This window comes from Ascaphus truei, chromosome 2 (genome assembly GCF_040206685.1).
Source record: "Ascaphus truei isolate aAscTru1 chromosome 2, aAscTru1.hap1, whole genome shotgun sequence".
Lineage (NCBI taxonomy): Eukaryota > Metazoa > Chordata > Amphibia > Anura > Ascaphidae > Ascaphus > Ascaphus truei.
The window spans coordinates 490040223-490184401 of record NC_134484.1 but is presented as its reverse complement, the minus strand read 5'-3'; the positions used below and the strand labels follow the sequence as shown (position 1 = coordinate 490184401).

Here is a 144179-nt window from a genome sequence, read left to right as displayed (position 1 = left end):
ATATCCCGGCAGCTTTCTGCTGAAGCCGCTTTTCTCTCTTGCTGCAGACTGAAACTGGACACCTAGCATCTGAGACTCTTGGATGACTTACTGAGAACTCACTTAAAACTTGGACCAGAACTTGGGACACTTTCTGGGCTGGCTACTAACTTTTTTATATCCTTCCCAAAGTCGGCCCCGCAGCATGGCAACTTTACTGCTAGCCACTCGGCTGTTTGCCAGTCTTGTGAAGCCGGGCACCTGGAGCTTCAACAGGGCACAGGGGCATGTGCGAGAAACGCCATCTTGCCTAGTTCCATGCAGTACCCCCCGCCGGGCTTGGTGCCTCCACGTCTAGGCAGGTGTGAGGAATCCGCTCCTGGCTTTGGCTGGAGCCCTTCCATCCGGAGCTTTGCAGGTTCCAGACAATCTATTCCCTGCCTCTGCAATTACCTGCCTCCTGTGCCTCCTGCTGCCTCCCGTGCAGCTCTGGCCTGATTGGCCTCCTGTGCTATTTAGTGCCTGCCCCGCCCTCAGGAAGTTGCTGGACATAGACTTTGCAATCCAAGTTGCAAGTAACTGTGCTTGTCACAGACTCCCTGTTTGGCCTGCTAGGCCTCCTTGTGCCTGGTATCCTGCTTCCAGTCCCCTGCATCCCAAGGCCTTCTCGCATAGTATCCCCGGCGTGGCTTCCCTTGTTCCTGGCAGACTTCGCCGCGCTGTTGCGCCTATGCTGGTTTCCCCAGTGTATCCTGTGGCGTGTCTGCACCCCTGGTTCCTGTGGCCTTCGCCCTTCTCTGTTCCCTCCTTCCAAAAACCCTGCCACGCTGAGGCGGCTTCACTGAACTTTTCCTGCCTTCCCGTGCTGAAGCGTTGGATTCCCAGCACTGTGGCTTCTGGTTCCTGCTTCCTCCAAGTGGAGATTGTTTCTGTGCTGAAGTCCCTGTACTGAAGCTTCATGTTCCTGTGACTCCTGTCCTTTCCTTGTCGCGCTGAAGCGTCGCCGCAGAAGTGGCTTCACTCCAAGTTCTTGCCTTCTACGCTGAAGTAGCTTCACCCCAGATTGCCTGATGACGACGTTGGCTCGTATCCTCGACCACCGCTCCTGTGCTGCCTGCCTTGACCCCTGACGTTAACCCTGCTTTCCCCTATCCTGATCTGGCTATGTTTGATTACGGACTGCGCAACCCTGAACCGGCTTCGAGGTCTAAGGTCGGTGTTTTCACATCCCCACCTCAGCCCCGCGGCCCGGTCCCGGTTTGTGGCGGGCACGATCGTGACAGGAGGTGACCACTGGCCGGACCGGCCTGTATTCATCCCAGGACATTGGTACTTCACTCAGCCGCCCTGTCCAGATGGGGTTCACACTTCTGGCCACAAGTGCGACTTTCATGTACGGTCCTAGCGCAGACTTCATGGCACCACGCTCTGGTAGCCCATAAGCCCCCCTCAGAGTCCAAACAGTGAAAAACCCAGCTTAGGTGTCAATGTACCAGTGTACTAGATCAGTTTAATAAAATATACTTTATACATTTCCCTATTAAAATGTCCTAAGTCCTTTGGTGTGAGGGATAAAGTGACAGTGTGAGCTGTTTCCTCCCCACTCGTCATATCCCTTATACTCTGCAAACTTAGAGTTCCTTCTATTTTAATAAAAGCCTCACAGTCTTATGCATGACTGGAGCAACCCCTGAACCCCCATACCAGGGGTAGGGTGGTCTGGGCATTAACTGGGCACCCCCCTCCTTATACTAGGGACCCCTGGTATGTTGCAGGGATACATTAACCCCTTATTTACCTTGCGGGACTGTGCTGCAGCAGGAATCCTAGTGGTGAGTCGCAGGAACGTTTTCAGGGTAGGGGTTTGCCCGGAGCACTGTGCTTCAATGTATCCGAGAATCTCACCTGATTCCCGGGTACATCTTTGGGGTATCCCGTAACTCGGGGACCCCGCTACATAGCCACAATCTGCAAAGACTTTCTCCTTCAAACCCACCCTGAAACTCCCAGCCCCGCAATCTCCTGGTCCCAGCACCCCGGGAAAGGTAAAAACACAAATTATTTATTGTCGCATCATTTGACACGCAGTCACAGTAATGCATATATACGACAGCCGGGTCCAAGAGCTGACACTCTAGGACCCCAAAACACGGATCAGGGGCAACCAAGTGGGTTTAACCTTTATTAGTGAGCCTGGTTACCCCCTCACCGTCACAAACATATATGCCTTTGTACACCAGGTTAATAAAAATCTTTTAAAATATTCCTAAGTCCCTCGTGGTTTTGGATTCGCTGAACACGTATGCGCGTGTAATATTAGCGCTCCTGGACCTTCCTACGAGAAGTTAGTAAAAACCTAGACTCAAATAATGCAAATAATGCAAAAACGCAATCTTCCGGCTCCTTGTATTTTCAAGGACTCCGAACCCTTGTACCTGGTTCTGGGGGTTGGGGCATATACTGGGGGGACCCTCACCATACTAGGGACCCCCTTGTCGCTACCCGGGAGGTTACTTATCCCAATGCCCCTTTTACCTTTCTGGTCTGTGCTGAAGCAGGGAGACCTGGTGGTGAGTCACGTAACTGCTTCCTAGGGAGGATTTTGTCCGGAGGTCTGTGTCGTCGTGTCCCTGCGAATCTGACCTGATTCCCGGATACATTTTTAGGGGTGGAGTGAGTGTGTGTATATAGTGAGTCTCTATTCTGGTGTCAGGGGTGGAGTGAGTGTGTGTATATAGTGAGTCTATTCTGGTGTCAGGGGTGGAGTGAGTGTGTGTATATAGTGAGTCTCTATTCTGGTGTCAGGGGTGGAGTGAGTGTGTGTATATAGTGAGTCTCTATTCTGGTGTCAGGGGTGGAGTGAGTGTGTGTATATAGTGAGTCTCTATTCTGGTGTCAGGGGTGGAGTGAGTGTGTGTATATAGTGAGTCTCTATCCTGGTGTCAGGGGTGGAGTGAGTGTGTGTATATAGTGAGTCTCTATTCTGGTGTCGGGTGGAGTGAGTGTGTGTATATAGTGAGTCTCTATTCTGGTGTCAGGGGTGGAGTGAGTGTGTGTATATAGTGAGTCTCTATTCTGGTGTCGGGTGGAGTGAGTGTGTGTATATAGTGAGTCTCTATTCTGGTGTCAGGGGTGGAGTGAGTGTGTGTATATAGTGAGTCTCTATTCTGGTGTCAGGGGTGGAGTGAGTGTGTGTATATAGTGAGTCTCTATTCTGGTGTCAGGGGTGGAGTGAGTGTGTGTATATAGTGAGTCTCTATTCTGGTGTCGGGTGGAGTGAGTGTGTGTATATAGTGAGTCTCTATTCTGGTGTCAGGGGTGGAGTGAGTGTGTGTATATAGTGAGTCTCTATTCTGGTGTCAGGGGTGGAGTGAGTGTGTGTATATAGTGAGTCTCTATTCTGGTGTCAGGGGTGGAGTGAGTGTGTGTATATAGTGAGTCTCTATTCTGGTGTCAGGGGTGGAGTGAGTGTGTGTATATAGTGAGTCTCTATTCTGGTGTCAGGGGTGGAGTGAGTGTGTGTATATAGTGAGTCTCTATTCTGGTGTCAGGGGTGGAGTGAGTGTGTGTATATAGTGAGTCTCTATTCTGGTGTCGGGTGGAGTGAGTGTGTGTATATAGTGAGTCTCTATTCTGGTGTCAGGGGTGGAGTGAGTGTGTGTATATAGTGAGTCTCTATTCTGGTGTCAGGGGTGGAGTGAGTGTGTGTATATAGTGAGTCTCTATTCTGGTGTCAGGGGTGGAGTGAGTGTGTGTATATAGTGAGTCTCTATTCTGGTGTCAGGGGTGGAGTGAGTGTGTGTATATAGTGAGTCTCTATTCTGGTGTCAGGGGTGGAGTGAGTGTGTGTATATAGTGAGTCTCTATTCTGGTGTCAGGGGTGGAGTGAGTGTGTGTATATAGTGAGTCTCTATTCTGGTGTCAGGGGTGGAGTGAGTGTGTGTATATAGTGAGTCTCTATTCTGGTGTCAGGGGTGGAGTGAGTGTGTGTATATAGTGAGTCTCTATTCTGGTGTCGGGTGGAGTGAGTGTGTGTATATAGTGAGTCTCTATTCTGGTGTCAGGGGTGGAGTGAGTGTGTGTATATAGTGAGTCTCTATTCTGGTGTCAGGGGTGGAGTGAGTGTGTGTATATAGTGAGTCTCTATTCTGGTGTCAGGGGTGGAGTGAGTGTGTGTATATAGTGAGTCTCTATTCTGGTGCAGTGTATATATTCCCTGCAATCACTAGCCTCATTCCTGGCACAGTGAGAAAATTACTTTTAGACACTTTAAAACCTGCTGGACCAGAATCCAGAGCTTGCTGGATGAGACCCTGGGCCTGGAGGTCCCGCTGGACCCTCTGACATACGTGCTGGGCAGCCCAATGGAGGACATCCCGGCCCCCGAGGCCAGACTGATGTCGGCCATACTCACGGCCGCGAGATGTACAGTTGCAGCAGCCTGGAAACAACTGAAAGCACCCTCACGAAGGACAGTAGTAAACAGAATAAACCTAGTCATGAGCATGGAAAGGCTAACAGCAATGCTCAGGCAAAAAATGCCACAATTCCACAACACCTGGGAACCATGGATAAGTCTAGGAATCTCGCCACCGGACTAGACCCAAATATAAAACATAACCCACCTCCCCTCACCTACCCCCGACACTGGTAATAAAAGAGGAACACCCCAACACCTCCCCCCCCCAATCCATCTTATGTCGTTCCCATCTATCCCCCCCCAACCTGAGTCTCCCCCTACCCATCTCTTTCTTGACACAAAACTGAGAAAAGGCTTTATTGAGATTCTCTCCATAGAATACAATCAAGTCAAGTTATTCCCATACGATTGTTAAATACTGTACTGATTGTAACCCCTGAATGTACCAACTTTTATCTGTCTCCAATAAAGGAAAAAAGATTGTTAAAAAAAAAAAAAAACCTGCTCAGCATATAACCTGGCTGGAGCAGCCCTTGAACCCCTAAACTAGGTTCAGGATACCTGGGCATGGATGTGGGTACCTCTGCTATACTGGGGAGCCCCTGCTATACTAAGGACTCCGTGTATAGCTGCAGATATTTTTTAACCCCTTCCTATCCATTTACCTTGTTTGGAAGATGCTGGGAAGATGGGATCCAGGGGGTGAGGCGTACGAGCGTTTTCAGCGTACGAGGTTGGCGGAGTAATGCGCTTAGCTGTATTAGAGGATATCACTCAATCCCCCGATACAACTTTTGGGGTATCCCATAACCCGGAACCCCGCTACATAGACGCATTCTGCAAAGACTTTCTCCGCCAAACCCACCCTGAAACTTACAGCCAGAAATCTCCCGATCCCAGCACCCCAGTAAAAGCAAAAATCACATCATTCTTTAATGTCACAAACTCAGTATACAGTTGCAGTAATACATTTTCGACATCTGGGTCCCAGAGCTGACACTCTAAGACCCTAACACACGGATCAGGGTTAACCAAGTGGGCTTGACCTTTATTACAAAGCCTGGTTAACCCCTTCACCGTCCGCGGTGGGGGCCTTCGATCGGTCAGCGAGGGGGCTTCAACCAGCCCGGAGGGGGGGGGGGGGGCCTTCAATCGGCCCGTGCTTCAACCGGCCTGGGGAGCCTTCAACTGGCCTGCGCTTCAAGCGGCCGGGGAGTGGGGGGGGGGGGGGGGAGGTGGAGCCTTCAAATGGCTGGGGGGGGGGGCTGGTTTCGGAGGGGAGATGCAAGGCACGTGGGTGGGTGACTGACTGCGTTGGTGGGTGACTGCCTGCCTGGGTGGGTGACTGCCTGCCTGCCTGCCTGCCTGGGTGGGTGACTGCCTGCCTGGGTGGGTGACTGCCTGCCTGCCTGGGTGGGTGACTGCCTGCCTGGGTGGGTGACTGCCTGCCTGGGTGAGTTACTGCCTGGGTGGGTGGGTGACTGCCTGCCTGGGTGGGTGACTGCCTGCCTGGGTGGGTGACTGTCTGCCTGGGTGGGTGACTGCCTGGCTGCCTGGGTGGGTGATTGACTGCCTGGGTGGGTGACTGACTGCCTGGGTGGGTGACTGCCTGCCTGGGTGGGTGACTGACTGCCTGAGTGGGTGACTGCCTGCCTGGGTGGGTGACTGTCTGCCTGGGTGGGTGACTGCCTGCCTGGGTGACTGCCTGGCTGCCTGGGTGGGTGACTGACTGCCTGGGTGGGTGACTGCCTGCCTGAGTGGGTGACTGCCTGCCTGGGTGGGTGACTGCCTGCCTGGGTGGGTGACTGTCTGCCTGGGTAGGCTCAGGGGAGGGGGTGGCACAAGAGGAAGGCTGGGGGGGGGGGGGGTGGAGAGACTGGCGGGCTAATTCCCGTGGGAGCATTTAGTTCCCCGGCCCCGGTCACCGCGGCTGCTGCAGGGGACTGGCGCGGGGGGGAGCTGGATTGGCGGGCCCGGGCTCGCCACGGCGCTTCCACTCTGTCACATGTGGGGAGCGGCGCTGAACGCCACTCATCCCACCTCCGCATGCGCACCGAGACCTCTGCGCAGGCGCACCGAGACCTCTGCGCAGGCGCACCGAGACCTCTGCGCAGGCGCACCCAGACCTCTGCGCAGGCGCACCCAGACCTCTGCGCAGGCGCACCCAGACCTCTGCGCAGGCGCACCCAGACCTCTGCGCAGGCGCACCGACACCTCTGCGCAGGCGCACCCAGACCTCTGCGCAGGCGCACCGACACCTCTGCGCAGGCGCACCCAGACCTCTGCGCAGGCGCACCCAGACCTCTGCGCAGGCGCACCCAGACCTCTGCGCAGGCGCACCCAGACCTCTGCGCAGGCGCACCCAGACCTCTGCGCATGCGCACCCAGACCTCTGCGCAGGCGCACCCAGACCTCTGCGCATGCGCACCGAGACCTCTGCGCAGGCGCACCCAGACCTCTGCGCAGGCGCACCCAGACCTCTGCGCAGGCGCACCGAGACCTCTGCATGTGCACCGAGACCTCTGCGCATGCGCACCGAGACCTCTGCGCAGGCGCACCCAGACCTCTGCGCAGGCGCACCCAGACCTCTGCGCAGGCGCACCCAGACCTCTGCGCAGGCGCACCCAGACCTCTGCGCATGCGCACCCAGACCTCTGCGCAGGCGCACCCAGACCTCTGCGCAGGCGCACTTAGACCTCTGCGCAGGCGCACCGAGACCTCTGCATGCGCACCGAGACCTCTGCGCAGGCGCACCGAGACCTCTGCATGCGCACCGAGACCTCTGCGCAGGCGCACAGGGATGTTTTTCTTTTTGGCACGCCATGTTTGTTTGTTTTTTTTAAACGGGCTGGGCCGCCGAGGGGGCCCCCCTGACTCACCGGGCCCTGGACACCAACCCCGGCAGACCCACCCTGTTGGTGGCCCTGGGTGGCCTGGCTACACTGGTACATACAGTAATTACAGAATAGGTGCTGGTCTCGGGGATGTCAGGAATCCTACAGATGCAATGTGCCTGATGTATCAGCTCTGCCTGTCTCCCTGCACAGTGTGGGGAGGGGAGAGAGGGGGTGGAGAGAGGAGGTGGGACAAAGTTACCGGGGGAGGTGCGAGCACAGCTAGCAGGAGGAGAGGAGACGGCTAGCAGGGAATCCCTGATCTTCTCTCTGCTTTAGCAGTGAGATCCCAGTACAATGAGGCGCCCCTTCCCAGGTACAGACAGGGCGGTGTTATCATGCAGGAGAAGTGAGGGGCTGATAAAGGGGGGGCAGGGGGTAACCGGGGCAGTGACCCCCATAAGGGTCGTGGGACTGTCCTCTTCTCCTGCACAATAGGAAGCTTCAGGCGTTCATTAGCTGCTCACACCCCGGCCTCCTCAGACCTGCAGCCTGGGCAGATAGCCACTAATGTACTGGGCAGCAGGGGACTGGGACCAGTGAGGGGGGAACACAGGGAGTAATCGCAGGCCGCAGGACTCACTCACAAGCAGCAACAAGGTAATAATCCTGGGAGTATATTCATATATCTGCATCACCCCTTCCATAATTACAGGGGAAGCCTGTCCTGCCGTCCTTTCTTAGGGTTAATGGGCATCAGTACGGTGCCAACAGACTTTATTATATTCTAACCTGTATTGTGTGTGGCCTGAAAGCGGGGGTCCTGCTCTGTATTATGTTTGTATGCTTACACACACACCTAAAGCGGGGGTCCTGCTATGTATTATGTTTGCATGCTTACACACACACCTAAAGCGGGGGTCCTGCTATGTATTATGTTTGCATGCTTACACACACACCTAAAGCGGGGGTCCTGCTATGTATTATGTTTGCATGCTTACACACACCTAAAGCGGGGGTCCTGCTATGTATTATGTTTGCATGCTTACACACACACCTAAAGCGGGGGTCCTGCTATGTATTATGTTTGCATGCTTACACACACCTAAAGCGGGGGTCCTGCTATGTATTATGTTTGCATGCTTACACACACCTAAAGCGGGGGTCCTGCTATGTATTATGTTTGCATGCTTACACACACACCTAAAGCGGGGGTCCTGCTATGTATTATGTTTGCATGCTTACACACACACCTAAAGCGGGGGTCCTGCTATGTATTATATTTCCAGGTATTGGAGGAAGTGAGAGAGCAGGTGTATAAATCAGGCCTGGGAGGGTATAATGAGATGCAAGGAGAGAGGTTGGAGGGGAGAGGTCCCAGGTATTGGAGGAGATGAGGAGTAGGTGAGAGAGAGGTGTATAAATCAGGCCTGGGAGGGTATAATGAGATGCAGGGAGAGAGGTAGGAGGGAAGAGGTCCCAGGTACTGGAGGAGATGAGAGCAGGTGTATAAATCAGGCCTGGGGGGGTATAATGAGATGCAGGGAGAGAGGTAAGAGGGGAGAGGTCCCAGGTATTGGAGGAGATGAGAGCAGGTGTATAAATCAGGCCTGGGAGGGTATAATGAGATGCAAGGATTGAGGTTGGAGGGGAGAGGTCCCAGGTATTGGAAGAGATGAGGAGTAGGTGAGAGAGAGGTGTATAAATCAGGCCTGGGGGGGTATAATGAGATGCAGGGAGAGAGGTAGGAGGGGAGAGGTCCCAGGTATTGGAGGAGATAAGAGCAGGTGTATAAATCAGGCCTGGGGGGGTATAATGAGATGCAGGGAGAGAGGTAGGAGGGGAGAGGTCCCAGGTATTGGAGGAGATAAGAGCAGGTGTATAAATCAGGCCTGGGGGGGTATAATGAGATGCAGGGAGAGAGGTAGGAGGGGAGAGGTCCCAGGTATTGGAGGAGATAAGAGCAGGTGTATAAATCAGGCCTGGGGGGGTATAATGAGATGCAGGGAGAGAGGTAGGAGGGGAGAGGTCCCAGGTATTGGAGGAGATGAGAGCAGGTGTATAAATCAGGCCTGGGAGGGTATAATGAGATGCAGGGAGAGAGGTTGGAGGGGAGAGGTCCCAGGTATTGGAGGAGATGAGGAGTAGGTGAGAGAGAGGTGTATATATCAGGCCTGGGGGGGTATAATGAGATGCGAGGGGAGAGGTCCCAGGTATTGGAGGAGATAAGAGCAGGTGTATAAATCAGGCCTGGGGGGGTATAATGAGATGCAGGGAGAGAGGTAGGAGGGGAGAGGTCCCAGGTATTGGAGGAGATGAGAGCAGATGTATAAATCAGGCCTGGGGGGGGGGGGTATAATGAGAAGCAGGGAGAGAGGTAGGAGGAGAGGTCCCAGGTATTGGAGGAGATGAGGAGTAGGAGGAGATGAGAGCAGGTGTATATATCGGGCCGGGGGGGGGGGGTATAATGACAAGCAGGGAGAGAGGTAAGAGGGGAGAGGTCCCAGGTATTGGAGGAGATGAGAGCAGATGTATAAATCAGGCCGGGGGGGGGGGGGGTATAATGACAAGCAGGGAGAGAGGTAGGAGGGGAGAGGTCCCAGGTATTGGAGGAGATGAGAGCAGGTGTATATATTGGGCCTCGCAGGGCAGTGTAGCACTGGAGGTTAAGCAGCAGATTAGAAACAGTCTATAGATGTATAACGAGTGTCAGAGCATTGAGAAGTCAGCGTCTCCCAGTTGCTGAAGTAGAGCCCAGTTCGTGTATTCTCCAACTCCAATTCGAACTCCACAGACACTTCATATGTGACACTTAAGTTGTTACACAGCCATGATAGACTGACGTAAATACTGTAACAAAATCGCAGGAGAATAATAGTTAAGGTACAGGTTTGCCTAATCAACTCAGACATACTAAAGAGATGTTACTTAGATGAGATCCTTTTTATGTTTATATATATATATATATACACACAAATGTAAATACAACTGTATGCTCATCTGCATGTCTTAGCCAGGTCTGCAACCCCGCCTTTCACCATTATCACCCAGCACACAGCACTTCCACTGCAGCAAGGGATTCTGGGAAATGACATGCAAATGAGCACACAGTGCCACTTTTTGCTTCAAAAACCATTGCTTATAGTAAGCGCGACGCGATTTTTTTAAGCCGCCAATATTTGATTTTTCAGGGGCTGTCGCCTCATGTGAATCAATCAATCAATGGCCTGGCCGCCGCCGCCGCAAAGCGAAATCTAACTTTGGGTAGCGTCGCCGTCGCGGGCACTATACGCGCAGCCTTAGACATATTTCTATTTACATTGTATACCGTTTAATAAAGGTTTATTAAAATGTGATTTTGACTACACCAGGCGGGGGGGGGGGGGGCAAATTTCATGGATAAAAAGGGGGGCTTGGCATAAAAAGTTTGCTCACCCCTGCGTGTAGCGTACAAAGGTGTCAAAATGTATTAAACATATAAAACATATACAAAGGACCCACAGTGTCCCCAGGACACTGACAACAAACTAAGCTACACACTGGGACCAGCAATACTGGTCAGTACTGGTCAGTACTGGTAAATAGCACATTAAAGCCATTGCATGACTAAGCTGAATAAACCATGAGAAAGCTGAGTGTGAACAAACAGAAATACCCCAAAAATTAGTACATATGCAGAACCTGTAGTGTGGAGGCAAAGAATTTATTTATTTATTTATATTTATTTATTTATAAAATATTTTACCAGGAAGTAATACATTGAGAGTTTCCTCTCGTTTTCAAGTATGTCCTGGGCACAGAGTTAAGACAAATAATACATGGTTACAAATACAGTTACATAAATGAACAGGGTATACATTATATACAAGACATTGCGTGCACAGTTAAAGAAAATATATGTTATGGGCGTATGTAACAGTTACAGACCAGATTAAAATGTGAGACAGCCTTAGATTTGAAAGAACTTAGACTGGTGGTGGATGTGAGAGTCTCCGGCAGACTGTTCCAGTTTTGGGGTGCACGGTAAGGGAAGGAGGAACGGCCGGATACTTTGTTGAGCCTTGGGACCATGACCAGTCTTTTGGAGTCTGATCTCAGGTGATAAGTGCTGCATGTGGTAGGGGTGAGGAGCTTGTTCAGATAGCTGGGTAGCTTGCCCATAAAGAATTTAAAGGCCAGACAGGAAAGGTGAACTTTGCGCCTAGACTCTAGTGATGACCAATCTTAGGGAGGATTTGTTCGAGTTTCAAAAAGTCAGTCTGAAGTATGTGTTGAAGGTCAGAGAGGCTATGACTGTGTGCATATAGGATTGTGTCATCCGCATACATGTGTATTGAGGCTTCCTTACAAGCTGTGGGAAGATCATTAATGAACACTGAGAAGAGTAGGGGCCCCAGAACAGAGCCTTGCGGGGGACACCACAGGTGATATCCAGGGGGTTGGAGTTAGAGCCTGAGATGGACACATGTTGGGATCTTCCTGATAGGTAGGACTGAAACCAGTTTAAAGCATGCTTCCCTATTCCAGAGCTCTGGAGTTTAAGCAGGATAGCATGATCGACTGTGTCAAAAGCCTTTGCAAAATCTAGGAATACTGCACCAGTGAGTTGTCCCCGTTCCATTCCACACTGGATTTCATTGCAAACTTTTAGCAGGGTAGTTACGGTGGAGTGTTTGGGACGAAACCCAGACTGGAATTGGCTAGGGAAATTTGTCTTGGTATAGTAATCGCTTAATTGAGAGTGGACATATTTTTCCATGACTTTGGATAGAATTGGGAGAAGTGAGATTAGCCTGTAGTTTGAGACAGTGTTTTTGTCCCCACTTTTGAAGATTGGGACAACTCTGGCAGTTTTCCAGGTCTTAGGGATATGGCCTGCAGACAGGATAGAGTTGACTATGGACGCAATTGGTTTGGCAATGGCTGGGGCACCAAGTCGTAGGAACCTAGATTGTAGTAAGTCGGGTCCACATTGGCTGCTTAGTTTTAGTTTGAGGAGCGCTTGTGTAATCTCCTCTTCAGATACTGGGCTAAATTGAAAATTGTGGGCAGTGTTGGGAGGGGGTGGGACTGTAGGGATACTCCCAGGATGAGATTCATGTTTGGGGTTTGTGCTGCGTTTCGCTACTAAGTTAGTGGCACACCCCACAAAGTAATCATTGAATGCATTTGCAATGTCAGTGGGGTTTGTCAGAGTAATATCCCCCTTAGTGATATTACTTGGTTGTTGATGGTTAGGAGGCTGGAATATATTGTTGATAACCTTCCAGAAGTTAGCTGGGTTTGATGTATTCTGGTGGAGATTGTCAGCGTAATATTGTGCTTTTGCATGCCTTGTTTGCCTTGTGCACATGTTCCGCATGCATCTGTAGTGATTGAGATCCTTGGTAGTGCCAGTTACTTTGTAGCTTTTCCACAAGGCATCCCTGAACTGGTAGAGTGCTATAAGGTCAGGTGTAACCCATGGAAGGTGGGCCCCCCGTACCCTTATTTTGCGTAGTGGAGCATGGGTATCACAGAGTTTTAAGAACTCGGATTGGAAATAGTCGAGTGCAGAATCGGGGTCGGGAATTAAATCGATTCTGTGCCATGGGCAGTTGGTAAGGTCATCCAGAAACTGTTGTGGGTTAAAGTTTTTAAATGTTCTAGTGAGGAGAACTTTAGGGCTTGAATGGGGCGGTTTAATTTTCCTTACATAGTACACTATTGCATGGTCACTGAAATATCCTGAAAATATCAGGAAGGATGCCAGAGGATTGGATTCTGCTGGGGTTTGAGGAGAGAATCCGGTCTAGCAAGGAATGGTTATGTGATTTCAGGTTTGTCCGTGACTTGAGTTGTATCTGGATTTTATGGTTTTTAGGGTCAAGCCAGTTGAAGTTGAAATCCCCAAGAACTAGCAGCTCACTCTTCTCGTTCAGAGAGGAAATGGAGCCAAGAAACTGGGTGATATCAGTCAGGGATTGTAGAGGGGCTTTAGGGGGGCGGTAGATGCCAGCGAGCAAGATGGGCTTAGAAAAGGGGAGGCAGATTTTGCCAACTAGAATTTCAAAAGAGGGTGGGCTTGGGGGGCAATTTAACAGTGTAAATTGTAATGTGTCTGCAATATAAAATAACACCCCTCCTCCTCTCTTTGACCTATCTCTCCTAAAAATGGAGTATCCCTGAATGGCGATATTTGCATCAGGGGTTTTATGGGTTAGCCATGTTTCTGTAAGAACGATGGCTTTGGGTTTATGCATAAGGCACCATGCACTTAGTTCGTCCAGTTTGGGCAGCAGGCTCTGGATATTTATAGGGGCGACAGATAGCCCTTTTTGGAATTTAAAGGTGGAATTCTCAGGGGCATGGGACAGATTTGAAATGGGAGGACCTGGGTTAGGTTCAATATCACCTGCTAAAGAGAGTAATAGTATGAGCAGAAATTTGGGTAGTTGTTTGCAAGTTGCAAATTTGTGGTGTTTGCCATTAGAGTGAGCAGTGGTTGGTGTGCTGGTTTTTAGAGTTCTCCACCAACATTCAGTAGATAGTGAAAGGCTTTTGAGTAGTCCAGGGTGTATGGTGATGTTGGGTGTGGGCCAGGATGGAGGAGTTTGTAGTGGATAGAGGGAGTAATATCTCCATGAGGCCAGGAGAAAGAAAAAAGTTAAGATACATAGCTGGTTCATGATGCCAGAGGTAGGCAGTGCTGCATGGAGCTGTTGTGAGCAAAGTGAGTGTGTGCAGACTAAACAGCAGGGGTGTGCCTGTTCCTTGTCAAATGTTTTGCTGCATTGCAATGCTAGAGTCAGTTCTGGGTTTCAGTGGGCTGAGTTGGTGTGGGAGGTATTTTTGTGCAGTCAGTTTTGGGAGAGGCTGCAGTGAAACAAGTTGTAAAGGGGTGGGGGGTTAAAATATGCAGGTTAGCAAGCATGGGATCAAAGTGTGGTCATATAAGCTCACCGTTTGTTGCCTTGAGTAAGAGAGTTTGCAGAAAGGATGCAGTCCCCAGTCACCTCTAGTCAAACTATAGTCTAACTATTATTGTTACTTTAAATGCATCACTCTTAAGATGCCAATGCTACCCTGCCAATGCAAGGGGGATATGTGTTTTATACATCTAAAGCAGTCACATGACCCTCCCCCTCCCTCTCCCCAATAAATCAGCTTGTTCCAGTTGGTCAATTAACAGCACAGAGTTAAGAGGGGGGGGAAAACAAACAAAAAAAAACCCCTTTTGATATTCAAACATACATACTTATATCAATGCTTAAGGCCGCTGAGTAAATCTTTTAAACAGGACTTGCACATCAAGAGACATACTTATATCAATGCTTAAGGCCGCTGAGTAAATCTTTTAAACAGGACTTGCACATCAAGGGACATACTTATATCAATGCTTAAGGCCACTGAGTAAATCTTTTAAACAGGACTTTCACATCAAGGGACATACTTATATCAATGCTTAAGGCCACTGAGTAAATCTTTTAAACAGGACTTGCACATCAAGGGACATACCTGTGAAGAGAATGCAATTAGATCCATGTCATATCTGCTGAGGTTATTCTAAACACTAGGACCGACCGGTCAAAAAGTACTGAGTGTAACAACTCATAAATAAATGGCATGTTGGCATCATAGCAAAAGCATACATTAGTGGAATCATACACAGGTGGAAATACACACACAGTGTAGCAGCAAAGCTATAGACAAAGGTCAATACACAGCCAAATTGTACTTAGCCCTGGTCCAGGGAAAAACAAACAGGAAGCTGTATGTCTGCATGTGAAGGGATCTGATTACTCTGAACAGACTCCCTTCACATATATATATATATATATTCATAACTGAGCACTAGTGTCAGTACTTTGTGTTTAGGATTCAGACCCCGGTGAGGGGTACGGCAGGGTTTCACCATGTCTGGCAGTCCCAGGGGCACAGTACTTAGTGTTTAGGATTCAGACCCCGGTGAGAGGTACAGCAGGGTTTCACCATGTCTGGCAGTCCCAGGGGCACAGTACTTGGTGTTTAGGATTCAGACCCCGGTGAGAGGTACGGCAGGGTTTCACCATGTCTGGCAGTCCCAGGGGCACAGTACTTGGTGTGTAGGATTCAGACCCCGGTGGGAGGTACAGCAGGGTTTCACCATGTCTGGCAGTCCCATGGGCACAGTACTTGGTGTTTAGGATTCAGACCCCGGTGAGAGGTACGGCAGGGTTTCACCATGTCTGGCAGTCCCAGGGGCACAGTACTTGGTGTGTAGGATTCAGACCCCGGTGGGAGGTACAGCAGGGTTTCACCATGTCTGGCAGTCCCAGGGGCACAGTACTTGGTGTTTAGGATTCAGACCCCGGTGAGAGGTACAGCAGGGTTTCACCATGTCTGGCAGTCCCAGGGGCACAGTACTTGGTGTTTAGGATTCAGACCCCGGTGAGAGGTACGGCAGGGTTTCACCATGTCTGGCAGTCCCAGGGGCACAGTACTTGGTGTTTAGGATTCAGACCCCGGTGAGAGGTACGGCAGGGTTTCACCATGTCTGGCAGTCCCAGGGGCACAGTACTTGGTGTTTAGGATTCAGACCCCGGTGAGAGGTATGGCAGGGTTTCACCATGTCTGGCAGTCCCAGGGGCACAGTACTTGGTGTTTAGGATTCAGACCCCGGTGAGAGGTACAGCAGGGTTTCACAATGTCTGGCAGTCCCAGGGGCACAGTACTTGGTGTTTAGGATTCAGACCCCGGTGAGAGGTACGGCAGGGTTTCACCATGTCTGGCAGTCCCAGGGGCACAGTACTTGGTGTTTAGGATTCAGACCCCGTGGGAGGTACGGCAGGGTTTCACCATGTCTGGCAGTCCCAGGGGCACAGTACTTGGTGTTTAGGATTCAGACCCCGGTGAGAGGTACAGCAGGGTTTCACCATGTCTGGCAGTCCCAGGGGCACAGTACTTGGTGTTTAGGATTCAGACCCCGGTGAGGTACAGCAGGGTTTCACCATGTCTGGCAGTCCCAGGGGCACAGTACTTGGTGTTTAGGATTCAGACCCCGGTGAGAGGTACAGCAGGGTTTCACCATGTCTGGCAGTCCCAGGGGCACAGTACTTGGTGTTTAGGATTCAGACCCCGGTGAGAGGTACAGCAGGGTTTCACCATGTCTGGCAGTCCCAGGGGCACAGTACTTGGTGTTTAGGATTCAGACCCCGGTGAGAGGTACAGCAGGGTTTCACCATGTCTGGCAGTCCCAGGGGCACAGTACTTGGTGTTTAGGATTCAGACCCCGGTGAGAGGTACGGCAGGGTTTCACCATGTCTGGCAGTCCCAGGGGCACAGTACTTGGTGTTTAGGATTCAGACCCCGGGAGAGGTACGGCAGGGTTTCACCATGTGTGGCAGTCCCAGGGGCACAGTACTTGGTGTTTAGGATTCAGACCCCGGTGAGCGGTACGGCAGGGTTTCACCGTGTCTGGCAGTCCCAGGGGCACAGTACTTGGTGTTTAGGATTCAGACCCCGGTGTGAAGTACAGCAGGGTTTCACCATGTCTGGCAGTCCCAGGGGCACAGTACTTGGTGTTTAGGATTCAGACCCCGGTGAGAGGTACGGCAGGGTTTCACCATGTCTGGCAGTCCCAGGAGCACAGTACTTGGTGTTTAGGATTCAGACCCCGGTGAGAGGTACGGCAGGGTTTCACCATGTCTGGCAGTCCCAGGGGCACAGTACTTGGTGTTTAGGATTCAGACCCCGGTGAGAGGTACGGCAGGGTTTCACCATGTCTGGCAGTCCCAGGGGCACAGTACTTGGTGTTTAGGATTCAGACCCCGGTGAGAGGTATGGCAGGGTTTCACCATGTCTGGCAGTCCCAGGGGCACAGTACTTGGTGTTTAGGATTCAGACCCCGGTGAGAGGTACAGCAGGGTTTCACAATGTCTGGCAGTCCCAGGGGCACAGTACTTGGTGTTTAGGATTCAGACCCCGGTGAGAGGTACGGCAGGGTTTCACCATGTCTGGCAGTCCCAGGGGCACAGTACTTGGTGTTTAGGATTCAGACCCCGTGGGAGGTACGGCAGGGTTTCACCATGTCTGGCAGTCCCAGGGGCACAGTACTTGGTGTTTAGGATTCAGACCCCGGTGAGAGGTACAGCAGGGTTTCACCATGTCTGGCAGTCCCAGGGGCACAGTACTTGGTGTTTAGGATTCAGACCCCGGTGAGGTACAGCAGGGTTTCACCATGTCTGGCAGTCCCAGGGGCACAGTACTTGGTGTTTAGGATTCAGACCCCGGTGAGAGGTACAGCAGGGTTTCACCATGTCTGGCAGTCCCAGGGGCACAGTACTTGGTGTTTAGGATTCAGACCCCGGTGAGAGGTACAGCAGGGTTTCACCATGTCTGGCAGTCCCAGGGGCACAGTACTTGGTGTTTAGGATTCAGACCCCGGTGAGAGGTACAGCAGGGTTTCACCATGTCTGGCAGTCCCAGGGGCACAGTACTTGGTGTTTAGGATTCAGACCCCGGTGAGAGGTACGGCAGGGTTTCACCATGTCTGGCAGTCCCAGGGGCACAGTACTTGGTGTTTAGGATTCAGACCCCGGGAGAGGTACGGCAGGGTTTCACCATGTGTGGCAGTCCCAGGGGCACAGTACTTGGTGTTTAGGATTCAGACCCCGGTGAGAGGTACGGCAGGGTTTCACCGTGTCTGGCAGTCCCAGGGGCACAGTACTTGGTGTTTAGGATTCAGACCCCGGTGTGAAGTACAGCAGGGTTTCACCATGTCTGGCAGTCCCAGGGGCACAGTACTTGGTGTTTAGGATTCAGACCCCGGTGAGAGGTACAGCAGGGTTTCACCGTGTCTGGCAGTCCCAGGGGCACAGTACTTGGTGTTTAGGATTCAGACCCCGGTGAGAGGTACAGCAGGGTTTCACCATGTCTGGCAGTCCCAGGGGCACAGTACTTGGTGTTTAGGATTCAGACCCCGGTGAGAGGTACAGCAGGGTTTCACCATGTCTGGCAGTCCCAGGGGCACAGTACTTGGTGTTTAGGATTCAGACCCCGGGAGAGGTACGGCAGGGTTTCACCATGTGTGGCAGTCCCAGGGGCACAGTACTTGGTGTTTAGGATTCAGACCCCGGTGAGAGGTACGGCAGGGTTTCACCGTGTCTGGCAGTCCCAGGGGCACAGTACTTGGTGTTTAGGATTCAGACCCCGGTGAGAGGTACAGCAGGGTTTCACCATGTCTGGCAGTCCCAGGGGCACAGTACTTGGTGTTTAGGATTCAGACCCCGGTGAGAGGTACAGCAGGGTTTCACCATGTCTGGCAGTCCCAGGGGCACAGTACTTGGTGTTTAGGATTCAGACCCCGGTGAGAGGTACGGCAGGGTTTCACCATGTCTGGCAGTCCCAGGGGCACAGTACTTGGTGTTTAGGATTCAGACCCCGGGAGAGGTACGGCAGGGTTTCACCATGTGTGGCAGTCCCAGGGGCACAGTACTTGGTGTTTAGGATTCAGACCCCGGTGAGAGGTACGGCAGGGTTTCACCGTGTCTGGCAGTCCCAGGGGCACAGTACTTGGTGTTTAGGATTCAGACCCCGGTGTGAAGTACAGCAGGGTTTCACCATGTCTGGCAGTCCCAGGGGCACAGTACTTGGTGTTTAGGATTCAGACCCCGGTGAGAGGTACAGCAGGGTTTCACCGTGTCTGGCAGTCCCAGGGGCACAGTACTTGGTGTTTAGGATTCAGACCCCGGTGAGAGGTACAGCAGGGTTTCACCATGTCTGGCAGTCCCAGGGGCACAGTACTTGGTGTTTAGGATTCAGACCCCGGTGAGAGGTACAGCAGGGTTTCACCATGTCTGGCAGTCCCAGGGGCACAGTACTTGGTGTTTAGGATTCAGACCCCGGGAGAGGTACGGCAGGGTTTCACCATGTGTGGCAGTCCCAGGGGCACAGTACTTGGTGTTTAGGATTCAGACCCCGGTGAGAGGTACGGCAGGGTTTCACCGTGTCTGGCAGTCCCAGGGGCACAGTACTTGGTGTTTAGGATTCAGACCCCGGTGTGAAGTACAGCAGGGTTTCACCATGTCTGGCAGTCCCAGGGGCACAGTACTTGGTGTTTAGGATTCAGACCCCGGTGAGAGGTACAGCAGGGTTTCACCGTGTCTGGCAGTCCCAGGGGCACAGTACTTGGTGTTTAGGATTCAGACCCCGGTGAGAGGTACAGCAGGGTTTCACCATGTCTGGCAGTCCCAGGGGCACAGTACTTGGTGTTTAGGATTCAGACCCCGGTGAGAGGTACAGCAGGGTTTCACCATGTCTGGCAGTCCCAGGGGCACAGTACTTGGTGTTTAGGATTCAGACCCCGGGAGAGGTACGGCAGGGTTTCACCATGTGTGGCAGTCCCAGGGGCACAGTACTTGGTGTTTAGGATTCAGACCCCGGTGAGAGGTACGGCAGGGTTTCACCGTGTCTGGCAGTCCCAGGGGCACAGTACTTGGTGTTTAGGATTCAGACCCCGGTGTGAAGTACAGCAGGGTTTCACCATGTCTGGCAGTCCCAGGGGCACAGTACTTGGTGTTTAGGATTCAGACCCCGGTGAGAGGTACGGCAGGGTTTCACCATGTCTGGCAGTCCCAGGGGCACAGTACTTGGTGTTTAGGATTCAGACCCCGGTGAGAGGTACAGCAGGGTCCCCAGCCTTGTATTAGGTTTGTTGCCATTAGCATTGGTCTGTGTGATAGTCCCCTGTCTTGTATTTGGATTTGCCTCGTTCCCACCAGGACCAGTGGTAGGGATACGCCTATCCTCAGACCAGTATCCCGCCATTCGGTGTATTTCCCTCCTGGTCTCTCTGCGTATCTAAGGCAGGCTTTGCATCGGGACTGGTCAAAATGGACCAATTCGGTGATTCTCCAGAGCTCTTATTTAAAAGGACTCCCTTTTAAAAAAAAAAAAAAAAAAGGCGGCTACCCTCCCCGTGTTTGCTGAGGGGGTGACGGGGCACAGATCCGCTCACTGTCTCTCCCCGGCTATGGTTTGTGGGGAGCTTCAGAGACAGAGGGGGGGGCTGTGACATCGCAGGACCGCACAGCCTGGAGAGGGACATTACCCCCGTCATGGCCGCGTCCCCCGACCCGTCTTGGCCACGCCCCCCGCTGAAAAAAGTCAGCTGCAGATCGCGGTGCAGTGACTTGCTCGCGCCGCCGGCAAGCAAGGTCGGCCGTGCGGGCGCGTGCAGCGGGGCCTCGGCCTAAGGCCCGTAGTAGTCCATAGCAGGGGGGCTACACTGGAATATGAAGGTAGTTGAAGAGGCGGGCACAACGGACTTCTATTTTATCATATTGTATTAAGCCAAAGAAAACCAACGTTTCTGCTGGACACAGGTGGGGCCCTTACCTGGGGGAAGGGACTGGCCACAGCCGCCTTTATACAGGTGGGGCCCTTACCTGGAGGAAGGTTGCTGGCCACAGCCGCCTTTATACAGGTGGGGCCCTTACCTGGAGGAAGGTTGCTGGCCACAGCCGCCTTTATACAGGTGGGGCCCTTACCTGGAGGAAGGGACTGGCCACAGCCGCCTTTATACAGGTGGGGCCCTTACCTGGAGGAAGGTTGCTGGCCACAGCCGCCTTTATACAGGTGGGGCCCTTACCTGGAGGAAGGGACTGGCCACAGCCGCCTTTATACAGGTGGGGCCCTTACCTGGAGGAAGGTTGCTGGACACAGCCGCCTTTATACAGGTGGGGCCCTTACCTGGGGGAAGGTTGCTGGACACAGCCGCCTTTATACAGGTGGGGCCCTTACCTGGGGGAAGGTTGCTGGCCACAGCCGCCTTTATACAGGTGGGGCCCTTACCTGGGGGAAGGTTGCTGGCCACAGCCACCTTTATACAGGTGGGGCCCTTACCTGGAGGAAGGTTGCTGGACACAGCCGACTTTATACAGGTGGGGCCCTTACCTGGAGGAAGGTTGCTGGCCACAGCCACCTTTATACAGGTGGGGCCCTTACCTGGAGGAAGGTTGCTGGCCACAGCCACCTTTATACAGGTGGGGCCCTTACCTGGGGGAAGGTTGCTGGCCACAGCCACCTTTATACAGGTGGGGCCCTTACCTGGGGGAAGGTTGCTGGCCACAGCCGCCTTTATACAGGTGGGGCCCTTACCTGGGGGAAGGTTGCTGGCCACAGCCGCCTTTATACAGGTGGGGCCCTTACCTGGGGGAAGGTTGCTGGCCACAGCCACCTTTATACAGGTGGGGCCCTTACCTGGGGGAAGGTTGCTGGACACAGCCGCCTTTATACAGGTGGGGCCCTTACCTGGGGGAAGGTTGCTGGCCACAGCTGCCTTTATAAAGGTGGGGCCCTTACCTGGGGGAAGGGACTGGCCACAGCCGCCTTTATACAGGTGGGGCCCTTACTTGCGGGAAGGTTGCTGGCCACAGCCGCCTTTATACAGGTGGGGCCCTTACCTGGGGGAAGGTTGCTGGCCACAGCCGCCTTTATACAGGTGGGGCCCTTACCTGGGGGAAGGTTGCTGGCCACAGCCTCTTTTATACAGGTGGGGCCCTTACCTGGAGGAAGGTATCTGGCCACAGCCGCCTTTATACAGGTGGGGCCCTTACCTGGGGGAAGGTTTCTGGCCACAGCCGCCTTTATACAGGTGGGGCCCTTACCTGGAGGAAGGTTGCTGGCCACAGCCGCCTTTATACAGGTGGGGCACTTACCTGGGGGAAGGGACTGGCCACAGCCGCCTTTATACAGGTGAGGCCCTTACCTGGAGGAAGGTTGCTGGCCACAGCCGCCTTTATACAGGTGGGCACCCTACCCGGGGGAAAGTTGCTGGCCACAGCCGCCTTTATACAGGTGGGGCCCTTACCTGGGGGAAGGGACTGGCCACAGCCGCCTTTATACAGGTGAGGCCCTTACCTGGAGGAAGGTTGCTGGCCACAGCCGCCTTTATACAGGTGGGGCCCTTACCTGGAGGAAGGTTGCTGGCCACAGCCGCCTTTATACAGGTGGGGCCCTTACCTGGGGGAAGGGACTGGCCACAGCCGCCTTTATACAGGTGAGGCCCTTACCTGGAGGAAGGTTGCTGGCCACAGCCGCCTTTATACAGGTGGGGCCCTTACCTGGGGGAAGGTTGCTTGCCACAGCCGCCTTTATACAGGTGGGGCCCTTACCTGGGGAAGGGACTGGCCACAGCCGCCTTTATACAGGTGGGGCCCTTACCTGGAGGAAGGTTGCTGGCCACAGCCGCCTTTATACAGGTGGGGCCCTTACCTGGAGGAAGGGACTGGCCACAGCCGCCTTTATACAGGTGGGGCCCTTACCTGGAGGAAGGTTGCTGGCCACAGCCGCCTTTATACAGGTGGGGCCCTTACCTGGAGGAAGGTTGCTGGCCACATCCGCCTTTATACAGGTGGGGCCCTTACCTGGAGGAAGGGACTGGCCACAGCCGCCTTTATACAGGTGAGGCCCTTACCTGGAGGAAGGTTGCTGGCCACAGCCGCCTTTATACAGGTGGGGCCCTTACCTGGAGGAAGGTTGCTGGCCACAGCCGCCTTTATACAGGTGGGGCCCTTACCTGGGTGAAGGTTGCTGGCCACAGCCGCCTTTATACAGGTGGGGCCCTTACCTGGGGGAAGGTTGCTGGCCACAGCCGCCTTTATACAGGTGGGGCCCTTACCTGGGTGAAGGTTGCTGGCCACAGCCGCCTTTATACAGGTGGGGCCCTTACCTGGGGGAAGGTTGCTGGCCACAGCCGCCTTTATACAGGTGGGGCCCTTACCTGGAGGAAGGTTGCTGGCCACAGCCGCCTTTATAAAGGTGGAGCCCTTACCTGGAGGAAGGTTGCTGGCCACAGCCGCCTTTATACAGGTGGGGCCCTTACCTGGGTGAAGGTTGCTGGCCACAGCCGCCTTTATACAGGTGGGGCCCTTACCTGGAGGAAGGGACTGGCCACAGCCGCCTTTATACAGGTGGGGCCCTTACCTGGAGGAAGGTTGCTGGCCACAGCCGCCTTTATACAGGTGGGGCCCTTACCTGGGTGAAGGTTGCTGGACACAGCCGCCTTTATACAAGTGAGGCCCTTACCTGGGGGAAGGTTGCTGGCCACAGCCGCTTTTATACAGGTGGGGCCCTTACCTGGGGGAAGGTTGCTGGACACAGCCGCCTTTATACAGGTGGGGCCCTTACCTGGGGGAAGGTTGCTGGCCACAGCCGCCTTTGTACAGGTGGGGCCCTTACCTGGGGGAAGGGACTGGCCACAGCCGCCTTTATACAGGTGGGGCCCTTACCTGGAGGAAGGTTGCTGGCCACAGCCGCCTTTATACAGGTGGGGCCCTTACCTGGGGTAAGGGACTGGCCACAGCCGCCTTTATACAGGTGAGGCCCTTACCTGGAGGAAGGTTGCTGGCCACAGCCGCCTTTATACAGATGGGGCCCTTACCTGGGGGAAGGTTGCTTGCCACAGCCGCCTTTATACAGGTGGGGCCCTTACCTGGAGGAAGGTTGCTGGCCACACCTGCCTTTATACAGGTGGGGCCCTTACCTGGAGGAAGGGACTGGCCACAGCCGCCTTTATACAGGTGGGGCCCTTACCTGGAGGAAGGTTGCTGGCCACAGCCGCCTTTATACAGGTGGGGCCCTTACCTGGGGGAAGGTTGCTGGACACAGCCGCCTTTATACAGGTGGGGCCCTTACCTGGGGGAAGGTTGCTGGCCACAGCCGCCTTTATACAGGTGGGGCCCTTACCTGGAGGAAGGTTGCTGGCCACAGCCGCCTTTATACAGGTGGGGCCCTTACCTGGAGGAAGGTTGCTGGCCACAGCCGCCTTTATACAGGTGGGGCCCTTACCTGGGGGAAGGTTGCTGGCCACAGCCGCCTTTATACAGGTGGGGCCCTTACCTGGAGGAAGGTTGCTGGCCACAGCCGCCTTTATACAGGTGGGGCCCTTACCTGGGGGAAGGGACAGGCCACAGCCGCCTTTATACAGGTGGGGCCCTTACCTGGAGGAAGGGACTGGCCACAGCCGCCTTTATACAGGTGAGGCCCTTACCTGGAGGAAGGTTGCTGGCCACAGCCGCCTTTATACAGGTGGGGCCCTTACCTGGAGGAAGGGACTGGCCACAGCCGCCTTTATACAGGTGGGGCCCTTACCTGGAGGAAGGGACTGGCCACAGCAGCCTTTATACAGGTGGGGCCCTTACCTGGGGGAAGGTTGCTGGACACAGCCGCCTTTATACAAGTGAGGCCCTTACCTGGGGGAAGGTTGCTGGCCACAGCCGCCTTTATACAGGTGGGGCCCTTACCTGGAGGAAGGTTGCTGGACACAGCCGCCTTTATACAGGTGGGGCCCTTACCTGGGGGAAGGTTGCTGGACACAGCCGCCTTTATACAGGTGGGGCCCTTACCTGGGGGAAGGTTGCTGGCCACAGCCGCCTTTGTACAGGTGGGGCCCTTACCTGGGGGAAGGGACTGGCCACAGCCGCCTTTATACAGGTGAGGCCCTTACCTGGAGGAAGGTTGCTGGCCACAGCCGCCTTTATACAGGTGGGGCCCTTACCTGGAGGAAGGTTGCTGGCCACAGCCGCCTTTATACAGGTGGGGCCCTTACCTGGGGTAAGGGACTGGCCACAGCCGCCTTTATACAGGTGAGGCCCTTACCTGGAGGAAGGTTGCTGGCCACAGCCGCCTTTATACAGGTGGGGCCCTTACCTGGGGGAAGGTTGCTTGCCACAGCCGCCTTTATACAGGTGGGGCCCTTACCTGGAGGAAGGTTGCTGGCCACACCTGCCTTTATACAGGTGGGGCCCTTACCTGGAGGAAGGGACTGGCCACAGCCGCCTTTATACAGGTGGGGCCCTTACCTGGAGGAAGGTTGCTGGCCACAGCCGCCTTTATACAGGTGGGGCCCTTACCTGGGGGAAGGTTGCTGGACACAGCCGCCTTTATACAGGTGGGGCCCTTACCTGGAGGAAGGTTGCTGGCCACAGCCGCCTTTATACAGGTGGGGCCCTTACCTGGAGGAAGGTTGCTGGCCACAGCCGCCTTTATACAGGTGGGGCCCTTACCTGGAGGAAGGTTGCTGGCCACAGCCGCCTTTATACAGGTGGGGCCCTTACCTGGGGGAAGGTTGCTGGCCACAGCCGCCTTTATACAGGTGGGGCACTTACCTGGGGGAAGGTTGCTGGCCACAGCCGCCTTTATACAGGTGGGGCACTTACCTGGGGGAAGGTTGCTGGCCACAGCCGCCTTTATACAGGTGAGGCCCTTACCTGGAGGAAGGTTGCTGGCCACAGCCGCCTTTATACAGGTGGGGCCCTTACCTGGGGGAAGGTTGCTGGCCACAGCCGCCTTTATACAGGTGGGGCCCTTACCTGGGGGAAGGGACTGGCCACAGCCGCCTTTATACAGGTGGGGCCCTTACCTGGAGGAAGGTTGCTGGCCACAGCCGCCTTTATACAGGTGGGGCCCTTACCTGGAGGAAGGTTGCTGGCCACAGCCGCCTTTATACAGGTGGGGCCCTTACCTGGGGGAAGGTTGCTGGCCACAGCCGCCTTTATACAGGTGGGGCCCTTACCTGGGGGAAGGTTGCTGGCCACAGCCGCCTTTATACAGGTGGGGCCCTTACCTGGAGGAAGGTTGCTGGCCACAGCCGCCTTTATACAGGTGGGGCCCTTACCTGGAGGAAGGGACTGGCCACAGCCGCCTTTATACAGGTGGGGCCCTTACCTGGAGGAAGGTTGCTGGCCACAGCCGTCTTTATACAGGTGGGGCCTTTACCTGGAGGAAGGTTGCTGGCCACAGCCGACTTTATACAGGTGGTGCCCTTACCTGGAGGAAGGTTGCTGGCCACAGCCGCCTTTATACAGGTGGGGCCCTTACCTGGGGGAAGGTTGCTGGCCACAGCCGCCTTTATACAGGTGGGGCCCTTACCTGGAGGAAGGTTGCTGGCCACAGCTGCCTTTATACAGGTGGGGCCCTTACCTGGAGGAAGGGACTGGCCACAGCCGCCTTTATACAGGTGGGGCCCTTACCTGGAGGAAGGTTGCTGGACACAGCCGCCTTTATACAGGTGGGGCCCTTACCTGGAGGAAGGTTTCTGGCCACAGCCGACTTTATACAGGTGGGGCCCTTACCTGGAGGAAGGTTGCTGGCCACAGCCGCCTTTATACAGGTGGGGCCCTTACCTGGAGGAAGGTTGCTGGCCACAGCCGACTTTATACAGGTGGGGCCCTTACCTGGAGGAAGGTTGCTGGCCACAGCCGCCTTTATACAGGTGGGGCCCTTACCTGGAGGAAGGTTGCTGGCCACAGCCACCTTTATACAGGTGGGGCCCTTACCTGGGGGAAGGTTGCTGGCCACAGCCGCCTTTATACAGGTGGGGCCCTTACCTGGAGGAAGGGACTGGCCACAGCCGCCTTTATACAGGTGGGGCCCTTACCTGGGGGAAGGTTGCTGGACACAGCCTCCTTTATACAGGTGGGGCCCTTACCTGTAGGAAGGTTGCTGGCCACAGCCGCCTTTATACAGGTGGGGCCCTTACCTGGAGGAAGGTTGCTGGCCACAGCCGCCTTTATACAGGTGGGGCCCTTACCTGGAGGAAGGTTGCTGGCCACAGCCGCCTTTATACAGGTGGGGCCCTTACCTGGAGGAAGGGACTGGCCAAAGCCGCCTTTATACAGGTGGGGCCCTTACCTGGAGGAAGGTTGCTGGCCACAGCCGCCTTTATACAGGTGGGGCCCTTACCTGGGGGAAGGTTGCTGGACACAGCCGCCTTTATACAGGTGGGGCCCTTACCTGGAGGAAGGTTGCTGGCCACAGCCGCCTTTATACAGGTGGGGCCCTTACCTGGGGGAAGGTTGCTGGCCACAGCCGCCTTTATACAGGTGGGGCCCTTACCTGGAGGAAGGTTGCTGGCCACAGCCGCCTTTATACAGGTGGGGCCCTTACCTGGGGGAAGGTTGCTGGCCACAGCCGCCTTTATACAGGTGGGGCACTTACCTGGGGAAGGTTGCTGGCCTCAGCCGCATTTATACAGGTGGGGCACTTACCTGGGGGAAGGTTGCTGGCCACAGCCGCCTTTATACAGGTGAGGCCCTTACCTGGAGGAAGGTTGCTGGCCACAGCCGCCTTTATACAGGTGGGGCCCTTACCTGGGGGAAGGTTGCTGGCCACAGCCGCCTTTATACAGGTGGGGCCCTTACCTGGGGGAAGGGACTGGCCACAGCCGCCTTTATACAGGTGGGGCCCTTACCTGGAGGAAGGTTGCTGGCCACAGCCGCCTTTATACAGGTGGGGCCCTTACCTGGAGGAAGGTTGCTGGCCACAGCCGCCTTTATACAGGTGGGGCCCTTACCTGGAGGAAGGTTGCTGGCCACAGCCGCCTTTATACAGGTGGGGCCCTTACCTGGGGGAAGGTTGCTGGCCACAGCCGCCTTTATACAGGTGGGGCCCTTACCTGGGGGAAGGTTGCTGGCCACAGCCGCCTTTATACAGGTGGGGCCCTTACCTGGAGGAAGGTTGCTGGCCACAGCCGCCTTTATACAGGTGGGGCCCTTACCTGGAGGAAGGGACTGGCCACAGCCGCCTTTATACAGGTGGGGCCCTTACCTGGAGGAAGGTTGCTGGACACAGCCGCCTTTATACAGGTGGGGCCTTTACCTGGAGGAAGGTTGCTGGCCACAGCCGACTTTATACAGGTGGGGCCCTTACCTGGAGGAAGGTTGCTGGCCACAGCCGCCTTTATACAGGTGGGGCCCTTACCTGGGGGAAGGTTGCTGGCCACAGCCGCCTTTATACAGGTGGGGCCCTTACCTGGAGGAAGGTTGCTGGCCACAGCCGCCTTTATACAGGTGGGGCCCTTACCTGGAGGAAGGGACTGGCCACAGCCGCCTTTATACAGGTGGGGCCCTTACCTGGAGGAAGGTTGCTGGACACAGCCGCCTTTATACAGGTGGGGCCCTTACCTGGAGGAAGGTTGCTGGCCACAGCCGACTTTATACAGGTGGGGCCCTTACCTGGAGGAAGGTTGCTGGCCACAGCCGCCTTTATACAGGTGGGGCCCTTACCTGGAGGAAGGTTGCTGGCCACAGCCGACTTTATACAGGTGGGGCCCTTACCTGGAGGAAGGTTGCTGGCCACAGCCGCCTTTATACAGGTGGGGCCCTTACCTGGAGGAAGGTTGCTGGCCACAGCCACCTTTATACAGGTGGGGCCCTTACCTGGGGGAAGGTTGCTGGCCACAGCCGCCTTTATACAGGTGGGGCCCTTACCTGGGGGAAGGTTGCTGGACACAGCCTCCTTTATACAGGTGGGGCCCTTACCTGTAGGAAGGTTGCTGGCCACAGCCGCCTTTATACAGGTGGGGCCCTTACCTGGAGGAAGGTTGCTGGCCACAGCCGCCTTTATACAGGTGGGGCCCTTACCTGGAGGAAGGTTGCTGGCCACAGCCGCCTTTATACAGGTGGGGCCCTTACCTGGAGGAAGGGACTGGCCACAGCCACCTTTATACAGGTGGGGCCCTTACCTGGAGGAAGGTTGCTGGCCACAGCCGCCTTTATACAGGTGGGGCCCTTACCTGGAGGAAGGGACTGGCCACAGCCGCCTTTATACAGGTGGGGCCCTTACCTGGAGGAAGGTTGTTATTTCTGACAAAACAGCGTTTTTCTTTGGCTAAAAGAAATGTAGGGAATTGTAATTACTTGTTTTTTAGCCAAAGCGTCATAAGCCTGCATACCAAACGTCAAGGTAAACCAAAAATGCAGGTCCTAACGCTAAAACTGTGAACCCTTCCTGTTACCTCTGTATGAGGGCAAGCAACTGCAGTGAGTCCTGTTCATTCAGCAAATAGCCAGAACCTAAAACTGTGAACCCTACCCCCAGAGATCACCCCTCCCCACCTTTTTAACTTGGGAGGTTCTGCAACCCGTATCTAGCGGATGATAGGCTCAGCATCGGGGAAGTTCATCCAATAGGTGTTAAATACTAATAGATCATGTTGATAAAAATAAATACTAACATTGAACATAAATAAACTAATAAATGAAATGAATAACTATATTGAAAGGATCAATTACTAAATAAATTAACTTGTCAAATTATAAATTAGAAACAGAATAGACCTAAAAGCATACCTAGAAACAATTACCAAATAAAGATAGATATAAATATGTATATATATATATATATGTATATATATATATAATAGATTTTACCAGATTGGAGTCCGGAAAAAACGAGACAGCACACAGTCCAGTAGTTCCAATAAAGCTGTATTCAGAGTAACATGGCACCACCTCCAACGTTTCGATCACCCAAGCGTGACCTTCCTCAGGGACGTGCAATAAGTGAATGCTACAGATCCCCCTTATGTACCCATGCTGATTAAACAATAAATTGAAATCACCCGTGTAAAAACAAACTTACCCGCGAAACCGCGCTGCTGTGACCCGCAGGGATGTATTGGAACGCATCGCCATCTTGGATATGCTAAACACCCTATCCGAAACCAACTACGGTGGCTGGTATAGTACATATGCGACTCGCATCAAACCTAGACACTCCGCGCATGCGCGAGTTCGCCGTGTCTCGCCCAAGCTGTATTTGCCTGTAACCTAGAGATCACTGTGTCCCTATACTGGCGATTCGCGCATGCGCGAATCCCACAGTGTCCCATGATATAATACTGCATGATGCCTGTGTCTCACTGTGTGTCTGACTGCGTTCCTATTACAAGCAATAAGTGTACATGCTGCGCACAACTGTTGCCTAAACTTCCTATGGTCAGCGAGACACTGGCACAAAAAGTAGGACTGGTGTAATTTGGTGCATCCACAGAGTGGGCAACATACCATAACTGCAAATAAGTTATAAGACCCTATTGTGTGGTGTATTAATGACATTACACTATATCCAAAAGGACATGCTCCAACACATGACTGCATGGCCCACAAGCAAAAATAAAGAAAATATAAAAAAATATACAAAACTGACATTTATAAAAATATGTGCATCATATTATGGTGTTGTGTTTTAACTGTACCACTATAATAAATACTATAATTACATTGACCAATACAGTCTAAAATCGACAAAACTGATACCATGTGTGGTCAAACCAATCCATTCCTTGATAGAGGGACCATTAAGCATATGACGTGCAGGTCCAACATGACATCAACAAAAAGACAAGAGTACATCCAACTGGAGCAACGACGGACGTCGCACTCCTTTATCTATCTCTGTCCTAAAACAGCATATCGCTAACATGCTGAATCAACATATTGGACATTTTACAATATCAACTGCATCTTGATGTATCAAAATTCTCGAAGTGGGACACAATAAACACGCTTGATGCACACACCATAACCCGGGAGTGACTTTGTGAGGATAACATAACAAGGCACATAAAGCTATAACGCATAAAGGAGAAAAAGAAAAAAACTCAAAACAAATATACAGAGAACAGTTTTTCATCAAACTTAAAATGTACAATTCAAGATTCCATTATAAGAAACACCCCAACGAAAAATCTTCGTTTAGGCCAAACGGTGCCACTGTCTTTAGCTCAAAGATATGCCTCGCTTCACTTTGCAGTAAAAGTCTGTTTCTATCGCCCCCTCTCGCGGGCGCTTGAATCTGCATAATGGGCATGCACCTAAATGTTGCCAAAGAATGTTTGAAGTCCCTGAAATGTTTGGCAACAGGGAGACATTTAAACTCCAAATCCTTGGCGTCTGTAGACAATGCTTTTCGAATTGTAGATCGATGAATGGCTATACGCTCTTTGAGCATCCGCACTGTTTTCCCAATATAGAGTAAACCACATGGGCATTTGATCAAATATATGACAAATTTTGATTCACAATTCAGATGTTGGTGAATTTTGATTTTAGTCCCACTATGTGGATGGCAATAGAAAGGCCCCACCTGCATGTACTGGCAGTTTGTGCACCCCTTACACCTGTAAGACCCAGGTTTTTGAATAAGCCATGTTTTGTCCTTGCTATATTTGTCAGTTGGATCTGCTTGCGTGATCATATCTCCAATGGACGGACCACGGCGAAAACAAAACAAGGGGGGTTCACGAAAGTGTTTGCCTATCTTGTCATCGTTTGTTAAAACATGCCAATTATCTCTAATACTACGTTGTATGCATGGGGATGCAGTGCTGAATGTGCTAATAACATTGAATCTTGTTTTGTTAGTTTGCTCTCCAAAATTGATGTTTGCACGATCTAAATTGTCTGTTAGGATCACACGGTCAAGGGCATCTTTGACATCAACAGGGCTGTATCCTCGCTCAAGGAACCTGTTTGCCATCATGATGAGAGCTGGTTCCATCTCGTCACGATCGCTAGTGATTCGCTTCACTCTTAATAATTGTGAATACGGAAGACCCTTTTTCAACGGGACCGGGTGGTGGCTTGTGGCATAAAGCAGTGTGTTTTTATCAGTAATTTTATGATATAACCTTGTGGCCAATTTATCACCTGCTTTGTACACCATCGTGTCCAAGAATGGTATCTCAAGCTCACTATAACACAACGTGAAACGTATTTTTGATGGAATATTGTTCAGATGGTTCACAAAATTCTGTAGTTCCACAATAGACCCACTCCAAACAATAAAAATATCGTCAATGTAGCGTAAAAACTTTCTGATGTAGTGTGCATTGGGCGCATCGCATAAAATGTGGGTTTGCTCATACATGTCCATGTATAAGTTGGCGTACGATGGAGCCATGTTTGAGCCCATGGCTGTCCCACTGAGTGGTAGATAGTATGATTTTTCAAACCTGAAGAAGTTTTTGTTTAAAATAACTTCTATCAAGAGTAGTAAGAATTCCGACGGGGGGCCGGTCCGTGAAGTACTTGTTATCAACTTACTCCTGATAGCCTCTAGGCCCTCTTTATGCGGGATGTTCGTATAAAGGCTTGCTACATCGAGGGTAGCCAATATGCACCCAGATGGATCAAATTCTAGATTGTTGATATGCTCCATGAAATTAGTAGTGTCCTTGACATATGTAGCCATGCCAGCCACCAACGGTTGTAGGTAGAAGTCAACGTATTGCGAAATCGGATGGCACAGTGACGTCCGAGCCGAGATGATTGGTCGACCTGGCGGGTGCGTTGTAGATTTATGAATCTTAGGGATCGTATACATGACAGGCATTTTCGGATGCTGCTGGGTAAGGAATCCGCCAGTGTCTTCCGAGATCCATCCATTAGATATGCCCATTCGTATTATTGTATCGATTTCCACTTTGTAAGCCACAGTGGGGTCTTTGGCCAGCTGTTTGTACGTCTCAGTGTCTCCCAGTTGGCGCAACACCTCCTCTTTGTAGTAGAGGTAATCCAAAATGACGATTCCACCGCCTTTATCGGCGGCCCGGATGATGATACTTTTGTTGTTTCTCAAGGACTTGACAGCCAGTCTTTCCTCATTCGTCAAATTAAAGAAGCTGGTTTTCTGCGTCTTTATCTTGCTTCTTGTGGCTTTACCTAGAAGGTTCATAAAGGTTGCAATACTGGGATTAGACACTTGTGGATCGAACGTACTTTTAGGCCTGAAACAGGATCTTACTTGTTCGGGTGCTGGGGTTGCTTCTGGTTTTGAGAAAAAATCTTTAAGCTTCAGGTGTCTGTTCAACTTAAAGAGGTCCACTTCCCACTTGAATGGGTCCTGTTTATAAGTTGGCACAAAGCCAAGACCTATATATATACATATTTATATCTATCTATATATTTCTCAAACCGTTGTATGTATGTCTGTCTGTCTGTCCTGTCCCTAGGGGAATCACATTGGACCTTTTGGCCCGTCACTCCGCCTCACGCCTATGGGATAGCTCCCTTGGCCTGCCCGCCCCCGCACACCTCTCATTGGCCTGAGGCGGAGAGACGGGCCAAAGGTCACACACACACACACACTGCCCCCCCCCCCCCCCTGTGTCTCTGCCCTCCCTTCCCGCATTGCCTCCAAGCTCACACCCCGGCCGCTACAGTCAGCGGGGGAGCGGCCGCACGGGAGCGAGCGCCCGGGACAAAGCGGGGGAGCGGCCGCACGGGAGTGAGCGCCCGGGATACAGCGGGGCAGCGTCCGCACGGGAGCGAGCGCCCGGGACACAGCGGGGGAGCGGACAGCCGGCCGGGGGAGCGGCCACAACACGCTGCTTCCCGCCTCAGATCCACGTGGGAACGGCCGGACGGGTGAGGGAGCGGCTGACGCATGCACGCGTCTGCAGACGTCCACAACAGACGGAAGGTTTTGGGGGGGGGGCAGACACTGGGGGAAGGGGGAGCAAGCGGCCACATGATACATTAATTGTCTCTTACCTCCCCCCCTCACCTCTCGCACCCCCCCTCCCTCCACCTCCCCCTCCTTCCCTCCTTCCCCCCTTTCCACCTCCCCCCTTCCCCCCACCTCCCCCTCCCCCCACCTCCCCCCCCCTCTCCCCCTCCCCCCCACCCCCTCTTCCCCTCACCCCACATACCTCCCCCTTCCCTTCCCCCTCCTCCCCTTCCCCCTCCTCCCCTTCCCCCTCCTCCCCTCCCCCCTCCTTCCCCTCCCCCCCTTCCCCCCTCCTCCTCCTCCCCCCCTCCCACCTCCACCTCCTCCCCTTCCCCTCCTTCCACCTCCCCCCCTTCCCCACCTCCCCCCTTCCCTTCCTCCACCTCTTCCCTTCCTCCCACCTCCTCCTCCCACCTCCCCCTTCCCCTCCTCCCACCTCCCCCTTCCCCTCCTCCCACCTCCCCCCTTCCCCTCCTCCCACCTCCCCCCTTCCCCTCCTCCGCCTCCCTCTTCCCCTCCTCCACCTCCCTCTTCCGCTCCTCCACCTCCCCCCTTCCTCACCTCCCCCCTTCCCCACCTCCGCCTCCCCCCTTCCCCACCTTCCCACCTCCCCCCTTTCTACCTCCCCCCTTCCCCCCACCTCCCCCTCCCTCCCCCCTTCCCCTCCCTCCCACCTCCCCCTCCCCCCACCTCCCCCTTCCCCTCCCCACTTCACATCCCCTCCCCCCTCCTCCCCCTTCCCCTCCCCCTCTCCACCCTTCCCCACCAAAATATACATTGTACTGTGGTGTGTTTACAATAAACCATTTTTATACAACATCGTATTACATTTTCTTCCATCTTTCTTTTAATACATTATTATCCAACCTTTCCAACAAATACTCACCTATTGTTCCACGATTTATAAATAATACTACCTATTACGGATTTACATCCCGGGCAACGCCGGGTATATCAACTAGTATTATATATTGCTGAATGGACAGGACTCACTGCAGTTGCTTCCCCTCATACAGAGATAAAAGGGGAGGGTTCACAGTTTTAGTGTTAGGACCTGCATATTTGGTTATACCTTGACGTTTGCTATGCAGGCTTATGACGCTTTGGGTTTAACTAAAAAACCAAGTAATTACTATTATTATTGAAGTATTTAAACTTTATACTTATTACCATATATGTTTTGTCAATTTGATGTAGCATTGGGCACCCCTGTCTTTTGTTGTATACATTTGCCACGCTCAGTAGCACTCCTTTTGGCATAAATATATATTCATGATGTGGTGGGTGTAGCAGTTTGAGCGTGCTGGGAATGTGTGTGTGTAAACAGGGCCTTCTCTCTTGAGGCCAGACTGGGGCCCCAGATGTACTTTATCTGCTTTTTTACATTAACTATATATAGATATATATATATATATATATATATATATATATATATATATATACAGATATATATATAGAACTGTATAGTGTGTTACTACTGTATGTTCCATTAGGAGGACACTGCTATTCTTATGGCTGCTGATCTCTCTCTACACTGGCGACACAGTTTATTACACTGCGGCCAGATCCGCAAGCCGGGAGATTTCCCGGCTTGCTAGTGGCCGCCCCTCGGCGTGCCGCGCGTCATAGACGCGCGGTCACGCGTCTTCGGGAGCGTGCGCCCCCTGCACGCGCGTCCAGGGGCTCCCCGAGGGAGCCCTGGTGTCCCGCGATCGCGGGACAGCGGCAGGGGGTTCCGGGGGACCCGGCGGACCCGGCAGCGGTAGGGAGAGCGCCCCGATCGGAGGGCGCTCTTCCGCTGCTTCGGCGCGCGCCCGTCACTCTCGGGCGCGCGCCAGGCTACTGCTGCGGCACAGAACGGGCAAATGCTCGAATAAACTGTGCCGCAGCAGTATATTCTGCGGTTTTCATGCTAAATGGTAATGTTATGAATAACGCAGGTTGGATAGCTTATACTAAATGCTGTATATTTGTCCAATAAAACAGATCATACTAATTACGTTTATTCTTCTCTTTTATACAGGCACAGCTGGCATCCAACAAAGATAAATCAAGGAACCTCCAGAGCAGCACCGCCCACTGCCAGCACCTCCAGAGCAGCACCGCCCACTGCCAGCACCTCCAGAGCAGCACTGCCCACTGCCAGCACCTCCAGAGCAACACTGCCCACTGCCAGCACCTCCCAGAGCAGCACTGCCCACTCCCAGCACCTCCAGAGCAGCGCTGCCCACTGCCAGCACCTCCCAGAGCAGCACTGCCCACTCCCAGCACCTCCAGAGCAGCACCGCCCACTGCCAGCACCTCCCAGAGCAGCGCTGCCCACTGCCAGCACCTCCCAGAGCAGCACTGCCCACTCCCAGCACCTCCAGAGCAGCACCGCCCACTGCCAGCACCTCCCAGAGCAGCGCTGCCCACTGCCAGCACCTCCAGAGCAGCACTGCCCACTGCCAGCACCTCCCAGAGCAGCACTGCCCACTGCCAGCACCTCCCAGAGCAGCACTGCCCACTGCCAGCACCTCCAGAGCAGCACTGCCCACTGCCTGCACCTCCAGAGGACCACTGCCAGCACCTCCAGAGCAGCACTGGCCACTGCCAGCACCTCCAGAGCAGCACTGCCCACTGCCTGCACCTCCAGAGGACCACTGCCAGCACCTCCAGAGCAGCACTGGCCACTGCCAGCACCTCCAGAGCAGCACTGGCCACTGCCAGCACCTCCAGAGCAGCACTGCCCACTGCCAGCATCTCCAGAGCAGCGCTGCCCACTGCCAGCATCTCCAGAGCAGCACTGCCCACTGCCAGCATGGATCCACGCTTGTTAAGTGAGTAGATATTTTTGTGGTAAGATACGTGGATTGTCTTTATGTAATTGATGAAGCTATCGCAAGTATAAATAAAGTTAAATAAACCATGACACTGTGTAATAAGTCATGTGGTGTTGTTCATCTGAGGTTGTATTTACCTAATTTTAATACCTGCTAAGGAACAGATGATTCATTTAACAAAAATAAAGCCAAAATGGAGAAGCCATGTGTGAAAAACTAGAGGAGCTGGGGAGCCCGAGCAGGAGTGTGTGTGTGTGTGTGTGTGTGTGTGTGTGTGTGTGTGTGTGTGTGTGTGTGTGCGTCTCGGGTGCTTGGTGCTCGCGCTGGACGCATGCGTGCAGTGGTTGATAAGGCAGCTCCCTCCCCCTGGAGGATCCAGTTACCATCATGGCACCAGTCCAGGAGAACATTCCCTAAATTATAGGATCAAACTAGGTATTTTTTGTTCTCCTAGTATATTGTGGTGCAAACAGAAAAACATAGTAACTTATAAAGTACTTCTCTTAGTTTTTGCTTGTGTTGAAATGTTCATATTGATGCTTCTATGATGGAATGATTTGGGAGCTATTAGGGGAATTTATTTTAGACTACGAGGGGGGGAGGGGGTTCCTAAAATGTTTCCTGGGTTCCTGCAGGGTGTTGTGGGGGAGGGACAGGGTGCAAGTGAAAGTAAGGGCAGGGTACACAACAGATCAGCAAACAAGATGGAAACGGGCTCCTGCAGGCAGGACTGATCGTATGAAATGCAAGCAGCAGAGATATACAAAGGGGCTCAAGTTATTTTTTGTTCACCTTATTTTCCTGGTGTCAGAAGTGAAAGTGGGGTTAGTGTTGGAGTCTGCAAGGGAATGCAGGGAGTGGGAGAGTTCATCTTTAGTGGTGTGTGTCCGTGTCCGTTAGCAATATAGCATTGCATTGAGAGGAGGGAAAAAAGCCGCTTGCCGCTTGCATGCTGGTGCCAGCCAGGGGAAAGAAAGGTAGGAGATGCTCAGGAGTCACACACGGACCGCGTTATAAGCCGAACCGCGTTGTAGCGAATTAAGCTGTATATAATTTTTTTATTATTATTAAAGTTTGTTTTTAATTCAATATCAATTATTACATATCTTTTATTGGTTTTGAGTAAAGTCCCCTTTTTCTGCTCTGACCTAGCAGATATTTTGGTGGCGTTGAAATCTGCAAGGAGGGAATATCTGGTTATTTTGCAGTTGTGTGTCAGATACCCAAACTAATGAATCTGGTTTTCTTTTAGAACCACCAGCAGGTGATATATAATATGCTTTCAACTCCTTCAGTCATTTTCTCCCAGAAGGGTTAGTAACACATTTCTTTATGACTGGTGTTATATTATACCAATATCAGAGGAGACGGTATCACAAGATATCCCAGCTTTACCTGATGGGTTTTCCTTTTCTTATTGCCAGGTTTCCCAGTGGTTGTACCGGAGAGTTTAGAGATGAAGTCGGAGAAAGAAGAGACAGACACAGAGGAACATCTGACCCCAATAAAGAGAGAAATGGAGTCATTTCCTATCGGTGGCAAGTACCCTTCTTCCCTCACTTGTCTTTATTCAATTTGTTTAAAAAATGGACTGAACTTTCAACAAAATTGGGGGAAATAACATTAACGCATGCATATAATTACATGCTACATTTAATTTAAAAAAAAAACATGATCTGTCTAAGGTTATATTGTGAATATTATTGTTATCGTTGTTTGAACATTGGTAGCACCAAAATCTCCAACATGTTTTCAGCTCTCAGGGGTAAAAACTCCCTAAGCACTCGGGGTTAATAATCAAGTAGAATCAATCACTTCTCCCCTGCCCTTAGGAATCAGCATAGTGTATTTCTGTATGCTGATATGACAGGAAGCGCCCCCACTCCCAGCTTTACATGATGGATTTCCCTTTCCGCGTTGGCATTTTTTCAGTGGTTGTACCGGAGAGTTTAGAGATTAAGTCGGAGAAGGAAGAACCGAACACTGAGGAACATCTGACCCCAATAAAGAGTGACATAGTTACATTTACCGTCACAGGTGAGTACTTTAACATCCTTTTGTATAGACAAAGGTTATTTAGCTGAAAGGTTAATTGCCTCTCATAGGAAGTCCCCAGGCCTGCTGGGTGTTCTGGGACATGCAGCAGAGTTAGTAGTGCAATATGGTTCTCTCTTAAAACAAGTATAAAGGTTGGGAGTGTAGAGTTAGGGGTCTCTGACAATCTGTGGATGCGATGAGGCGCATTTGGAAAAAGCAAAACAATTTCTCAAGGGCACCTTCCACTGTTTAACCAGTGTATTCTGCCTGTCCTCTTATACCATAAATGTGAGGATAATCCAGAAGCTTCTCTCTCTAATTTCTCTATTTTTCTCCTCCTAACATCACCTCACCTCCTTTACGCTCTCTCAATTCTCCTTTTCTTCTCCATTTACCCTGCAGTTTTGCAGAGACTGGCCTTTCATTAAGCTAACGTCTCTCAACTCCACGTTGCTCTCCTCCGCTTCTCTCTTCTATAGACCCCTGGCATAGTTCTCCCCAATGAACTACAATTCTGCCATATCTTCCACTCATGCTGTACAGGCCCCACTTATTCTCTGCCACTCTCACCCAAAACAAAATTACCTTTCTTCACTAATAAACACTTGCAAATATAACCCCCACTGCCTCTTGGTATTTAACGATCTACTCAGACCAACATCTGTTAGCTGCTTTTTGATCCTCCATTTTACCTCAGGAATTTGCCGACCTTTTCAAGGTGGTGGATTCTATTTGTGAAGACCTCTCCTCTTTATCGTCCTCATATTCAACACCTCTTCTTCCTAAATCTCAAACCTGCCTTCCTTGACTCTTTTTCCTCTGCCATAGAGGGTGAAGTGTTGCTGTTGCCAAAATAACAATATAATCTGCAAATGCAAGGTAACTGAAATATTCATATTTGATTTTAATTCCTTTTTTCCCCCAATTGAATGTCCTAAACAATTCTTCGTGCTGCTCCGGAATGTTTGGGTAGCCCGATGTCTCCCTGTCACACTCCCTCGCTGATCCTTATTTTGCTTGTATCTTCATGTAATCTAATAGCTAATGTGGCATTCTCGTAAATGTTCTTTATAATGTCAATGTACGCTTCTTCAACGCGGTTTTCTTATTGTATTTTAAACCGCCGAGGTGCAGACTGAATCAGTTTTTCTTTTTTGTACATTAAGTCGTATATTCCCGACAATCAGGATTCCAAAAGTGTGGAAAGAACATTCACTGAATTCTACCATTATTAATTTGTATCGCTCTCCTCTACACTCCACTAAGACAGCACAAGCAAGTGGCCAGCGACCCGTTTCCAGGGACAACGCAACGACACGTGTGTTTGTCTGAATATAGGCTTTGTATTTAGCCTCAAAGAAGGAGGAGCAAAACAGAGCGTATCTTCAGCATATAAACGGTTAACAAAAACATAAGTCGTTGAGGCGGGATTTTCCCTTTTCCCCAGCAAGGGCTAGTCAAGTCCATGATACACAGGAGCAAGAGTTCCCATATAAACAGACCTTTGGTGCAGTCTTCTCCCCCCAGAGTTGCAGACAGGACCCCAGAGCACTGAGAGCTATAGACTTTTAAGACACTTTAATGAGCCAGGTGAGCAGGTTAATCAAGTCAGCTAGTTCTCAGACTGAGATTTACCTGATCGGTGCTGTGCTCAACCTTTAAACATACATCTCCCATGCATAACTATCAGATGGGGAATCCACCCTGTCACAGACCTACTCACAGCAAAGTCTTAGGGTCAGTGCTCCCTTCTAATTCGCCTGGATCTCTGCTAGTTTCGACACTGTTGATCACTCCCTTCTCTTGAACATTATGCACTCCATTGGCCCACGTCTGTAATGGATGCTTGCCACAAACCAGACAGGAGCGCAAGGCCGAGGTGGGGATTAGAAAGCACCAACCTAGAGACGCGAGATTGCATCCGGTGTGCAGGTTCGTAGTCGTGGATAGCCAGGTCAGGGTAGGAGAATGTAGGATAGTTGAAGGCAAGCCAAGGTCGAGGATTGGATAGTAGATGGAAACAAGGCAATGCAGGACAAGGTGAGGCAACAGTGAATGTGACTAGCACACGTCACAAGGGTTATGCTTGGCCAACTTCCTGGTGGAAGAGGCTGAGCCTAAATAGCAGTGACACGGGAGTGACCTGGTAATCATGAGGGAATAGATGACGATACGAAAGATCAACGACGGACACCTGGTGATGGGTTTATTTAACAGGACTTTATGGACTTTAAAGTTTATGCCATTAACTCTTGAGAAAGGCCCTGTGAGGCCGAAACGTCACGTCGGTCTATTGGCAATAAATGTGCAATTTATACTCTCTCCTGTCCCGTGTCTCCAACTGTCTCTCTGCAATCTCCTCCTGAATGTCTTGCAATCTCCTCCTGAATGTCTCACCGCTACCTGAAGCTTAAAATGTCCAAAACAGATTTAATAATCTTTCCCCCTTCCGTTGCCTGCACTACACCGACACTCTCCCCCACTTTCAATAATGCCACAATCTCCTCAATACCTCAAGCCTGCTGTGTAGGGGTCATCTTTGACTCTGATCTCTCCTTCATTCCTCATTCAGTCCCTCATTCAATCCTGCCATCTCCACCTTCGAAATATTGTCAAGATACGCCCTTTTCTCGTTCATGATGAAACTAAAATCCTAATCCACTCATTCATCATGTCCTGCCTCGATTACTGCAATCTTTTTTTAGTTGACATTCCCCTTATCCACCTATCCCAACTCGAATACATCCAAAATGTTGCTGCTCGACTCATCTACCTCGCTCACCACCCCACTTCTTACACTCCACTACGCATATTCCTACACTGTTTTCTAGAATTAATTTATAACCCTTTTAATGACTTACAAAGGCCTCAAACACTGCCCCCTCCTGACATTTCAGCCCTCATCCACCAATATATACCTAAACTCCCCCTACTTTCTTCCTATGACATCCACCTTAGTACCTCCTCTAACTCCCGCCTGCTAGACTTCTCCCATGCTGCCCCCTCTCTCTGGAATTCCCCACCACATACCATCAGACTCTCCCCCAATTTTCAGATGTTTAAAAACGCCCTAAAAACTCACCAAACCCATAGGGATTAGCTGTGTGGCTGGTCCAATTTTCACCCTATGTAACATCCCACCCAAAAAATCTTAATGGCTTCAGCTGTCAGACTGTGCCCTATTCTAACCTGAGCCACACCTTGTCCTACAATGAGCAGCCACCTTCTTGTTTCAACATTGTCCCTCGATCCCTCTACATTGTAAGCTCTCACGAGCGGGGCCTTATTACTTCTCTGAATCTGTGCATGTTTGTCCTCCCTTTTTTTTTTTTCAACTCAAAAAAATTTTTATTGACATTTTTTCAAACAGAGAAATACAGAAATAAAACATCAGTGAATGGGTATTGGGAGGGGATGAGGGGGGCAGGGTAGACACACACAAATAAAAAAAATAGGGAGAGGAGGCGGAGGGGAACGATAGCATATCAGGGGAGCAACGGATTCGGGACTTTACACATATATAACTTAGTTTGCGGTTTCAGTCTAGGAAGACCCCTGCTCTTGCCTCGGGACCCCTTTCTAAGGAGCCTTGTTCTCCGTATACCCTCAGTTTAGTTGACAGTTTGAATTAATGCCAGGTGGGCCTATGGCATGTCCCAACCTGTTTCAGATGACTGGGAGCCATAGATTATAGACATAAAGAGCCTAAATCCACATATGGACTAACTGCATGTGAGATCCAGGGTTGCCAGACTTTTGGGAAGTTATGGCATGTGTCGTTCAGGAAACTACTTAGTTTTCCCATCATACATATGAACCGTAGCTTATTCCTGATGACCTGAATTGGCAGTAACTTGTTTTGTTTCCACAAGCTCGCTATGGAACACCTAGCTGCTGTAACAATGGGGGTTATTAATTTATTTCCGGCGCTTGTGTGATCATGGAGTGAACAAAGGTTGCATTCTATTCTGCTCTCCTATTAAGTTTTATTAGTAAATGGTAATCATGGTGCAATAGAGGTAGATAGCATATATTAACAAATTGATCCCAAAGGATCAAGAAAGACCCTCCAAAGATGCACTCTATGATAAGTGTACTGATATATGGTTTGGTCAGCCAACTATTGTATTCTCCTAGGAGTAGGGTCTGTATAAAATCCAAAAATACAATTTTAATACATCAAAAATAATGTGACATAGTGAAAAATATATAAAATAATAAAATCCCCGTAGCGGAGTAGTGGAAATTCTCTTTGATATAGGGGCAAATGTGGAATATTTTTAACCTTATAGGTTTTCAGGCCAATTTCTACTGCGACAACCAGATAAATAAATATGTTTACTATGAAGCATATAGTTGATTAACTGTTAGTGACACTGGGTATCCTTCTCTGATTGATTGTAACTCCAGAAACCATAAATATTCTATTATGACACACAAAACTGCTAACATAGATAGGACATATTAGTCCAATACATTAACCCATCATGCTTGTACATATGTGTCTGAATAAATGGTTAAATTAAGGACATATGGAATCCCTGGTGTCTGGGCTAATGGTACCTGGATTCTACCACAATGGGTAAAAATGAACTTGGTACAGATTAGCCTATTTTTAACAAGCAGCGTCTCTATTTTGGGGACTACTGAGAACTGTATAACAATGTTTACTTTTGCAAATAGATACTTGTGACATTGAGATCTGTTAGGATATATCATGACTTACAATCAGAGAAGGATACCTAGTGTCACAAACAGTTAATCAACTATATGCTTCATAGTAAACATATTTATTTATCTGGTTGTCGCAGTAGAAATTGGGCTGAAAACCTATAAGGTTAAAAATATTCCACATTTGCCCCTATATCAAAGAGAATTTCCACTACTCCACTACGGGGATTTTATTATTTTATATATTTTTCACCATGTCACATTATTTTTGATGTAATAAAATGTTACTATTTTTGGATTTTATACAGGCCCTACTCCTAGGAGAATACAATAGTTGGCTGATCAAACCATATATTAGTACACTTATCATAGAGTGCATCTTTGGAGGGTCTTTCTTGATCCTTTGGGATCAATTTGTTAATATGTGATCATGGAGTGACCTGTTCAACAGGAATAGCCACGGGTCTAGGGAGAAGTCAGATCCCAAGATCTGCTGGAGCCAGGTTCTCACCTTCCTCCATAGCTCCTGCACCCGGGGGCAGGACCACCACATATGTAGGAGAGACGCTACTTCACCGTAACCCTTAGGGCACAGAGGGGAATAGCCTGGTACATATTTAGTGATATTTTCAGGGGTGTTATATCAACGAGTCATAACTTAACGTAGGCGTTTTCTCAGATTGTCGAACAAACTAAGCTTTTAGTTACTGACTCAAAGATATTCTCCCAGTCGTCACCCTACAGTTCCTCCCCCAGATCATTCTCCCACTTCCTCGTGAATCCCAGCTTTTCCTGGGATTCTCCGACTGGTAGAGAAAATTGCCTACACAACTCTGAAATAAGCCTCTGGTGAGAATCTGCTCTCAAGATTGCTTCAAAAATCCAGGGGGAGCATGGGAGAAATACAAACGACAAGAAAAAGCACAACTAAGTGCAGATGTTTTTCTAATAAGTGACTAGATATTCGTATCTTGGCTCCTGTGTAATTCCTACTCACAATGTAGTAATATAATTAGGGCATATCACAAACGTGGCAGTCTACAGAGTATCAGGAAGTTGGTACCTCAGTAAAAAGAGAGAATAGGGACCATTGCGCAGATCGAATGAGAGTATTTTTATAGATTAAAAACAGATAAGAAATGCACTTACATGGTGTACATAATATAAAAGCGTGTCCCACAATTTGTGTATAAAATACTTGGCATCACGATAATCTCACCGCCACCGCTCTGTCGTGGGTTGCTGATACCGGCACTGGGTCCCCAGCTGCGCCGGTCATTCTGCTCCGGGTCCCTGGTGTCTCCTTCGTGCCTCTCCAACTTGCCTCGCTAGTATCTCGCTGCACCGGCGTCTACCTGAGTCCCGACACGTCACTTCTGGTAAGGGCAACGTCCCATCCGGTCACGGACTTCTGCTAGGTAACGCGTTTTACTGTTGCTACGAGTGTCTGAGAGGCTCACCCTCTATACATATTGCTTTTCCAAGCTTCGTCAGGCATCTGCTCTCAGACAGAGTCTTTTAAATAATTAGACAGAGTTTGTGGGCTGAATTTTAGCAAAAGGCCCTAATCTGAAGGTAACGGAAGATTTCCCCTGACAGAATTCCTCTATCCTTTACCATTTTTCAAAGGGAATCACCTTAAGATCTTGACTGATATCACAGAGTCTGCTAATATTTGCTTTCCTAATTGGATTGTAGTTGTAGCTTTGGGGAGCGCAGGTTTCACCATTATAAAAAAACATAGAAATACTACAATAGTGCAATAAGTTCCAAAATTATGTGACTTCTAGGTATCAGCCAAAAATGGGGACTCACACTTTCCCAGCAAATAGATGGCAGTTTCTGCACTGGTGTAGTCTTAGATGTCTTCAATGTCAGGTGAATTACAGGGATCTCTGCATTGTGTTCTTCAATAAAACAAAGATGACAATTTAGTGCAACCTTGTTTGTTCAATAGGAATATGTATTAGACAGAGGCGGAGAGCCTCCCTGTGATAGTCATCCCTATGCTGCACTACAACTGACCCCCCCGTCCGCATTTTGATAATGAAAGATTTATTGGCCTCAAGGTCTCGAAGGGCCTTAATTTCTCCCATAGTCAAATTATTCCCATGATGAATATTTTTAGGTGGATCAAACATGAAACCCTTGTGTCAAAGAATGAGATCCCTCTCAACTAAACTTTCATAAGTGGAAAGAGATGTTCCGTTAATGAATGAAGGAAAGGAGTGGGACTTTCTTTTTGGACCAGAATCCTTTCTACCTCGGAATCTGTCTAGATCATTATCCTCAAAGCCAATCCCACCGAACTCCTCCATATCTTGAATCGCACAATAATCTCTGAAAGAGAAAAGATTAAGATTATTATCCAGGGGTTCTTCATCTTCACAATCTGTAAATGATATAGTATTAGAAATAGGTGCAATCTTACTACTGAAACTTCTTAATGGTACATTTTCTAACAAATTTGTGAAGATCAACCACTGTGTTGAATACGTGAAAATTTGTATATGGGGCATATTTTAACCCCTTGTTTAACAGTGATAATTAATCTTCTTAACTCAATATCAGAGATATTAATGACCCCACTATAAATCAAAAGTTCATCTTTTGCTTCTTTGGAAATCCCTTGCTTCGATCTTTTGTTGCCAGGGTGATAGACCTCGGGAAGGGCGCTATTTGGATTCAGCGAGCAATTATCCATCAAAAAGCAACCAGAAGGGGGATGTTGATCCAGGGAGTAATCTGATATCCAATATTTGGAGTCAGGAAGGAATTTATTTCCCCCCTTTATGAGATAGCATTACTTACATGATATGTCACTGGGGTTTTTTGTTTGCCTTCTTCTGGATCAATATACTGTAAATATGAATATATGAAAAGTATCTGTAGTCTAAATTTAGCATAGGTTGAACTTGATGGACATATGTCTTTTCAACCTCACCTACTATGTAATACAGTAATAAATACATATAATTTGTATCAAAATTAATGCACTGAGCGTTGCCAGAAACAAATTTCAGGGCTTTGGGGACCACCACCAAAAGACCTGGATATAGAGTGAAGAGAATATTGGGATAATTAAATAGTGATAAAGTAAATTCTGCAGATTATTTTGGTAGTCATTTTGTTTACAGATTTGAAAATATTTGTGTTCAATGTCTTTTGTTTTTCTTCTGTTAGAGGACTGCCTGAATGAGGAGCAAAACAGGAAGTCTGATATCTCCGAAAGCTGGCTGACTCCCCACTGGCCAGAAGTGCCAACAACCAATGATTTCTGCCACATGTTGAACACGTACAAGGAACCAATGCCACATGATGGCGAATTTACAGATCTTGGACAGCACACAGCAGAGACTGACTTAAAGTATGGGTCAAGCAAAATATATGGGAGAGATTCAAGAAGAAACTGTAGTGCTCAGCTTTCTTTCTGTTGTGAATGTGGGAAAAGTTTCTCACTGGATAGGAACCTACTCACACACCTTTGTGTCCACACTAGAGAGCAACCCTTTAGCTGTACAAACTGTGGCAGAAGTATTTTATTGAAGGGGAAACTCCTTTCACACCAGAGGATTGACACAGCGGATAAATCTTTTAGTTGTACAGAGTGTGAGAAACAGTTCAGTACTAAGGGGAACCTCTTAAGACACCAGAATGTTCATACAGGGGAGAAACGTTTTACATGTGCAGCATGTGGGAAACAATTCAGTAGTAAGGAATACCTCCTCCAACACCAGAATATTCATACAGGGGAGAAACCTTTCACATGTATGGAGTGTGGGAAAAGCTTTTCACAGAAGAGCCGCCTTCTCTCACACTACAGGATTCATACAGGAGAGAAACCTTTCACATGTACAGAGTGTGGGAAACAATTCAGTGAAAAGTGCATCCTTCTCAAACACCAGAGGATTCATACAGGGGAGAAACCTTTCACATGTACAGAGTGTGGGAAAGGCTTTTCACAGAAGAGCGATCTCTTAATACACCACAGGATTCATACAGGGGAGAAACCTTCCACGTGTACAGAGTGTGGGAAAAGCTTTTCACAGAAGAGCCACCTCCTCACACACTACAGGGTTCATACAGGGGAAAAACCTTTCACATGTACAGAGTGCGGGAAACAATTCCGTGAAAAGAGCATCCTCCTCCAACACCAGAGGAGTCATACAGGGGAGAAACCTTTCACATGTACGGAGTGTGGGAAAAGCTTTTCACAGAAAAGCGACCTCCTCATACATGAGCGAGTTCACACAGGGGAGAAACCTTTCACATGTACAGAGTGTGGGAAACCATTCCGTATTAAGAAAAATCTCCTTGATCACGAGAAGATTCACACAGGGGAGAAACCTTTCACATGTACAGAGTGTGGGAAAAGCTTTTCATGGACGAGATGCCTCCTCCGACACAAAAGGATTCACACAGGGGTGAAAGAATTCACCTGTGCAGAGTGTGGGAAACAATTTAGTAGTAAGGAATACCTTCTCAAACACCAGAATATTCATACAGTGGATAAACCATTGTCTTATTCAGAGTAGGATTGGGTAATATACCAATAGCATACTGTAATAATACAGTGGTAATAAAAATGGCTGGTAACTCGAAACTTACCATTATTTTTTACCATGATATTCATATCTACTGACTGCAGAGAACTGAGTGGGGGCGGGTCTGGCAGAGAGAGAGATGAGGCATCAGGTCTGTCAGAGAGAGGGCGCGGGAGGCAGGTCTCGGAGAGAGAGGAAGCGGGTCTGGGAGAAAGAGGAGGGGGCTGCTGCGGGAAAGAAATGTAGAGAATGGGGATGGGTGCAGGAGAGAAAGGGGGAGAGTGAGGGCGGGTAGGAGAGAGAGAGAGAGTGAGTGGGGGCGGGTCTGGGAGAGAGAAATGGGAGCCGATCTGGGAGGTAAGGAGGGGGTAGGTCTTGATGCACCATGACTCAAATTCTGCAGCTTCAAGGAATTCTCCTGCCTTTAAACTCACACTCTCCCTCTTAACCGCTTCGTTCCCTTCCTCTCTTCTATGACTCAAACACATGACTTTCAGCCCCCTCCTCCCCCTTCCCCTTTAATCCCCATAAATGTGTCGAGGAAAGCTTGGTCTCTCTTGCATCTTTTGGGTAATTGTCATGATAAGTTACTTAATATCGTTATTGTGGGGAGATTTTTTTTATCATCGCCAAACCCTCGTTCAGAGTGTGGGAAATAATGAATTACAAAGTGTGACCTCCTGACACACCAGAGGATTCACACTGGAGTGAAACCATGTGCTTGTTTATAGGGTAGAAAACAATTCAGTAATAATGGAGAACACCTATCACACCCAACAATATTTACACAGGAGAAACCATTTCCTTATTCAAAGTGGGAAATAATTCAGTGTTAAGGTTCACATCTTTAGACACCAATGGATTCATGCAGGGGAGAAACATTTCACATGGAGAGTACAGAGTATAGGACAAGCTTTTCTTGGATGAACAACCTCCGCACACACCACGGGATTCACATAGGGTAAAAAAAAAAAAAAATAGCCTTTACAGAGGGTGATAAACCTTTCTATGCTAAGTGGGCCCCCTTGTTACACCAGCAGATTTACACAAGAAATAAACTTTTTAATTGTACAGTGTGTAGGAAATCATTCAGTACACAGGGGCCCCTGAACACACACCTGACGATTTACACAAGGGAGAAATATTTTGCTTCTAGAAATCAATTCAGTCAAAGTAGGAAGCTCCTCAGACCGGCAGGGTTTGGCTGGGGGTTGGTTATTAGGTGCATGCTGCTGTGTGACTGACTGAACTAACCCTTGTCTCTGTGTCCACTGTCCAGTCCACTCCCTGGGTACTGCGTAGGTCTATAGATCAAACATTTATACATTTACTTAATAGAGCTTGTAGTTTAACCGTCAAGTATCCATATCTGATAGACTGAACTGACCCCTGTCTGTGCACTAACCAGTCCACTCCCTGGGTTTATGGCCTTCCTTGCCTCAGCGGCCACTGTGCTGTTTATTATATAAATGATTGAATAATAATATTAATAACAACAATATTGATAATTAGTTTCAAGGAGGGTTAAACTTCTGCACATTTCATGTCTCTCATTCTCGGCACCTAGTGTGCAGCCCAGGTCACTGAGTGAGGACAGCAGCAGCCACTGCCATCCCATTACTAGAGTTGCCACATTGGTATTCTCCCACTGCCAGTATCAAAGCAACAGCAGCACAGACCATAACTAGCCAGGCCAGCAAATCAAGAACACAAAGTGCAAACGCTGCAGAAAGTCGGGGAGTGTATTATAGTCTCATGCAGTATCTCACACACTGTGTGTGCGTGTGTATATGTGTATGTATGGCTGCTATCTACAGTATACATATATGCACTTCACTTAGAGAAGAGACGGAGTCTGAAGGAGATAGGACAACAGGAAAATTTACAGATTTATTATACAGCAATACATAACATATGCTTATTATACTACAGTTTATGATTAAATTACTAGTTATGTAGTTTATTATTGTTATTTGTTACATGGTATAACCCCGTCCAGTGTGTCCAAGTCAATATATACACCAGTTCTCTGACCCCGCCACGTCCGTGTCACCAGCAATTAATAATAAAAAATATATATAATTAGTATTTAATTGGGTTGCTTGCTTTTAGGCTGCCTGCTGGTTGTGTTGTTGTAGCCAATACCATTAACCAGGTCAAACATTTCTAATATTTACTAAATAAAAGTGGTAGCACTAATTACTTGTGACTGACTGGACTGCCCTCTGTCTGTGTGTCCGCTTGTGCCTTTTCCACTCGCCTGGCTCACTCAGTGGCCTTATTTTTTGTATGTGTGTATAGTATATTTTTAGGTTTATACTACTGTAACTAGTTGATTAGTATAGTTATAAAGTATATTTATTTCATACGAGCTAGTGGAGTGCCTGGTGGTGGGGGAGGGGGGCTGGGGTTTATGGTTGGTGAACTGTGTGCTGACTGCCAGTGCCAGGCAGGCAAGCTGGGCTACTATACAGTATAGCAGCATATCATCTGCGTTTGTCTGTCTGTCTAGGCTAGCTAGTAGCTTGCCTAGTATAGCACTAGTGTATATGTGTGTGTGTATAATCAAAAGAAATATATAGTGGCGCCAAACAAAGTGTAACAGTATTACACAATCAGTTTGTGAAAATATAGTAATACTAAGTGTAGTATTCAATGTATGGGCACATAAGTGAAAAATATATAAGTGAAGATATACACAAACAATATACATAATAGTGCATAAAGAGATATAAAATAAACAGTCCCGTAAAGTCACATGTAGGTTGTTGTTCTTCCTGGATGAAATCCCCGCAGGTGGAAGGGAGTCATGGCTCTTTCCAATGGGATGAACTACATCCGATAAGAAAGTGCACGCCCCATAGCGTAAAAAGTATAACCCTTTAATAAAATGAAGAGGGAGGGAAACAAGTGCACTCACAAGGGAAGGGATTTTAAAAGCAGTGTGTGAAATATCATCAGCCAGCGATCCCATCAGTGTAGAACCTCAGTCCTGGCAATCCTCTCGTAAGAGATGTTCAGAGCAGGTCTGCTGGGGACTCAATCCGGTAGGAAGGCGAGTCCTTGATGTTAGGGAGATTCAAAATCTCGCAGCCAAAAGTACACGGAGGGACCAGGCCTCGTCAAACTCCTTGCGTGATGACACTATTTGACGAGGCTGGGTCCTGCTCTGTGTACTTTTGGCTGTGAGATTTTGAATAGTTACTCAGGCTTCCTGGCCTACAACAGGTGAGCTACCCAGCACCAGTGTACATGTAACATGGCAGATCCCCGTAGGGAAGGAGGGGGAGGTTGTTACATATATATACACAAAATAAAAATATATATATTACAGCGCCACACTAGAGAAAAATGAAATGTAGATAATTAATAGTAAGGGGCTAAGCTAAATAGATAGAAAGACTACTTAAAAAGTAAATATAAAAGGTCCAGGCAAACAGAAAATACAATATATGGATATGAATAAACTAATAAACCAGTGGAATGATTGCTAAAACAAACAACAAGTAACAACACTGGACAAACAATACAGACCGGCGCCTAAAGAGTCCAATGGGAATAGTTACAGTCCAATGGTAATGAAGTCTCAAGAAGTAGAAATCCAATATTGCACTTCCAAGCTCCACAGCAAGATGTTATACAGTGCATGTGATGCAAAGAGAGAAAAGAGAAAAGGAAAAAACCATCATAGGGCAACACTGCTGGAATGAATTGACATGCAAGACAAACAGGACAAGACAAACACAAGCAAGGCTGACAAATAATATAAGAGTTAATTTAATACTCACAATATAAAATGACCACTGCAGAAGATGGATCCGGTAGGTAAAACCGGAATCCTACTTACAGAACGTCCACAGGACACACGCAGGGATATGTGGTGAGTGATGAACGGCTACAGCCTCAGGTAATCACGTGGCATCCAGGGGTTGCTCCAAACAATGTCCCTTGTTCCGCGACCGGATGTGCGTCACCGGGGGTAGGTCTGGAGTTCTCCAAGCACTTTCTGCCACTCCGTGGCCGGAAACACATCACCGGGGACGGGTCAAAGTGCCGAAACCCCCTTCTCTTAATGTGGTACTGCGATAGCGCTCCTGCAAGAGAGGACATGCAAGGTAGGGAGCCGGGATTTCTGTTCAGGACGTACTGACAGGCGCATTGCTTGAGCTGCCCTTTGCCTATTGGGTGACGGGAATCGGCACGTCACTACTACGGCGGTCTGTAGGGCATAACAAGTGTCCATACACGCGAAGCGAGCGTACGGACACGGGTATGGTGCTATTAAAAATATGTCCTTACGAATGTACTTAAAGTCAGTGTCTTTAAACCGGGGTATGCCTGTATCTAGTTCATCTGACATATATGGGACATTTACAGTCCCCAGGGGGTCTAATACGTACATTGTCAGCCCGTCTCTCCTTACCTATTCTTACTGTGATCTGAGTGCTCTCAACATTGGGGATACCTTTTCCTTTTGGTCGTTGTTCCACCTTTTGAATGTGAGAAGAGAATGTGAGAGAGTGGAGTCGAGTGTGACCCCTAGGCAGCGTGCTTGGGCTACTGGGTGAAAGATGGAATGTCCAACAGTAATGTGGAAGGAGGTAGTAGGGCCAGGTTTGGGAGGAAGTATGAGGAGCTCTGTTTTTGCCATGTTAAGTTTAAGTCGGCGGATGGCTATCCAGGATGATATAGCCAACCGACATTCAGAAACTTTGGTCTGTACAGCAGGTGTAAGGTCAGGGGTTGAAAAGTACATTTGTGTGTCGTCAGCATATAGGTGAGATTTGAACCCAAGAGATGTGATTAGTTCACCTAGAGAGCCTGTGTAAAGAGAAAAGGTCCCATGACAGAGCCCTGGGGTACCCCCACAGAGAGATCGATAGAGGAGGAGGACGTATAATGTAAATAACTAACTAATACACCAAAACTACAGCGCTTAACCTATAATGAGCTAATGCTAAAAAATGTGCCTTAAATTAAATGGTGTGCATACTTAATTGCGCCTACAATATAATAAAGTGCACATAGAATATCAAGTGAACGTGATGACTAAAAAACAAACAAATAGAGCAGCCTAAGTTGTCCCACAGTGCAGGTTATCTCCTCAACCTACACACAAAACTCATACAAAAACCATATGTTATACCTGGCGCTTAATATAGTAGAAAGTGTCCATACAGTGCAGTCCTCTAAATGTCCAAATGATGTTCCAAACCAAAATGACAATTGCAGTTGGATTCGTTAGTCCCCTAATAAAGGGTTAAAGAAAAAACACAAATTGCGCAGTATATCTGGGCAGGTGCATACAGGACAGTGCGACCACAGTGAACTACTTACAAGATAAATCTTGCAACTTTCAGTTGAGAGGATCTGTGCTTTAACCTCTTCCTTGCTGTGATCACGAATCCCACGCGAATCTTCTCAATCCTCCTCTTCTTTAGCCTCTCCCAAGTAGATATTCGGAAGGCATGATAAGGAGAAAATACAGCAAGATGGTGTGGAAAGTACAACGCAATTTATTAAAATATATAAAAACAGCCAAATGTAAACTCACATATGGATGCAGTAACACGTGCAATACTAGGATGCCATCCGCAGCTTGCTAAGGTGTCCCTTTTGCTTGTTACAAATGAAGTACAGCTGTATGGCTCCTCTCAGCAGCAACTCAGTGCCCAGGACTCTCTTCGCCCTCCCTGGTGTGTTCCGACGCTGGTCCCGCTGACGTCACTGCCTGAGCGCCGTTCAAACAACGGAACCTCCTCTGCAGACGGTGCCTCTAGAACTCCTCCCCCCTAACGCGTTTCGTGACGTGGGGACGTCACTTTTTCAAAGGATAAGGAGCTACTGCCAATAAGCCCTATTTATACCTCCAAGAAGTAATTAACCCCTTGGTGTCAAATTACATTGCATATACATATGACAGAAACGCATTAAAACACAATAAAATTCATTAATACAGACGCTATACATTATTACAAGTCAAAAGAGATTAACTCTGGGATTCAATGGCTTGTATAATGGAAACAGATAGTTAATAAAGATATTGCATGCATAGTGGATAAAGAGTGATTTTTAATCCCTTAGGAAGGAGGCTAGATCAAACTCTATATTTAAGCCTTTAGGTGTCAGTGTCCTTAGTGTATATATCCAGAAGCTTTCCCTTCTGGACAAATTCCTAAGTCTGTCACCTCCCCTCCAGTTAATTTTAGGGCACTCTATCCCTTTACATGTTAATCCTTCAGGGTTTTGGCCGTGAACTATTTTAAAATGGTTAGAGACACTGTGATTTTCAAACCCTCTTTTAATATTGTACACGTGCTCGGCTAGCCTACGTTTGAGGGGTCTCCCTGTTCTCCCCACGTATTGGAGACCGCAGGGACATTGTAATAAGTAGACACAATACGTACTTCTACAGCTAATGAAGGTGTTAATTACATAAGTTTTGTTGGTGACTGTAGAATGGAACATGTCACCTTTTTTGCTGTAATTACACCCAATACACTTGCCACATGTAAAGTATCCTTTCAAACCACCCAACCATGTAATGTTACCCTGTTTGGGTCCACCTAAGGGACAACTAGGTGCTAGAGATTCTTTTAGGTTCCTAGCCTTCTTATACACAATTTGCGGGTGAGATGGTAGTACAGATTTCCAAATGGGATCTTGCTGGATAATTCCCCAATGCTTTTTAAAAGTTTTCATTATCTCAGGAGCCATACTATTATACCTAGTGGTAAAGGGTATAAATTCTCCCTCTTTATCTTTTTTATTTTTCTTATCCATACTGACTAGTGCAGTTCTATCTACATTATTAACCCTTGCAATTGCTTTATTGACCTTAAACGGATTATAATCACGCTCCCTAAATTTGTCTTTTAATTCACATATTTGTTGGTCATAAATATGCTTCTGGGAACAGTTCCTTTTTATTAGTAATGCCTGACCTTGTGGGATATTGTCAATCCACTTGGGGTGGTGATGGCTAGATGCCAATAGGTACGTATTGGCGTCAACCTCTTTGTAATATGTTTTAGTATGCACCACCCCATCTTCTACGTACAAGGTGAGGTCAAGGAAATTAATAACTGTTGGATCACTACTTGAAGTGAACCTAATATTGTATGGGTTTTGGTTGAGATAGATTAAAAGAGGGCTAAAGTGTCCGTGGTGCCCCTCCAGACGCACAGCACATCATCGATATATCTTTTCCAGAGCACCAGGTTTGCACCAAATGGGTTGTCTCCCCAAATGTGGTCCTGTTCCCACATGTCCATGAAAATATTCGCGTAACTTGGTGCAAACCTGGTGCCCATCGCGGTGCCGCGCGTCTGGAGAAAGAACTCGCCCTCATGGCTAAAGTAATTGTGCTGAAGGATGTACCTAATCCCCTCCAAGACAAATGATCTCAGCTTCTCATCTACATCTCTATCTTTCTCCAAAGTTAGTCTAATGGCCCTGAGTCCTGCTTCATGTTCGATGATGGTATAAAGGGATACCACATCACATGTTACCCAGATGAGATTGGTATCCCATATGGGTTTTGTAAGAGGAGGAGGATGTGTTGGCAAAAGCGACACAAAATACAATGGGAGAGGTATGAGGAGATCCAGGATAGAGCTTTGTTACGAATGCCAAGAGTATGGAGAATGTGAAGGGGAAGAGGGTGTTCCACAGTATCAAATGCTGCAGAGAGGTCGAGTAATATGAGCAGAGTGTAATGACCTCTGTCTTTGGCAGCATGGAGGTCATTAGTTATTTTAGTGAGGGCTGTTTCAGTGGAGTGAGCAGTGTGGAAGCCAGATTGTAGAGGGTCTAGGAGAGACTAGAAGGGGATGCTTCCAGACGGGATAGTGTGACCATGCTCTGCGTTCCAAACAGAGGAAAGTAAAGCGTGCCAAAAACAAAAACAGCTGACAAATACTGGATCACTGGAAGGGTACTTTATTTGTAGACTGCAGCTAACAGGTAAGACAGGAACCTCGAGAAGAACCTCTGACGCATTTCGTATAACTGTTGCATGTTTAAAGGAAGAGGAAAAGTTACCAGAGTAGAGAGAGGAGTTAGAAATCTGTATGAGCGTAGGGGTTATAGTAGGAGTGTCACGGGAGACTAGGTACTCACATTTAAAACCGGGATCATATCATTGAGCAAAGCCAATAAGTAAAATAAATTGTAATTTATTCCATAGAAACAGGCAAACACACATTGATTTACAATAGACAGAAGAAGATACACTTGCTGGGGGTCTGGGGTTGACAAACTGACTTTCCTAGTTGAAATAAAGTCTTTAAAACAGTCCAGTGCTGAAGTGGGGACTTAGAAAATATTCCGGTTTAAAAAGTCACACACTTTGCCAGGTTTGTGAAAGCTGGCTACTATGGCTTCAGAACAGTGAGAGAGCATGTGCACAAAAAACCATCTTTGCTCATTCACTATTCAAAGCCCCCTGCAGGCTGAGTGCCTCTAAGGCTGCGTCCATGGAAGGACAGGCAGCGCTGAGCTGTGTGGACGCTCCGCGCTGAGTCCGGCATCCTCAATGAGGATGTCTTGAGAGGGGGCGCACGCGAGCGTCTGCAGGCGTGCTGAAGTGTTGGAATTTTTAGCTGACAGGCAAAGCTGTTTTTAAGCGCGCTGTCGGCTGAAAACATCCAATCACAGCACAGCACCGTCAACGTCACGGCACCGTGACGTTGACGTCGGTGTGTCGCGAGCTATTGGCCCAGCAACATCACTGCCCTGCCTCCCGATCGCGCCCGCTGGCTAAGCGTCAGCGCGGCTCAGCACTGCTCCCCACTCTATGGACGCATCCTATGTCTAGAAAAAGGATGGCCTGTATTTACACAACCATCTTATTGAAACGGTTTTCACGCCCCTAGCATCTAGTGTCCTTTTCATCTAGGGGCCTAGAGTTAGACTCACTGGCACCGAAGCCCAGGTAGCTAGGAGATGAAAGACCCTGCTTTATGTTTCATGCATAAAGTATATAACATTTTAAAACATACAAGCTTTATAAAATATACTTTTATACTCTTCTTTATTAAAATGTGCTACGTCTATTTGGTGTGGGAGATAGGGGTAGATCCTTAGTTATGATGTTGTTAACCCTTTGCATCCTGGAACCGCTACCGCTGTACTTGAACAGAATCCTGTGCATAGCTTGGATATGTTATGAATCACACAGGACAGGGGTCTCCAAACCAGTCCTCAAGGGCCGCACACAGGCCAGCTTCTATGGATATCCCTGTTTCAGCACAGGTGGCTCAAGCAGTGCCTCAGTGGTTGACTGGGCCACTGATTGAGCCACCTGTGCTGAAACAGAGATATCCATTAAAGCTGGCCTGTGTGCGGCTCTCGAGGACAGGTTTAGAGACTTCTGACACATGGGGATAGCTCGGCAGGCAGTTTTATAGGGTTCACAGACCTATCTTTAACATGCACGCCCAATCCCCTCCGTGGGAACATTTAACTCACCAATCCCTGATTTGCCCGAAGTTTGCAGAACGGGCAAAAAGAGCTTTCCGGTTTTGCAAAGCGCATGTGTCAGCCTGACACCTATGCGGTTTAACATACTGGGGGTCCACCCTCAACTTGGCGACCCTCTGTCTAGGGTTTGGTCCCAAGGTGTCAATGGCTCATGCTGAGTATCGGGATCTGGCACTCAGCAACTTCCCGGCCATTTTCACACTTGGAATCTCTGAGGCTTTTCATCCCTGTACTTCACTGGACTCAGAGTCTCCCACTTAGCAGGGGCTCTTTGAAGTGTAGGGAGGAAAACACCCTCAGCTCATTCACCCTTAGCATATTTACATACTAAAGGATTTTTCCCGGGCTTGCAGAAAAAACTTTTCCTGCCTGTACATTTAAAACTAACAGTAAAATATATTTTATTAATACAGTATGTTCTGCTTATGCTACGGGAATAAACGTTATATGTGGGTGTATGGTTTATTTATTCTGGGCTGCACTCCAAAAATCAGAGTGCTAGCCCCCTTGGTTCTCGAGTTAGCGTACTTAATTGAAAGGTGTCTATTGTGGTTTCCGTGGTTAACTTAGTTCTCATGGCAATAGACTTCTCCCTTTCAAGTTAAGAACGCTAACAAGATGAGAGATACATTTTGACAGCATCCACTTCAGATTTAACCGCAAGCCACTTATTCAATTGACCTCGCGGGTTACGAGGTCTAGGGCTTAGAAATGGATACCCATTCTTCAAAGCGGACCTCCAATACAGAGCCACGCTTCTTGAATCAGCACTTGGCTAAGCTCTCACAATGCCATCTTGTGCCTAAAAAACAATACTACAATTTGTATGCAATCCTATTACTGCAGGCAGGGAACAGGCTGCAATATGGGGACAAGAAGGCTGGGACAGGGGCAAATACATCAGGGTAATGCACATATTTTTAGCCCCATTCACTCCCAATGCGAGTTGGGGTTAATCATCCGGGTATAATGCCTTTATTAATGGCCCGATTAACCCCTCCATCGCCACCGGGTCTCCAGTAACTTTGGCACCCCGCTAAATAGACGATATCTGAAAGAAGTTTCTCTGTCAAACCTACCCTGAAACTCACAGCCTAGACATCTCCTGGTCCCAGCACCCCAGGAAAGGCGAAACAAAGAAAAAATATTTATTGTCGCATAATTTGCACACAGTCACAGTAATGCATGCACAGAGAGGAACTTGTTAGAGATGGAGTGAGCATTTAAAGGGCACAGAAGAAAGGGAGAGAGGAGGGAGGGAGGCAGGGGATGGGTATGAGGTTGGAGGGGTTGACACCAGAAGGAGTAGAGGTTGCAATTGGCAGGCGAGGACGAGCGCATGTAGGAATAAGGCAGGGACCAGGATTGGGAGAGATATCCCCAGAAGCAAGGAGAAGAAGCATGGATAGAAAGAGTATGTGTGTGAGGAGGATGTGTAGGGGTGTGCTTTATTGCTGGGGGTATAGCTGTGTGGTGTCAGAGGGCGCAGGTAAGTAAGGAGTTCATGTGAACTGAGACGCGGTGAAGGAAGGAGGGAGAGATGGAGACATATGAATAGCGTTAGAGACATGATGGGACTGGTAGAAAGAAGCACGTTTTTTGAAACGAAGTGAGGTCAAAGCAAATATAAATAGTAGTGGCGGCAGGGCAGCAATAGAGAGTAAGTAGCCTTTCATGCCTCCACTGTTAATTTTCACACTAACAAACTCAGTCAAGCACTGAGCCACTGATTGAGCCACCTGTGCTGAAACAGGGATACCCATAGAAGCCGGCCTGTGTGCGGCTCTGGAGGACTGAGCTTGGAGACCCCTGCACTAGGCTACCAGTTTCCACCTATTCCTATTATCCCACTTCCTCTCAGCATCCATTGCAACCCGATATCCCTCTTACATACTGCGTATTATATTCGCTATTTCTGCCACACCTGAAGAAGGACCCTGCGAGGTTCGAAAGCTTGTAACATATCAACTACTGCAGTGTGTGGTCCAATAACATGTAACAGACCCCCTCCTCCCGTTACTCCCGTTACTCCCGTTACTTTACTGCTTGATAAGAAGAGAGGTGGGGAGGGGGAGCGGGTTTCTGTGAAATGTTCTTGCCTGGTGTCAGAATCCTGAGTGTTTGACGGAAACACAGAACAGAGATCCTCATCCCGCGTACACGAGGCCGAGGAAGGGAGAAGAGAAACGTTACAGACTATTGCAGCGATTATACAATGAAAATATAGCATTTACCTGTACATTGAAATTCCAATCTGGTGGGCGCATGCAGCCCCTGGCCTAGTACTGTCCCTGCCCTAGTACTGTCAGCTCTAGTAGGTGCTGGCAGTGCTAGGGTTAAGTCTCTTGCACATGGGCCTGCATGTGAGATGGCTACTTAGTGTCTCTCTGGTTAGCCAAGTACAAGCGCCTGGCAGTTTGAGTCACATGTAAAGGGGGCGCAGGCTGACTAGGCCTGTGATGTCAGCACAGATATTGGGGCAGAGGGAGTAACCCCTCCCAGGTATAAAGGGTGAGGCTCCCCCCCCCCCACCCCCTCAGTGGGACAGCTCCAGGTACTGACAGGCATCGCGCCATCTGCATGTGACCCAATCAGTACCCTCCCCAGTTATGACACTCCAATCTGCCGGTAGGCCTGCTCCTGGATATGGCAACATTGTAACCATCCTGGCCGCAACGGCAGGCCAGGCCCTGCGCAGGAGTTTAACCCCTACACTGCCTGTGCCTATCAGAACTCTGGCTTCGTTCAAACAGCATGCGATGCGACATGCGCTTATGTGCGTGCGCACGTTCGCCACTCTCGCGCTTTGGTGTGTGAATTTTCAAACAGAAAACGACACCCGGCGGCGAAGTACAGCGCTGGCGCTGAAGTACGCGCATGAAGGAGTCAACGGAAGTTGTCATTTCAAGCGGCAGCCGCGTCATGCGTACTTCGCCAGCCAATCACGTAAACGCACGTCGCAGCCTGTCTGAACGAGGCCTAAGGAGTGTCTGCGGGAGAACCCTCGTCTCTGGCAGGGGCCCCTGCAGGCGCTGCACTAAGGAAGCTGAACCTGAAAGCCTGTCCTGTTGCTGCTCCCTTCACCATCTGCGGAGCCTCCTGCCTCCTGGACCTATCACAGGTGAGCTAAGCAGCGCCACAGTACACCCTGTAACAACCAAATCTCCCTGGGGGGGAGAGGGGGGCATTAGGCTAAGGTCCCAATGCACGCGTCCACACGGCTGTCTTGCATGCCGGCGGCGCGTGCAACTCACTGCACCGCGATCTGCAGGAAACTTTGGGGGGGGGGGGGGGAGAGGGGGAGAGGCGTAGCGAAACCGGGTCAGGTGGGCGTAACCATGACGAGGGGGTGGGGCCACGACGCCGGCTCAGCCCTCTTCAAAGGGCATCGGCAGCAAACCCCCTCAACATATGTGTATGTCACTAATAGCTACAGTGCATGTCCTGGCAGTGAGTGTGCCTGTGTGTGTATGTCACTAATAGCTACAGTGCATGTCCTGGCAGTGAGTGCGCCTGTGTGTGTATGTCACTAATAGCTACAGTACATGTCCTGGCAGTGAGTGTGCTTGTATGTGTATGTCACTAATAGCTACAGTACATTTCCTGGCAGTGAGTGTGCCTGTATATGTGTATGTCACTAATAGCTACAGTACATGTCCTGGCAGTGAGTGTGCCTGTATGTGTATGTCACTAATAGCTACAGTACATGTCCTGGCAGTGAGTGTGCCTGTGTGTGTATGTCACTAATAGCTACAGTACATGTCCTGGCAGTGAGTGTGCCTGTGTGTGTATGTCACTAATAGCTACAGTGCATGTCCTGGCAGTGAGTGTGCCTGTGTGTGTGTGTGTCACTAATAGCTACAGTACATGTCCTGGCAGTGAGTGTGCCTGTGTGTGTATGTCACTAATAGCTACAGTACATGTCCTGGCAGTGAGTGTGCCTGTATGTGTATGTCACTAATAGCTACAGTACATGTCCTGGCAGTGAGTGTGCCTGTATATGTGTATGTCACTAATAGCTACAGTACATGTCCTGGCAGTGAGTGTGCCTGTGTGTGTATGTCACTAATAGCTACAGTACATGTCCTGGCAGTGAGTGTGCCTGTATGTGTATGTCACTAATAGCTACAGTACATGTCCTGGCAGTGAGTGTGCCTGTATATGTGTATGTCACTAATAGCTACAGTGCATGTCCTGGCAGTGAGTGTGCCTGTGTGTGTATGTCACTAATAGCTACAGTGCATGTCCTGGCAGTGAGTGTGCCTGTGTGTGTATGTCACTAATAGCTACAGTACATGTCCTGGCAGTGAGTGTGCCTGTATGTGTATGTCACTAATAGCTACAGTACATGTCCTGGCAGTGAGTGTGCCTGTGTGTGTGTCACTAATAGCTACAGTACATGTCCTGGCAGTGAGTGCGCCTGTGTGTGTGTGTGTCACTAATAGCTACAGTACGTGTCCTGGCAGTGAGTGCGCCTGTGTGTGTATGTCACTAATAGCTACAGTACATGTCCTGGCAGTGAGTGCGCCTGTGTGTGTGTCACTAATAGCTACAGTACATGTCCTGGCAGTGAGTGCGCCTGTGTGTGTGTGTGTCACTAATAGCTACAGTACATGTCCTGGCAGTGAGTGCGCCTGTGTGTGTCACTAATAGCTACAGTACATGTCCTGGCAGTGAGTGTGCCTGTGTGTGTGTATGTCACTAATAGCTACAGTACGTGTCCTGGCAGCGAGTGTGCCTGTGTGTGTGTGTCACTAATAGCTACAGTACATGTCCTGGCAGTGAGTGTGCCTGTATGTGTGTCACTAATAGCTACAGTACATGTCCTGGCAGTGAGTGCGCCTGTGTGTGTGTGTCACTAATAGCTACAGTACATGTCCTGGCAGTGAGTGTGCCTGTATGTGTGTCACTAATAGCTACAGTACATGTCCTGGCAGTGAGTGTGCCTGTGTGTGTGTGTCACTAATAGCTACAGTACATGTCCTGGCAGTGAGTGTGCCTGTATGTGTGTCACTAATAGCTATAGTACATGTCCTGGCAGTGAGTGTGCCTGTGTGTGTGTGTCACTAATAGCTACAGTACATGTCCTGGCAGTGAGTGTGCCTGTGTGTGTGTGTCACTAATAGCTACAGTACATGTCCTGGCAGTGAGTGTGCCTGTATGTGTGTGTCACTAATAGCTACAGAGCATGTCCTGGCAGTGAGTGTGCCTGTGTGTGTATGTCACTAATAGCTACAGTACATGTCCTGGCAGTGAGTGTGCCTGTGTGTGTGTGTGTCACTAATAGCTACAGTACATGTCCTGGCAGTGAGTGTGCCTGTGTGTGTATGTCACTAATAGCTACAGTGCATGTCCTGGCAGTGAGTGTGCCTGTGTGTGTATGTCACTAATAGCTACAGTACATGTCCTGGCAGTGAGTGTGCCTGTGTGTGTATGTCACTAATAGCTACAGTGCATGTCCTGGCAGTGAGTGTGCCTATGTGTGTGTCACTAATAGCTACAGTGCATGTCCTGGCAGTGAGTGTGCCTATGTGTGTGTCACTAATAGCTACAGTACATGTCCTGGCAGTGAGTGTGCCTGTATGTGTGTGTCACTAATAGCTACAGTACATGTCCTGGCAGTGAGTGTGCCTGTATGTGTGTGTCACTAATAGCTACAGTACATGTCCTGGCAGTGAGTGTGCCTGTGTGTGTATGTCACTAATAGCTACAGTGCATGTCCTGGCAGTGAGTGTGCCTGTGTGTGTGTGTGTCACTAATAGCTACAGTGCATGTCCTGGCAGTGAGTGCCTGTGTGTGTATGTCACTAATAGCTACAGTACATGTCCTGGCAGTGAGTGTGCCTGTATGTGTGTGTCACTAATAGCTACAGTACATGTCCTGGCAGTGAGTGTGCCTGTGTGTGTATGTCACTAATAGCTACAGTACATGTCCTGGCAGTGAGTGTGCCTGTGTGTGTATGTCACTAATAGCTACAGTGCATGTCCTGGCAGTGAGTGTGCCTGTGTGTGTATGTCACTAATAGCTACAGTGCATGTCCTGGCAGTGAGTGTGCCTGTATATGTGTGTGTCACTAATAGCTACAGTACATGTCCTGGCAGTGAGTGTGCCTGTGTGTGTGTGTCACTAATAGCTACAGTGCATGTCCTGGCAGTGAGTGTGCCTGTGTGTGTATGTCACTAATAGCTACAGTACATGTCCTGGCAGTGAGTGTGCCTGTGTGTGTGTGTCACTAATAGCTACAGTGCATGTCCTGGCAGTGAGTGTGCCTGTGTGTGTATGTCACTAATAGCTACAGTACATGTCCTGGCAGTGAGTGTGCCTGTATGTGTATGTCACTAATAGCTACAGTGCATGTCCTGGCAGTGAGTGCGCCTGTATGTGTATGTCACTAATAGCTACAGTGCATGTCCTGGCAGTGAGTGTGCCTGTATGTGTATGTCACTAATAGCTACAGTGCATGTCCTGGCAGTGAGTGCGCCTGTGTGTGTATGCCACTAATAGCTACAGTGCATGTCCTGGCAGTGAGTGTGCCTGTGTGTGTATGTCACTAATAGCTACAGTACATGTCCTGGCAGTGAGTGTGCCTGTGTGTGTATGTCACTAATAGCTACAGTGCATGTCCTGGCAGTGAGTGTGCCTGTATGTGTATGTCACTAATAGCTACAGTACATGTCCTGGCAGTGAGTGTGCCTGTATATGTGTATGTCACTAATAGCTACAGTGCATGTCCTGGCAGTGAGTGTGCCTGTGTGTGTATGCCACTAATAGCTACAGTGCATGTCCTGGCAGTGAGTGTGCCTGTGTGTGTATGTCACTAATAGCTACAGTACATGTCCTGGCAGTGAGTGTGCCTGTGTGTGTATGTCACTAATAGCTACAGTGCATGTCCTGGCAGTGAGTGTGCCTGTATGTGTATGTCACTAATAGCTACAGTACATGTCCTGGCAGTGAATGTGCCTGTATATGTGTATGTCACTAATAGCTACAGTACATGTCCTGGCAGTGAGTGTGCCTGTATATGTGTATGTCACTAATAGCTACAGTGCATGTCCTGGCAGTGAGTGCGCCTGTATGTGTATGTCACTAATAGCTACAGTGCATGTCCTGGCAGTGAGTGTGCCTGTGTGTGTGTGTCACTAATAGCTACAGTGCATGTCCTGGCAGTGAGTGCGCCTGTATGTGTATGTCACTAATAGCTACAGTGCATGTCCTGGCAGTGAGTGCGCCTGTGTGTGTATGTCACTAATAGCTACAGTGCATGTCCTGGCAGTGAGTGCGCCTGTGTGTGTATGTCACTAATAGCTACAGTGCATGTCCTGGCAGTGAGTGTGCCTGTATGTGTATGTCACTAATAGCTACAGTGCATGTCCTGGCAGTGAGTGCCTGTGTGTGTATGTCACTAATAGCTACAGTGCATGTCCTGGCAGTGAGTGCGCCTGTATGTGTATGTCACTAATAGCTACAGTGCATGTCCTGGCAGTGAGTGTGCCTGTGTGTGTATGTCACTAATAGCTACAGTGCATGTCCTGGCAGTGAGTGCCTGTGTGTGTGTGTGTGTCACTAATAGCTACAGTGCATGTCCTGGCAGTGAGTGTGCCTGTGTGTGTATGCCACTAATAGCTACAGTGCATGTCCTGGCAGTGAGTGTGCCTGTGTGTGTATGTCACTAATAGCTACAGTACATGTCCTGGCAGTGAGTGTGCCTGTGTGTGTATGTCACTAATAGCTACAGTGCATGTCCTGGCAGTGAGTGTGCCTGTATGTGTATGTCACGAATAGCTACAGTACATGTCCTGGCAGTGAGTGTGCCTGTATATGTGTATGTCACTAATAGCTACAGTACATGTCCTGGCAGTGAGTGTGCCTGTGTGTGTATGTCACTAATAGCTACAGTGCATGTCCTGGCAGTGAGTGTGCCTGTATGTGTATGTCACTAATAGCTACAGTACATGTCCTGGCAGTGAATGTGCCTGTATATGTGTATGTCACTAATAGCTACAGTACATGTCCTGGCAGTGAGTGTGCCTGTATGTGTATGTCACTAATAGCTACAGTACATGTCCTGGCAGTGAGTGTGCCTGTATATGTGTATGTCACTACTAGCTACAGTACATGTCCTGGCAGTGAGTGCGCCTGTGTGTGTATGTCACTAATAGCTACAGTACATGTCCTGGCAGTGAGTGTGCCTGTGTGTGTGTCACTAATAGCTACAGTACATGTCCTGGCAGTGAGTGCGCCTGTGTGTGTGTGTGTGTGTGTCACTAATAGCTACAGTACGTGTCCTGGCAGTGAGTGCGCCTGTGTGTGTATGTCACTAATAGCTACAGTACATGTCCTGGCAGTGAGTGCGCCTGTGTGTGTGTCACTAATAGCTACAGTACATGTCCTGGCAGTGAGTGCGCCTGTGTGTGTGTGTGTGTCACTAATAGCTACAGTACATGTCCTGGCAGTGAGTGCGCCTGTGTGTGTCACTAATAGCTACAGTAAATGTCCTGGCAGTGAGTGTGCCTGTGTGTGTGTATGTCACTAATAGCTACAGTACGTGTCCTGGCAGCGAGTGTGCCTGTGTGTGTGTGTCACTAATAGCTACAGTACATGTCCTGGCAGTGAGTGTGCCTGTGTGTGTGTGTCACTAATAGCTACAGTACATGACCTGGCAGTGAGTGTGCCTGTATGTGTGTGTCACTAATAGCTACAGAGCATGTCCTGGCAGTGAGTGTGCCTGTGTGTGTGTCACTAATAGCTACAGTACATGTCCTGGCAGTGAGTGTGCCTGTGTGTGTGTGTCACTAATAGCTACAGTACATGTCCTGGCAGTGAGTGTGCCTGTATGTGTGTCACTAATAGCTACAGTACATGTCCTGGCAGTGAGTGTGCCTGTGTGTGTGTGTCACTAATAGCTACAGTACATGTCCTGGCAGTGAGTTTGCCTGTGTGTGTGTGTCACTAATAGCTACAGTACATGTCCTGGCAGTGAGTGTGCCTGTATGTGTGTGTCACTAATAGCTACAGAGCATGTCCTGGCAGTGAGTGTGCCTGTGTGTGTATGTCACTAATAGCTACAGTACATGTCCTGGCAGTGAGTGTGCCTGTGTGTGTGTGTCACTAATAGCTACAGTACATGTCCTGGCAGTGAGTGTGCCTGTGTGTGTATGTCACTAATAGCTACAGTGCATGTCCTGGCAGTGAGTGTGCCTGTGTGTGTATGTCACTAATAGCTACAGTACATGTCCTGGCAGTGAGTGTGCCTGTGTGTGTATGTCACTAATAGCTACAGTGCATGTCCTGGCAGTGAGTGTGCCTATGTGTGTGTCACTAATAGCTACAGTGCATGTCCTGGCAGTGAGTGTGCCTATGTGTGTGTCACTAATAGCTACAGTACATGTCCTGGCAGTGAGTGTGCCTGTATGTGTGTGTCACTAATAGCTACAGTGCATGTCCTGGCAGTGAGTGTGCCTATGTGTGTGTCACTAATAGCTACAGTACATGTCCTGGCAGTGAGTGTGCCTGTATGTGTGTGTCACTAATAGCTACAGTACATGTCCTGGCAGTGAGTGTGCCTGTATGTGTGTGTCACTAATAGCTACAGTACATGTCCTGGCAGTGAGTGTGCCTGTGTGTGTATGTCACTAATAGCTACAGTGCATGTCCTGGCAGTGAGTGTGCCTGTGTGTGTGTGTGTCACTAATAGCTACAGTGCATGTCCTGGCAGTGAGTGCCTGTGTGTGTATGTCACTAATAGCTACAGTACATGTCCTGGCAGTGAGTGTGCCTGTATGTGTGTGTCACTAATAGCTACAGTACATGTCCTGGCAGTGAGTGTGCCTGTGTGTGTATGTCACTAATAGCTCCAGTACATGTCCTGGCAGTGAGTGTGCCTGTGTGTGTATGTCACTAATAGCTACAGTGCATGTCCTGGCAGTGAGTGTGCCTGTGTGTGTATGTCACTAATAGCTACAGTGCATGTCCTGGCAGTGAGTGTGCCTGTATATGTGTGTGTCACTAATAGCTACAGTACATGTCCTGGCAGTGAGTGTGCCTGTGTGTGTGTGTCACTAATAGCTACAGTGCATGTCCTGGCAGTGAGTGTGCCTGTGTGTGTATGTCACTAATAGCTACAGTACATGTCCTGGCAGTGAGTGTGCCTGTGTGTGTGTGTCACTAATAGCTACAGTGCATGTCCTGGCAGTGAGTGTGCCTGTGTGTGTATGTCACTAATAGCTACAGTACATGTCCTGGCAGTGAGTGTGCCTGTATGTGTATGTCACTAATAGCTACAGTGCATGTCCTGGCAGTGAGTGCGCCTGTATGTGTATGTCACTAATAGCTACAGTGCATGTCCTGGCAGTGAGTGTGCCTGTATGTGTATGTCACTAATAGCTACAGTACATGTCCTGGCAGTGAGTGCGCCTGTGTGTGTATGCCACTAATAGCTACAGTGCATGTCCTGGCAGTGAGTGTGCCTGTGTGTGTATGTCACTAATAGCTACAGTACATGTCCTGGCAGTGAGTGTGCCTGTGTGTGTATGTCACTAATAGCTACAGTGCATGTCCTGGCAGTGAGTGTGCCTGTATGTGTATGTCACTAATAGCTACAGTACATGTCCTGGCAGTGAGTGTGCCTGTATATGTGTATGTCACTAATAGCTACAGTGCATGTCCTGGCAGTGAGTGTGCCTGTGTGTGTATGCCACTAATAGCTACAGTGCATGTCCTGGCAGTGAGTGTGCCTGTGTGTGTATGTCACTAATAGCTACAGTACATGTCCTGGCAGTGAGTGTGCCTGTGTGTGTATGTCACTAATAGCTACAGTGCATGTCCTGGCAGTGAGTGTGCCTGTATGTGTATGTCACTAATAGCTACAGTACATGTCCTGGCAGTGAATGTGCCTGTATATGTGTATGTCACTAATAGCTACAGTACATGTCCTGGCAGTGAGTGTGCCTGTATATGTGTATGTCACTAATAGCTACAGTGCATGTCCTGGCAGTGAGTGCGCCTGTATGTGTATGTCACTAATAGCTACAGTGCATGTCCTGGCAGTGAGTGTGCCTGTATGTGTATGTCACTAATAGCTACAGTACATGTCCTGGCAGTGAGTGCGCCTGTGTGTGTATGTCATTAATAGCTACAGTACATGTCCTGGCAGTGAGTGTGCCTGTGTGTGTATGTCACTAATAGCTACAGTGCATGTCCTGGCAGTGAGTGCGCCTGTGTGTGTATGTCACTAATAGCTACAGTGCATGTCCTGGCAGTGAGTGTGCCTGTATGTGTATGTCACTAATAGCTACAGTACATGTCCTGGCAGTGAGTGCGCCTGTGTGTGTATGTCACTAATAGCTACAGTGCATGTCCTGGCAGTGAGTGCGCCTGTGTGTGTATGTCACTAATAGCTACAGTGCATGTCCTGGCAGTGAGTGCGCCTGTATGTGTATGTCACTAATAGCTACAGTGCATGTCCTGGCAGTGAGTGTGCCTGTGTGTGTATGTCACTAATAGCTACAGTGCATGTCCTGGCAGTGAGTGCGCCTGTATGTGTATGTCACTAATAGCTACAGTGCATGTCCTGGCAGTGAGTGCCTGTGTGTGTATGTCACTAATAGCTACAGTGCATGTCCTGGCAGTGAGTGCGCCTGTATGTGTATGTCACTAATAGCTACAGTGCATGTCCTGGCAGTGAGTGTGCCTGTGTGTGTATGTCACTAATAGCTACAGTGCATGTCCTGGCAGTGAGTGTGCCTGTATGTGTATGTCACTAATAGCTACAGTGCATGTCCTGGCAGTGAGTGCGCATGTGTGTGTATGCCACTAATAGCTACAGTTCATGTCCTGGCAGTGAGTGTGCCTGTGTGTGTATGTCACTAATAGCTACAGTACATGTCCTGGCAGTGAGTGTGCCTGTGTGTGTATGTCACTAATAGCTACAGTGCATGTCCTGGCAGTGAGTGTGCCTGTATGTGTATGTCACTAATAGCTACAGTACATGTCCTGGCAGTGAGTGTGCCTGTATATGTGTATGTCACTAATAGCTACAGTACATGTCCTGGCAGTGAGTGTGCCTGTATATGTGTATGTCACTAATAGCTACAGTGCATGTCCTGGCAGTGAGTGCCTGTATGTGTATGTCACTAATAGCTACAGTACATGTCCTGGCAGTGAGTGTGCCTGTATATGTGTATGTCACTAATAGCTACAGTACATGTCCTGGCAGTGAGTGTGCCTGTGTGTGTGTGTCACTAATAGCTACAGTACATGTCCTGGCAGTGAGTGTGCCTGTGTGTGTATGTCACTAATAGCTACAGTGCATGTCCTGGCAGTGAGTGCGCCTGTATGTGTATGTCACTAATAGCTACAGTGCATGTCCTGGCAGTGAGTGTGCCTGTATGTGTATGTCACTAATAGCTACAGTACATGTCCTGGCAGTGAGTGCGCCTGTGTGTGTATGTCACTAATAGCTACAGTACATGTCCTGGCAGTGAGTGTGCCTGTGTGTGTATGTCACTAATAGCTACAGTGCATGTCCTGGCAGTGAGTGCGCCTGTATGTGTATGTCACTAATAGCTACAGTGCATGTCCTGTCAGTGAGTGCGCCTGCGTGTGTATGTCACTAATAGCTACAGTGCATGTCCTGGCAGTGAGTGCGCCTGTGTGTGTATGTCACTAATAGCTACAGTGCATGTCCTGGCAGTGAGTGTGCCTGTGTGTGTATGTCACTAATAGCTACAGTGCATGTCCTGGCAGTGAGTGCCTGTGTGTGTATGTCACTAATAGCTACAGTGCATGTCCTGGCAGTGAGTGTGCCTGTGTGTGTATGTCACTAATAGCTACAGTACATGTCCTGGCAGTGAGTGTGCCTGTGTGTGTATGTCACTAATAGCTACAGTACATGTCCTGGCAGTGAGTGTGCCTGTGTGTGTATGTCACTAATAGCTACAGTGCATGTCCTGGCAGTGAGTGTGCCTGTGTGTGTGTGTGTCACTAATAGCTACAGAGCATGTCCTGGCAGTGAGTGTGCCTGTGTGTGTATGTCACTAATAGCTACAGAGCATGTCCTGGCAGTGAGTGTGCCTGTGTGTGTATGTCACTAATAGCTACAGTGCATGTCCTGGCAGTGAGTGTGCCTGTGTGTGTATGTCACTAATAGCTACAGAGCATGTCCTGGCAGTGAGTGTGCCTGTGTGTGTATGTCACTAATAGCTACAGAGCATGTCCTGGCAGTGAGTGTGCCTGTGTGTGTGTGTCACTAATAGCTACAGTACATGTCCTGGCAGTGAGTGTGCCTGTGTGTGTGTCACTAATAGCTACAGTGCATGTCCTGGCAGTGAGTGTGCCTGTGTGTGTATGTCACTAATAGCTACAGTGCATGTCCTGGCAGTGAGTGTGCCTGTGTGTGTATGTCACTAATAGCTACAGTACATGTCCTGGCAGTGAGTGTGCCTGTGTGTGTATGTCACTAATAGCTACAGTGCATGTCCTGGCAGTGAGTGTGCCTGTGTGTGTATGTCACTAATAGCTACAGTACATGTCCTGGCAGTGAGTGTGCCTGTGTGTGTATGTCACTAATAGCTACAGTGCACGTCCTGGCAGTGAGTGTGCCTGTATGTGTATGTCACTAATAGCTACAGTGCATGTCCTGGCAGTGAGTGTGTCTGTATGTGTATGTCACTAATAGCTACAGTACATGTCCTGGCAGTGAGTGTGCCTGTATGTGTATGTCACTAATAGCTACAGTGCATGTCCTGGCAATGAGTGTGCCTGTGTGTGTATGTCACTAATAGCTACAGTGCATGTCCTGGCAGTGAGTGTGCCTGTGTGTATGTCACTAATAGCTACAGTACATGTCCTGGCAGTGAGTGTGCCTGTGTGTGTGTGTCACTAATAGCTACAGTGCATGTCCTGGCAGTGAGTGTGCCTGTGTGTGTATGTCACTAATAGCTACAGTGCATGTCCTGGCAGTGAGTGTGCCTGTGTGTGTATGTCACTAATAGCTACAGTGCATATCCTGGCAATGAGTGTGCCTGTGTGTGTATGTCACTAATAGCTACAGTGCATGTCCTGGCAGTGAGTGCCTGTGTGTGTATGTCACTAATAGCTACAGTGCATGTCCTGGCAGTGAGTGCGCCTGTATGTGTATGTCACTAATAGCTACAGTGCATGTCCTGGCAGTGAGTGTGCCTGTGTGTGTATGTCACTAATAGCTACAGTGCATGTCCTGGCAGTGAGTGTGCCTGTATGTGTATGTCACTAATAGCTACAGTGCATGTCCTGGCAGTGAGTGCGCCTGTGTGTGTATGTCACTAATAGCTACAGTGCATGTCCTGGCAGTGAGTGTGCCTGTGTGTGTATGTCACTAATAGCTACAGAGCATGTCCTGGCAGTGAGTGTGCCTGTGTGTGTATGTCACTAATAGCTACAGCGCATGTCCTGGCAGTGAGTGTGCCTGTGTGTGTGTGTCACTAATAGCTACAGTACATGTCCTGGCAGTGAGTGTGCCTGTGTGTGTATGTCACTAATAGCTACAGTGCATGTCCTGGCAGTGAGTGTGCCTGTGTGTGTATGTCACTAATAGCTACAGAGCATGTCCTGGCAGTGAGTGTGCCTGTGTGTGTGTGTCACTAATAGCTACAGTGCATGTCCTGGCAGTGAGTGTGCCTGTGTGTGTATGTCACTAATAGCTACAGTGCATGTCCTGGCAGTGAGTGTGCCTGTGTGTGTATGTCACTAATAGCTACAGTGCATGTCCTGGCAGTGAGTGTGCCTGTGTGTGTATGTCACTAATAGCTACAGTACATGTCCTGGCAGTGAGTGTGCCTGTGTGTGTATGTCACTAATAGCTACAGTGCATGTCCTGGCAGTGAGTGTGCCTGTGTGTGTATGTCACTAATAGCTACAGTACATGTCCTGGCAGTGAGTGTGCCTGTGTGTGTATGTCACTAATAGCTACAGTGCATGTCCTGGCAGTGAGTGTGCCTGTATGTGTATGTCACTAATAGCTACAGTGCATGTCCTGGCAGTGAGTGTGTCTGTATGTGTATGTCACTAATAGCTACAGTACATGTCCTGGCAGTGAGTGTGCCTGTGTGTGTATGTCACTAATAGCTACAGTGCATGTCCTGGCAATGAGTGTGCCTGTGTGTGTATGTCACTAATAGCTACAGTGCATGTCCTGGCAGTGAGTGTGCCTGTGTGTGTATGTCACTAATAGCTACAGTACATGTCCTGGCAGTGAGTGTGCCTGTGTGTGTGTGTCACTAATAGCTACAGTACATGTCCTGGCAGTGAGTGTGCCTGTGTGTGTGTGTCACTAATAGCTACAGTGCATGTCCTGGCAGTGAGTGTGCCTGTGTGTGTATGTCACTAATAGCTACAGTGCATGTCCTGGCAGTGAGTGTGCCTGTGTGTGTATGTCACTAATAGCTACAGTGCATGTCCTGGCAATGAGTGTGCCTGTGTGTGTATGTCACTAATAGCTACAGTACATGTCCTGGCAGTGAGCGTGCCTGTGTGTGTGTGTCACTAATAGCTACAGTACATGTCCTGGCAGTGAGTGTGCCTGTGTGTGTGTGTCACTAATAGCTACAGTGCATGTCCTGGCAGTGAGTGTGCCTGTGTGTGTATGTCACTAATAGCTACAGTGCATGTCCTGGCAGTGAGTGTGCCTGTATGTGTATGTCACTAATAGCTACAGTGCATGTCCTGGCAATGAGTGTGCCTGTGTGTGTATGTCACTAATAGCTACAGTGCATGTCCTGGCAGTGAGTGTGCCTGTGTGTGTATGTCACTAATAGCTACAGTACATGTCCTGGCAGTGAGTGTGCCTGTGTGTGTGTGTCACTAATAGCTACAGTGCATGTCCTGGCAGTGAGTGTGCCTGTGTGTGTGTGTCACTAATAGCTACAGTGCATGTCCTGGCAGTGAGTGTGCCTGTGTGTGTATGTCACTAATAGCTACAGTGCATGTCCTGGCAGTGAGTGTGCCTGTGTGTGTATGTCACTAATAGCTACAGAGCATGTCCTGGCAGTGAGTGTGCCTGTGTGTGTATGTCACTAATAGCTACAGTGCATGTCCTGGCAGTGAGTGTGCCTGTGTGTGTATGTCACTAATAGCTACAGTGCATGTCCTGGCAGTGAGTGTGCCTGTGTGTGTATGTCACTAATAGCTACAGTACATGTCCTGGCAGTGAGTGTGCCTGTGTGTGCATGTCACTAATAGCTACAGTGCATGTCCTGGCAGTGAGTGTGCCTGTTTGTGTATGTCACTAATAGCTACAGTACATGTCCTGGCAGTGAGTGTGCCTGTGTGTGTATGTCACTAATAGCTACAGTGCATGTCCTGGCAGTGAGTGTGCCTGTATGTGTATGTCACTAATAGCTACAGTGCATGTCCTGGCAGTGAGTGTGTCTGTATGTGTATGTCACTAATAGCTACAGTACATGTCCTGGCAGTGAGTGTGCCTGTATGTGTATGTCACTAATAGCTACAGTGCATGTCCTGGCAATGAGTGTGCCTGTGTGTGTATGTCACTAATAGCTACAGTGCATGTCCTGGCAGTGAGTGTGCCTGTGTGTGTATGTCACTAATAGCTACAGTACATGTCCTGGCAGTGAGTGTGCCTGTGTGTGTGTGTCACTAATAGCTACAGTACATGTCCTGGCAGTGAGTGTGCCTGTGTGTGTGTGTCACTAATAGCTACAGTGCATGTCCTGGCAGTGAGTGTGCCTGTGTGTGTATGTCACTAATAGCTACAGTGCATGTCCTGGCAGTGAGTGTGCCTGTGTGTGTATGTCACTAATAGCTACAGTGCATGTCCTGGCAATGAGTGTGCCTGTGTGTGTATGTCACTAATAGCTACAGTACATGTCCTGGCAGTGAGTGTGCCTGTGTGTGTGTGTCACTAATAGCTACAGTACATGTCCTGGCAGTAAGTGTGCCTGTGTGTGTGTGTCACTAATAGCTACAGTGCATGTCCTGGCAGTGAGTGTGCCTGTGTGTGTATGTCACTAATAGCTACAGTGCATGTCCTGGCAGTGAGTGTGCCTGTATGTGTATGTCACTAATAGCTACAGTGCATGTCCTGGCAGTGAGTGTGCCTGTATGTGTATGTCACTAATAGCTACAGTGCATGTCCTGGCAATGAGTGTGCCTGTGTGTGTCACTAATAGCTACAGTGCATGTCCTGGCAGTGAGTGTGCCTGTGTGTGTGTGTCACTAATAGCTACAGTGAATGTCCTGGCAGTGAGTGTGCCTGTGTGTGTATGTCACTAATAGCTACAGTGCATGTCCTGGCAGTGAGTGTGCCTGTGTGTGTATGTCACTAATAGCTACAGAGCATGTCCTGGCAGTGAGTGTGCCTGTGTGTGTATGTCACTAATAGCTACAGTGCATGTCCTGGCAGTGAGTGTGCCTGTGTGTGTATGTCACTAATAGCTACAGTACATGTCCTGGCAGTGAGTGTGCCTGTGTGTGTATGTCACTAATAGCTACAGTGCATGTCCTGGCAGTGAGTGTGCCTGTGTGTGTATGTCACTAATAGCTACAGTGCATGTCCTGGCAGTGAGTGTGCCTGTGTGTGTATGTCACTAATAGCTACAGTGCATGTCCTGGCAGTGAGTGTGCCTGTGTGTGTATGTCACTAATAGCTACAGTGCATGTCCTGGCAGTGAGTGTGCCTGTGTGTGTATGTCACTAATAGCTACAGTACATGTCCTGGCAGTGAGTGTGCCTGTGTGTGTATGTCACTAATAGCTACAGTGCATGTCCTGGCAGTGAGTGTGCCTGTGTGTGTATGTCACTAATAGCTACAGTACATGTCCTGGCAGTGAGTGTGCCTGTGTGTGTATGTCACTAATAGCTACAGTGCATGTCCTGGCAGTGAGTGTGCCTGTATGTGTATGTCACTAATAGCTACAGTGCATGTCCTGGCAGTGAGTGTGTCTGTATGTGTATGTCACTAATAGCTACAGTACATGTCCTGGCAGTGAGTGTGCCTGTATGTGTATGTCACTAATAGCTACAGTGCATGTCCTGGCAGTGAGTGTGCCTGTGTGTGTATGTCACTAATAGCTACAGTGCATGTCCTGGCAGTGAGTGTGCCTGTGTGTGTATGTCACTAATAGTTACAGTACATGTCCTGGCAGTGAGTGTGCCTGTGTGTGTATGTCACTAATAGCTACAGTGCATGTCCTGGCAGTGAGTGTGCCTGTATGTGTATGTCACTAATAGCTACAGTGCATGTCCTGGCAGTGAGTGCGCCTGTATGTGTATGTCACTAATAGCTACAGTGCATGTCCTGGCAGTGAGTGTGCCTGTGTGTGTATGTCACTAATAGCTACAGTGCATGTCCTGGCAGTGAGTGTGCCTGTATGTGTATGTCACTAATAGCTACAGTGCATGTCCTGGCAGTGAGTGCGCCTGTGTGTGTATGTCACTAATAGCTACAGTGCATGTCCTGGCAGTGAGTGTGCCTGTGTGTGTATGTCACTAATAGCTACAGTGCATGTCATGGCAGTGAGTGCCTGTGTGTGTATGTCACTAATAGCTACAGTGCATGTCCTGGCAATGAGTGTGCCTGTGTGTGTATGTCACTAATAGCTACAGTACATGTCCTGGCAGTGAGTGTGCCTGTGTGTGTGTGTGTCACTAATAGCTACAGTACATGTCCTGGCAGTGAGTGTGCCTGTGTGTGTGTGCCACTAATAGCTACAGTGCATGTCCTGGCAGTGAGTGTGCCTGTGTGTGTATGTCACTAATAGCTACAGTGCATGTCCTGGCAGTGAGTGTGCCTGTATGTGTATGTCACTAATAGCTACAGTGCATGTCCTGGCAGTGAGTGTGCCTGTATGTGTATGTCACTAATAGCTACAGTGCATGTCCTGGCAATGAGTGTGCCTGTGTGTGTGTGTCACTAATAGCTACAGTGCATGTCCTGGCAGTGAGTGTGCCTGTGTGTGTGTGTCACTAATAGCTACAGTGCATGTCCTGGCAGTGAGTGTGCCTGTGTGTGTATGTCACTAATAGCTACAGTGCATGTCCTGGCAGTGAGTGTGCCTGTGTGTGTATGTCACTAATAGCTACAGAGCATGTCCTGGCAGTGAGTGTGCCTGTGTGTGTATGTCACTAATAGCTACAGTGCATGTCCTGGCAGTGAGTGTGCCTGTGTGTGTATGTCACTAATAGCTACAGTACATGTCCTGGCAGTGAGTGTGCCTGTGTGTGTATGTCACTAATAGCTACAGTGCATGTCCTGGCAGTGAGTGTGCCTGTGTGTGTATGTCACTAATAGCTACAGTGCATGTCCTGGCAGTGAGTGTGCCTGTGTGTGTATGTCACTAATAGCTACAGTGCATGTCCTGGCAGTGAGTGTGCCTGTGTGTGTATGTCACTAATAGCTACAGTGCATGTCCTGGCAGTGAGTGTGCCTGTGTGTGTATGTCACTAATAGCTACAGTACATGTCCTGGCAGTGAGTGTGCCTGTGTGTGTATGTCACTAATAGCTACAGTGCATGTCCTGGCAGTGAGTGTGCCTGTGTGTGTATGTCACTAATAGCTACAGTACATGTCCTGGCAGTGAGTGTGCCTGTGTGTGTATGTCACTAATAGCTACAGTGCATGTCCTGGCAGTGAGTGTGCCTGTATGTGTATGTCACTAATAGCTACAGTGCATGTCCTGGCAGTGAGTGTGTCTGTATGTGTATGTCACTAATAGCTACAGTACATGTCCTGGCAGTGAGTGTGCCTGTATGTGTATGTCACTAATAGCTACAGTGCATGTCCTGGCAGTGAGTGTGCCTGTGTGTGTATGTCACTAATAGCTACAGTGCATGTCCTGGCAGTGAGTGTGCCTGTATGTGTATGTCACTAATAGCTACAGTGCATGTCCTGGCAGTGAGTGCGCCTGTGTGTGTATGTCTCTAATAGCTACAGTGCATGTCCTGGCAGTGAGTGTGCCTGTGTGTGTATGTCACTAATAGCTACAGTGCATGTCCTGGCAGTGAGTGCCTGTGTGTGTATGTCACTAATAGCTACAGTGCATGTCCTGGCAGTGAGTGTGCCTGTGTGTGTGTGTCACTAATAGCTACAGTACATGTCCTGGCAGTGAGTGTGCCTGTATGTGTATGTCACTAATAGCTACAGTACATGTCCTGGCAGTGACTGTGCCTGTGTGTGTATGTCACTAATAGCTACAGTGCATGTCCTGGCAGTGAGTGTGCCTGTGTGTGTGTGTCACTAATAGCTACAGAGCATGTCCTGGCAGTGAGTGTGCCTGTGTGTGTATGTCACTAATAGCTACAGAGCATGTCCTGGCAGTGAGTGTGCCTGTGTGTGTATGTCACTAATAGCTACAGTGCATGTCCTGGCAGTGAGTGTGCCTGTGTGTGTATGTCACTAATAGCTACAGAGCATGTCCTGGCAGTGAGTGTGCCTGTGTGTGTATGTCACTAATAGCTACAGAGCATGTCCTGGCAGTGAGTGTGCCTGTGTGTGTGTCACTAATAGCTACAGTACATGTCCTGGCAGTGAGTGTGCCTGTGTGTGTGTGTGTCACTAATAGCTACAGTGCATGTCCTGGCAGTGAGTGTGCCTGTGTGTGTATGTCACTAATAGCTACAGTACATGTCCTGGCAGTGAGTGTGCCTGTGTGTGTATGTCACTAATAGCTACAGTGCATGTCCTGGCAGTGAGTGTGCCTGTTTGTGTATGTCACTAATAGCTACAGTACATGTCCTGGCAGTGAGTGTGCCTGTATGTGTATGTCACTAATAGCTACAGTGCATGTCCTGGCAGTGAGTGTGCCTGTATGTGTATGTCACTAATAGCTACAGTGCATGTCCTGGCAGTGAGTGTGTCTGTATGTGTATGTCACTAATAGCTACAGTACATGTCCTGGCAGTCAGTGTGCCTGTGTGTGTATGTCACTAATAGCTACAGTGCATGTCCTGGCAGTGAGTGTGCCTGTGTGTCACTAATAGCTACAGTACATGTCCTGGCAGTGAGTGTGCCTGTATGTGTATGTCACTAATAGCTACAGTACATGTCCTGGCAGTGACTGTGCCTGTGTGTGTATGTCACTAATAGCTACAGTGCATGTCCTGGCAGTGAGTGTGCCTGTGTGTGTGTGTCACTAATAGCTACAGAGCATGTCCTGGCAGTGAGTGTGCCTGTGTGTGTATGTCACTAATAGCTACAGAGCATGTCCTGGCAGTGAGTGTGCCTGTGTGTGTATGTCACTAATAGCTACAGTGCATGTCCTGGCAGTGAGTGTGCCTGTGTGTGTATGTCACTAATAGCTACAGAGCATGTCCTGGCAGTGAGTGTGCCTGTGTGTGTATGTCACTAATAGCTACAGAGCATGTCCTGGCAGTGAGTGTGCCTGTGTGTGTATGTCACTAATAGCTACAGAGCATGTCCTGGCAGTGAGTGTGCCTGTGTCACTAATAGCTACAGTGCATGTCCTGGCAGTGAGTGTGCCTGTGTGTGTATGTCACTAATAGCTACAGTACATGTCCTGGCAGTGAGTGTGCCTGTGTGTGTATGTCACTAATAGCTACAGTGCATGTCCTGGCAGTGAGTGTGCCTGTTTGTGTATGTCACTAATAGCTACAGTACATGTCCTGGCAGTGAGTGTGCCTGTGTGTGTATGTCACTAATAGCTACAGTGCATGTCCTGGCAGTGAGTGTGCCTGTATGTGTATGTCACTAATAGCTACAGTGCATGTCCTGGCAGTGAGTGTGTCTGTATGTGTATGTCACTAATAGCTACAGTACATGTCCTGGCAGTGAGTGTGCCTGTATGTGTATGTCACTAATAGCTACAGTGCATGTCCTGGCAGTGAGTGTGCCTGTGTGTGTATGTCACTAATAGCTACAGTGCATGTCCTGGCAGTGAGTGTGCCTGTATGTGTATGTCACTAATAGCTACAGTGCATGTCCTGGCAGTGAGTGCGCCTGTGTGTGTATGTCTCTAATAGCTACAGTGCATGTCCTGGCAGTGAGTGTGCCTGTGTGTGTATGTCACTAATAGCTACAGTGCATGTCCTGGCAGTGAGTGCCTGTGTGTGTATGTCACTAATAGCTACAGTGCATGTCCTGGCAGTGAGTGTGCCTGTGTGTGTGTGTCACTAATAGCTACAGTACATGTCCTGGCAGTGAGTGTGCCTGTATGTGTATGTCACTAATAGCTACAGTACATGTCCTGGCAGTGACTGTGCCTGTGTGTGTATGTCACTAATAGCTACAGTGCATGTCCTGGCAGTGAGTGTGCCTGTGTGTGTGTGTCACTAATAGCTACAGAGCATGTCCTGGCAGTGAGTGTGCCTGTGTGTGTATGTCACTAATAGCTACAGAGCATGTCCTGGCAGTGAGTGTGCCTGTGTGTGTATGTCACTAATAGCTACAGTGCATGTCCTGGCAGTGAGTGTGCCTGTGTGTGTATGTCACTAATAGCTACAGAGCATGTCCTGGCAGTGAGTGTGCCTGTGTGTGTATGTCACTAATAGCTACAGAGCATGTCCTGGCAGTGAGTGTGCCTGTGTGTGTGTCACTAATAGCTACAGTACATGTCCTGGCAGTGAGTGTGCCTGTGTGTGTGTGTGTCACTAATAGCTACAGTGCATGTCCTGGCAGTGAGTGTGCCTGTGTGTGTATGTCACTAATAGCTACAGTACATGTCCTGGCAGTGAGTGTGCCTGTGTGTGTATGTCACTAATAGCTACAGTGCATGTCCTGGCAGTGAGTGTGCCTGTTTGTGTATGTCACTAATAGCTACAGTACATGTCCTGGCAGTGAGTGTGCCTGTATGTGTATGTCACTAATAGCTACAGTGCATGTCCTGGCAGTGAGTGTGCCTGTATGTGTATGTCACTAATAGCTACAGTGCATGTCCTGGCAGTGAGTGTGTCTGTATGTGTATGTCACTAATAGCTACAGTACATGTCCTGGCAGTCAGTGTGCCTGTGTGTGTATGTCACTAATAGCTACAGTGCATGTCCTGGCAGTGAGTGTGCCTGTGTGTCACTAATAGCTACAGTACATGTCCTGGCAGTGAGTGTGCCTGTATGTGTATGTCACTAATAGCTACAGTACATGTCCTGGCAGTGACTGTGCCTGTGTGTGTATGTCACTAATAGCTACAGTGCATGTCCTGGCAGTGAGTGTGCCTGTGTGTGTGTGTCACTAATAGCTACAGAGCATGTCCTGGCAGTGAGTGTGCCTGTGTGTGTATGTCACTAATAGCTACAGAGCATGTCCTGGCAGTGAGTGTGCCTGTGTGTGTATGTCACTAATAGCTACAGTGCATGTCCTGGCAGTGAGTGTGCCTGTGTGTGTATGTCACTAATAGCTACAGAGCATGTCCTGGCAGTGAGTGTGCCTGTGTGTGTATGTCACTAATAGCTACAGAGCATGTCCTGGCAGTGAGTGTGCCTGTGTGTGTATGTCACTAATAGCTACAGAGCATGTCCTGGCAGTGAGTGTGCCTGTGTCACTAATAGCTACAGTGCATGTCCTGGCAGTGAGTGTGCCTGTGTGTGTATGTCACTAATAGCTACAGTACATGTCCTGGCAGTGAGTGTGCCTGTGTGTGTATGTCACTAATAGCTACAGTGCATGTCCTGGCAGTGAGTGTGCCTGTTTGTGTATGTCACTAATAGCTACAGTACATGTCCTGGCAGTGAGTGTGCCTGTGTGTGTATGTCACTAATAGCTACAGTGCATGTCCTGGCAGTGAGTGTGCCTGTATGTGTATGTCACTAATAGCTACAGTGCATGTCCTGGCAGTGAGTGTGTCTGTATGTGTATGTCACTAATAGCTACAGTACATGTCCTGGCAGTGAGTGTGCCTGTATGTGTATGTCACTAATAGCTACAGTGCATGTCCTGGCAATGAGTGTGCCTGTGTGTGTATGTCACTAATAGCTACAGTGCATGTCCTGGCAGTCAGTGTGCCTGTGTGTGTATGTCACTAATAGCTACAGTACATGTCCTGGCAGTGAGTGTGCCTGTGTGTGTGTGTCACTAATAGCTACAGTACATGTCCTGGCAGTGAGTGTGCCTGTGTGTGTGTGTGTGTCACTAATAGCTACAGTGCATGTCCTGGCAGTGAGTGTGCCTGTGTGTGTATGTCACTAATAGCTACAGTGCATGTCCTGGCAGTGAGTGTGCCTGTGTGTGTATGTCACTAATAGCTACAGTGCATGTCCTGGCAATGAGTGTGCCTGTGTGTGTTTGTCACTAATAGCTACAGTACATGTCCTGGCAGTGAGTGTGCCTGTGTGTGTGTGTCACTAATAGCTACAGTACATGTCCTGGCAGTGAGTGTGCCTGTGTGTGTGTGTCACTAATAGCTACAGTGCATGTCCTGGCAGTGAGTGTGCCTGTGTGTGTATGTCACTAATAGCTACAGTGCATGTCCTGGCAGTGAGTGTGCCTGTATGTGTATGTCACTAATAGCTACAGTGCATGTCCTGGCAGTGAGTGTGCCTGTATGTGTATGTCACTAATAGCTACAGTGCATGTCCTGGCAATGAGTGTGCCTGTGTGTGTGTGTCACTAATAGCTACAGTGCATGTCCTGGCAGTGAGTGTGCCTGTGTGTGTGTGTCACTAATAGCTACAGTGCATGTCCTGGCAGTGAGTGTGCCTGTGTGTGTATGTCACTAATAGCTACAGTGCATGTCCTGGCAGTGAGTGTGCCTGTGTGTGTATGTCACTAATAGCTACAGAGCATGTCCTGGCAGTGAGTGTGCCTGTGTGTGTATGTCACTAATAGCTACAGTGCATGTCCTGGCAGTGAGTGTGCCTGTGTGTGTATGTCACTAATAGCTACAGTACATGTCCTGGCAGTGAGTGTGCCTGTGTGTGTATGTCACTAATAGCTACAGTGCATGTCCTGGCAGTGAGTGTGCCTGTGTGTGTATGTCACTAATAGCTACAGTGCATGTCCTGGCAGTGAGTGTGCCTGTGTGTGTATGTCACTAATAGCTACAGTGCATGTCCTGGCAGTGAGTGTGCCTGTGTGTGTATGTCACTAATAGCTACAGTGCATGTCCTGGCAGTGAGTGTGCCTGTGTGTGTATGTCACTAATATCTACAGTACATGTCCTGGCAGTGAGTGTGCCTGTGTGTGTATGTCACTAATAGCTACAGTGCATGTCCTGGCAGTGAGTGTGCCTGTGTGTGTATGTCACTAATAGCTACAGTACATGTCCTGGCAGTGAGTGTGCCTGTGTGTGTATGTCACTAATAGCTACAGTGCATGTCCTGGCAGTGAGTGTGCCTGTATGTGTATGTCACTAATAGCTACAGTGCATGTCCTGGCAGTGAGTGTGTCTGTATGTGTATGTCACTAATAGCTACAGTACATGTCCTGGCAGTGAGTGTGCCTGTATGTGTATGTCACTAATAGCTACAGTGCATGTCCTGGCAGTGAGTGTGCCTGTGTGTGTATGTCACTAATAGCTACAGTGCATGTCCTGGCAGTGAGTGTGCCTGTGTGTGTATGTCACTAATAGTTACAGTACATGTCCTGGCAGTGAGTGTGCCTGTGTGTGTATGTCACTAATAGCTACAGTGCATGTCCTGGCAGTGAGTGTGCCTGTATGTGTATGTCACTAATAGCTACAGTGCATGTCCTGGCAGTGAGTGCGCCTGTATGTGTATGTCACTAATAGCTACAGTGCATGTCCTGGCAGTGAGTGTGCCTGTGTGTGTATGTCACTAATAGCTACAGTGCATGTCCTGGCAGTGAGTGTGCCTGTATGTGTATGTCACTAATAGCTACAGTGCATGTCCTGGCAGTGAGTGCGCCTGTGTGTGTATGTCACTAATAGCTACAGTGCATGTCCTGGCAGTGAGTGTGCCTGTGTGTGTATGTCACTAATAGCTACAGTGCATGTCCTGGCAGTGAGTGCCTGTGTGTGTATGTCACTAATAGCTACAGTGCATGTCCTGGCAGTGAGTGTGCCTGTGTGTGTGTGTCACTAATAGCTACAGTACATGTCCTGGCAGTGAGTGTGCCTGTATGTGTATGTCACTAATAGCTACAGTACATGTCCTGGCAGTGACTGTGCCTGTGTGTGTATGTCACTAATAGCTACAGTGCATGTCCTGGCAGTGAGTGTGCCTGTGTGTGTGTGTCACTAATAGCTTCAGAGCATGTCCTGGCAGTGAGTGTGCCTGTGTGTGTATGTCACTAATAGCTACAGTGCATGTCCTGGCAGTGAGTGTGCCTGTGTGTGTATGTCACTAATAGCTACAGAGCATGTCCTGGCAGTGAGTGTGCCTGTGTGTGTATGTCACTAATAGCTACAGAGCATGTCCTGGCAGTGAGTGTGCCTGTGTGTGTGTGTCACTAATAGCTACAGTGCATGTCCTGGCAGTGAGTGTGCCTGTGTGTGTATGTCACTAATAGCTACAGTACATGTCCTGGCAGTGAGTGTGCCTGTGTGTGTATGTCACTAATAGCTACAGTGCATGTCCTGGCAGTGAGTGTGCCTGTTTGTGTATGTCACTAATAGCTACAGTACATGTCCTGGCAGTGAGTGTGCCTGTGTGTGTATGTCACTAATAGCTACAGTGCATGTCCTGGCAGTGAGTGTGCCTGTATGTGTATGTCACTAATAGCTACAGTGCATGTCCTGGCAGTGAGTGTGTCTGTATGTGTATGTCACTAATAGCTACAGTACATGTCCTGGCAGTGAGTGTGCCTGTATGTGTATGTCACTAATAGCTACAGTGCATGTCCTGGCAATGAGTGTGCCTGTGTGTGTATGTCACTAATAGCTACAGTGCATGTCCTGGCAGTCAGTGTGCCTGTGTGTGTATGTCACTAATAGCTACAGTGCATGTCCTGGCAGTGAGTGTGCCTGTGTGTCACTAATAGCTACAGTACATGTCCTGGCAGTGAGTGTGCCTGTATGTGTATGTCACTAATAGCTACAGTACATGTCCTGGCAGTGACTGTGCCTGTGTGTGTATGTCACTAATAGCTACAGTGCATGTCCTGGCAGTGAGTGTGCCTGTGTGTGTGTGTCACTAATAGCTACAGAGCATGTCCTGGCAGTGAGTGTGCCTGTGTGTGTATGTCACTAATAGCTACAGAGCATGTCCTGGCAGTGAGTGTGCCTGTGTGTGTATGTCACTAATAGCTACAGTGCATGTCCTGGCAGTGAGTGTGCCTGTGTGTGTATGTCACTAATAGCTACAGAGCATGTCCTGGCAGTGAGTGTGCCTGTGTGTGTATGTCACTAATAGCTACAGAGCATGTCCTGGCAGTGAGTGTGCCTGTGTGTGTGTGTCACTAATAGCTACAGTGCATGTCCTGGCAGTGAGTGTGCCTGTGTGTGTGTGTCACTAATAGCTACAGTACATGTCCTGGCAGTGAGTGTGCCTGTATGTGTATGTCACTAATAGCTACAGTACATGTCCTGGCAGTGACTGTGCCTGTGTGTGTATGTCACTAATAGCTACAGTGCATGTCCTGGCAGTGAGTGTGCCTGTGTGTGTGTGTCACTAATAGCTACAGAGCATGTCCTGGCAGTGAGTGTGCCTGTGTGTGTATGTCACTAATAGCTACAGAGCATGTCCTGGCAGTGAGTGTGCCTGTGTGTGTATGTCACTAATAGCTACAGTGCATGTCCTGGCAGTGAGTGTGCCTGTGTGTGTATGTCACTAATAGCTACAGAGCATGTCCTGGCAGTGAGTGTGCCTGTGTGTGTATGTCACTAATAGCTACAGAGCATGTCCTGGCAGTGAGTGTGCCTGTGTCACTAATAGCTACAGTGCATGTCCTGGCAGTGAGTGTGCCTGTGTGTGTATGTCACTAATAGCTACAGTACATGTCCTGGCAGTGAGTGTGCCTGTGTGTGTATGTCACTAATAGCTACAGTGCATGTCCTGGCAGTGAGTGTGCCTGTTTGTGTATGTCACTAATAGCTACAGTACATGTCCTGGCAGTGAGTGTGCCTGTGTGTGTATGTCACTAATAGCTACAGTGCATGTCCTGGCAGTGAGTGTGCCTGTATGTGTATGTCACTAATAGCTACAGTGCATGTCCTGGCAGTGAGTGTGTCTGTATGTGTATGTCACTAATAGCTACAGTACATGTCCTGGCAGTGAGTGTGCCTGTATGTGTATGTCACTAATAGCTACAGTGCATGTCCTGGCAATGAGTGTGCCTGTGTGTGTATGTCACTAATAGCTACAGTGCATGTCCTGGCAGTCAGTGTGCCTGTGTGTGTATGTCACTAATAGCTACAGTACATGTCCTGGCAGTGAGTGTGCCTGTGTGTGTGTGTCACTAATAGCTACAGTACATGTCCTGGCAGTGAGTGTGCCTGTGTGTGTGTGTGTGTCACTAATAGCTACAGTGCATGTCCTGGCAGTGAGTGTGCCTGTGTGTGTATGTCACTAATAGCTACAGTGCATGTCCTGGCAGTGAGTGTGCCTGTGTGTGTATGTCACTAATAGCTACAGTGCATGTCCTGGCAATGAGTGTGCCTGTGTGTGTTTGTCACTAATAGCTACAGTACATGTCCTGGCAGTGAGTGTGCCTGTGTGTGTGTGTCACTAATAGCTACAGTACATGTCCTGGCAGTGAGTGTGCCTGTGTGTGTGTCACTAATAGCTACAGTGCATGTCCTGGCAGTGAGTGTGCCTGTGTGTGTATGTCACTAATAGCTACAGTGCATGTCCTGGCAGTGAGTGTGCCTGTATGTGTATGTCACTAATAGCTACAGTGCATGTCCTGGCAGTGAGTGTGCCTGTATGTGTATGTCACTAATAGCTACAGTGCATGTCCTGGCAATGAGTGTGCCTGTGTGTGTGTGTCACTAATAGCTACAGTGCATGTCCTGGCAGTGAGTGTGCCTGTGTGTGTGTGTGTCACTAATAGCTACAGTGCATGTCCTGGCAGTGAGTGTGCCTGTGTGTGTATGTCACTAATAGCTACAGTGCATGTCCTGGCAGTGAGTGTGCCTGTGTGTGTATGTCACTAATAGCTACAGAGCATGTCCTGGCAGTGAGTGTGCCTGTGTGTGTATGTCACTAATAGCTACAGTGCATGTCCTGGCAGTGAGTGTGCCTGTGTGTGTATGTCACTAATAGCTACAGTACATGTCCTGGCAGTGAGTGTGCCTGTGTGTGTATGTCACTAATAGCTACAGTGCATGTCCTGGCAGTGAGTGTGCCTGTGTGTGTATGTCACTAATAGCTACAGTGCATGTCCTGGCAGTGAGTGTGCCTGTGTGTGTATGTCACTAATAGCTACAGTGCATGTCCTGGCAGTGAGTGTGCCTGTGTGTGTATGTCACTAATAGCTACAGTGCATGTCCTGGCAGTGAGTGTGCCTGTGTGTGTATGTCACTAATAGCTACAGTACATGTCCTGGCAGTGAGTGTGCCTGTGTGTGTATGTCACTAATAGCTACAGTGCATGTCCTGGCAGTGAGTGTGCCTGTGTGTGTATGTCACTAATAGCTACAGTACATGTCCTGGCAGTGAGTGTGCCTGTGTGTGTATGTCACTAATAGCTACAGTGCATGTCCTGGCAGTGAGTGTGCCTGTATGTGTATGTCACTAATAGCTACAGTGCATGTCCTGGCAGTGAGTGTGTCTGTATGTGTATGTCACTAATAGCTACAGTACATGTCCTGGCAGTGAGTGTGCCTGTATGTGTATGTCACTAATAGCTACAGTGCATGTCCTGGCAGTGAGTGTGCCTGTGTGTGTATGTCACTAATAGCTACAGTGCATGTCCTGGCAGTGAGTGTGCCTGTGTGTGTATGTCACTAATAGTTACAGTACATGTCCTGGCAGTGAGTGTGCCTGTGTGTGTATGTCACTAATAGCTACAGTGCATGTCCTGGCAGTGAGTGTGCCTGTATGTGTATGTCACTAATAGCTACAGTGCATGTCCTGGCAGTGAGTGCGCCTGTATGTGTATGTCACTAATAGCTACAGTGCATGTCCTGGCAGTGAGTGTGCCTGTGTGTGTATGTCACTAATAGCTACAGTGCATGTCCTGGCAGTGAGTGTGCCTGTATGTGTATGTCACTAATAGCTACAGTGCATGTCCTGGCAGTGAGTGCGCCTGTGTGTGTATGTCACTAATAGCTACAGTGCATGTCCTGGCAGTGAGTGTGCCTGTGTGTGTATGTCACTAATAGCTACAGTGCATGTCCTGGCAGTGAGTGCCTGTGTGTGTATGTCACTAATAGCTACAGTGCATGTCCTGGCAGTGAGTGTGCCTGTGTGTGTGTGTCACTAATAGCTACAGTACATGTCCTGGCAGTGAGTGTGCCTGTATGTGTATGTCACTAATAGCTACAGTACATGTCCTGGCAGTGACTGTGCCTGTGTGTGTATGTCACTAATAGCTACAGTGCATGTCCTGGCAGTGAGTGTGCCTGTGTGTGTGTGTCACTAATAGCTTCAGAGCATGTCCTGGCAGTGAGTGTGCCTGTGTGTGTATGTCACTAATAGCTATAGAGCATGTCCTGGCAGTGAGTGTGCCTGTGTGTGTATGTCACTAATTGCTACAGTGCATGTCCTGGCAGTGAGTGTGCCTGTGTGTGTATGTCACTAATAGCTACAGAGCATGTCCTGGCAGTGAGTGTGCCTGTGTGTGTATGTCACTAATAGCTACAGAGCATGTCCTGGCAGTGAGTGTGCCTGTGTGTGTGTGTCACTAATAGCTACAGTACATGTCCTGGCAGTGAGTGTGCCTGTGTGTGTGTGTCACTAATAGCTACAGTGCATGTCCTGGCAGTGAGTGTGCCTGTGTGTGTATATCACTAATAGCTACAGTGCATGTCCTGGCAGTGAATGTGCCTGTGTGTGTATGTCACTAATAGCTACAGTGCATGTCCTGGCAGTGAGTGTGCCTGTGTGTGTATGTCACTAATAGCTACAGTACATGTCCTGGCAGTGAGTGTGCCTGTGTGTGTATGTCACTAATAGCTACAGTGCATGTCCTGGCAGTGAGTGTGCCTGTTTGTGTATGTCACTAATAGCTACAGTACATGTCCTGGCAGTGAGTGTGCCTGTATGTGTATGTCACTAATAGCTACAGTGCATGTCCTGGCAGTGAGTGTGCCTGTATGTGTATGTCACTAATAGCTACAGTGCATGTCCTGGCAGTGAGTGTGTCTGTATGTGTATGTCACTAATAGCTACAGTACATGTCCTGGCAGTGAGTGTGCCTGTATGTGTATGTCACTAATAGCTACAGTGCATGTCCTGGCAATGAGTGTGCCTGTGTGTGTATGTCACTAATAGCTACAGTGCATGTCCTGGCAGTGAGTGTGCCTGTGTGTGTGTGTGTCACTAATAGCTACAGTACATGTCCTGGCAGTGAGTGTGCCTGTGTGTGTGTGTGTGTCACTAATAGCTACAGTGCATGTCCTGGCAGTGAGTGTGCCTGTGTGTGTATGTCACTAATAGCTACAGTGCATGTCCTGGCAGTGAGTGTGCCTGTGTGTGTATGTCACTAATAGCTACAGTGCATGTCCTGGCAGTGAGTGTGCCTGTGTGTGTATGTCACTAATAGCTACAGTGCATGTCCTGGCAGTGAGTGTGCCTGTGTGTGTATGTCACTAATAGCTACAGTACATGTCCTGGCAGTGAGTGTGCCTGTGTGTGTATGTCACTAATAGCTACAGTGCATGTCCTGGCAGTGAGTGTGCCTGTGTGTGTATGTCACTAATAGCTACAGTACATGTCCTGGCAGTGAGTGTGCCTGTGTGTGTATGTCACTAATAGCTACAGTGCATGTCCTGGCAGTGAGTGTGCCTATATGTGTATGTCACTAATAGCTACAGTGCATGTCCTGGCAGTGAGTGTGTCTGTATGTGTATGTCACTAATAGCTACAGTACATGTCCTGACAGTGAGTGTGCCTGTGTGTGTATGTCACTAATAGCTACAGTGCATGTCCTGGCAGTGAGTGTGCCTGTGTGTGTATGTCACTAATAGCTACAGTGCATGTCCTGGCAGTGAGAGTGCCTGTGTGTGTATGTCACTAATAGCTACAGTGCATGTCCTGGCAGTGAGTGTGCCTGTGTGTGTATGTCACTAATAGCTACAGTACATGTCCTGGCAGTGAGTGTGCCTGTGTGTGTATGTCACTAATAGCTACAGTGCATGTCCTGGCAGTGAGTGTGCCTGTGTGTGTATGTCACTAATAGCTACAGTGCATGTCCTGGCAGTGAGTGTGCCTGTGTGTGTATGTCACTAATAGCTACAGTGCATGTCCTGGCAGTGAGTGTGCCTGTATGTGTATGTCACTAATAGCTACAGTGCATGTCCTGGCAGTGAGTGTGTCTGTATGTGTATGTCACTAATAGCTACAGTACATGTCCTGGCAGTGAGTGTGCCTGTATGTGTATGTCACTAATAGCTACAGTGCATGTCCTGGCAGTGAGTGTGCCTGTGTGTGTATGTCACTAATAGCTACAGTGCATGTCCTGGCAGTGAGTGTGCCTGTGTGTGTATGTCACTAATAGCTACAGTACATGTCCTGGCAGTGAGTGTGCCTGTGTGTGTATGTCACTAATAGCTACAGTGCATGTCCTGGCAGTGAGTGTGCCTGTATGTGTATGTCACTAATAGCTACAGTGCATGTCCTGGCAGTGAGTGTGTCTGTATGTGTATGTCACTAATAGCTACAGTGCATGTCCTGGCAGTGAGTGTGCCTGTGTGTGTATGTCACTAATAGCTACAGTACATGTCCTGGCAGTGAGTGTGCCTGTGTGTGTATGTCACTAATAGCTACAGTGCATGTCCTGGCAGTGAGTGTGCCTGTGTGTGTATGTCACTAATAGCTACAGTACATGTCCTGTATATGTGTAGCACCTCAAAAAAATTGATTTAACAGCTTTGGGAGCATTTTTTAGTGGTGGGCGGGGGGGCGAGCGGGGGGGGGGGCGTGGTCAAATCAAGGGGCGGGTTACTGTACGAGAAGGGCCACTTACATGTATTATTTCTATAAGTGCAATGCAATCTGCCATGTAACAGTTTCACACACACACCCCCCCCCCCGCGCCAGATACAAGACGGAGGGTCACTTCACATCACAGAGCCTCAGCACTCAGACCTCCCTCCCGTAGCTCCAGACACCGCTCCTCCCCTCCTCACCACGTGACGCGTCCCCGCTCGGGATTACAATCCTCTTGCATCCCCCGCTGGCTGACGCGTCACAGCGTGTAGCGAGCCTGGCAGCGAGGAGGGACTGGGACCGGTTCGGGAGGATACAAGCAGATAGTGAGTAGCGCGGCCGCACGCAAGCCGTATACATGAATACACACAACAGGAAAGGCTTAGTTCAGTTGCAGGTGATGTTTGTTTACAAGGATCCTGCCATTGTTTTATCGCTTATTTTTACAGCCGGACATGAATGTAGGGCGTTTGTAGAGACACACACAGTGGGGCATGGGTATCAAGGCAAAAGGGGTGATATTTAGGGGCAATTATTCTGCACCATATGAATCAAAGAAAAAAGATCCCACATTAGCAATAGGAGGTTGTCTTTGATACATCTGGTGCAGTGTTTGCCCCAGAATTGCACCAATTTTGCACTGATACTCAGACCTCCCTGTCTCCTGAGGCTACAGATACAGCAGTGATAACACAAAGATACACACTGCTTCAGTGACACAACATCTCCCTGCTCACACACACAGCACAGAGTGTGATAGGAAGGGCTGTCCCACTCCCAGCATGCAACCTGATCCTGAGCACAGACTGTCCCACATCCTGAGGGGGGAATCCAGGTCACTCCCACAGGGAAGGACTGAGAGATCACAGGGGCTCCCCCCACCCTCCATAGGAAGTACACACACAGTGAGGGGGGGATAAAGTGCACATCTCCGGCACTGAGGGGGGGACACACTGAGGAATAGGCTCTGCAGCCTCTAAGTCCCTTTTCCTGTGCCCCCCTCACATTGCCCACCCCCTGCTGCACAGAGATCTTCAGCCTGTGTTATTGGGTAAGTGCTTTCCTCCTCCTCCCTTCCCCTCCCTTGTGTGACCTGTGCACATTATCCCAGTGCTGCTCTGAGCTTCCTTACACACAGGAGCCTGAGAGGCTGAGCCTCTGATAGTGAGGGGGGGCCTCTGGCACTGGGGGGTTACTCCTCCTGTATCACAGGGACTGGGAGATAATGGGGGTTATTTTACATTGGGAATTAACATTAGGGATCAGTGAGGATAAGATTGGGAAAGTTATTAAATAGAGTTAGAAAGTAATTAGATTGAGGGAGTATTGGTTGGAGTTTAACTCCTTCATTACCACAGGGGCAGCATCATGTGTGTGTTATGGGCTATAGCTTCTCTGTGTGAGGCTGACATGTAAAAGAGGAAGCACCGTCCGAGCTGAAGCAGAGGAAATAAGCTTCCGAGCTGAAGCAGAGGAAATAAGCTGTCTGAAACTCACAACAAACTATATACCGGAAGTGTCAGACGATGTAAGCATTAGGCTGCGCTTATAGTGCCGGCGACGTCGCGTGCGCTTATAGTAATCACGGCGCGGCGGCTTGGTCGCGATCGCCGGAAGTCATCTTAATTTGACCGTAGCCTGACGTCGCCGGCACTATAAGCGCGGCCCAATTACAGCAACAAGACATTTTTACTAAGAGACATAAATTAACCCATTACATGCCTAGGCCATCAGAAACACGACACACTTTCATTCTCCATACAAGTGTCCTAGTTTTAAAGAATAGATCTGCGGGGAGAGGGGAGAGAGGGGGGTAAGAGAGGGGAGAGGGGGGGGGAGAAGAGAGGAGGGGGTGAGAGGGGGGAGGTCTGTGCAGAACTGGAGATGCTGCTCTTATAGTGCTGGCGACTGCGACATCGCGCAGCAAGTACATGCAGTCTGTCGCGGGTGCCCATAGTGGGCATAGCGTGACGGCGCTGCAGAGCGACGGAGCGATCGCTGGAAGTCAAAGTATTTAAAAAAAATTCGACGACTGCCGCCGCGTGTTATCAGCGGCACGTGAGCGGTTCAGCCAATGAGGGCGAACCGGCCACGCCCCCCTCCGGTCGCCCCCTCTCTTGTCTCCTGCACGATAAGCAGGAATCGCTATTACAACGGCGACGGCTGACGTCACGCGGTCGCATCACCGGCACTATAAGCTCACCCTTAGAAGTGAAACACCGAGCCCTCCAAACCACAGCTGAGGGGGAGCAGGGTGACCCCAGGCATAGAGGTGGGTGCCCCCAGGCATAGAGGTGGGTGCCCCCAGGCATGGAGGTGGGTGCCCCCAGGCATGGAGGTGGGTGCCCCCAGGCATGGAGGTGGGTGCCCCCTGGCATGGAGGTGGGTGCTGTGTCTGGGTCTCTGTGTATGCGCCGCCATATAGAAACCCAAGCATGTGGTAGCCTCACGTCTGTAGCATACAAGGGGTTAACCCCTCATTTTCTAAATGGTGCAAATACACAAAGATAACAGAAAGGTCCAAGATCCGGTGATACAGAACTATTAGCTGTAGGAATCCATGAAACATTGCTTGCAGTAACGAGAGGGAGAGGGAGGAGGGGATATGATGCCTTTTATTGGACCAACAAGTAGTTGAAATGTTACCAGCTTTCTAACCTCTCGGGGTCCTTCATCAGGTCTGGCAGAAATACAGAAACACAATATAATACAGGGACGCGCAAACTTTTTTGCTGCGCCCCCCCCCCCCTGTGCCTGCTCTCCTCGGTGCACCCCACTACTTACCTCGCATGACCCCGCGGCGTCAAATTGCCATGGTAACGCGTCCTGGAGCTGGCTGACCTTCGGTAAGTAGAGGTTACAGAGGCCTCGCGCGGTCTCCCGGCATTTCATTTAAATGGCTGGGGGGAGAGCGCGGGGCCTCTGCAACTGCCGGCACCCCCCCCCCCATCAATATAAAAACCGCTGTAACTATTTTATGTCTGGTGATCTATATAAAGAATGTTATCAGGGAATAGTGCAAATGTGCATGTGCACAGTACACACATATGCAGTAAGATATGAATACACACACAACAAACACTTATGCGCTAGTACATACACAGCTACTAGCCTGTAACTCGGGAAGCGGGTGAAATGAATGTGGATCTGCTCTGGAGACCCCCTGCTTCCATACTGTGTGAATAAAATAAAAATAAACTTCATTACCTTTAGCGGCTAGCCGCTAAGGCAATCAAGTGGTTAAACCAGAGTACCTGGTTTCTTGGGGGTAGCGGTGTGCTATGGTAATGAAGGGGTTAACCCCTGCCGCTACCCACCCGAGAGGTCAAACCATCCACCCTGGGGGCAACTACAGATCTGGATAATAGCTCATTTGCCAATTAAAAATAAAACATTAGGGGAGTGCTGGGCCAAGACCTCAAGCTGGTAGGAAGTGTGGAGGTGCAGCTCCGTCCTAGAAGTATAGATATCAGGGCGCATAAAACCACAACAACCCCCCCAAAAAATAAAGAATAAAGCCGGGGGAGGACTCACCCCAGGCACTGTGAGGAACAAGATCAGCAAAAGGCAGCAGAGCCTCCACACATGCGGCCGAGCGCTCAAAATGGCCACTGAGCGTCAGTAAAGCGGCCTTTTGCAGCGACAGCCTGTGAGGCAGTCAGACCGGGAGGAGGGGGAGAAGTGGCAGAGGTTTGCCTGGTGGCAGCACCCAATCCGGCGCTTGAAGAGGGCCGCCAGCAGCTGGACGCCGACCGGCGGTACAATTAAGCTGGTGCGGGCTCCAGTGCAGGTGTGAAGCAGAAGCCTGGTGAGCCGCGCGGAGGCTGGAGGAGAGATTGCGGCCCGCCCCCCTTGCGGGGATCACCTTGGAGGCCTGCAAGACCGTGCGGCTGGCGGGAGCACTGCAGGGACCCCGAAGCAGCGAGGATAGCCGGGAGAGGAACTGGGGGTGTTGGAGGGAAGTAGAGCCCTCAGTGACCGCTGGAGGGGGTGAGGCAAGCTGGAAGTGAGCTAACAGGCCGGATTAGAGGGGAGAGAACCACACAGCCCCCAATATAGGAGCCTACTGGGACCCCATCACCCCCCAGCACGTTAGAAAGACCATCACTTCAAGCAGTAGTAGGCCCCTTATACCAGCGACAAGGAGGAAAAAGGAAGGGAGACTCAGTGCTTAGAATATTAGGGCTGCAAAGCATAAGTCCAGGTAGATCCAACAGACCTGGTTGAGAGATATGAACCCTGATTTTAAAGGCGCGGAACAGCATCCTCTGACCAGAATACCCAACTGATTCCATGTAGCAGAAGAATGACCAAGTGAAAAGGTGCAAATGTGGTACTGATCTAGATGAAGGGACAAGACTAGGGTCCCTCCTGGAAGTTACAAACAAGACAGATAACAGCTAACCCAAAAAGCGTAAGCGGAGACCACATAAATAAAAAAACAGGGACCATAGGAAAAAACGTGGCATGGCGCCCAAGAAATCGCAAAAGGCAGGAGCATCATCATTCTTCAGCAAAAAGAATATGACTCCAAAACTCCCAGACAAAGAAAGTGAAGACCAGCCAGAAGATCAAGAAGAAGCCGAGTCAGGCTCGGACACAGAGCAGGGCAAGTATTAAAGCGACCTGAAGGCATGGGTCAAGGAGATCAAGCAGACATTCCACGAAGAACTACAGACTGCCCTGAGTGGTCACCGATCGGAAATCTCAGCGGCGGAGGAGCGAACCACCGTGCTGGAGGAAGTTATGGTGACCACAACAGAAAAACAGATTGAGGTAAACTCCGGCATAGCCCAACTGAAGGAACAGGTAACCCAACTCCAGGAAGCCCAAGAGGAGGCTGAGAATAGATCTAGGAGGAATAATATCGGGGTTTTAAATGTCCTGGACTTATAGACTGTTGTCAAAACTATATTTGCCTCTTGAGCGGAGTCCTGAGTTCAGGGGAGGGGGCATAGTAGCGATAGAGAGAGAGAGAGACCCTCACTAAATTCATAGAGATGCCACTGGTCCTCTGACCTTGGTGCTAGCCCCCCGCCAAGTTCCAGCTTGTGAAAACTATGAACACAGAATGTTGACTGTTAAATGTTAAATTCGCTTTTTCTATAGATTTACGTCAGCATAACAGAATTCAGCATTCTTGTCGTTTGCACACAAAAACAAAACGTTTATTTTGAAAATAATTACTTACATACAAAAATAGTAAGAATGACGATGGTGATGTTTCAAATAGATTGATATTCTTAAGAATAGTTGCACATAGTAACCTTCTTTCTGTTAATATTCTCTCCAGGTATTAACATGTCTTTTCTTCTCTTCATGATATTATCACTCTTCGGCCTGGTGGTCTCCTCTGGCCTTCCTTCCTTCCTAAAGCTTACTAAGCTCACTGCAGTATTTATCCATAAATTCTTATTTAGATTCTTTAAGTCAGAAGGGACGGAGACATCGTATCAGAATTATAAGGAATGTAACAAAAATTGCAAAAGGGCAATTAAATTAGCAAAAATGGATAATGAAAAAAGGATTGCAATAGAAAGTAAGGTCAACCCTAAAAAGTTCTTTAAGTACCTTAATAACAAAAAAAGGAGAAAAGAAAATATAGGACCCTTTCAGTGTGAGATGGGCAGGCAGATTATTGGAGATAAGGAAAAAGCTGAGGTATTAAACAAATTCTTTGCCTCTGTGTTTACCAGGGAAGAATCAAGTTCAATGGTAGCGCCACAGGAGGAAGCCACAACCTCCATATTAATGAATAATTGGTTAACTGAGGAAGAAGTTCATAAGCGACTTGAAAAAATTAAAGTAAATAAGGCACCTGGCCCCGATGGCATACATCCAAGAGTTCTCAAGGTGTTAAGCTAGTAATAGCAAAACCATTATATTTAATATTCAAGGACTCCATTTCCACAGGCTCAGTACCACAAGATTGGCGTAAAGCAGATGTGGTGCCTATATTTAAAAAGGGAGCTAGATCACACCCGGGGAATTACAGACCTGTAAGCCTGACTTCAATAGTAGGGAAACTACTTGAAGGTTTAATACGGGATAATATTCAGGAATACCTAATGGAAAACAAAATTATTAGTAATAGTCAGCATGGATTTATGAAGGATAGATCTTGCCAAACTAACCTTATTTGTTTCTTTGAGGAGGTAAGTAGGAATTTAGACCAGGGTAATGCAGTTGATGTGGTCTACTTAGATTTTGCAAAGGCTTTTGATACGGTTTCACACGAGGTTGGTGTACAAAATGAAGAAAATTGGACTCAGTAATAATATATGCACCTGGATTGAAAACTGGTTAAAGGACAGACAACAGAGGGTTGTCATAAATGGAACTTTTTCAGGTTGGGCTAAAGTCGTGAGTGGAGTACCTCAAGGATCGGTACTGGGACCCCTGCTTTTTAACTTTTTTATTAATGACCTTGAGGTTGGGATCGAGAGCAAAGTCTCCATCTTTGCTGATGATACTAAATTGTGTAAGGTAATAGAATCAGAGCAGGATGTAATTTCTCTTCAGAAGGACTTGGAGAGACTGGAAACGTGGGCAGGTAAATGGCAGATGAGGTTTAATACAGATAAATGTAAGGTTATGCATTTGGGATACAAGAATAAAAAGGTGACTTACAAATTAAATGGAGATATATTGGGGGAATCCTTGATGGAGGAGGATTTAGGAGTGCTTGTAGACAGCAGGCTTAGCAATAGTGCCCAATGTCATGCAGTAGCTGCAAAGGCAAACAAGATCTTATCTTGCATCAAACGGGCAATGGATGGAAGGGAAGTAAACATAATTATGCCCCTTTACAAAGCATTAGTAAGACCACACCTTGAATATGGAGTACAATTTTGGGCACCAATCCTAAGAAAAGACATTATGGAACTAGAGAGAGTGCAGAGAAGAGCCACCAAATTAATAAAGGGGATGGACATTCTAACTTATGAGGAGAGGCTAGCTAAATTAGATTTATTTACATTAGAAAAGAGGCGTCTAAGAGGGGATATGATAACTATATACAAATATATTCAGGGACAATACAAGGAGCTTTCAAAAGAACTATTCATCCCACGGGCAGTACAAAGGACTCGGGGCCATCCCTTAAGGTTGGAGGAAAGGAAATTTCACCAGCAACAAAAGAAAGGGTTCTTTACAGTAAGGGCAGTTAAAATGTGGAATTCATTACCCATGGAGACTGTGATGGCAGATACAATAGATTTGTTCAAAAAAAGGTTGGACATCTTTTTAGATGGGAAAGGTATACAGGGATATACAAAATAAGTATACATGGGAAGGATGTTGATCCAGGGATTAATCCAATTGCCAATTCTTGGAGTCAGGAAGGAATTAATTTTTCCCCTTAATGGGGTTTTTGTTTGCCTTCCTCTGGATCAATAAGTAAGTATAGATATAGGATAAAGTATCTGTTGTCTAAATTTAGCATAGGTTGAACTTGATGGACGTACGTCTTTTTTCAACCTCATCTACTATGTAACTATGTAACCCAGTCAGCCATTTTAACCTTTAAAATGTTATATCTCAACATGGTATTCACCTACATTACTGATGTCATATGAACTACCCCTGAACATATAAGTAGTTTCAAACTTGCTGAATGGAAAAGTCTTATGACAGCATTTTTCCCAGTTAGGACTTACAGCTGTTCAACAAGTTGAGGCCACGAATTGACCTTTTGGGTCAATTCTGTCTGTCAGACCTTTTACTTAGAATACTTCACATGTAACAAAATCTACAGAAATATTGGAACAACTGCATTGTATCTTCTATGTAATTCTCCAATACATATGGAAATGTATTCTCCAATGTTCAATAAACCGAACCTACAATCAGATATATACAGGTAAACCCCGTTATAACGCGCCTCGCTATACCGCGATTCGGTTATAACGCGGTTTTCCCTGCACACACTCACTGCACACACACTGCTCATTGCTCACACTGCACACACACTGCACACTGCACACTGCACACACACTGCTCATTGCTCACACTGCACACACTGACACACTGCTCATTGCTCACACTGCACACACTGACACACACTGCACACACACTGCTCATTGCTCACACTGCACACACACTGCACACACACTGCACACACACTGCACACACACTGCTCATTGCTCACACTGCACACACTGACACACTGCTCATTGCTCACACTGCACACACTGCACACACACTGCACACTGCACACACACTGCTCATTGCTCACACTGCACACACTGACACACTGCTCATTGCTCACACTGCACACACTGCACACTGCACACACACTGCTCATTGCTCACACTGCACACACTGACACACTGCACACACACTGCACACTGCTCATTGCTCACACTGCACACTGCACACACACTGCTCATTGCTCACACTGACACACACTGCACACTGCACACACTGACACACACTGACACACACTGCACACACACTGCTCATTGCTCACACTGACACACACTGCTCATTGCACACACTGACACACTGCTCATTGCTCACACCACACACACACACACACACACACACACACACACATAAATCAGCCTTACCTTGGGGATGATTGGTGAGGCATGTGGCTACAGGGGGGGGGCGCTGCGTGCCGCTGGGGGTGGTGCTGCGGTGGAGGGGGGTGATGGCTGCGGGGGCCCCCGATGCTGCGGGGGCTGGTGGGATGGCCCGGTGCAGCGCGGGGGGGCAGGTAGGTTGGCGGTACGGCCTGGGGCGGGGGGCGAGACGTCATTGGTCGGGGCCCTGCGCTGCGGCGGAGTGGCAGGACGACCCTGCGCTACGGCGGGGCGAGGGGGCCCGGTCCTGCGAGGGGGAGGGTGGTGACGGTGCTGGGGGGGTTGGTGCTGCGGGGGTCCAGGCGGCTGATCACCTGTTCCCCGGGCCTCCCTCTCGCGCCGGAGCTGATGACGACTTCCGGCAGTTTTTTTTTCTTCTGTTCTCTCGCGGGAAGGGGCTGGGAGGGAGAGGGAGAGGGAGGGGGCTGGGAGGGAGAGGGAGGAGGCATGTGGCCCACATGTAGGGCTTCCAGACACCTCTTCCTTCCTTCCCTCCTCACTCCCTCCTGAACAGGCGCGCGGTGGCCATTTTTTTTTTTAATTAGCGCGACCCCGTTATTAACGCGGTGGTCTCGGGGTGGACCCCGAGGACCGCGTTATAACGGGGTTTACCTGTATATATATATATCTCAGACAAATATATAGAGATGAAGGAAAATCCAGACTATTATACTGTATACTTTAACATTCTGCCTTTGATAACAGATTCATTCATTACAATATAATTATTGCTAAATTGGATTTCTTACATTGACACTTTTTATTTGTAAGAAATTAGAGTGGTTAGATCAGTCCCAAAGGGATCGCCTGACTAGGGAACCCAGGCTGTCTCACTCGTAAAGAGGGGATAGCCTGGGAGACGCGAAATAAGGGGAAAGACCGGGAATCACTCAATCACCCAGGGAGTTGATCCTGAGGGGCCCAGCTCGTTAATGTTGATGCGGTTTATGTTTCTATGTTACATAGTCTGTTAAAGGTTAACCATTGTTCTCTCGTACGAGGTATAAAGTTTGGACACCTCCTCTGAAGGTCGAAGAGCCCGCTACACATAATAACCGCTACACAGCAGGGGTAGAATCAACATGCACGGATACAGGACGTCTGTCAGAATGCAAGTACCACCGTGCACCCTAAACACACCTTTTTCTTAGACTCTGCATGACCCAAAAAAACACCGGCGAGTCAAAGGCCCAAGTTAAATGAGGGCCCTAATCTACACCCAGGTAATGACCCCCATTGTCATTTTTGTTTCCCCCCATTGTTTCCCTACCCCATCCTAACCGGGATCCACCCACACTCACACAGTTAACCAAAGTCAGAAAACAGAAGGGAACTCTCAAAAAGATAATAGGGCGGAGAGGCCAACCATGGAGAAACCCCCTATAATATACTTTATACAAAGGAACGGCTAGCAGCCTAAAAGTAATTACCCAAAAGTTAAAAGCCTAAACTCGCCCATGAAAAGGAGGCTGATGTTCAGGGACTTTAAACTAGGTGATATACTGTATACATGATTCAGGAAACACACCTGAATAGAGAGGATGTAACTAGGCAAAGGGACAAACACTTCCATCAAATCTACCATTCGCCAGCGAAAATCAAAAAGGCAGGTGTAACCATCTTGATTAAAATCAGTGTCCCCTTTGCAACTGAAAAGATAAAGAGACAAGGCAGACAGAATGCTAATTATTACTGGCAAAATAGGCTCAGCAGAATTAACCATAGGGAGCCTGTATGCTCATAATGAAGATCAAGAAAACTTCATTAATAAGGCTTTTGAGACTATCCATCATAGGAAGGGATATCTAATGCTAGGAGGAGACCTAAATATCATTGTAGACTGTAGTAAAGATAGGACGAGAACCCCTGATAAGGAATATCCATCAACTAAAAAGCTCAAAGGCTCTGAAAAACAATGTGTGTGGGCTGGTCGACACTTGGAGGTTGATGAACCCCACAACAAGAGATTACTCGTTCTACTCGGCCCCCCACAAACAATATACGCGTATTGACTACATTGTAAGGAATTGGGGAACATGCCCCCTGCGGCGTGTTCCCTCCTTACCTGCCGCATCTCAGATCCCCGATCTCCTTACAGAGCGCGAACGCACCCACGGTTCTTCTACTAGTGCCACGGAGCCCCGGTCGCGTCGCGCACCTCTCACGTGTGGCGTGTACACGTGACGGCGTGCGCCGCTCTCCAGCTACAAGTCAAGACTATCTAATGTCTGTCTGTTTCCTGAACCCTTCCCTGTTTCTGTAGAGGCAGCGCCTCCGCCCACCTCCTGCCTTATCTCATCAACAGGAGTTGACTTCAAGCATACTGAAGCAAGCAACGCCATCTTACTTTCTGGCAAATCCTGCCCTCTTCCTCCTGACAGGAAGTAAGACTTACTCTGAATCTTATTGCTAACAGCTGCCGCTGCCATTTAAATAACAGGCAGTTGCTACCTGCCCTGGGTCATGCAAAGTACTACTCCAGTACTTTATGCCTTTTGTTCCGGCCATCGCATGCTGCTCCTGCCTGGATTTCCACTGGGACCTCTACTTGCTCTCCTTTGGCTTTCCGGAAGACTGGGACATTACTCTTTCTATTACTGAGGTATAGTTTACTGTTGCGGGTAGTGTAGGACCTGCTGATTAGGGTTTACCTTGACGTGGTAGCAGGCTTACAATACTTTGGCCAAAGCATTTAACTAAAGAACCCTTACTTTGAATTTAGTATTGCTTTTCTCTTCAGTTACTGGCACTATGCCTTTATGGAGGCTGGACGTCCTCCAGGAAGCAACCCACCATTGTAACCTTGTGCTCTTGACTCTGCTCTCCTTACCTCCTCACGGGTGGCATAGCGGACCCGCGTGCTGGTGCCTGAGAGTGCGCACACCTCCGCTCAGCTAACAGAGCACGCGCGCACTAGCAGCTGTCCCACTGTGCTTCGGAGCCTGGCTGATGATGAGCACCGCTCCCCAGCTGCGCAGCAACTTTCTCGTGTCTCCTGCGGCTTCCCCACCTCGCTACCGGGTCCCCCTCCTTGTCTAGGCTTGTGCGTGGAAGCGCAAGCGTTACATACATATTCACATCTAGAGACATGGCAGGCCGTATCGTGAAAGCTGAGATGGATAATATCACATGGTCGGACCACGCTCCGGTGACACTGATATAAAGAGCTATACACCAGAGACCGGCCAGCCCTCGTTGGCATCTGAAAGAACTCTTGCTCGGCTTTCCTGAGACTAAGGAAGCTAGGAGAGAGTAGGAGAGAGCATACTATGGGCCGCACATAAAGTCACACTAAGAGGTAGAATAATCAGCATTACCTCCCATAGAAAAAGAGAGAAAAGTAGGAGAATAAATAGACTAAATGACGGCATCAGGGAAAGCGAAGAGGCGTTTCAATAAAAGCCAACAGACGTCATCAGGGGTAAAATAGACAAAGATAGAGCAGAACTTAAGAATATATTGATGGAGGATACGGAGAAAGCAATGCGCTGGACTGGCCAGATCTCCTACGAGAAGGGTAATAAAACAGACAGGTACCTTGCTGCTAAACTCAGAAACAATATTGCCAGCCTAAATATTTGCAGCATAAAGAATAGCAAGGATGTGTTAACATATAATCCAGCCGAAATCAATGGGGAATTCATGACATACTAGAGTAGTCTATACAATCTGACGAAACCTGCCAAAGAAGCACGGACCTAGAAGCAAAAATAGATCAGTATATAAAAATAACTAGTTTATCTAAGATAGACAATTCAGATGCTAGGCTCCCTAATAACAGCAGAGGAAGTCTCTGAAACCATCAAAACCCTTAAAAGCAATAAGGGCCGAGGACCGGATGGGTTCTCCAACCTTTACTATAAAAAGTTTGAATCAATACTGAAACCGTACCTGGTCAGATGGTTTAATAAAATTTTGGAGGGGGGAGGCTTGCCGAGCGAACTGCTGGAAGCCTCAATTATTGTAATTATGAAAGAAGGGAAAGACCCCTCATTATGCCCAAGCTACAGACCCTTCTCCCTGATAAACACGGACATTAAAACGTTTTGCTAAAAATCTGGCCCCTAGGCTGAACAGAGTATTAAACCCTCTCGTTCTCACAGACCAGGTGGGCTTCATCCCAGAGCGTCAAGCCTCAGACAGCATACGTAGGATCGTTAACATCATACACAATAGTAATACAAACCAAAAGCCCACGTTGGTCTTGGGGCTGGGCGCAGAGAAGGCTTTCGACAGGGTGGCACGGCCTTTTATGTTCCGGATCCTCAAAGAGGTGTGTCTTCATGAAAATTTTATTAATGGCATAAAAGCCACAGTGTGCATGTCGGGTTACACCACCCCCATTCAAAGTCACTAACGGCACTCGCCAAGGGTGCCCACTATCCCCTTTACTATTCGCTCTCTGCAGCTGACTTTTTTCAGCGCGGGGGTGTGTGGCCAAGATGAGTCGGGGGCGTGGCCATGACGGGGTAATGTCCCTCTCCAGGCTGTGCGGTCCCGCGGATGTCGCTGATGTCACAGCCCTCCCCCCTCCATCTCAGGGAGAGACAGTGAGCCCCGTCATATATCCAGCAAACACGGGGAGAGGGAAGCCGCCTCCCTCCCGTAGCCGCCTCCCTCCCTGTAGCCGCCTCCCTCCCCTCCTCATTGGCTGACTGCTGCACCACTTGATGCGTCAGCGCTTCTGATCACCAGAAGCTTGCAGCATCGTCTGGCTGACGCGTCACAGCACGCAGTCAGCCACGTCGGAAGGAGCCAGCGGGGACCTCCAGACTGGAGGAAAGGAGCTGGTGGCCCCGCAGCTGGTCCTTAGCCTTGGGGTGCAAACAAGTAAAAACATCTCAGACTAGGAAAAAGACCATAGCTAGATCACTAGACTATGACTGGGAGGATGTATATATGATAGGATAGCCAGAGCCTCTAGATGCTCAGCAGTTAGGGAAACTAACCTAAAAATACTGCACAGATGGTACTACACACCTGCGCTCCTGCACTCTTTTCTCACTAGCCTCCCCCGTGTGTTGGCAGAACTGTGGACAGATAGGCACATACAAGCATATATGGTGGTCCTGTCCCACGGTCATCCTTTTCTGGGGAAGGGTCAGAAGATTAATAAAAGGAGTACTGGTAATAGACTTGCCATGGGACATGGATAGTGTGCTAATTTTGAAACCAGTAGAGGACATGGAGAGGCATATGGACCTTTTTAGTAACTCAAATCCTGTCAGCAGCTAAGGCAGGGGTCGCAAAACACTGGAAACAGAATGACCCCCCCACCCATAATAGCAGTAAAGCACAAACTGAACCACATAATGACCATGGAGCGACTCACTTTCCTAATACACGGCAGGTACAACAGATTTTTGACAATACGGGACCCTTTGGAGACATATGGGCCAAAACTCAAACTGACCCCTGACAGGAGCCCTGATTATCACCCAAACAGGCTGAAGCGACGCTAATATCGGTACATGTATGTATATTTGACTGTACACTCCCTGCGTGGAGACCAATTGGATGTAATCCCCCCCCTTTCTGTTTTCTGTAGCCCCCTCCCACCCTTATGATTTGTAAAAAAAAACAAAAAAAACATCCGGCCAGCATAAAATAAATTAAAGTTCTACTTATCCCGGCCAGGATGAAGGCCGTCCTAGTCTTCCTCAGTGCCCTCCGTGGGCAGCAACGTTACAATAAAAAACAAGCTAATGGTCACTAACCCCATAGTCAACTTGGCAGTTAGCAACCGCTATAGTAATTGAGCGGTTAACCCCCCACCCCTGCTACCCATCGGAAGGCCTTACCACCCGCCCTGAGGCAACTACCCCCACCCCCAACCCCTGCTACCCATTGATTATCACAGTGGTAAACCATGCCCCCAATATGGGCATGGATTGCCACAACGGCAATGAATGGGCAAGTTTAAAAAAATAGCCACAAAATAAAACACATTACATTTAAATAAAACAAGCATTTGACAGTAAAGCCAGTGACTGATAAGCCATGCCCAGAATATGGGCATAGATTGCCACACTGACAATGAATGGGCAACCTAAATAAAAAACACAAAATACAATACATTACAATGCAGTAAAAACAAACATTTGCCTAAATCTGCATTGCTTGTCACTGATTATCTATACCCATAAAGGGGCACAGATAAGCACATTGGCAGTTAATGGGCATCCTAAAAAAATACATAATTAAATAACATACAACTAATGGGTTTGTTACCTTTGCTGTATTCACCCTCCAAATCCTGCTCCGTCAGCAACTCTTGACCCACGACTCAATTCTCCTAAAACAGCCGATGTGAAGAAGTCCCAGATCATATTTTGATTGAAGAGACGTCTAATGAAAGAGGAAGTACTAATTGCCTCTATATAGATGGAGCCTAAACGGAGGGCATAGGGAATTGCTGTTGGTATGTTCCTACTTCCTCAAGCTTATATCATTATTTCACATAACTACTTAGAAAATATATATACGTATATACAACTGAACCCCGTTATAACGCAGTGCTTGGGGTCCACATAATGCGATTGCGTTATAAGCAGATTGTGAAAAAAAAAACAATTTTGGCCGATCTGGGTTCCGCGTCTGCCTTAGGGGGAGAGCTGAGATAACTCTCCCAGCTGTCCCAGACCCGACGGCGCAGCGGCACCCCCACGCAGGACTTTCCCGGAGCAGCTTCACAGCTGGGGATCCAACACCACGGACATGGGGTCCTGGTCAGCCATCGCTGAGGCGCTATATGCAAGGAGTCGGGGGGGGGAAAGGTTAGACTGAGGGGAAACTGTATGGTGGGAGGGGGGTGGGTTGGACAAGCTTCTTGCAGCAGGGAGCACTATAGGGAGGCGGTGATGTCCCGGTGTCACACAGCAACAGCAGCCTTCTCCACTCCAGCAGGCTCTACTTCATGGAGTCCGACCCCGGCATCCTCTAGATGTCGCACAGCCTGCCAGAGACGTCACCAGAGCGTGCCGTACCACCCACATGACTGGGCAAAAGCACGCCTCCCTGAGCAGCAGTATACAGGTATTTGTTTTACGGTATAATAAATGTACTTATGTGTGTGACTGTGCAATTTATTGGGAGGAGTAAAAAATTGGAAGGAGCGCATTGGAAGCTGCACAGCCACACGAAGGAACGTGAGTACTTTTGCCAACATAGGTGAACATAGGTGAACCTGCCAATGAGATTGATCGTGGGTGGGCTTGTACTACCCACTTCCTGTCTTCAGGAGGACTGTACCCATTATTGTTGTTGCATTATCGCTACTCTATATTTGTGATTACGGATTTCCTTTGGATGGTGGCTCTGGCATTATATCATCATTGGCCTGGCATTTGAGCGCTTTTGCCATTTCTCTAATTTATTGGGAGCAAGCTCACACCGCGTTATAAGGGGATCCGCATTGTATCGGATCACGATATAACGGGGTTGAGAGAGATATATATATCTATATATATATATAGGTAACAGAGCAGATGGCACACAAATACAGATGAAGACAGGTGCTTAGTCCCATATGAATGAATATAATCAAAGGCTCCTTACCAGGCAGACCAGAGAATCCAGGGAATCCAAAGCAGGCACAGCAAGGAAGAGACAGCACACTTGTTAGCAAAAAGAATTGTATTAGTGAAGCAGGCACAAAACACCAACACGTTGGTGTTTTGTGCCTGCTTCACTAATACAATTCTTTTTGCTAACAAGTGTGCTGTCTCTTCCTTGCTGTGCCTGCTTTGGATTCCCTGGATTCTCTGGTCTGCCTGGTAAGGAGCCTTTGATTATATATATATATATATATATAGATATATATATATATATCTATATATATATATATCTCCTTATGTTATCTTTTTATATATATTATAATAAATATTATTATTATTTACACTCTCAAAGCCTTTCTTGTGTTTACAATACTTGTATTATACGTGTAGATACGTTCCACAGATATAACACAGAGAATAGTGCTTTTGATTCAGTATCAGAATATAACTATTCCGCTGGAAATTATCTGGGTCGGGAAGCAGTGATCCCGTCATAATAGGACGGGCTGATAAGGGTGTGAGCAGGTCAGAAGGCTGTGTCCTACCTTCAGATGGGCAGAGCCTATTCCCTCATGTCATGTGCTGACATTGAGAGACCAGGGGAAAGTAAATAATCAGTGAGTAAAATGTCAGTGTTTCCCAGGCATTCCTTTTATATAAAGATAAAAAATCAGAAAAGCGCACACCTCATAGTGCAGTATTAAAGGCACTTACAAGATCATTGTGCATAAAGACCAGAAGGTATAGTGGTTGCTGAAGTCCAGGAACAGTCTGTGTGTGGAGTCCCACGTTCCTGCTTTCGCGTCCACCCGACTGACCCGTCCGGTGGCACCTCAAATCTCCCCGTGCCTCCGCATCAGATAGACAATGCGCCGCCACGTCACCACGTCGTGACATCACTGCTTTCCGAACGGTAGTCGCAGAATTGGGTATAGAGATTGGTTTGAGCTGGAGCTAGTGCTGCCCGCCCACAGTATTGCAAAAACCACCCTACTAGTTTCGAGGCGGTTCCTCTTCATCAGGGGTGTGGTTTCTGTTGGCAAACTAGCAGCTACCATCTGCTTGCTAGACACTGACCCAGGAGCAGAGACCGGAAGAGCGTTCAGAAGCGGCGGGGTGGTGGGCAGTGTGATGCGCAGTCTCCTCCTAACACTTGAGAGTGTGATGTGCCTTTTTAATATTGTTACTTTGTAAGTGCGTTTTTTTACACTTCTTAATATAAAGTTTTATTTACGTACTGATCTGTGCTATGGAGCTATCCCTTCTTTACTGAGGTACATCCATCTATCGACTATGTGAGTGACAGCCGTTCCTGAGCTCCTGAGCACCACAGCTTATGTGCCCTTATTTCACTTCTATCTTGTGAGTAGGCATTCATTAGAGCCAAGATTTCAGCCTCAGATTTACCCACCTGTACCATTCAGCTGCACTTAGAGTTGGTGTTGTCGTTTCTCCTTTTTTTCATGCTCCCCCTGGACTGTGAGAACATATTCTGACGTATTTGGACCCGTGGAGACAGGCCCCACCAGAGGGTTTGAGCAGGGCGTTCCGACATCTTTTATTGATTTGTATTTCACATTTATAATACTAGTTTATTTAATTTTGTTATTATTTACAACCTTATTTTTTACTTTAAGACCAGTGAGCACTCTTTATTGTTTTGCGCCTTATATTATCACCTTCACTTGTATATATGTTATACTTTTCTAGATGGTTATGTTGTGACACAATCCTGAGCCATTAAAGTTTTGCAGTGTTTGAAATGAAGTTCCTGTTTGAGGATGGACCATATGTGTTTTTTTGGTGCCCCTGTCTTCCCCGACTCTTTGGGGTTAATAATCTTAGGTTTGAAAGCTCATACTAAATGCTGTATATTTGTCCAATAAAACAGATCATTCCAATTCTGTTTTCTCTTTTATACAGACACAGCTGTCATCCAACAAATATAGATCAAGGAACCTCCGATCAGCACCGCCCACTGCCAGCACCTCCAGAGCAGCACCGCCCACTGCCAGCACCTCCAGAGCAGCACCGCCCACTGCCAGCACCTCCAGAGCAGCACCGCCCACTGCCAGCACCTCCAGAGCAGCACCGCCCACTGCCAGCACCTCCAGAGCAGCACCGCCCACTGCCAGCACCTCCAGAGCAGCACCGCCCACTGCCAGCACCTCCAGAGCAGCACCGCCCACTGCCAGCACCTCCAGAGCAGCACCGCCCGCTGCCAGCACCTCCAGAGCAGCACTGCCCACTGCCAGCACCTCCCAGAGCAGCACTGCCCACTGCCAGCACCTCCCAGAGCAGCACCGCCCGCTGCCAGCACCTCCAGAGCAGCACTGCCCACTGCCAGCACCTCCCAGAGCAGCACTGCCCACTGCCAGCACCTCCAGAGCAGCACCGCCCACTGCCAGCACCTCCAGAGCAGCACCGCCCACTGCCAGCACCTCCAGAGCAGCACCGCCCACTGCCAGCACCTCCAGAACAGCACCGCCCACTGCCAGCACCTCCCAGAGCAGCACTGCCCACTATCGGCACCTCCAGAGCAGCACTGCCCACTACCAGCACCTCCTGAGCAGCACTGCCCACTGCCAGCACCTCCAGAGCAGCACTGCCCACTACCAGCACCTCCAGAGCAGCACTGCCAGCCCCTCCAGATGAACGTTGCCCACTACCAGCACCTCCAGAGCAGCACTGCTCACTGCCAGCACCTCCCGAGCAGCACTGCCCACTGCCAGCACCTCCCAGAGCAGCGCTGCCCACTACCAGCATGGATCCACGCTTAAGTGAGTTAAGGAGATATTTTGGGTTCTTTGAATTCTGCAAGGGGGGAATATCTGATGTGAAGTTTATGTGAGTCAGACACCCAAACTAATCTTGTTTTCTTATTGAACAACTAGAAGATAAAAAGATTATATATCTTCAACTCTTTGTCAATTTCTGCCAGAAGGGCTAGTAATACATTTTTGTACAAGAGGTATTATATTATACCAATATCAGAGGAGGTGAAATCACAAGAAGCGCCCCCACTCCCAGCTTTACATGATGGGTTTCCCTTATTGCCAGGTTTCCCAGTGGTTGTGCTGGAGAGTTTAGAGATTAAATCAGAGAAAGAAGAGATAGACACAGAGGAACATCTGACCCCAATAAAGAGTGAAACTGTTCCATATCCTGTCTCTGGTGAGTACCTTTTCACCTTTGTCTGCACAAAGGGGTGTTATCTTGTCACCTCCAGAGCAGCACTGCCCACTGCCAGCCCCTCCAGAGCAGCACTGCCCACTGCCAGCCCCTCCAAAGCAGCGCTGCCCACTGCCAGCACCTCCAGAGCAGCACTGCCCACTCCCAGCACCTCCCAGAGCAGCACTGCCCACTGCCAGCACCTCCCAGAGCAGCACTGCCCACTGCCAGCATGGATCCACGCTTGTTAAGTGAGTAGAGGAGATATTTTGGTGTCTTTGAAATTTGCAAGGAGGGAATATCTGATTATTTTGCAGTTATGCGAGTCAAACACCCAAACTAATCTTGTTTTCTTATAGAACCACCAGCAGACAATGAGTGTATCTAGAGAGGTACACAGAATAGAATCCCTTTATAGGCGCACCGCAGACCGTTATGGAATAAATGTGGTCAGGGGAAAAAATGTGTTTAGCAAAATAATAAATATTTTAATCAAATTTTGTGATTGTGCAATAAAAATAGCAAATAATAAAGAAACAGTATTTACTATATTAAAAGATACTAGTTATGTCACAGAAGTAGGACCAGAGGAATTATTCTGGGCCCTTCAGCAGGTATAGCTAATGTTAATTCACTGTGGTGTATTAGATGTTAAGTATATCTTTGTAGTACATCAAGGTAAATCAATGTATATCCTGTAGTGCAGGGTTTCCCAAACTTTTTTTTTCCGTGACCCGGTTATTTTTGAACTTCTCCTTCGTGACCCACTAAAAATTTTATCGCCTATACTGGCCTATAGGGCCTGCACAGACACACACACAGCCACTGATACACACACACACACACACACAGCCACTGACACACACGCAGCCACTGACACACGCAGCCACTGACACACACACACACGCAGCCACACAGAGACACTGCTACACACACACACACACACTGCTACACACACACACACACACAGAGACACTGCTACACACACACACACACTGCTACACACACACACACACAGAGACACTGCTACACACACACACACAGACACTGCTACACACACACACACACACACTGATACACACACACACACAGACACTGATACACACACACTCTCTGATACACACACACAGACACTGATACACACACACACACTGATACACACAGACACTGATACACAGACACTGATACACAGACACTGACACACAGATACTGATACACACACACACACTGATACTGATACACACACACACACACACACACTGATACACACACACACAGACACTGATACACACACACTCTCTGATACACACACACAGACACTGATACACACACACACACTGATACACACAGACACTGATACACAGACACTGATACACAGACACTGACACACAGATACTGATACACACACACACACTGATACTGATACACACACACACAAACTGATATATACACACACACACACAGCCACTGATACACACACACTCTCTGATACACACACACTGATACTGATACACACACACACAAACTGATATATACACACACACACACAGCCACTGATACACACACACTCTCTGATACACAGACACTGATACAGATACACACGCACACAGCCCCTGATACACACACACACACACACACACACACTCGCTCTCCCCTATACGTACACAGACACAAACAGTGAATTACAGGCAATGACGGATGTGAGTGACTGGAGGGGGGGGCAGGGACTGGGTGGGTGGGAGGAGGGGGGAACTGGGTGGGTGGGAGGGGGGGAACTGGGTGGGTGGGAGGGGGGGAACTGGGTGGGTGGGAGGGGGTGGACTGGGTGTGGGAGGGGGGGACTGGGACTGGGTGGGTGGGGGGGGTACTGGGTGGGAGGGGAGAGGGGGGACTGGGGGGGAGGGGGGCTGGGACAGTGGGAGGGGGGACTGGGTGGGTGGGAGAGGGGACTGGGACTGGGTGGGTGGGTGAGGGGACATTGAGGGGACTGGGTGGGTGGGTGGGTGGGAGGGGGGGACTGGGACTTCGGGGGGGACTGGGACTGGGTGGGTGGGAGGGGGGACTGGGACTGGGTGGGTGGGAGGGGGGGACTGGGACTGGGTGGGTGGGAGGGGGGGAGATTGGGACTGGGTGGGTGGGAGGGGGGACTGGGACTGGGTGGGTGGGAGGGGGGACTGGGACTGGGTGGGAGGGGGGACTGGGACTGGGTGGGTGGGAGGGGGGACTGGGACTGGGTGGGAGGGGGGACTGGGTGGAAGGGAGGGGGGACTGGGACTGGGTGGGACTGGGTGGGGGAGACTAGCACTGGGACTGGGTGGGTGGGAGGGGGGACTGGGACTGGTGGGTGGGAGGGGGGACTGGGACTGGGTGGGTGGGAGGGGGGACTGGTACTCGGTGGGTGGGAGGGGGGACTGGGTGGGAGGGGGGACTGGGACACTTGGGTGGGAGGCAGTGACTGGGTGGGTGTGTGGGAGACGGTGGGTGTGTGGGAGACGGTGGGTGGTTGACAGTGACTGGGTGGGTGACAGTGACAGTTACTGGGTGGGTGACAGTGACTTTGACAGTGACTGGGTGGGTGACAGTGACTAGGTGGGTGACAGTGACTGGGTGGGTGACAGTGACTGGGTGGGTGACAGTGACTGGGTGGGTGACAGTGACTTGACGGTGACAGTGGGTGGGTGGGTGACAGTGACTGGGTGGGTGACAGTGACTGGGTGGGTGACAGTGACTTGGTGGGTGACAGTGACTGGGTGGGTGGGTGACAGTGACTGGGTGGGTGACAGTGACTGGGTGGGTGGGTGACAGTGACTTGACAGTGACTGGGTGGGTGGGTGACAGTGACTGGGTGGGTGACAGTGACTGGGTGGGTGGGTGACAGTGGGTGGGTGGGTGACAGTTGACAGTGACTGGGTGGGTGACAGTGACTGGGTGGGTGGGTGACAGTGACTGGGTGGGTGACAGTGACTGGGTGGGTGGGTGACAGTGACTGGGTGGGTGGGTGACAGTGACTGGGTGGGTGACAGTGACTGGGTGGGTGGGTGACAGTGGGTGGGTGGGTGACAGTGACTGGGTGGGTGACAATGACTGGGTGGGTGGGTGACAGTGACTGGGTGGGTGGGTGACAGTGACTGGGTGGGTGACAGTGACTGGGTGGGTGGGTGACAGTGGGTGGGTGGGTGACAGTGGGTGGGTGGGTGACAGTGACTGGGTGGGTGACAGTGACTGGGTGGGTGGGTGACAGTGACTGGGTGGGTGGGTGACAGTGACTGGGTGGGTGACAGTGACTTGACAGTGACTGGGTGGGTGGGTGACAGTGACTGTGTGGGTGGGTGACAGTGACTGGGTGGGTGGGTGACAGTGGGTGGGTGGGTGACAGTTGACAGTGACTGGGTGGGTGACAGTTGACAGTGACTGGGTGGGTGACAGTGACTGGGTGGGTGACAGTGACTGGGTGGGTGACAGTGACTGGGTGGGTGACAGTGACTGGGTGGGTGACAGTGACTGGGTGGGTGACTGACTGGGTGACAGTGACTGGGTGGGTGACAGTGGGTGGGTGGGTGACAGTGGGTGGGTGGGTGACAGTGACTGGGTGGGTGGGTGACAGTGACTGGGTGGGTGACAGTGACTGGGTGACAGTGACTGGGTGGGTGGGTGACAGTGACTGGGTGACAGTGACTGGGTGGGTGACAGTGACTGGGTGGGTGACAGTGACTGGGTGGGTGACAGTGACTGGGTGGGTGACAGTGACTGGGTGGGTGACAGTGACTGGGTGGGGTGACTTACCTTGAGGCCGGACGCTTTCCCCTGCTGCCCCCGATATCCCCTGCTGCCCGGGACGGGAGGTGGGCTTGGGGGCACGGGAGGTGGGCTCGGGAGGGGGTGGCACGGGAGGTGGGCTCGGGAGGGGGTGCCCCGGGAGGTGGGCTCGGGAGGGGGTGCCACGGGAGGTGGGCTCGGGAGGGGGTGCCACGGGTGGTGAGCTATGGAAGCGGGCCGCGGGAGGAAGCGGGCCGCAGAGGAGATAGTACTTCCGCCTCCGTCCCACGTTGGGAGCGGGGGGGAGGAAGGGAGCTGTCACTGCTTGCCCTGCGCATGCGCGCGGGACCGCAGGGGGAATCGCTGCTATTTTTTTTAACTCGAGCGGCGGGAGGGGGGGCTGGGAGGAGACCTCGAGCGGCAGGAGGGGGGGCTGGGAGGAGACACCGCGCGGCCAGCCTCGCTGCGACCCGGCAATTTTGGTGCCGTGGCCCGGTGCCGGGTCGCGACCCACCATTTGGGAAACGCTGCTGTAGTGGATGTGAGCCACTCAAATGTGACATCTGGTGGTGCTGGAATGTATTACACCCTATGCCTAAAGCTTAGTTCTTTTATGTCTCTGGACTTTAGTGATGTCATAGGCAGTGTGTGGTCCCGCGAGTAGATGCACCGCCAGAATCAGCCATGCACCCAGCCTCTGTAGACGGAGGGTCCCCAGCTGCTCTGTGTGGCCAGCTGGGTGAGTATTGTGTTGGTGGGGATATAGATATACCCTGATAGTGTGTTGTTGCCTCGCTCTGATTATATGTATGGTGTTCCGGCACTGATGGGGTTAATGCCCACCATGCATATAGAGATATTGCTCTGTGTGTTTTTAGCTGGTCGCGCAGGCACACTGTAGTTTTGGGACTATAGACAGACTTGTTTTATAGGGGTCTGCGTTTATTTCGGTGAAAATTTGCCGTGTAGCCCCTTGCGCCCCCTGGTTTTTGCCCCGTGGACCCCGTGCATATACACTGAAATATCGGGGAGTACACAAATAGTGTTATTGTGTCCGGCACTCTTCTGAATGTGCCTGCTGGGTATGTATCTAATTACAAAGAGTATGGCTATATTTCAAAGAGTATGGCCATACATTTATATGCTCCGCAGTGTTTCATTCAAATCAATGATTCCTGCAGTGGCCCATAATAGCGGGAGGCAGTCCCACAATGTTGTGGCTTATCAGGTCATATTGTTACATGTAGTTACATGTTAAGGGAGTCCGAGGTACATAGAGGCTAGAGTAGGGCAGATATACGGTTAGTGGTCTAAGTGAATGTATATAGGCTAGTAGCACAGCCCTGTTAAACACAGAGCTAACACCTCTTTAACTGGGTGTATGAAGTCAAAGGTCCATATAATGAATTATAAGCTTGTTGTGCAGCGTTGTAGTGAAATTGTAGTGATATCGGCCGATATCTTATTGATTAAAATATTTCTACAGCAGTCAAGAGCATAGCTCTATGTTTTCACTGTTTCACTACAACGCTGCACAACAAGCTTGTAATTCATTATATGGACCTCTGACTTGATACACCCAGTTAAAGAGGTGTTAACTCTGTGTTTAACAGGGCTGTGCTACTAGCCAATATACATTCACTTAGACCACTAACTGTATATCTGCCCTATTCTAGCCTCTATGTACCTCGGACTCCCTTAACATGTAACTACATGTAACAATATGACCTGATAAGCCACAACATTGTGGGACTGCCTCCCGCTATTATGGGCCACTGCAGGAATCATTGATTTGAATGAAACACTGCGGAGCATATAAATGTATGGCCATACTCTTTGCAATATAGCCATACTCTTTGTAATTAGATACATACCCAGCAGGCACATTCAGAAGAGTGCCGGACACAATAACACTATTTGTGTACTCCCCGATATTTCAGTGTATATGCACGGGGTCCACGGGGCAAAAACCAGGGGGCGCAAGGGGCTACACGGCAAATTTTCACCAAAATAAACGCAGACCCCTTTAAAATAAGTCTGTCTATAGTCCCAAAACTACAGTGTGCCTGCGCGACCAGCTAAAAACACACAGAGCAATATCTCTATATGCATGGTGGGCATTAACCCCATCAGTGCCGGAACACCATACATATAATCAGAGCGAGGCAACAACACACTATCAGGGTATATCTATATCCCCACCAACACAATACTCACCCAGCTGGCCACACAGGGCAGCTGGGGACCCTCCGTCTGCTGTGGCTGGGTGCATGGCTGATCCTGGCGGTGCATCTACTCGCGGGACCACACACTGCCTATGACATCACTAAAGTCCAGAGACATAAAAGAACTAAGCTTTAGGCATAGGGTGTAATACATTCCAGCACCACCAGATGTCACATTTGAGTGGCTCACATCCACTACAGGATATACATTGATTTACCTTGATGTACTACAAAGATATACTTAACATCTAAGGCCTTGGCCATGTTTGGCGCTTGCTCGCTCTCGCTTGCTGCCGCTCGCTCTACCTGGAGCTTTTTGCTGTCCTTACAGAGGAGACAGCAAGCGCTTGGGAGGCGGGTATCACTGTGTGTGTTGGTAGCTGTCAGTGTGTGTGTCACTGGGGAACGTGTGTGTGTGTGTGTGTGTGTGTGTGTGTGTGTGTGTGTGTGTGTGTGTGTGTGTGTGTGTGTGTGTGTGTGTGTAATATAATATTTTAAAAATTTAAAAAAAAAGACATGTTGTGAGAATAAATTATTTATTAACATTGTGCAACTTTGATAAATATATTCACGCACACACACACGCGCACACACGCATACACATACACACACACACACACACACAATGCACACACACATGCACACACATATACATATACATACACACACACACACGCGCACACACGCATACACATACACACACACACACATGCATGCACACACACACGCACACACACATGCACACACACATGCACACACATATACATACACACATACACACACACACACACATGCACACACACACACACATGCATATACATACACACACATACACAAACACATACACACACACACACACATGCATACACAAAGGCACACACACACAAAGGCACACACACATGCATACACAAAGGCACACACACACACACACACACACACATGCATACACAAAGGCACACACACACACACACATGCATACACAAAGGCACACACACACACATGCATACACAAAGGCACACACACACACACACACACACACACACACACACACACACACACACACACACACACACACACACACACACACACACACATGCATATACACACACACACATACACACACACACACACACACGAGACATGGATCGGGGTAGAAGGGGGACAGACCGTCAGGGGGCGGGCCAGTGACATCACGGAGCTGGTTCGCCCTCATTGGGCGAACCGCTCACGTGACCGGCCTGTCTCGCCGGCCAACGGGGGAATTTTAAATTCCCCCAAGACCTGCGCTTCCGCAAGCGCGCGGAAGCGCAGGTGAGCCCCTACTAAAGCCGCTCTAATTGCGGCTGTAGGGGCTCAGTGCTGAGCGGGAGCGCGCCTCAGCGCGCTTCCGCCAGCAAGCAGGTAACATGTCCGGGGCCTAATACACCACAGTGAATTAACATTAGCTATACCTGCTGAAGGGCCCAGAATAATTCCTCTGGTCCTACTTCTGTGACATAACTAGTGTCTTTTAATATAGTAAATACTGTTTCTTTATTATTTGCTATTTTTATTGCACAATCACAAAATTTGATTAAAATATTTATTATTTTGCTAAACACATTTTTTCCCCTGACCACATTTATTCCATAACGGTCTGCGGTGCGCCTATAAAGGGATTCTATTCTGTGTACCTCTCTAGATACACTCATTGTCTGTTCATATACCCACTCCCTAGGCAGCACGCCCTAACCAACAAGGGGTTTTCGAGCGAGGTCTCTATCTATTGCTATCTAGAACCACCAGCAGGTAAGAAGATAATATATCTTCACCTCTGACATTTTCTGCCAGAAGGGCTAGTAATACATTTCTTTACAAGAGGTATTATATTATACCAGTATCAGCGCCCCCACTCAAAACTTTACATGATGGATTTTCCTTTTCTTGTTGCCAGGTTTCCCAGTGATTGTGCTGGAGAGTTTAGAGATTAAGTCAGAGAAAGAAGAACCGAATACTGAGGAACATCTGACCCCAATAAAGAGTGAAACTATTCAATTTCCTGTCTCTGGTGAGTACCTTTTCCCCTTTGTCTGCACAAAGGGATGTTATTGTCCGGGCGTGCTCACCACAAACGAGTTGGGACCGCGGTGCTGAGGTGGGATAGGATATAACGCCACCCACAGCCACGAGGGCACGTCTTGAGAGTAGAGTGGTCTGGAAGTCCGGATCGGGGCAGGAGAAGTACGGATGTAGAGGGTGCTGTTTGCCAAGTCCAGGGTTAGAGAGGGGGACTTTGTCGTTTACCGTTTGCCGGGATCGGGATGCCAGAGGTGCGGAGAGTCGTGTTGCCGTATGCCGAGTTCGGGATGCCAGAGGTGCGGGTAGACGTAGCGGAAGCCGGTTCGGTACACGAGGAAGACTGCAAAACAACACAGGACTAGGGAGGCAGAGAGTGATGAGAACAACTGGTTCTATGCTCAGCCAACGAGTCAGTGACACTGTAGGGTATATATAGGAGAGAGGGTCCAATGGCAGCGCAGCAAGGTGGGGGTGTGTGGAAGGGCCAGGCTACGGCAGGGATAGGTCCAGCATGAGTCCCAGGGGAGGAACCATAAAGCCCAGTAATAAGACTGCATTTGATTGCAGCAATGGTTTGAGGTGCTGTGCCTTTAAGGGGTTGGTGCGGCTCCGTGTGGCCGCGCCTCCGTGTAGCTGCGCTTGCGGGCGCGTGACCGGGCGTAGCCGCCGGACCAACAGTAGAAGAGGAGTCTTGGCGTGCGCGCGCGCGCCCACGTGGAGCTGTGAACGGCACCCCGGAGAGAGGCTGCCTGCGTGCCACGGGGGGACCCGGTGGAGCTGCAGGTGAGTGAGGAGCACGCCGAGGGTGGCGTGACTCCCAGACCCTTACAGTTATCTTGTTACAAGGCGCATGGTCACATTTCGTGAATATTCATGGTTCATTATCTCTCATAGGAAGTCCCCAGGCCTGCTGGGTGTTCTGGGACAAGCCACATGCAGCAGAGTTAGAAGTGCAATATGGCTCTCAGACACGTATAAAGGTTGGAAATGCAGAGTTATGGGCGTCTGACCATCAATAGATACGAGAAAAACACATTACGTAAAAACAAATTTAAGGGACCCTTCCCCTGTCTGACCAGTGTATTCTGCCTGTGCTCATGTATGGATGTGAAACTGAGACCCTAAATGTGAAGATAATTCAGAAGCTTCAGACAACGCAAAGAAATATGGTGAGATGTATGCTGGGTATTACCCAAAGAGCACTATGGGTAGGGAAAGAAAAGGGGGTGGAGGGGTTAGGAAAGGAAGACTCCCGCTTCAGCCTGATAAGTGAAGTGTATTCACTGTGGGGCAATAGGGCTAATAGGCATAAGTGATACAAAAAGAAAAAAAGAAATCCCCTTTGAATGCACTTGCTGTGCAGTGTGATAAGTTGTATTCTTAAAACCATTTAATGGTAATATTACAAATGATTATAAGATCGGTCACATACAATAAGATGAGGAGTGGCAGTGTACATGCTGTACTAACACTGCGGTGCTGTCAGTGGCTTGCAGACTAGCGCGATCGAATATCAACCAGCAATGATGAGGGTTAATGCTGAGCCCATTGTCATAGCAACAACTAACCTATAAATATCCTGCCGCTGACTGGGCGGAGCCACCTTCCAGAAAGCGTAGACACGAGAAACGTACGTCAGGTGGTAAGGGCGTCATGGTGCGGAAGGGCTGATTTTGTAGCATACCGGACAGAAGAGATACATTAGTAGCTCTCTTCACTTTAACGAGGCTATAAATTGATGAAGGATTGGAACCGCGCCTCCAAGCTTAAACACACACGGAGTGTGCCTGTCTGCAACTGCGCATCTTGGCGCTGTTTGACTCAAACTATCCGGACCAGATCGGTTACATATAGCTCACCGCAAAATAATGTACCGGTTAAGTGTTCCAACTGCACTATTTGGATACTCACTGCAGGATGTCGTAGTGGTTTGGTTGACGAGCAGCATCATCTGTGATGTGGGGGGAATTGGACGCTTATTTAAGGACAGGGAGCACTACAGAAGATACAATTGTGCTTTCAACTGTAAGATGTACATCTATCTAATTGGCCTTTGACTATGGTCTAAGTATTAACCATTTATACTTGCCTTAGTAGAAAATGGGTATGCCCTGTATGTATACCATATTATCCTTGTGTATGCACCCCCACTCTGATCTATCACAGTATTTAACCTGTTAATGGCCACTGATCTAACTCTGCATTGAGAAAATATTTTTGCATTTTATACCATCTTCTGATCATACCGGACAGAAGAGACGCTCTAGTAGTTCCCCCTCACTCCGAGGCTACAGTAACTTAATGCAGACTTAGAACCGCGCCTCTAGGCCTAAACACCTACTAAGTGTGCCTGTGTGCAACTGCACATCTGTGGCGCTGATTGACTCTAAATATCCGGATTAGATCAGTTTTATATACAGCTCACTGCAAACTTGTGTGCCATTTAAGTGTTCCAACCGCAGTGTTTGGACTCTTAACTGCAGAATAACGCAGCGACTTGCTGGCAAGCAGCATAATCTGTGACGTGTGGGGGGATTGGACACTTATTTAAGGACAGAGAGCAATATGAAAGATACATTTATCTAATTGGTCTTGGATTAGGGTCTAAGTATTAACCATCTCAATGTATCTGAGTAGAAAATTGATATGCTCTGTACTTATACCATACTATCCATGCAATAAGTCAGTACAGGGTTATGTACCCCCACCCCGATTTATCTATCACAGCATTTAATCTGTTACTTGCCACCAATATAATTCTGCATTGAGACAATATTTTGCATTGTAGATCTATGGCTGAATAACTGGTCATTACATGACTCCACAGCTGTAAAATATTGAGGCTGTGGTTACGCACTGTATGTGTTTTATGCAGTATAAAAAAATATTTTTTTTTGTCTGTTCCAATATTGGTTTATCGCCTATTGGTGATCTAGTGCTGTGGGTTGCATTGCTCACCCCAGAGTTAGTTAGTACATTTTTCTCAATCAATGATTATGTATGGATCTAACAAGGTGTATATCACTACTCAAAGGATTCGATGGAGCAACAAAAACTTCCCGAAACCGCCATTATTATTTGATTTGTACTTCTAGCCAACCCTCCATAACTGGATACATCTTTCAGTCACTTTCTAGACAATGTGCTTTACCATCCTAACCCATTTAAGCTGTGTTAAGGTGTTATAACACTATATAGAGCAGGGGTGAGCAAACTTTTTATGCCGCGCCCCCCCCTTTCATCCATGAAATTTCTCGGGCTCCCCCTGCCTAATGTAATCAAAATCACATGGGAAAAAAAAAAAACCTTTATTAAACGGTATACAATGTAAATACAAATATGTCTAAATACTTATTTCAACAGCTCGCGCTTGCAAAATTAGGCTGCGTCCACGCTGCCGCTGAGAGCGGTGACATCACCAACTCTCCAAGCGTGCGCCCCCCAGTTTGTGCACCGCTGCATTCAATCACAACACCCATACACACACAATCACAACACAGACACAGCACACATACTGAATCACAACACACACACAAACACAACACACAATCACAACCAACACAGACCACACACACACATACTCAATCACAACACACACACAATCACAACACACCGCCACAACACACACTCAATCACAACCAACACAGACACAACACACACTCAATCACAACACACACACACCACACACAACACACACAATCACAACCAACACACACTCAATCACAACCAACACAGACACACCACACACATCACAACACAGACACAATCACACACTAATATCACAACACACCACACACACAATCACAACACACACCCACACCACACAATCATTGAAAGAGTTGCCCTGCCAATTGGAAAAAGGGCTGGAGGCCTTTGTGACTGGATACAAACCCACAGCACCGCACACTGCAGACTTCCCGGGAAGCTTTGGAACCACACCCTGGCACTGCTAGCTCCAATATGGTAAAACGTACGTGCCCGGGAAACAAAAGAACCAATACACCGGCAGTGTTTCAATCCTTCCATCTCAGTTTAGATATTTATACTTAGGTTAGAGGCGTGATTTAGGAGCAAGACATGTTTAGTGGGGTGATCTAGGGGCGTAAATCTCCCTGGACAGGCACTGTCTGAAATACTGTGTACTGATTGATCTGTGTGGTTGATTGAAGTGCTAGTTGGTTAAAGTGTGTGCAGTTAGAACCATAAGGAAAGGGAAGGACTGGGTATACTAGCAGGGGTGGCTGTTTTTGGGGAGTGTGCAGTGGGTGAATCTATTTTTAAAGTGTGCTGTAATTTGAAGCCTGTAACTTTTTTTTCCCCTTTCTCCTGCCTGAGGCAGAGTGGGTATGGTTGGTTAATTGGCTGGCCTAACACACCTGCAGTGGGCGGGGTTAGTTAATTGATAACCTAACACACCTGGTGGGTGTCCCTATTTAAACAGAGGCTTCTAACGAATCCTGAGCTTGCGTGTACTGATTGATCTGTGTGGTTGATTGAAGTGCTGGTTGGTTAAAGTGTGTGCAGTTAGAACCAGAAGCAGTTTGAACAAGGAAGCGGTTAAATAAGGTATAGTTTATTGAAATACAGTTTACTGTTAGTACTTCTAAACTTCATAGTTTCTAGAATGAGCAGGATTGAAAATGCCACTCAATGCACATCTTGCCACATGTATGTGCACTTGGAGCAGCTGTTCCAAGGAGCATACCACGGTGAGAAGTGTGAGCAGGTGGTCTCTTTAGAATCAGAGATTGCTGATCTGAAGAGGCAACTTGCAATATTGAGGGACATTGGCAATCTTGAAAGGGAATTAGAGCTCACTGAGCAGGCCCTTGCTTCGACTAGTGGTGCAGATGGTGGCGCTGTTAGTGAGGAGCAGGTAGGTAGCCTAGTTGCTGTTAGTGAGGAGCAGGTAGGTAGCTGGGTGACAGAAGGGGAAGCAGGGGCAATAGGGAGAGGCAGGTCGTTTCTGAGCTGACACATCCCAATAGATTTGCCATGTTGAGTGAAGATACTGGGAATGTTGGGGCAGAAATGGCAAGGCTGGGGGAGACAAATTCCTCTAGCAGCCAGGGGAATAGTTCCTCCAGCACAGTGGGGACTCAGGATGCTCAGATGCAAAGAAAGATTGTGGTGGTAGGGGACTCCATTATTAGGAAGGTAGATAGGGCAATCTGTTGCCGGGACCGCATGAACCGAACAGTTTGTTGTCTCCCGGGTGCTCGGGTTCGGCACATTGCGGATCGGGTAGACAGATTGTTGGGGGGGGGGGGGGGGCTGGGATTGACCCAGCGGTCTTGGTACATGTTGGCACCAATGAAAAAGTTAGAGAAAGATGGAGGGTCCTAAAAAATGATTACAGGGATCTAGGTCAAAAGCTTAAGGCAAGGACCTCCAAGGTAGTATTTTCTGAAATACTACCAGTGCCATGCGCTACCGCAGGGAGACAGTCAGAGATCAGGGAGGTTAATGCATGGCTAAGAAAGTGGTGCAAGAAGGAGGGGTTTGGGTTTTTAGAGCACTGGAACTCCTGAGGTGCCATCTATATTCTAGGGACGGGTTGCACCTCAATGAAGAGGGATCTTCTGTGCTAGGGGGGAGAATGCTAAAGAGGTTGGAGGAGATTTTAAACTAGGATGGAGGGGGGAGGGGAATGAAACAGATAATGAACTAAATGGAATAGATGAGGATACAAGGTGGTATGGAGGTAGAATGGGGGCAAGTGCAAGTTTGACAAGCAGTGAGATACCCATAGTAAATAGAGATAATACTAGAAAACTTCTAAAGACTAAACCAAGTGGGAGCAGAAAGGAAGGAGCAGATAAGATAATAGTACAGGCTGAAAAAAAACTTAAATGCATGCTTGCTAATGCAAGAAGCCTGACAGATAAAATGGGGGAGCTTGAATTAATAGCTGCAAGGGAGCAGTATGATATCATAGGCATTACTGAAACATGGTGGAATGAAACTCATGACTGGACAGTTAATTTAGAGGGTTATTCTCTTTTTCGGAAGGATCGAACAAATAGAAGGGGAGGTGGAGTATGTCTATATGTTAAACCAGATCTAAAACCTATTATAAGGGATGATGTCTATGAAGGGAATGATGAAAATGTAGAGCTCTTATGGATAGAAATTAGCAGTGGAGGTAAAAGTATAAAGAAAATGTTTGTGGGAATATGCTATAAACCACCAAATATCTGTGAGATTGAGGAAGCTAAAATACTTTTGCAAATGGAGAAGGCATCAAAACTGGGTCATGTTTGCATAATGGGGGATTTTAATTATCCAGACATAGACTGGGGCAATGGGATTAGCGTTACAACAAAAGGAAACAGGTTTTTGGGGATGCTTAAAGATAATTATATGACCCAAATTATTGAGGAACCAACCAGGAGAGGGGCAGTTCTGGATTTGGTCATATCAAACAATGTAGAAGTAATAACAAATATTCAAGTCCTGGAACATTTGGGTAACAGTGATCATAACATGGTCTCATTTGAAATAAATTATCAAAAAACAAATTACTTGGGTTCAACAAAGAATTTTAACTTTAGAAAGGCAGATTTTAATAAACTGAGGTCTAATCTAGTAGTAATAAAATGGGATGATGTTTTTGCAGGGAAAAATGTAGAAGATAAATGGGCAGTCTTTAAAACATTGTTAGAAAAGCACCCTTATCAGTGTATACCCTTGGGTAATAAGTATAAAAGAAATAAGTCAAAACCAATGTGGCTAAATAAACAGGTAGGGGAGGAAATGGACAAGAAGAGGAAGGCGTTTAGATTCTTTAAATCAGAAGGGACAGAGACATCGTATCAGAATTATAAGGAATGTAACAAAAATTGCAAAAGGGCAATCAAATGAGCAAAAATGGATAATGAAAAAAGGATTGCAATAGAAAGTAAGGTCAACCCTAAAAAGTTCTTTAAGTACCTTAATAACAAAAAAATGAGAAAAGAAAATATAGGACCCTTTCAGTGTGAGATGGGTATGCAGATTATTGGAGATAAGGAAAAAGCAGCGGTATTAAACAACTTATTTTCCTCTGTGTTTACCAGGGAAGAATCAAGTTCAATGGTAGCGCCACAGGAGGAAGCCACAACCTCCATATTAATGAACAATTGGTTAACTGAGGAAGAAGTTCATAAGCGACTTGAAAAAATTAAAGTAAATAAGGCACCTGGCCCCGATGGCATACATCCAAGAGTTCTCAAGGAGTTAAGCTCAGTAATAGCAAAACCATTATATTTAATATTCAAGGACTCCATTTCCACAGGCTCTGTACCACAAGATTGGCGTAAAGCAGATGTGGTGCCTATATTTAAAAAGGGAGCTAGATCACACCCGGGGAATTACAGACCTGTAAGCCTGACTTAAATAGTAGGGAAACTACTTGAAGGTTTAATACGGGATAATATTCAGGAATACCTAATGGAAAACAAAATTATTAATAATAGTCTGCATGGATTTATGAAGGATAGATCTTGCCAAACTAACCTTATTTGTTTCTTTGAGGAGGTAAGTAGGAATTTAGACCAGGGTAATGCAGTTGATGTGGTCTACTTAGATTTTGCAAAGGCTTTAGATACGGTTTCACACAAGAGGTTGGTGTACAAAATAAAGAAAATTGGACTCAGTAATAATATATGCACCTGGATTGAAAACTGGTTAAAGGACAGACAACAGAGGGTTGTCATAAATGGAACTTTTTCAGGTTGGGCTAAAGTCGTGAGTGGAGTACCTCAAGGATCGGTACTGGGACCCCTGCTTTTTAACTTGTTTATTAATGACCTTGAGGTTGGGATCGAGAGCAAAGTCTCCATCTTTGCTGATGATACTAAATTGTGTAAGGTAATAGAATCAGAGCAGGGTGTAATTTCTATTCAGAAGGACTTGGAGAGACTGGAAACGTGGGCAGGTAAATGGCAAATGAGGTTTAATACAGATAAATGTAAGGTTATGCATTTGGGATGCAAGAATAAAAAGGCGACTTACAAATTAAATGGAGATATATTGGGGGAATCCTTGATGGAGAAGGATTTAGGAGTGCTTGTAGACAGCAGGCTTAGCAATAGTGCCCAATGTCATGCAGTAGCTGCAAAGGCAAACAAGATCTTATCTTGCATCAAACGGGCAATGGATGGAAGGGAAGTAAACATAATTATGCCCCTTTACAAAGCATTAGTAAGACCACACCTTGAATATGGAGTACAATTTTGGGCACCAATCCTAAGAAAAGACATTATGGAACTAGAGAGAGTGCAGAGAAGAGCCACCAAATGAATAAAGGGGATGGACATTCTAACTTATGAGGAGAGGCTAGCTAAATTATATTTATTTACATTAGAAAAGAGGCGTCTTAGAGGGGATATGATAACTATATACAAATATATTCAGGGACAATACAAGGAGCTTTCAAAAGAACTATTCATCCCACGGGCAGTACAAAGGACTCGGGGCCATCCCTTAAGGTTGGAGGAAAGGAAATTTCACCAGCAACAAAGGAAAGGGTTCTTTACAGTAAGGGCAGTTAAAATGTGGAATTCATTACCCATGGAGACTGTGATGGCAGATACAATAGATTTGTTCAAAAAAAGGTTGGACATCTTTTTAGATGGGAAAGGTATACAGGGATATACCAAATAAGTATACATGGGAAGGATGTTGATCCAGGGATTAATCCGATTGCCAATTCTTGGAGTCAGGAAGGAATTCATTTTTCCCCTTAATGGGGTTTTTTGTTTGCCTTCCTCTGGATCAATAAGTAAGTATAGATATAGAATAAATTATATGTTGTCTAAATTTAGCATAGGTTGAACTTGATGGACGTACGTCTTTTTTCAACCTCATCTACTATGTAACTATGTAACTATAACTTTCTCACTGCCTACGTTAACTACAACCATGGTTTCCATGGCAGCTATGTGGGGTGATTCGTCTTCCCAGAGAACTAGTCTCCTACTACTGATTAAAACAGTAAAAAGCTGACTACATGAGAAAATGTATTTTAGCAAAAGCTGACTACATGATTTTAGCTAGCAAATGCAGACAAAATGGATGATTTAACACAAATGCAGCTTCTGGCCTTCTCTACTGTCCCCAACACTCATATCACAACACCCACAACACACACAATCACAACCAACATACACACACACCACACACAATCACAACAAACACAGACAACACACATCACACACTCAATTACAACCAACACAGACAACACACATTCATATCACAACCAACACAGACACAACACACACTCAATCACAGCACACACACTCGTATCACAACACACTTCCCCCCACCCCCCAGGTGAAAGTACTACTACTGTGCTGCATGCTCTGGTACCCCACTCTGCTGAACAATGGAGCAAGTAAACAGACAGGAAGAGAAGGAGGGCTTGTGTCTATGTGCAGAGAGAAGCCCCGCCGCCGCTGCAAGCACGCTGCTGGGAAGCAGCAGCACGGAGCTTGGAGATGCTTGTCTGCCCGTGCACTGCTCGGCCCGCCCCCAGGTTTCGCTGCACAGCCTGCGCCCCCCCCTAAATAATTTGGCGCCCCCCAGTTTGCGCACCGCTGTTCTAAGTAATGCAGTGTTTGATGGGGAGAAACTGAAAGTACACGTTATATATGTATCAAAATTATTTCACTGTGAGAGCTGCTACAAATAAATTTCAGGGTTTCGGGAACCACCACCACAGTCATTAGGGGCCACTGGATGTCCATGTGCTACAATTTTAAAACCCTGGGTGAAGAGAACATTTAGTTAATTAAGTATCGGTAAATTCTTCAGTGTTTTGGATTTGTAATTTGCTTTCAGCAATTTGATTTACAGATTGAAAACATTTATTCTGTCTTTTTTGTTTACTTCTGTTAGAGAACGGCCTGAATGAGGAACAAAACTTGAGCTCTGAGCCATCCAGAAGCTGTCTGACTCCACGCAGCCCAGAAGTGCCAAAAAACATTGATTCCTGCCATATTTTAGACACGTGCAAGGAACCAGTGCCACATGATGGTGAATTTACAGACATTGTACAGCACACAGCAGAGACGGACTCTGAATATGGGTCCAGCAAAAGGTATGCGAGAGATTTAAGAAGAAGCCGTGGTGCTCAGCCTTTTCTCTGTGAGTGTGACAAAAGCTTCTCACTGGACAGGGATCTGCTCACACACCTTTGTGTCCCCGCTAGAGAGCAAACCTTTACATGTACAGATGGTGGGAGCAGTTTCTCACTGAAAGGGAAACTTCTTCCACACCAGATGATTCAGACAGCAGTGACTCCGTTTACTTGTACTGTGTGTGGGAAACAGTTAAGTACTAAGAGGAACGTCCACAATCACCAGAGGATTCATACAGGGGAGAAACCATTCACATGTGCAGAGTGTAGTAAAAGCTTTTCTCAGAAGACAGATCTCCTCAACCATGAGCGGATTCATACAGGGGAGAAACCATTCACATGTTCAGAGTGTGGGAAAAAATTCAGAATTAAGCGCAGCCTGCTCAGACACCTGGACATGCATACAGGGGAGAGACCATTCATATGTACAGAGTGTAGTAAAAGCTTTTCTCAGAAGGCGGATCTCCTCGACCATAAGCGGATTCATACAGGGGAGAAACCATTCACATGTTCAGAGTGTGGGAAACAATTCAGAGTTAAGGGAAAGCTCCTCATTCACCAGAGAATTCATACAGGGGAGAAACCATTCACATGTGCATTGTGTAGTAAAAGCTTTTCTCATAAGACAGTGCTCCTCAACCATGAGTGGATTCATACAGGGGAGAAACCATTCACATGTACAGAGTGTGGGAAACAATTCCCACTTAAGAGCAGTCTCCTCATACACCAGAGGATTCATACAGGGGAGAAACCATTCACATGTACAGAGTGTGGGAAACAATTCAATATTAATAGCAACCTCCTCAGACACCAGAGGATTCATACAGGAGATAAATCATTCACATGTGCAGAGTGTGGGAAACAATTCCCACTTAAAAGCAGTCTCCTCAGACATCAGAGGATTCATACAGGAGAAAAACCATTCACATGTACAGAGTGTGGGAAACAATTCAGTATTAATAGCAACCTCCTCAGACACCAGATGATTCATACAGGAGGGAAACCATTCACATGTACAAAGTGTAGTAAAAGCTTTTCTCTGAAGAAGTACCTCCTCAAACATGTGCGCATTCATACAGGGGAGAAACTATTCACATGTACAGAGTGTGGGAAAAGCTTTTCTCAAAAGAGCCACCTCCTCACCCACCACAGAATTCATACACGGGAGAAACCATTTCCATGTTCATAGTGTGGGGAAAGCTTTTCACAGAAGATCAGCCTCCTTACACACATTAGGATTCATACATGTGATAAAATATGTGATTGATTGTTCAATGTAGGGTTGGGCAATATACCAGTAGCATAGTAATACTGCAGTAATAAAAATGGACGGTAACGCAATACTTGCCATTACTTCTTGCCATGGCATTCCTATCAGCAGCTGCAGAGTGGGGGTGGGTCTGGCAGAAAGGCGTCGGGACTGTGTCAGAGAGGGGACTGAGTGTGGGTCTGGTAGAGAGAGTGGAGTGGGAACGAGTCTGGGAGCTCCTTGACTTTCACATGCTGCAGCTATAAGGAATCCTCCTGCTGGTAATCTCACCCCTCCATATTAACCACTTCCCCTATGCCATGCCTCTTACCCCTTCCCTTCCACCATGACTCAACCCCTTTCTCTCCTCCCCCGTATTTCTCTCGGCTCTCACCCGTGCCTCTTGACCCCCTCTTCCCCTATGCCCATTAACCCACCCCCCACTATGCCCTATTAATGTGTACAGGAGAAGGGGGTAGAAGGAGTAATAGTAAATGGTGAAGAAAGGGGCTTTAGTGTGGCTGTAGTTTTATTCTAATATTTTCATTGAAACATTTTTTATTCTTAAAATTAAAATATAAAATGTATTTGCTTTTTTACATTTTATTAAGAATGAAATGCATTTGTATAAGAAATATGTTTCACAATAAATGACCTTGAACATTTTGAGGACTTTTGCTTTTTTGCTTTCTATTGGGTGTTAATATATTGCTGAAAATTGTTATCACGATAAATTACTTAATACGCTTATGGTGGGAAGTTTTTTGTTATTGTCTAACCGTAATTCAGGGTGTTGGAAACAATTCAGTACAAAGTGTGACCTCCTGTCACACCCAAGTATTTACATGGGAGAAACCATTTGCTTGTTCAGTGTGGGAAATAATTCAGTGTTAAGGGTCACCTCTTCCGATCTTGAATGATGTCTCACAACATGTGAAAACAAGCACAAAAGACAATCATAGTGCAACACTGCTAAATAAATGAACAAACATAACAAAATAAATAAAAATAAAAAAATAATAAAATAAACACAAAAACTACACAAACAACAAACAAAGAATAGCTGAAAATGTTGGTACAATTTAATAAAAAATATATAGATAAATGACAAACAATTGTCTAAATGACAAAGAACACAGGCTATGGAGCTCTCATCTGGTAGGTGCAAAATTGGACTCCTACTCACGACAGGGCAGATGATATAGGAGTCCAGTTTTGCACCTACCGGATGAGAGCTCCATAGCCTGTGTTCTTTGTCCTCGTCCTCTAGTGTCTCCCCTAAATCTGACTCCCACTGTCTCATGTAACTGAGTCTTGTGGTCGTCTGAGTCTCAGGACAGATCACTTCCTTGTACATTCTAGAGGTTAGTCCCCGCGTGTCCGTATCTCTAGAACACAGCTGCTCAAAATTTGTTCTTGCTGGTCTAATTGTTAATTTGTTATAAAAATCTCGGATCTGGAGGTATCTAAAGAATATCTTGTTTGGGATATCCTTTGTGGATTTAATTTGCTCATAGGTTTTTATATGTATCCTCCCCTCCAGATCCTTTAATCTTGTGATACCTGCCTGTGTCCAAATTAACAAATTACCGCTATTCAACCCTGGAGCGAAGTCCGTGTTGAGTCATTAGGGAGTGTTTGGAAGTGAGGTTACAACTGTTTTTAGTAGCCTCCCAGACCTTCAAGGAATTGGCCATGGCCTGAAGCGGAACCCCCATTTTGTTGGAGCTTCCCTTAGGGAGCCAAATCAGATTATGCAGCTCAACCGGTGCATCACAGCTTTTCTCTAGTTCCACCCACCGCCTCTTGTTCGGATATGTGTGCCACTGGATAATTTGTCTTAATTGTGCCGCTTTATAATAAGATAACAAGCAAGGTACCACTAGTCCCCCTTTGGAAGCCTCTTTAAGATACCTTTTGCAATTCGTGGGCTTTTTTTATTCCAAATGAATTTCATAATGTTAGACTGTAGGGAGAGGATGTCGCAAAAACGTTGGGAAGAGATGTGAGGGGCCTCGACAGTGTTAAAATCACATTATCAGCGTACAGATCCACTTTATGTGTCTGCTCTCCAACCGCGATTCCTCCTATATCAGGGTTTCGTCTAATGTGCGCTGCTAGGGGCTCAATGCAGAGGGCAAACAGCAAGGGGGACAAAGGGCAACCCTGCCTCGTTCCACTACGGATGCTAAATTGTTCCGAAGGGAAGCCCTGGTGTTGTACCCGTGCCGTCGGGCCCTCATACAAAGCTTGTATGGCATTTAGTAGGCGTCCCTCGAAACCAAATGCCTTCATTGTCTCTTAAGTAGGGCCAGTCTATTCTATCGAAGGCTTTTTCTGCGTCTAGACTTAATACCATGGACTGGATGTTTTTTTTGATTGGCCAGATCAATCAAGTCTATAATCCTCCTGGTATTGTCCGCTGCCTGCCTTCGATAAACCCTACCTGATCTGGATGGACTAACCCGGGAAGGACGCTACCCATTCTGTTTGCTATAAGTTTGGAGAATATTTTAATATCAGAATTGATCAGAGAAATGGGCCGGTAGCACTTGCAGTCTGCCCGGTCCTTACCGGGTTTATGGATCAGGGAGATTGAAGCCTGTAGCATTTGTGTTGGGAAGGAGGCCCCTTTTGGTAATCACTTTAATGCTATATTTCACTTAATAATATACAGCATTAGCACTGTATACACGTATTTTTTTATTTTTTCACTTTGAATAAATGAATAATACTAAAGTGCCCAGTGTAGAGGGAGAGGGGGGTTGGCCTGGTATTAAAGGGGTTGCACCCCATATGGCCACCCCCTGACCTCACCAGGGAGGCAAGGGGTTAACTGGACTGCGGTCCAAGAATGTGGCTTACACCTTGTCTTCTCAGGAAAATGTATGTTGCCCTGTTCCCATGTTTCATTATAATCCTGTATTTTAATGTTTTAAAGTGCATTTCTGTATCCCCAGTTCTGGAGAGTTGATATTTGGCCAATGTGTGGAGTCACTGTAGGCATTAAGAACTGGCAAATTTCGACCCACTGAGCCCACCAGAATGGACTTATTAATATGTGTAGATATTAAAGTATATATTTATGGTATTTTGGATCTGCTCTGAAAATGCAGACTCCATCTGCTATGCTAATAGGTCATGAAGGGCAGCCGGATGATTGAGCATAAGCACTGTGATCAAAAGTTAACTGCCCTGATTGTTTACACTAGGAACCAAGTACTAATCAACAGACTCTGCCACTCTAATTGTTACCTGAGGGCGGAGAATCATCAAACTGGAGTGGTTTGTAAGTGTTATGTCTACACCTACAAACAATGAAGATCCTATCAGATACTTCATTTGGTAGACTGGTCGTCGCTCCTGATTTAATTATGGGGCTACAGAAATAAGACCCTCAGAGTCCCAGTACACATGGGCTACCTAGCTGGGGGGCATGGGTTAATCTGTGTCTCCACGTTAGGGACTGGATACAGATAATTGTTCACCAATAGTCTATTCAATGTTAAGAATAGGGTTACACAGGTATATAAACTGGGTCAACCCTACAGTTTTTAGTTGTGCTTCTGATTCCACCTGGAATGTCACCGGATTGCTGGAGAATTGCTAGCTGATACTTCTCCATCCCCAACCCTAAGTAAGTGTTACCTTCTTGCCTGTTAATTGTACTATATTGCTGTGTTCACCTTTTTAAGGAATAAATATATTTTATTATATCTAAGCCTCGTTCAGTTCAACCCAGATATTTGGTGTTCGTTATATCTTGTCATAAGCTACCGTGACAAGCTCTATAATTAACTGGTGGCAAGCGGTGGGATTGAACTGAACCTGTATTACAGTGTACTGCGGGACCCTGTAATATAGTGGGAACTCGAGAGTAATTGCGAGTTCCTGGGACTAAAGTTATTGAACACACAGTAGTGCAACAGTTAACACAAGTTGTAACACCACCTCACTGCTGCGACTGAACCATGAGCGAGGCTGAAGGCTCATCCAACATGAGGACCCGAGCTCAGCTGAAGGACAAGTGCCGTGAATATGGACTGCCCTATGAGAACCAGGAGGTCGCAGACATGATTGACGCAATCGGTGACTATGAAGCCCGGCTTGCAGAGCCTCAGGATACGGCTCAGCTTGCCCTTATACAGCCACCCGGAGATCAGGGAAGGAACCCAGTGCTGGGGCGGCGGAATCTCGGGGAGGGAATGAGTGCACCTCCCGGGAGCAGTGCAACAGGAGGGGTACTGGTTGCTGCGGCTACCAGTCCGTTCACCCCTGAAATGTTGGCACTGATTACTGTGTGGGGTGACAGAGGGACACCGGAGGAGCGGCTGCAATCACTATGTCAGTGAACAGACCCGCTTATTGCCCCCCTGTCCAACCCAACCAAGATGAACTCAAACTGGATCAGCACAGTCTCACCAAGTTTGTGGAAAGTACTGATCAGATCGACAGTTTTCTAAAGAACTTTTAGACACAGTGTCGGTGGTACAAAGTGCTTCCCCAGCATAGGGTTGCACGTTTGGACCCCTTACTGTCTGGCTTGGCTAAGCAGACGATGATGGCGCTTCCAGATGAGTATGCTTATGACTATGACCACCTGAAAGAACTGTTATTGTTTCAGTATGGTTTTAGCCCTGAAGCCTACCGGGGTAAATTCCGGCAGGAAGAGAGGCAGCCCCAGGAGTCCTATGTTACCTACGTGACCCGCATGGCTTTGTACGGGATACGCTGGGTGGAGGGCTATGAGGCACGGACTTACCAATGCCTGCTGGACCTCATCTTTCAGGAGCAGCTCATGGAGCAGTGCCTGCTGGCAGTGAGGGCTTGGGTGTACGACAAGAAGCCCAAGACTTACCAGGAGGCGGCGAGGCTTGCAGATGACTATGTGGCCAGCCGAGCCCTGATGACCACCAAAACAGTAGCCAAGGCGGCGGTGGCGGCGGCACCGGACAGAAAATCTGCCAATACCCCCCAATGGACTCAGAGGCCGCCTGCAGGCAGCAGTCCACCGAAGGCGGGGGAGCTCCGGCACGAGCGCCGGTGCTACAACTGCAACCGCCCTGGTCACATCAGACCAGATTGCCCGGAACCCCTGCATTCCGGCGGACCCCATCAGGAGCACCGCACCCCAGCTGCGAAGCTGGTAGCTCACATGCGGGTGGCTTCCACCAAAGACTCTGGACCGGTCATGGAATCAACTCCCAGCGAGACGTCCCATGCCACACCTGTCCCGGTTTCATCGGTGCCTACAGCCATGAGCGAAGGACATCTCAGCGCGGACCTGCAGCGGACGGACGGCCGGAGCAGACATCTCATCCCGGTCACAGTCGGTGACCGGCAAGCATTCAGCTTGCTGGATTCAGGAGCTGCAGTGACCCTGGTCCGACCTGATATGGTCCGGCCAGAGGAATTGCTCCCAGGCCCTGGGATACAGATCACTGAGGCTGACGGAGAGCCACGTTTCCTGCAAGTGGCCAGAATCATTTTGAATTGGGGGGAAGGCCAGGGTGTGCGGGAGGTGGGGGTTTTACCCGGTTTGGATGCTGAAGTTCTTCTTGGCCACGATCTGGGTCCGATGACCTGCACCTATGACCAAGTGCCCAAACCCGCTGCAGTGGCGGCGGTTACCCGGAGCCAGACAGTGGCAATGGCGGCGGCGCCAATCCCCCAGCCTTTGGGACCAACGTTAGCAGAGGGCGCAGAGGAGCCCGGGGAGGTAAGCCAGGATCAGTTGCAACCACAGACTGACTTACTGTTTCCCCTCACCCTTCCCCATTCTCCGGACAATGACATGACTGGGGGGTGGCCAGAATTAGGAGCCCAGTTTAGGGAGGCAGTGAAAACAGACCCTTCCACCGGCCGGCATGAGACTTCAGGCGTCCGAATCTCAGGCAGGGGAAGGCACTGACCACTGCCTGTGGGATAAGGGACTCCTGTATAGAGAAGAAGGGAACCCAGGGATAGAGGAGGGATTGAACGGTAAGCGACAGCTAGTAGTGCCCCAGCGGTACCGACAGCAACTGTTATGGGTAGCTCACTCTATTCCATTAGCGGGACATCAGGGGGTCAACAGAACGCGAGCCCAGTTATTATAGCGTTACTACTGGCCGGGGGCATCTCGAGATGTGGGCACTTTCTGCCGCTCTTGGGATGCCTGCCAGCGAGTGGGTAAGGCGGGCGACCGTGTGAAGGCACCCCTGAAACCCCTACCGATAATAGGGGAACCCTTCCAGAAAGTAGCGGTGGACCTTGTAAGGACCCCTTATGATTCCTAGCAGGGCAGGGAAGCGCTACATCCTCACGGTGGTGGATTTTGCAACCCGGTACCCTGAGGCGGTAGCGCTTGGCACCATAGATGCCAAGACAGTGGCAGCAGCTTTGCTGAACATTTTTTCTAGGGTAGGTTTCCCTAGTGAGGTCCTAACCGATCAGGGGTCGCAGTTCATGAGTGAACTGTTACATTGTCTCTGGGATGCATGCGGTGTACAGCACCGGCGCACTACCCCTTACCATCCCTAGACAAATGGATTATGTGAGAGGTTTAACGGTACCCTGAAGCAGATGCTTCGGACTTTTATAGAGGCGGAGGGGAAAGACTGGGAGATTCATTTACAGCACTTGCTGTTTGCCTACCGAGAGGTACCGCAGGAATCTACAGGCTTCTCCTCCTTCGAGCTACTATATGGCCGCAGGGTACGTGGACCTCTGGACCTATTCCATGAGGGATGGGAAGGGGAGGCTACTGCTACTGATGCTTCAGTGATCCAGTATGTAGTAGATCTCCGAGACCGGTTAGAGATGCTCATGGGGGTGGCCCAGGACCACCTCAGGGCCGCTCAGACCAGGCAGAAGCAATGGTATGACCGGAATGCCCGTAGCAAGGAATTCATCCAAGGACAGCAGGTGCTTGTTCTCAAACCCACTCGGGAGAACAAGTTGATGGCTGCCTGGTCGGGACCGTACACAGTTATCCGAAAGGTGAATGAGTACAACTACGTTGTACAGGTAGAGCCTGAGAGGCATAAGACATATCACGTCAATATGCTGAAAGAATACAGAGCACCGAGTATGGGAGCAGTAATGGCCATTTGTAGCCCACTGCTGGAAGATCCGGCGAGCAATGCTCTGCCTGATCTCCTAGGGGAGGCTAGGCAGGGAAACACTGTGGAACAGGTAGAGATGGGGGCACAGTTGAGTGCTAGGCAGCAGGTAGAAGCCAGGGACATTCTAGCTAAGTTTAGGGCCCTCTTCACTGACATGCCAGGGACCACACATCTCACAAAACACCCAGTGTACACAGGGGATCTGCAGCCTCTGCATAAGCACGCTTATAGAGTGTCAGCAGAGGTCAAGACCAGTATGGAGAGGGAGATAGAGGAGATGCTGACCCTACGGGTAATTACTCCGTCCCAGAGTCCTTGGGAAAGCCCGGTAGTTCTAGTCCATACGAAGGACAAGACCACCCGGTTTTGTGTGGACTACTGCTTGCTCAAGGCTAGGATGGTGTCAGATGCCTATCCCATGCCCCGCATGGATGAGTTACTAGATGAACTCGCGGGGCAAAGTATCTGACCACCATGGATTTGAGCAAAGGCTATTGGCAAATCCCACTGACCCTGGAGGCTAGGGAGAAGTCAGCATTCATCACTCCAAGTGGATTCTATGAGTTTTTAGTGATGCCATTTGGGATGAAAAATGCCCCGGCTACCTTCCAACGCCTGGTCAATAGGTTACTTGAAGGGATGCAGAGCTATGCCAGGGCTTACTTAGATGACATTGCTGTCTTTAGTAATTCCTGGGACTCCCATTTAGGACATGTAGCTGCGGTGCTAGATAGGATCAGGGAGGCTGGGCTTACCTTGAAACCCACTAAGTGTATGGTAGGGATGGCAGAGGTCATGTACTTAGGGCACAGATTGGGTGGAGGGCATCTCAAACCAGAGCCAGCTAAGGTAGAAGCCATAGTTCAGTGGCCTGTTCTAAAAACCAAGAAACATGTTGTAACAGGGGAGTTATCCCTGTTCAGTTAATGTGCTTCTAATCCAGCAGTGTGGTGGTTAACTGCTGGTAGTCAATTAACAAACACCACCTGCCTGATTATATTGCTTATATAAGCCTGTCCTATTGAGACAGGAAGTGAGATTCCTTAGCTCACGTGTGAGCTGAACTTTGGAGACAGAGCAGAGGTTCTTGAGTCTCCCAGGAGAGACTGACCAAGAGAACACAGATCTCTGGAGCTGACAACTAAGACTTCTAAACCTGGATGCTGACATTTTCTGTGCACACACGGGTGCGGTTTCAGGAGAGCAGAGAATCTTCCCCTAAAGCAGCCAGCTAACAGATACGACTTTTATTAACAAGACTTTTTATATCTGTTCATTTCATGCTATATGTTTGGGGCTGGGAGACATGCTTATCTAAGGGAGTTGTGAATTGCATAGTATTTAACTAGAAATACTCCTAAGTGAATAGAAGCTTGTTTCCCCCTTGTTTGGAGGGTTTCCTGATGTTAAGGAAAAGGCTTAATAAAGCCTTGTTATAATTTCACCTTACAAAAGTCTCCAATTGTGTACCTCTGTGAGCGTCCGTCTACATATGGTGTCCGAAGTGGGACGAGAGGTGTCTTTGAAGTTAAAAAGGACCGGAGATTTTTTATGTGAAATTTTTTTTATGCTTTTTGCCTACAAACAGACTGAGCAACTTAAAAAAAAAAAAAATCTCATGCAGCAGAGATCAGAGTTAAAGTGATACACACCACTGAAACTTACACTGCACTGAAACTTACAAGACCACAGATGGACTCTTTTCCCCAATCCCAAGAGGAGAGAGAGAGACTGCTGAAGCAGGTAAACCTTTATTTGCCTATCACAAAGTGTAATATGGTCATTGAAATAGGGGTTTTGCCTTCTAGCCATAGTCAGGGTTCAAGAAGTGAGTCAGCCCTTAAAAAGGGATAGGTGTTGGTTGTTTTCAAAAGTTTCGCTGAAGCAGTGAATACAGATGGTGACCCACAAGCGGTAATGATTTTGCAAATAAAGGTGGCCACACCGCATAGGACTACCAGCTGTGAATGGAGTATATGCAGAAAAGTGTGAAAATTGATGTAAGACTGTGCTGAAGCAGGGACATTTTTAGCAAATAAATGCTGAGTGTAAAATTGCCCTACAGGGGAAAAGGGGATTGCTGAACTGTGTAAAAGGTATTCCAAAGCCAATTGCTGAGTGTTGAGTCACCCTGCCGGGAGTGAATGAAATATTCCACTGCAAAGAATGTTTTTTTCTGCAAGTAAAAAAAAGTCTGCCTATATATCTTGGGAGCGAAACAGACACCCAAAGTGTGAAGTGTGAATGCCATAATACCCAAAGATGAGACTGAAAATTACTGCACTCAAGCAGAAAACCAAATTCTGTTGCTGAAGCGGAGGCATTTTACCTAGCAAGTAAATGGTGTAAAGCAAACAGAAGTTTTTACCTAGCAACTACACATTTAGCATACCTAATGAGAGATTAACCTAGCAAGTAAATGGTGTAAAGCAAATAGACGTTTTACCTAGTAACTGCACATCCTGCACTTCCTGTATACCTGATGAGAAAAAATGCATGCACAGCACTGCTGATATTGTGGAACTTACCCAAGAAAGAAAAAGTCTACAGAGATGCCTGTGAGAGCTACGACCTCTACAAGCAAAATATGCCCACCTGTAGGACTACCACAATTGGGGGTTCTAGCAAATACAGTGGCAACAGCTGCAATAGCGCCTCCTGAGGTCAGGAAGAAAATTACACCTGATAGCCTAAAAATGGAGGACAAGATGCAGCGTTCCTGTAATGAACCCTACCCCACGGAAGAGTGGCCCTTCCAGTCCAATAAAGAGGAACACATCTCTTACGGGGAACCCGAACCGAGTCACATCCACAAAACACCCCAAGAATGGTGTGGGTGCCTGAACTCGGCATGAACAGAAAAGACCGCCCTCTATGATGACGAATATGGTCGACAAGAGAAAGAGCGAGAGCAGCAGATCACCCAATATTTCTGTCAGCTAAAGCAACTGCAAGAAAAGCCTGGCATATATAATGAAGCTGCTAAAGTATCAAATAAAGAAGGAGACCCCAGTATTCCGGATGGAACGGAGTCATCCAAAACAAAAAAGCGGAAAAAGAAAAGCGGTTCTTCACTTACCGTGGAAGGAACAGACACGTCCACAGATCCTGTGGAGGAAAAGGGGGACCGAGTTGCCCTGCAGCCTAGAGAAAATTGAGAATTCGTCCCACGGTTAACCGAATATCCAGAGGGCCCAAGGCAGAAGTCGTGTATCCCAAAGAAGTGTCTGTCCGGTGCCAACAGTGAGGAACCCTCAACCAACCATCCCCGGGAAGTGGAGCCGGAACCAGTGAGTGACGATCCCTTGACCAGCCCTGAAGATGCCCTGAAAAATGCCAGGCATGACTGTGATATGCTCCGTGAACAATTGAAACAAAAGGAAGATGGTTACACAGAGCTACAGAAAAATAACGTGAGGCTACAAAAAGATGTGATCACAATTTACTCTTTAGCCAGGACAGAATTGGACGATTTCAAGACTGAGCTAGATACTGCAAATGCTACTATTTCTGCCATGGATGAAAAGCAGAGCCAATCTGATAAAATGGTGGCTACGCTAAAGCGGATGTATGAGGAGGCACTGAAGCAGATGACAGTCTTCCAGCAAGAGGTTCACACTCTTCGCATAGAGCTGAATGCCTCACAACAGGAGGTCAACAGTGTCCGGATAGAGGTGGACGTATCTCAGAAAGAGGGTCAGGCACTCCGCAGAGCACTGGATGCCTCACATCATGAGACCAACAGCTGCCGCACAGACCTGGAAGTTTCCAGAAAGGAACTGCACAGTCTCACTGAGGAGCTGGACATTTCAAGGGACGCAGAGCACCGACTGCAGAACCAACTGCAAGGTCTGCGTACACACCTCCAATATGCTGAGGAGAAGCAGCAAACGCTGCAGGAAAAAAAACTGCAGGCTGCTAAAGAGGTACAAGCGCTGCAGGAACGTCTGAATACCCAGTACGTCCCCACAGAGCAGTATGAGGAGCTAAAGGCCACGCTGCATGTCTTCAGAGCATCATTGGAGGCGGAGCTTCGATACCAGGTGACTCTGTATGAGAGGGAGCGTGAGAAGGCTCAGAAACTGGATCAAGAGCTGGAGAGACAGAGACTGTTTCATTCCCTTGAGTCAGTACACCAAGGAGAAAACAGACGCAGCGACAAAAATGACAGAGCTCCAGAATATGAAGGAGACACTGATACAGACTCAGAGAAAGCAAAGTGCGCAGATAAATTCCCTGAGAAGAGACTTGCAAGACGCACTCAAAAAACAGGGATCTCTCGCGGATGAGATTACAGTCCTACAAGGACAAGTATTGACCCAGACTAAGTGTCAGTATCCAACGGCCACAAAAACCCATGAAGACAAGGGTACAGTGACAGCTGGGAATACCTCTCGTCTGAAAGACAAGGTTGCAAAATTTGAACCACCTAAACAAGCACTAGCAAAACCTTCAGCCACCCAACAGGCAACAAAAGAAGGTACACATGCTGAATCAAAACCAGAAGAATCCTTAGCTGATGAAGCTGAAAAGATGGGACATTCTCTGGAAGTGGGTGTGGAATTGCAACTTAATCTCAAAGAGGCTGAACTAGCAACCCCATTGAGTGGGAAAAGGGCAGAGAGACAGCTTCAAGAGCAGAAAACTCAAAGGGCTATTTTTAAACGCTCTGCGACTGCTGCCATACAGTTTGCCTACAATAAGACGAACACCCAACGCGAGGGAAATCTCATGACCGCGCACGTAGCAAAAAGACTATACTTAGAAAAAGTCCTCCTTGAGTGACTGAGGAGTGCTGATCTCAAGCACCTTCGGGAGGAGACAAAAATAAACTGGAGAAAGGGCTCCAATCCCAGCGGGACAGAGGGTTCTCTTCCTCCATCCACTCTCATTCAAGTCACAGAAAGATCTCGAATGAGAGTGGAAGGATCGGCTTTGGTCGTGGTAAGCCCGAGCTTCCCACAAACAGGGGAGGTATGTAACAGGGGAGTTATCCCTGTTCAGGTAATGTGCCTCTAATCCAGCAGTGTGGTTGTTAACTGCTGATAGTCAATTAACAAACACCACCTGCCTGATTAGATTGCTTACAAAAGCCTGTCCTTTTGAGACAGGAAGTGAGACTCCTTAGCTCACGTGTGAGCTGAACTTTGGAGACAGAGCAGAGGTTCTTGAGTCTCCAAGGAGAGACTGACCAAGAGAACACAGATCTCTGGAGCTGACAACTAAGACTTCTAAACCTGGATGCTGACATTTTCTTTGCACACACAGGTGCGGTTTCAGGAGAGCAGAGAAGCTTCCCCTAAAGCAGCCAGCTAACAGATAAGACTTTTATTAACAAGACTTTTTATATCTGTTCATTTCATGCTATGTGTTTGGGGCTGGGAGGCATGCTTATTTAAGGGAGTTGTGAATTGCATAGTATTTCACTAGAAATACTCCTAAGTGAATAGAAGCTTTGTTTCCCCCTTGTTTGGAGGGTTTCCTGATGTTAAGGAAAAGGCACAATAAAGCCTTGTTATAATTTCACCTTACAAAAGTCTCCAATTGTGTACCTCTGTGAGCGTCCGTCTACACAGGTCATGGCATTTTTGGGCACCGCAGGGTACTATAGGAAGTTTGTCCCACAGTACAGCGCCGTGGCCAAACCCTGACTGATTTGACTAAGAAGCAACTGCCTGTGCTTATCACCTGGACTCCTGCCTGTGAAACAGCTTTCCATGAACTGAAAACTGCGCTTGCTGGGTCCCCCATACTGGCTGACCCAGACTATACCAAACATTTCCTTATACAGACTGATGCCTCGGACTATGGCATTGGGGCTGTGTTGAACCAAGTGGGGGACGATGGTAGAGAGAACCCTGTGGTGTACCTCAGCCGAAAACTACTCCCCAGAGAGGTGGCCTATGCCACCATTGAGAAAGAGTGCTTGGCCATTGTGTGGGCACTCAAAAAACTCCAGCCCTATGTGTATGGAAGGGCTTTCACGGTCCTCACAGACCACAACCCCCTGAGTTGGCTGCAGAGGGCATCAGGGGAGAATGCCAAGTTGCTAAGGTGGAGCTTGGCCTTACAAGAATTCGAGTTTACTATTCAGCACAAAAAGGGTAGTGAAAACAGCAATGCTGATGGACTTTCATGTCAGGACTATCCCTCTGAGACTGAGTTCGTTAAGGGTACCAGCAGTGCCCCACTCCCCGTTAGGGCCAGTGGGCCACAGTTCACCCATTAAGGGGAGGTGTAGAGGGAGAGGGGGGTTGGCACGGTATTAAAGGGCTTGCACCCCATATGGCCACCCCCTGACCTCACCAGGGAGGCAAGGGGTTAACTGGACTGTGGTCCAGGAATGTGGCTTACACCTTGTCATGTCAGGAAAATGTATGTTCCCCTGTTACCATGTTTCATTATAATCCTGTATTTTAATGTTTTAAAGTGCATTTCTGTATCTCCAGTTTTGGAGGTTGCAGAGAGTTGATATTTGGCTAATTGTGGAGTTACTGTAGGCATTAAAAACTGGCAAATTTCGACCCACTGAGCCCACCAGAATGGAACTTATTAATATGTGTAGATATTAAAATGTATATGTATGGTATTTTGGATCTGCTCTGAAAATGCAGACTTCATCTGCTATGCTAATAGGTCATGAAGGGCAGCCGGATGATTGAGCATAAGCACTGTGATCAAAAGTTAACTGCCCTGATTGTTTACACTAGGAACCAAGTACTAATCAACAGACTCTGCCACTCTAATTGTTACCTGAGGACGGAGAATCATCAAACTTGACTGGTGTCTAAGTGTTATGTCTACACCTACAAACAATGAAGATCCTATCAGATACTTCATTTTGTAGACTTGTCGTCGCCCCTGATTTAATTATGGGGCTACAGAAATAAGACCCTCAGAGTCCCAGTACACATGGGCTACCTAGCTGGGGGGCATGGGTTAATCTGTGTCTCCACGTTAGGGATTGGATACAGATAATTGTTCACCAATAGTCTGTATTCAATGTTAAGAATAGGGTTACACAGGAATATAAACTGTGTCAACCCTAGAGTTTTTAGTTGTGCTTCTGATTCCACCTGGAATGTCACCGGATTGCTGGAGAATTGCTAGCTGATACTTCTCCATCCCCCAACCCTAAGTAAGTGTTACCTTCTTGCCTGTTAATTGTACTATATTGCTGTGTTCACCTTTTTTAAGGAATAAATATATTTTATTATATCTAAGCCTCGTTCAGTTCAACCCAGATATTTGGTGTTCATTATATCTTGTCATAAACTACCGTGACACCCAGTGACTCTAATAATAAGTATAATGATAAAGAAGTGTTATAAATAAATAAGGCATACTAAACATATGCATATAGTAACGTGAAACTGAAGACTAAATCAATAAATATAAAAATATCTATGAATACAAATACAAGTACCAGCTCTGAAAATAACCAGCTAATATGTAAAGCAAGAATGCCAATATACATATAAAGACATGTATAAACATATACCACAATGACAACCTTAAAAATTATCTTAGGGACTTCCGGTGACGTCATCCGGCATGGCTGACTGCTGAGAGAGCTCCGGGGACCCTCTCTAACAAATGCAATAATAGAGCACCTTAGCCCGAGTTTTTCCGCCTCTCCAGACCACCACCAGACAGAGGAAATAAGGGAGAATGCAGGCGCGAGTTAAAAAAACGGCAAATCACGGAGTGGCGAAATATTTCCCCCCCTCACAAAAGAGCCCAGAGGCAATGGCAGAGATGCAAGATGGCGCCGTTCCATGCGGCTCCCCCGCCGAAACGAACAGGCCCCAGCAGCCAAGGGGAGACCCAAACCCAGAGGACCAATCTCACGATCCTACATGGAGGAGCCAATGACGAATATGCACAATAAATTATATACTTTGTTGCAAAACGACCTAAAAGCGGTAGTCTCGGAGCTGAAGCGTGAAATCTCCGGTCTAGCAGACCGGACGGCCGAGATCGAGCTCAAGCAGGGAGAGGACCGTCAAAGATTGATGGAGGCAGAAGATGAAATCTTCCGGCTGGGAAAAGAGGTCGCGGGTCTCAAGGAAGAGATGGAAGACCATGAGAACCGGGACAGGAGGCAGAACCTCAGAATCCGAAACGTTCCGGAGACGGTACTCCCTGACCTCCTGCGGCCCTATCTAACCAAACTAAATGCGAGTTTCATCAGTCCTCTACTACTTTCCTGGGATACATCATATTGTAACGATTATGCCCACTACAAACCAGGGCCGGACCACGCGGCTAAGGTGGGGATGGATATACACCAACCTTAGACCACGAAGCCGGGTCTGGGTTGCGTAGTCCGTAGGCAAGCCGGGGTCAAGGTAGGCAGCACAGGAGCGAAGATCGAGGT

At 48.5% G+C, this 144179-nt stretch overlaps 2 protein-coding genes across 4 annotated transcripts in view; both read left to right on the top strand.

Annotated features, from left to right (window-relative positions):
* LOC142488448 (uncharacterized) overlaps positions 1–49769 on the top strand; it is a 60278-nt gene extending 10509 nt beyond the window's left edge. Inside the window, exons 1-5 of one of the 3 annotated variants that reach the window (XM_075588975.1) lie at positions 7497–7609; positions 35510–36305; positions 37733–37846; positions 38241–38345; positions 46200–49769. In XM_075588975.1, the coding sequence (XP_075445090.1) occupies positions 36287–36305; positions 37733–37846; positions 38241–38345; positions 46200–47551 (1590 nt within the window). In that variant the 5' untranslated portion in view covers positions 7497–7609; positions 35510–36286 and the 3' untranslated portion in view covers positions 47552–49769. Of the gene's footprint in view, positions 1–7496; positions 7894–35509; positions 36306–37732; positions 37847–38240; positions 38346–46199 lie in introns of those variants that run through there. The other 2 variants (XM_075588972.1, XM_075588974.1) reach the window with 2 other exon arrangements.
* Positions 49770–90700: 40931 nt separating this feature from the next.
* LOC142488446 (uncharacterized) lies at positions 90701–129339 on the top strand. Its single transcript, XM_075588967.1, has 5 exons — positions 90701–91024; positions 108038–108894; positions 109175–109288; positions 117200–117313; positions 127204–129339. Exons 2-5 carry the CDS (start codon positions 108879–108881, stop codon positions 128631–128633), a joined length of 1674 nt encoding a protein of 557 aa, XP_075445082.1. The 5' UTR covers positions 90701–91024; positions 108038–108878; the 3' UTR covers positions 128634–129339.
* Positions 129340–144179: the final 14840 nt, after the last annotated feature.

Excerpts from the sequence above, each read along its gene's own strand:
- LOC142488446 (XM_075588967.1), top strand. Across the intron at positions 109,289-117,199 it reads TGTTCCATATCCTGTCTCTG|GTTTCCCAGTGATTGTGCTG; the intron begins GTGAGTACCTTT and ends TCTTGTTGCCAG. Across the intron at positions 117,314-127,203 it reads TATTCAATTTCCTGTCTCTG|AGAACGGCCTGAATGAGGAA; the intron begins GTGAGTACCTTT and ends TACTTCTGTTAG.